Source organism: Capra hircus, chromosome 6, assembly GCF_001704415.2.
Source record: "Capra hircus breed San Clemente chromosome 6, ASM170441v1, whole genome shotgun sequence".
NCBI lineage: Eukaryota > Metazoa > Chordata > Mammalia > Artiodactyla > Bovidae > Capra > Capra hircus.
This window is the reverse complement of record NC_030813.1, coordinates 45,160,113-45,272,665: the sequence shown is the minus strand read 5'-3', so window position 1 is coordinate 45,272,665 and position 112,553 is coordinate 45,160,113. Positions and strand designations below refer to the sequence as shown.

The 112,553-nt window shown below is 40.1% G+C and overlaps 1 protein-coding gene across 1 annotated transcript; it reads right to left on the bottom strand.

The window, feature by feature from the left end:
- Window positions 14,155–49,382, bottom strand: PI4K2B (phosphatidylinositol 4-kinase type 2 beta). The gene is made up of 10 exons (XM_018049344.1): window positions 48,920–49,382; window positions 34,247–34,383; window positions 31,922–32,122; window positions 31,014–31,145; window positions 28,675–28,828; window positions 26,761–26,822; window positions 22,618–22,717; window positions 18,912–19,045; window positions 18,290–18,349; window positions 14,155–16,548 (listed from the first exon to the last, which is right to left on the bottom strand). The coding sequence occupies exons 1-10, from the start codon at window positions 49,227–49,229 to the stop codon at window positions 16,375–16,377; spliced, it is 1,464 nt and encodes a 487-aa protein (XP_017904833.1). The 5' UTR covers window positions 49,230–49,382; the 3' UTR covers window positions 14,155–16,374.

Below are 112,553 nucleotides of genomic sequence, written 5' to 3'. Positions count from 1 at the left end.
AGTAGATTAGCAGCTTCTTTTTTATATCATGTGCTTTCAATTTTCGGGTCTTAAAAAACCCCACAAGACGACCTGCAGAAGTACCAACCACCGACTGCCAGGTTAGCATTTCACTGGCTGGAAAGGAGTGTCAGGATTCTGAGCAAATACCTTTTGAAATGTCATTTAATTTCTAGGGAGTCAGGTTTGCATAAAGCTCTCAGTGTCACCCAGTGACCTCAGGTGCCTTTTCCTCTCGACCCCAGATCAACCCCAGGTGTCACACAACAGAAAACTTTAAAATAGCCTTCGATTCCCAATCTGTCACCATGCTCCAGGAAACATGATATTCAATTCAGAAATGTATGCAATAATCCAAACCCATAAACACAGATGTGTGCTTTATCATCTAAAACCTAAAATCCAAAAGTGCCATTAATACATACAGACAGCTGCTCGGATAGAAACCAAATCTATAACAGAATTTGTACTGCACTTTTCACAAAATACCTATATGTTATGTATCATCCTTGTTGCAAACTCTGAAGTTAGCATTAGCTCTTGTAATTTACATGTGGAGAGAAAGTTGTTCTGAGAGATTGCCCAATCTGCCCAGGGGCACCGAGCTAATGAAGGGCTTAAATACAGGTCTGTCTCACTCTCAGACTCTCAGGCCAAAGGGAACTGTGGCCTGCCTTTTAATTATTGAAGATAAGCAATATTAGAACATAAGTTTAGAGTATTTCAAAATGACAAAAGTTACATCTGTTGTAATAAAATAAAAGTTAGAATAAAATTAGTATTAGAATAAAAACTTCAAGCCTAAGGATTTATTTTTCATCAAAAAACTTTTTATATATATTCTGAAGCAGTTTTGTTCAGTCGCTCAGTTGTGTCTGACTCTTTGTGACCGCATGGACTGCCACAGGCCAGACTTCCCTGTGCTTCATCATCTTCCAGAGCTTGCTCAAACTCATGTCCATGAAGTCGGTGATGCCATCCAACTATCTCATCCTCTGTCATCCTATTCTCCTCCTGCCTTCAGTCTTACCCAGCATCAGGGTCTTTTCTAATAAGTCGGCTCTTTGCATCAGGTGACCAAAATATTGGAGCTTCAGCTTCAGCTGAAGCAGGTTAAAACTTACTGAATACAAAATGATGCTGATTAATAATGCACTGGTGGCTCAGAGGATAAAGCATCTGCCTGCAATGTAGGAGACCCGGGTTCGATCCCTGAGTTGGGAAGATCCCCTGGAGAAGGAAATGGCAACCCACTCTAGTATTCTTGCCTGGAGAATCCCATGGACAGAGGAGACTGGTGGGCTACAGTTCACAGGGTCACAAAGAGTCGGACATGACTGAGCAACTTCACATTCACTTTCACTTTTGCTTAGATACATGTATTTGTGTTATATATTTTCACAGTTCAATCCATGGGCACACTTAACATTTAGGGATCTTCATATAAGAAGCACCGAGAAAAGCAAAATAGCTCCCAGCAATGGATAAATGCAGCAAAAGTTAAACACAACTTTGTTCCAAGTTATATATTTTGTTCCTGAGATTTTATGCTTAATTACTACCATTCATGAAAATATTCTTTTGATATTATGACAGATTAGAACATTTGTTTGATGGAAACCAACTCAGCATCATTATAATTATCATCATCATCAAAAAAGAGAGCTAAATAAGTAAAACTCATTGATTAAAAAAAAAGATGGGACAAGAATTAAGTTTTCAAATAAATGGGAGTGGAAGGAAATCTAGCCATGCTCCATAGACAAGAATATATTTTGATTTGTGAAAAGAGTTCTTGCTGGCATGGCTCTCTGGCTCTTTTTGGGATTTTCTCCCCTACCATGATGAATTTGTTGATAAAAATAGTTGGAGGAATATTATATCATGTTCATGGATTGGAAGAATCAATATAGTGAAAATGAGTATACTACCAAAAGCAATCTATATTCAATGCAGTCCCTATCAAGTTACCAACAGTATTTTTCACAGAACTAGAACAAATAATTTCACAATTTGTGTGGAAATACAAAAAACCTCGAACAGCCAAAGCAATCTTGAGAAAGAAAAATGGAACTGGAGGAATCAACCTGCCTGACTTCAGGCTCTACTACAAAGCCACAGTCATCAAGACAGTATGGTACTGGCACAAAGACAGAAATAGAAATCAATGGAACAAAATAGAAAGCCCAGAGATAAACCCATGCACCTATGGACACCTTATCTTTGACAAAGGAGGCAAGAATATATAATGAAGAAATGACAATCTCTTTAACAAGTGGTGCTGGGAAAACTGGTCAACCACCTGTAAAAGAATGAAACTAGAACACTTTCTAACACCATACACAAAAATAAACTCAAAATGGATTAAAGATCTAAATGTAAGACCAGAAACTATAAAAATCCTAGAGGAAAACCTAGGCAAAACACTCTCTGATGTAAATCACAGCAAGATCCTCTATGACCCACCTCCCAGAGTAATGGAAATAAAAGCAAAAATAAACAAATGGGACCTAATTAAACTTAAAATCATTTGCACAACAAAGGAAACTATAAACAAGGTGAAAAGACAGTCTTCAGAGTGGGAGAAAATAATAGCAATCAAAGCAACTGACAAAGAATTAATCTCAAAAATATACAAGCAGCTCATTCCAGCTCTGCTGCTTCTGCTGCTGCTAAGTTGCTTCAGTTGTGTCCCACTCTGTGCGACTCCATAGATGGCAGCCCACCAGGCTCCCCCGTCCCTGGGGTTCTCCAGGCAAGAATATTGGAGTGGGTTGCCATTTCCTTCTCCAATGCATGAAAGTGAAAGTGAAGTTGCTCAGTCTTATCTGACTCCTAGCGACCCCATGGACTGCAGCCTACCAGGCTCCTCTGTCCATGGGATTTTCCAGGTAAGAGTACTGGCGTGGGCTGCCATTCATGCAGCTCAATACCATAAAAATAAACAACCCAATCAAAAAATGGGCCAAAGAACTAAACAGACATTTCTCCAAAGAAGACATATAGATGGCTAACAAACACATGAAAAGATGCTCAACATCACTCATTATCAGAGAAATGCAAATCAAAACCACAATGAGGTACCATCTCATGGTGGTCAGAATGGCTGCTATCAAAAAGTCTACAAACAATAAATGCTGGAGAGGGTGTGGAGGAAAGGGAACCCTTTTACACTGTTGGTGTGAATGCCAACTAGTACAGCTACTATGGAGAACAGTGTGGAGATTCCTTTAAAAACTGAAAATAGAACTGCCGTACAACCCAGCAATCCCACTGCTGGGCATACACAGTGAGGGAACCAGAATTGAAAGAGACATGTGTACCCCAATGTTCATTTTAGCACTGTTTACAATAGCTAGGACATGGAAGCAACCTAGATGTCCATTGGCAGATGAATGGATAAGAAAGTTGTAGTACATATATATACACAAAGGAATATTACTCAGCTATTAAAAAGAACACATTTGAATCAGTTCTAATGAGGTGGATGAAATTGGAGCCTATTATACAGAGTGAAGTAAGTCAAGAAGAAAAACACCAATACAGTATATTAACACATATATATGGAATTTAGAGAAATGGTAACAACGACCCTATATGAGAGACAGCAAAAGAGACACAGATATAAAGAACAGACTTTTGGACTCTTGGAAAAGGCTAAGGTGGGATGATTTGAGATAACAGCATTGAAACATGTATATGACCATATGTGAAATAGACCACCAGTCCAAGTTTGATGAATGAAACAGGGCACTCAAAGCTGGTGCACTGGGACAACCCAGAGGCATGGGATGGGGAGGGAGGGAGGGGGTGGGGTTCGGGATGGGGAGGGAGGGAGGGGTGGGGTTCAGGATGGGGGACATATGTACACCCATGGCTGATTCATGTCAATGTGTGGCAAAAACCACTACAATATTGTAAGTAGCTTCCAATTAAAATTAATTTAAAAAATTAAATCTCTTATCTAATTCCTGATATAAATGCATTATGAAGTATGCAGGATCACTTGGAAAATATTGCCAAAAATGTTTAACCTGAACCTTTAAGCTTTCAGATCTCACTTCCAGTTTAGAGGAAATACAGGGGATAGAGGATCAAGTAGAACACTAAGAGGAAATAATGAGACAAATCTAGAATGGGGGATATCCCAAAAGGTAACGTCATGGGGAAAGTGAAGGGACTGTTCTCGATGAAAAGATACAAAAAACAAATGTATGAAATTTGATTGGATCTCAATTCAAAGAAACCCAGCTATAAAATATATACTTGGTGAATAATTGAAGATATTTGAATATGGTGTATATAATAAGTAGGATTTTTTGTTGTTGTTAATTTTCTTAGTAGCAACAACCTTGTGGTAAGTAGAATGACCTTTATCTGCTTCTCCTTCAACATGATCTTTCCACATGATTAGCTTAGGCTTCTTCATAGCATGGTGGACTCTGGGTAGTTGAACTTCTTTACATGGCAGCTGACTTCCAAGGGTAAGTGGAGGCTGCCAGGCTTTTTAAAGTTAAGCCCAAAGCTGGCATTGCTATACTTTTGTTACATTCTGATGATCAAAGCAAGTTGCAAGGCCAGGTCAGATAGAAATGGGGTAGGGATAGATTCCACTTCCTGATGGATGGAAAAGCACATGCTTGCAAAGAGGTGAGTGATGATAGCCATCTTTGGAGACTATACCCTTATGTCCAAAAAATGGATTAAATATATCCATTGAATGAAATCCACACTCTCCACAGTACAAATATAGATGTTGAGTAGATGCTCCTATTATAAATAAGAAAAATGTTGAGCGCTCGAATCAAATCCAGTGAAGCATTTTGTTTACAAAGCATTTCATTTCCCCCCACCTTGTAGGCATAGAATGCACAACTTAAGAAGCAAAGATAGAAATGTGCACACACAATCAAAGATGAAGACATTATTCCCTAGAAAACACTTTTAGACCTAACACCATTTTCTGTTTTTTTCTGCCTTTGAGCAGTATCTGACAAGCTCACTGTTCTCCGTCACATCTGACTCTTTGCTATCCCATTGACTGTGGCCGGCCAGGCTCCTCTGTCCTTGGGATTTTCCTGGTAAGAATACTGGAGTGGGTTGCCATTTCTTTCTCCGGTGAATCTTCCTGATCATATCTCTTGAGTCTCCTGTATTGGCATGCGGATTCTTCACCAGCTGTGCTACCTGGGGAGTCCTAGAAGTACCTAAAGAGTGATTCCAAGGGCTGAAACTGCTACAGATTTCTGTCTTCCTACTGCCTCTTGGAGAATCTGGCACACGAGAATACCCATGTTTGTTGAAATCCATGTGTGACATATCATACAAACTGTTGTCCATGAACGAATTCGGATCTTAGCAAATGAGAAAGAGTAAAGCAAATTCGTGTATCTGCCATGTTTGAGAAATGAGCTGGTCTGGTTCACAACTATGTAGAACAGAACCAGGAGGCCAGCAGTAAGCAAGATATTTACTTCAGTTGTCAAAATACTTATTACAAATCCAAAGGTCAAAAAAGTCCCACACGTTATGAAGAGCAAAGTTTCTCAATCTTCACTTCAGAAAATATTTACAGATGGGTGTTCCTATTATTTGTCTTCCATTGAGGATTATGACTAAGCAGGTGGCTGGAACTGCAGCAGCGGCCAAGGGAGAGGCTGATCACGGCCGCCTTCCAAGAGACTAATGCATATGGAGGTGCCTAATAATTTTTGGTTTGGGTAGTGCTATCAGCTGAATTGTGGCCCTGCATCAAATTCATATGCTGGCACTCTAGCCTCCATGTGACCAGATTTGGAGGTACAACTTTTCAAGAGGTAATTAAGATTAAATAAATTGGGGGCATGTAGAATGAATTGGGAGATTGGGATTGACACATAAATGCTATTGATATGATGTATCAAATAGACAATGAGAACCTACAGTATAGCACAAGGAACTCTACTCAGTGCTCTCCGATGGCCTAAACATGAAGGAAATCCCCAAAAGACAGGATGTATGTACATGTGCAGTTGGTTCACTTTGCTGTACAGTAGAAACTAACACAACATTGTAAAGCAACTATACTCCAATAAAAAGTAATTAAAAAACAGAACAAAAAATTAAATGAGTTAGACCCTAATTCAATAGAACTGGTGTTCTTAAAATAAGAGACATGAGGGACATAAGTGCAAGAAGAAAGGCTGTGTGAGGATACAGTGGCAAGGCAGTGATATATAAGGCAGGAGAAAGCCCTCACCAGGGAACAAGCTGGCTGGCACCTTGATCTCGGGCTCCCAGCCCTTCCGAACTGTGAGAACATTTATTTCCACTGCTTAAGCCACTCTGTGGTATTTTTTTTCATGTCAGCCCTAGAAAATTAAGAAAGCTGGCATACAAAGCACTCACATAAATGTGTTCCCAAATAAAAACTTTATTTTAAAAAATGAAATAATTGAAACATATGGAAAACAGAGAATATTTAAAAGCTCACCTAAAATCTGCTGCTCAGATTTTAACAGATGTGGACATCTCGTCATACCTGTTTCAGATTTTTTTAATTTTTAATTTTTTTACATTCATATGAAAGAAATCTGTTTATTGATCTTCCTTTGCAATTTGACAAGAAAAAAGTTGAGATAATGTTACAAAACAATTAGGCCCTTGTGTTATAACTCTGTACAAACATTCCAGCCAGAGGCATCTCCTTTGCAAATAAAGCAAACAACAGATTGTTTTTAAAGAAATAAAATGTTCATACTTAAAATTGGTACCCTTTAGATCTGCTTCCATATCCTCCTAGCCCTGAGGTAACAACTCTTTTGAAATTGGAGGCCAATTTGTATGTTTCCTGTTGACTTTTTAATATATTATACTTAGGTGTATGCATATATCAAAAAGCAAGCATAAGAAAGTACCATTGATCTGCTTTATATTTACATAAATGTGTAAATACTTTTGCAACATTTTTTTCCTTCAACATTGTTTTGAGGCTTATGTGCACATTTTGATACATGTGGCTATCATTTAACTATTTTTAGTGTGCTGTGGTCTTCTATTGCATGGGTATACCACAGTTTACTTATCCATTTTCCTACTAATATTCAGGTTGTTCTCAATTTTTCAGTATTTAAACACTACAGCATTGACCAATCTTGTATATGTTTCCTTGAACACATATACTACCAGCAAACTTGTATCTTCAATTTTACAAGAGGTTGATCTCAAAAATGATTGTACCAAGCTACAGGCTTTTACTTCTCCCAAATCTGATAGGTTTACAGTAGTAATGCACTGTTTATTGTTTCATGAAGAATACTTTACTTACAATGAGCTGTGCAACTTGATGATCTTTGATGAATGTACTCACCTATGAAATCAGGACCACCCACACTCAAGACACAAAGTATTTCCATCATCCCTTGAAATTTCCTCAGGCCTCCGTGGAAACCATCCACCCTCCCACCCCATACCCCACCCACAGGATCCATCTCAGTCCCCAAGTAATCACTGGACTGTTTTCTTTAGCAATGAACTAGTTTTCATTTTAGAAAATTTTATATAAATGGAACCAGATGGTATGTTCTCTTTGTGCCTGCAGATTATTTTGGTTTGTTGTTCAGTCGCTCAGTCATATCCAATTATTTGAGACTTCATGGACTGCAGCACACCAGGCTTCCCTGTTTATAACCATCTCCCAGAGCTTGCTCAAACTCATGTCCATCGAGTTGGTGATGCCATCCAACCATCTCATCCTGTCGTCCCCTTCTCCTCCTACCTTCAATCTTTCCCAGCATCAGAGTCTTTTCTAATGAGTTGGCTCTTTGCATCAGGTGGCCAAAGGATTGGAGTTTTAGTTTCAGCATTGGTCCTTCCAATGAATATTCAGGACTGATTTCCTTTAGGATGAACTGGTTGGATCTCCTTGCAATCCAAGGGACTCTCAAGAGTCTTCTCCAACACCACAGTTCAAAAGCATCAATTCTTTGGCACTCAGTCTCCTTTATGGTCCAACTCACATCCATACATGACCACTGGAAACACCACAGCTTTGACTAGATGGATCTTTGCTGGTAAAGTAATATCTCTGCTTTTTAATACAAAATATAGGTTGGTCATTGCTTACTCCTTGGAAGAAAAGTTATGACCAACCTAGATAGCATATTCAAAAGCAGAGACATTACTTTGCCAATAAAGGTCCATCTAGTCAAGGCTATGGTTTTTCCAGTGGTCATGTATGGATGTGAGAGTTGGACTGTGAAGAAAGCTGAGCGCCGAAGAATTGATGCTTTTGAACTGTGGGGTTGGAGAAGACTCTTGAGAGTCCCTTGGACTGCAAGGAGATCCAACTAGTCCATTGTGAAGGAGATCAGCCCTGGGATTTCTTTGGAAGGAATGATGCTAAAGCTGAAACTCCAGTACTTTGGCCACCTCATGTGAAGAGGTGACTCATTGGAAAAGACTCTGATGCTGGGAGGGATTGGGGGCAGGAGGAGAAGGGGACGACAGAGGATGAGATGGCTGGATGGCATCACTGACTCAATGGACATGAGTCTGAGTGAACTCCAGGAGCTGGTGATGAACAGGGAGGCCTGGCGTGCTGCAATTCATGGGGTCGCAAAGAGTCGGACACGACTGAGCGACTGAACTGAACTGATAGCTTTTTTTCCAAGGAGCAAGCGTCTTTTAATTTCATGGCTACAGTCACCATCTGCAGTGATTTTTGGAGCCCAAGAAAATAAAGTCTCTTGCTGTTTCCCTTGTTTCCCCATCTATTTGCCATGAAGTGATGGGACCAGATGCGATGATCTTCATTTTTATCAATGTTAAGTTTTAAGCCAGCTTTTTTCCTCACCTCTATCAAATTCATCAAGAGGTTCTTTAGTTCATTTTCGCTTTCTGTCATGAGAGTGGTGTCATCTGTGTATCTAAGGTTATTGATATTTTACCTGGTAATCTTGATTCCAGCTTGTGCTTCATCCAGCCCAGCATTTTGTATGATGTACTCTGCGTATAAATTAAATAAGGAGGGTGACGATATACAGCCTTGGCGTACTTTCCCAATATGGAACGAGTCCATTGTTCCATATTCGGTTCTAACAATTACTTCTTGACCTGCATACACATTTCTCAGAAGCCAGGTAAGGCGGTCTGGTATTTCCATCTCTTTTAAGAATCTCCTACAGTTTGTTGTGATCCACACAGTCAAAGGATTTAGCATAGTCAACAAAGCACAGAAGTAGATTTTTTCTGGAATTCTCTAAGATCCAGCAGATGTTGAAAAATTGATCTCTGTTTCCTCTGGCTTTTCTAAATCCAGCTTAAACATCTGGAAGTTCTTGTTTCACGTACTGTTGAAGCCTAGTTTGGAGAATTTTTAGCATTACTTTGCTAGCATGTGGAATGAATGCAACAGTGCAGTAATTCTTTCAGTTAGCATAATGGTTTTGAAGTTCATCCATGGTGCTGGGTTTACCAGTGTATCTTTTTCTTTTTTTTAAAAAATATAAATTTATTTAACTGAAGGTTAATTACTTTACAATATTGTATTGGTTTTGCCATACATCAACATGAATCCACCACAGGTATACACGTGTTCCCCATCCTGAACCCCCCTCCCTCCTCCCTCCCCGTACCATCCCTCTGTGTTGTCTCAGTGCACCAGTCCCAAGCATCCAGTATCATGCATCAAACCTGGACTGGCGATTCGTTTCATATATATTATACGTTATTTTATAAATGTATTTTTTGCTTATCCATTCACCTGTTGGTGAATTTAGGTTCTACCTAGCCGTTTGCTTTCATTTCTCCTAGGTTAGTAAAAGAATGATTGGGTGTTATGATAGGTGTAAGTTTAACTTTATTCATTGTGGGTTTTATTTGTATTTCCCTGGTGATAATGTCAAGCTTCTTTCCATGTACTTACTGGCCATTCATCTTATTTTGTGAAGTGTCTATGTAAAATCTTTTGTTCATCTCTTTAAGTTACCTTCTTATTCTTGAGTTGTACAATCTCTTTATATACTTTGCAATTCTTTATCAGATATATTTGTCAAATATTTTCTCCCTGTTTGTGACGAGAAATTTTAATTTCTGAAGTATCTTTTGAAGAGCAAGATGCTTTAGCTTTCAGTTCAGTTCAGTTCAGTTGTGTCTGACTCTTTGCAACCCCATGAATTGCAGCATGCCAGGCCTCCCTGTCCATCACCATCTCCCTGAGTTCACTCAAATTCACGTCCATCGAGTCGGTGATGCCATCTAGCCATCTCATCCTCTGTCATCCCCTTTTCCTCCTGCCCCCAATCCCTCTCAGCATCAGAGTCTTTTCCAATGAGTCAACTCTTCGCATGAGGTGGCCAAAGTACTGGAGTTTCAGCTTTAGCATCATTCCTTTCAAAGAACACCCAGGGTTGATCTCCTTTAGAATGGACTGGTTGGATCTCCTTGCAGTCCAAGGGACTCTCAAGAGTCTTCTCCAACCCCGCAGTTCAAAAGCATCAATTCTTCGGCGCTCAGCCTTCTTCACAGTCCCAACTCTCACATCCATACATGACCACTGGAAAAACCATAGCCTTGACTAGACGACCTTAGTCAGCAAAGTAATGTCTCTGCTTTTGAATATGCTATCTAGGTTGGTCATACCCTTTCTTCCAAGGAGTAAGCGTTTTAACTTTAATCAAGACCAATTTATCAATTTTTTCTCTAATGGTTTGTGCCATTTATGCTCTAAGAAATGTTTATGAAAACAAAGTTAAGATTGTCTCTTGTTTTCTTCTGTGAATTTTAGCTCTCACACTTAGGTCTCTGTATGGGGTTAAGGTGAAAGTTCTGTGAGTGTGTGTGTGTGTGTGTCTAGTTATCGCCACACCATTTTTTGAAAAGACTACCCTATTCATTGAAATGCCTTGGCATCTTTGTTGAAAATTAGTTTACTATGTGTAACTAATATTTACACATTTTTTTCTGGATTCCCTATTCAGTTTCATTGGTCCATGTGCCAGCTAAGTTGATTCAGTCATGTCTAGCTCTTTGCGACTCCATGGACTGTAGCCCACCAGGCTCCTCTGTCCATGGGATTCTCCAGGCAAGAATACTGGAGTGGGTTGCCATGCCCCCTTCCAAGGGATCTTCCTGACCCAGGGTTGGAGCCTCTCTTTAAGTTTCCTGCATTGGCAGGCGGGTTCTTTACCTCTAGCACCACCTGGGAAGCCCTTCATGTCTATCTTCATCCCAATTATCACTGTCTTGATTGCTGTAGCTTTGCAAGTTCTGAGACCAAGTAGCCTATAAGTCCTCCACATTTTATTCTTATCTCATAGTTTGGCCAAAACATTTCCATACACCTTTTAGAATTAGCTTGTCAAATTAAAAAAAAAAAATCCTGATGGCATTTTGACTGCATATAGACAAACTTGGGAGCGGCAACATCTTATTTCTACATAATCATGGCATTGCTCTCCATTTATTTAAATCTAATTTTTCTTTAAAATAGCTGGTGTAGAGGGCTTGCTTATATGTCTTTGGTTGAACTTATCCCTAGGAACCTAGTATGTTTTGCTGCTACTGGTATCTTTGAAGATTTTCTAACTGATGTTGCTGGGATATAAATGTTGCAAAATTCACTTATCAATTCTAATATAGTTATTGGTAGATTCTTTTAAAATTTCTACGTGCATAATTATGACAACTGTAAAAATGACAATTTTCTTTGCAATCCTCATTCCTTTTAATTCTTCCCTGCCTTTACTGAGCTGGCTAAGCTCTCCAGTACGATACTGAACACAAATTGTGAAAGCAGACATCCTTGTCACATTATTGATCTCAGAGAGAAAGTACTTAAGTCAGAATTCTGACCCCCGAAGATGCCCACATTCTAGCATCCAGAATTTGTGAATATATTACATGGCCAAGGGGAATTAAAGTTGAAGATGGAATTGAGATTACATGTAAACAAGCCTTAAAATAGGGAGATTAGATTACCTGTGTAGGCCCAGTGTAATAACTTGTTATTACAAGTGTAAGAAGGAAGCAGAAGGGTCAGAATGATGTGATGAGAAAAGCATTCAACCCACTGTTGCTGGCTTTGGAGACGGAGGAAGAGGGCTACAAGCTGAGGAATGTCTGAGGTTCATAGATACAAGAAAGGACAAGCAAACAGATTCCTTCCTAGAGCCCCCAGAAAGAAACAGCCCTTTGATGCTTTTATCAGCCTTCTCATCTGCACAGCTGTCAAATATGGAAGTTTGTGTTGTCTGAAGATTATTTATTACAGCAGCAACAGATAACAAATACAGGAAACTTCAGATTTTCCAGCAGTAAGTATGATGTTTGCTGCAGAGTTTCTATGGATATGTTGTCTGTTTGCTCTTGGGTTCCTTCTAGTGTATTTCTTACACACAGTTTCAACTCTAATATTCTTCTGATCTCTGTCAGCAGTCAATTTATTTCCTATTGCTTACTCATCCAATTTTTCTTTTTTTTAATGTAATCAACCTCTTTTTTTTTTTCCCATCGAATTCCTGAGCTTTTCTGATTTTGATGTTGTATTGTTCTTTCTTGGCTTCTATCATTTCTTTAAGTCCTTCAGCATTTTAACAAATATTACTGTTTTCCTCTGCTTTGTAAATGTTTCTAGGATACCATCATTTTCTGTAGGTGTGTTATCCTGTCTTCTTAAAGTATGCCTCACCATGTGGTCATGTTTAAAATGAGATGAACTTTGTCATACTTTGCTCCTTTATTTTCAGAAGATTTCAGTGTACGTGGTGAGGTGGGCCTGGAATTTCCTGGTTTTGTGGTTCTAGGTTTCTCTCTTCTGCAGTTACTACAAATCATTAGATAACATTAAAAAAAAATAACTTATTTTTAAATTATTATTTTTATCTTTTTGACAGTGCTTCACAGCTTGTGGGATTTTAGTTCCACCTAGGGATTGAGCCCAGGTCCTGGGAATGAAAGCACTGAGTCCTAGCCACTGGACCAGGGAATTTCCAGATGATGTGTTTTTTTTTTGTTGTTTTTTTGTGGTAAAAGCCACATAATATAAAACATACTATTTTAACCATATTTAACTGTACAGTGGCACTAGGTATATTCCCAGATGACATGGCTTTTTATGTACCTTCTTATCATCGTCTGAATTGTCTTATCTGGTCCCCTGCTCCAAATGTATCAGGACCTTTCTCTCCTTTATCCCCAGGGTCCTTTCCTTGTTGATGTCTGTTTTGTTCCTAGTAGTTTCTCTCAGCGTAGGCCTCTGTGCTCTCACCAGATACTTCTGAGAACCCTCATTACCTCCCTGCAGGCTCCTTTTACAGCTGCCACTTGAATGCTGACAGCCCTCTTCCAATTCTGATTGTGATTTTGAATGCAACAGTTGATACTGCCATGATGACTGGGGCTCCTCCTTCTGGGGCTGAGGACATGTGGGCAGGTTCTGGGACCTTTGGCTCTTAGGACCATCACAAGACTCCCTTCCTTTCTCTCTGCTCACTCCTCCAATGCTGTTGTTCCCATTTGATCCTATTAGTTTCTTGGGTCCAGAGGGATATTCTTCCACCTAAACTTAGTGAAGATGGTGTCACTGTGACTTTTCTTTTGCTATCCCAGTTGCTCTATGAGGATCTGACATTAAATACTCACTGTGGCTGCCATCTAACCTTCTGTAATTGGTTTTTAATTTTTAAATGTTTTATATTTTTCTATTTATACTGTAATACCTAGGATAGGACAGACTATGGTAAGTTTTAACAAATAAATGCAAAATCTTAGTGACTCAAGCCCTTATTTCCTGCACATGTCACAGTCCAGTGCAGATGGCATGCTCTACTGGTAGGTTTCCAAGCAATGACTCACATGCCCTGGGTACTTCCACTTTGCAAATTCTTTGTTTATAGCCAAATGAGAAGACGGGAGAGTGGTCAACAGCGACCACTGGTTGTGATGCAGTGAGTTTTATTGCCAGATATGGAGGTCACGTAACATCATTGGCCGGACTCCGTCACATGACTCCAAACTAACCACAAGAAAGGACTGGAAACAAAACCACACCGAGAACCTCTTCCTCAACTCTGTACAGCTGCCCAAGCAATTTCAGGAAAGAAAGTGAACTATGAAACGGTACCCATCTCTTTGTATATCTGTAAAACGATTTAAGATGTAATCTAATCAAAGAACTGGTCACCACTGTTTTAATAAGGTTTTAATTCCATTAGTACAAAACTTAAAAAAAAAATTTGTAAATCAAGTCGTTTTCAAGCCTACAAAAAAACATGTCTCCATGTTTGCTGACAAATTTGGAGAATAAGGCAGCTTACATTTAAATAAAAATTAAAAGGCCTCTAATTATAAAGATTCCAGTTACATGTCTTTTGGAATGATAACATATTAAACTGTACTAACATATAAAGTAAGAAAATGGTGGTTTGGCATCATTCATAAACATAAACATATTCACAAACATTCTAAATATTCAATATACATACTTCAGGAGAAATCTAGAAACCAATCCTTTTTATTACCTTTAGTCTACAGGTTTAACACTACAAATATACTCACTGAAAAAATTAACGATATTTTTAAAAAAACCGAAGTTCATGAAAATTTACAAAATACAACCAATGTATTCTGACTTATAATCATATCTTAAATATTTCAGCTTTATTTTTCTGACCTGGTCAGATCATTTAAAAATATTTTCACACTATTTAATTTTAGGATATAAAACAGTAGCAACTTACTAAGTTTATGTTATAAAAATTAATATAGCAATTATCAAAATACTGAAAAAAACTGTCTTATGAGAGCAGTATCCAGATCATAAAAACTTATTTCATTAAGAAAACATCTTCAAAAGGCACATTTTAATTACTGGTGTTTATCTGAAGACGGTAGCTTGAGTTTTGAATTTCCAGTCAGTTTTTCATTATCTCAATATGAAGATCATGGAGGGTTGGAGAAGGTAAGAAAACACAGGTTTCCAATGGACATCACCAGGACAGCAGTATTCTCACTCGTCACATCCACAAAGACCAAGAGAAAGATGTAGACGAAGGGAGGACTTCTGTTCTAATTCAAACTTCAGGAAATACTTTTTACATAAAAATAACTTAGTTTAAAAGATTACAGGACAGAAAGCTTGAAAAACACAAGGCCAAGACCACAAACTGCCCAGTTTAGTCTGAGTGGTGATGTTACTTGTTTGGAGCCTAAGAAGAGAAAGAAGCTTCTGCTTGCTTCTCTGGGATCAAATCTTAATATGGAGCTCATCTCAATTTAAATTACTCAGTGAGTTAAAAGTACTACAAATTCCCAGCATGTCAGACATATTGGTGTTTAAAATAAAATAAAAATGACTTTATGGTTATCTCTGTCATGTTCCCCTTTAATGGGGGCTGATATTCTAAAGTTGAGTGTAATTATAACATCACTAATTCAAGTACTCTACAAAACTACTATTATTTTTAAGAGGTTATGTCCTAGGTCCTCAAAATGCCATCCAATATACAGTTTGAATTATGTTTTACTTTTCAGTGAAGTTTAATACTAATTGAAGTACTAAATTGAACCAGATCAGTACTTGAAAGTACTAATTGATTAAGTACTGACCCCATGCAAGAAACAGAAGGGATTTTTTAATGCTATTTTGGAATTTCAGAATACTGGAGATCCATCTTCATTTCATATTATTTCCCTCAAGTCTCAATTGAGTGTTTCCGTTTATTTTTTTAAAGGTGGGAGACATCATTAGATTTTTTTTTCCTCACTGTAAACAAAATAATTGACAAAAATATTCTGAAGTATGAAAAAGAAAATGGTCATCAGTTACTTAAACAAAATATAATTTTCTGGTCCCTAATAATGGTCACGTTAGGAGTATTTATTCAAGTTCTAAAATAGCAGCTTTTAAAATTAAGACAACATTGCTTTATTCTTACCTGTTTTTTATTAACTACTCTATTATAGCTCATAAGAGCACTTTTATCCTCAAAAGCCTTTTATAATGTAAGAAGAATTAACATGACCATTCTTGTCAATGTTTAAAAAGTATATAAAAAGTTACTGTAGTCAAAGCCATCAAACACCTTATTTTTCTGTTTGGAACTCAAGAGTAATTATCAAGTCATTTTAGAATGTGTAAACTATGAAATTACCTTAAACTAACATCAACAACATAAAATACAATTTCTCTACAAAAATATAAGAGATATATCACTCTTCCCTGAAATAGAAATTTAATATTTGGACAAAAAACTGTAAACTCTGATTACATTCAAAAGATAGCCTTTTAGAAACTTATATTATTTGAGGCTCTGGCAGCTGGAGCTCTTACCAGCAGATTTACGTGACAGTATGTTTTAACCACACAAGGCCAAACAGTTGTTTCTCTCACAGCTGCTACCAGGAGGAAAAAAATGGCTTCCTGCAGTGGACAGTCTGGGTGAATGAATTGCTGAGCTGGATGATCCGACCCTGCCCTCCACCCTGACTGCGCTCCACAACCACACAAGGCATCTGCACCAGCTGGACAGGAGTCTTCCTGTCTCTCAGTGCCTGAGTGAGGTTTAAGATCTGTGGAAGGAAGAGAGGTTTTCATCAGCTCAAAAAAGGTAAAGGCCTCAGTTCACTGATATTATTTTAACTATCTATTTATAACTACAGCTTTTATTTCATCCATTTATGCCCAACAGAGACGGTGATGAGGAGTACCTGCTATCAATACAAATATGCGGAGGTATGTATGCTTGTACATACACATCCCTATACACAAACAAATGCACAAGATTAGAATTAAATAATTTTTGCCAGTTGACAACTCTGAATATTCTAGAATGCATCTACATCCAGAAGAATTGAATCAGAGACGGAATAAAGTGAATGGTTCCACATACATACTCCATTGATACTGGTCCTAAACAGATACTGATCTAAATAGTCTCATTTTTACTAAATACTTGCCTTACCCACTCACTCAACAAATTTATTGCATGTTCACTGGAATTATTAATAGGACCTAGTATGAAGACATTTCTTTTAAAATTTGACTAATAATGTTTATTAAGTTAAAACTTTTGAATTTTACATTAAATAGCAGTAGGGTCACGATCAATCTCAAGAAGAGCATTCATTGCCTATTCTACCTGTGCCTATTTGGAACACTGGACCTCAGAAATACTAATTTACTTGAAATATATTTTTAGACATTATCTGAAAAAAATGGCAGAAACGTGAATAACTACTCCAATCCCTTCCATGTGGAATCTAAGGCCCTCCAAAATCTGACTCGCTAGCCTGCTTCTCCAACCATTTCATTTACTATTTAAAACTTATGACTCCAGCAAAGCCCTGTGTAAGTACAACAGAACACCAAGGGGTATGCAAGCTAATAATCTGTCCTCTTCCCTAGCCCCGGGCCTCATCAGAGGAAGGGCTCCAGGACAGGAGGAACTTGTTTTTACTCACTGCTTTCTCTCAATCACTAGGACAGTTTCTGGCACTGGTTCTGTCAATAAGCAATTAATGAATAAATACCATAGTTATTTAATTATATCCATTTGTTAATGTTACACAATAAATAGTGCAAAAACTAGACTTGTCTTCTTGGTCACAGGTCTGCAGCAGCTATCTTAAATGAAATGCATCTTTTAGAAAGAAAAAATTAATTAGTAAGTCACTGAATGACCACGTTTGCACTATAGTTTATTTTTATTTCAAATCTTTCTTTTGGAATCTAAATATTAGTAGTAGAGTAGAAGAGGCAGAGTCACCTGTAGGTTAGCCTAGCCTTCAGGTCCACACTAGCAGATATAATTAATACCCTGTGTTTCTAATTAAAGGAGGTGAAAAGGAGCAAGAGGACTGAGTTACAACTAGTACTTTTATGTCCCAAGTAGTGCTCGTCCTTGGTGACACGACTATTTACTGACTGCTCTAGCCAAACATGTTCTCTGAGGAAAATCATCCACAGGGAACAGAACTTGGTATTGAAACATTCAAGCAAGTGGATTTGAGAAGGAGAAAGATACTAACACTCAGGAAAACAGATATTAAAGTGAGGACAATAATTAGCAGTAGCAGGAAACTGATTAACCAAATAATACACAACAAAGTAAAAAAAAAAATCTAATATGGAAACAATACGGGGGAAAAAAAAGAGTAATGAAATCAACTTTATTTCTAATCATCTGAGCTATTTTGGTTCAGAATAAAGGACAGTACTGAGAGTTGTCTCTGCGTCACAATGGAGGAAAAAAGTTGACTACTATTTCAGTGAGCTCTTTTCAATGAACAAGATCTTAAAAAAGTAACCTACCTGACCCCTCATCACAGACATCTGCTTTTCAAAAGTGGCTTTGTCAAAATTTCTGTCAATCTATCACAAACAGAAAAGGAAACATTATTATAAAAAATCAAGCTCTTTGAAAAAAACACCTGAAAACAAATGAACTCAACTTAGTACATGAGATCATTACAAAGCATTCCTAACAGAAAACGTTACACAAAAAGATTGTTTTTACTTGATGCATTTTTGTGTACATCTTAGAATGACAATAAATACTCTTATACTCCAAATGGTTCCAGAAAGGATTTAAAATTACTTTCCAGCCAACACCTTTAGGCTCTTTTTAAGAGAATCAAATAATAACAGATCACCAAACATTTCTTATAATTCACAGAGTAATTTTGTAAAAGTTCAACTTTTGAAGAAAATAACTTCCCAAATTATAATGTAGTCTCATTTCAAAGAATACTCGAAGTTTAACTTCACAAATTTATGCTCCTATAAAGAAAAATGCTAACTCCTTTCTGTTATGCCAGGTTCTATTGCAAGCAGTGATATCAGAAGCAGTAAACTGCAAATTAGCTCTATTAGGAAAAACTCTTTTAAGATTTATTTCATTTTCTGAAATAGTTAAAACTAAAAATCTATTTACCTTAAAAAGTTCATAAAGATCTTCACATAAATCTTGCACAAAGTTCATGTCTGAAATATACGGCAGAACCAAGTTTTTTATTTCTTCAGAAAAAGGAACTTTTGCTTGAGGAAGCCAAGCCCAGTGAAATGGATCTAAAAAAAAGTATTCTTATCAGTGAAGGGAAATAGTTTATTTAGACTCGCATTTATTCTGTATTTTTCTGTATAATTCCTGGGTTAACAAAAAGACAGGAGAAATTATTGGAACATTTACTCTTTGCCATCTAAGTTATTCAAATTTCTAAGTTTAGATGGTTAATTCAGATGGCTTCCTTGGTGGCTCAGAAGGTAAAGAATCTATCTGCAATGCGGGAGACCCAGATTTGATCCCTGGGTCGAAAAGATCCCCTGGAGAAGGGAATGGCAACCTACTCCAGTATTCTTGCCTGGAGAATTCCATGGACAGAGGAGTCTGGCAGGCTCTAGCCCATGCAGTCGCAAAAAACTGCACAGGACTGAGCAACTAACACTTTCACTTTCAGATGGTAAAGCACAGCAAGGTATTTACCTGAGCTGGTTAGGTTTCTGAGTTTTAAACAGGAAAATAGTTAAGTTTTGATAATGAGTATATCTCCAACAGCCCTATATCATATCTGAATGTCTGGCTGCTGTGTTTGGAAATTGAGCAGTACCTATAATTTGTTCACAGCCCCAGATATCATGGCTGCGATCTCCCTGCAGTTTCACCCACAAATGGTCAAGAATTGATGACTCATTGGTGTGTGTGTTTGTGTCTGTGCTTAAAATTTTAAAACATTAGTAGGTCAATAGGTCAGAGAAGGTGATGGCACCCCACTCCAGTACTCTTGCCTGGAAAACCCCATGGATGGAGGAAACTGGTAGGCTGCAGTCCATGGGGTCGTGAAGAGTCAGACATGACTGAGCAACTTCACTTTCACTTTTCACTTTCATGCATTGGAGAAGGAAATGGCAACCCACTCGAGTGTTCTGGCCTGGAGAATCCCAGGGATAGGGGAGCCTGGTGGGCTGCCATCTATGGGGTTGCACAGAGTTGGACACGACTGAAGCGACTTAGCAGCAGCAGGTCAATAGGTAAAATGTTCTAAAATTTTAAATCATTAGTAGGTCAATAGGTGGGCTTCCTGATAGCTCAATTGGTAAAGAGTCCTCCTGCAATGCAGGAGACCCCGATTCGATTCCTGGGTTGGGAAGATCTGCTGGAGAAGGGATAGGCTACCCACTCCAGTATTCTTGGGCTTCCCTTGTGGCTCAGCTGGTAAAGAATCTGCCTGCAATGAGGGAGACCTGGGTTTGATCCTTGGGTTGGGAAGATCCCTTGGAAGAGGGAAAGGCTACACCCACTCCAGTATTCTGGCCTGGAGAATTCCATGGACTCTATAGTCCATGGGGTGGGAAAGAGTCAGACACCACTGAGCGACTTTCACTTTCAGGTCATTAGGGAAACTGCTTTGAGAGAGAAAAGATTCATCATTTTGGGCTAACTCTAGTTCTCGCCCATGAAGACCATTAAATATACACAGTGCCAGGGCTAGAAAGATAATCTAGATATAGGGTGCATATTCAGATTCTTGCAAGAAAATGTAAGGTTTATGACAGTATGATACCCTACAGAACTACAGTTCATTCAAGGAGAATCTCTGACTCTTACCACTCAGAAAGCCCCAAGGAAAAAAACTTTGCCTTTAGAGTCATTTCTTCTGAATTCTCCTTTATCTATCTCTTGAATACTACGGAAAACACAGTCCATTCCAAACAAAGCCTTCCCCTGACCAATTATATAAAAGAAAAGCTCTGATTTTTTGCCTGTCTCTAATTCCAATCCCTGCCCTTCAACTTCTTCTATCATCGTTCACACTCTCCCCTCCGGCCACCAGTCGACTCATAAGGCTCTTTCCAAAAGTCCGTGTGCAGTCCTCATGCTACTTCACGCGACTTTGCAGCAAGCAGCACTGTTCTCTATCGTCTCCCTCTGTGAAATGCTCCCCTATGTGGTTTTTGGTGCTACCACTGTCTCAAACTTTACCTTGTCTTTTAAGCCATTTCTCTTTTGCTAGCTTTTTCTCCCAGTTTCTACACCACCACTGCCAGACTCTACACTTCATCTTTTCTCTCCTTCACTTACTAAACATTCATGAAACGTCTACTGAGTACCTACATATCTCACATTGCCCTAGTGACGGCATTTGTTCACCATGATTTTCCCAGGTGCAACACCACCATGGCTTCCACTTAACAAGGTGACAGTCTAAACTGACATCCTCAATACCAACCTCCTAACCTAGGGACTGAATCCAGATCTCCTGCGTTGCAGGCAGATTCTTTACTGACTAAGCTGCCAGGGAAGCCCAAGAATACTGGAGTGGGCAGCCTATCCCTTTCTCCAGGTGATCTTCCTGACCCAGGAATAGGACTGGAGTCTCCTACATTGCAGGCGGATTCTTCACCAGCTGAGCTCCCAGAGAAGCCCCACCAAACATTCATGAAACATTTATTGAGTAGCTACGTATCTCACATTGCCTTTGTGATGGCATTTGTTCACTACGGTTTTCCCAGGTGATAGCAACACCGCCATGACTTCCGCTTACCAAAGTAACAGTTTAAAAATTACATCCTCATTACCAATTACTCTTTCAAGTTCTAGATCCTTATTTTTTGGTGTTAGTGTTGGTAAAATTTTCCAGGTGTATTGTAGGCATCTTAAACTTGACACCTTTAAAAGGCAATTTGTATCTAGATTCCAAACCATTAGAGGTTAAAAAAAAAAAAAAAAGAACAAAGACATCTCAAGTCAGTTTAACCAAAGATAGGAAAGAAAAAAATTGAAATTCATGGTAAATAGGAAAAAAAAATGGTAGGAAAAGTTCAAACACATCAGGAGTTTATTGTGACAAACTACAGAGTTAAATGTAGCTATTAAAAGGATCTCAGATTGGGCAAAAAATCTTCAACTAGGAGCTATTTATATGTCATATACTTAAAACAAAATGATGGAAGTTGAAAATGAAAGTATAGAATAATACAAGTAAATACTAGTAAAAAGAAACGAGGCATAGCAATATTACAACAGACAAAATAAGAAATGGGGAAAACACTGTGAGGGATAAAGAGGGATGTATTTTACACTAACAAAAAGACCAAGTCACCCCAGCAAGATAAAACACTAAGACTTTGAGTGTGAAATACAAAGCAAAAAGTACATAGAAATACAAGAAGAAATTGACAAAATTGCAATCACGGTGAACTTTGTCTCAAAATTAGCAGATTAAGTGGTTAAAAAATGGGTCAAGAATATGATTTGACTAACTAACAAGTTTTCATTAGAAGACAGACTTGGTGCTCAACCACATTCTTCTCAAAAATAGTCCTTTAAATTGGCCATAGATCAAGTTAGCAAAGAATGACTTAACAAATTTCAAATTTGGAAAGCTATTAAATTTATTTTACAAGGCTAACACAAGCCAAGAAATCAAAATCAGACAGTCACTCAAAAATAAGGAATGAAACATGGCAAGGCTCACAGAGTGTATTACACATCTTTGCATCCCAAGTGCCCAGAACTGAGCTCGAATGACTGTAATAATATCCAGCTTTTCCTCTACTATTTTGATATCCATAAATTTCATTCCCATCCTATTCTGAAAAAGGGATCACTAGAGATTCTATAAAAATTTCTAAATACTCACATGCTCTCCACTCATCAGGATGTTTAAAAGGAAACGCTAGACCGTTATCAATTGCAGCTATTTTAATAAATGTTTCTTTATCATCAGTCCATTTTGTATCCTAAAAGGGAGAAAATAGTTGATATAACAATTTATATGCATATTTCCAAAAGAAAAAATGTATAATAATCATTGAGCTTTAAAGACATTTTACCTGAAGAGTCTATAAAAATAAACTTACCAAAAAGTACCAATTTACCATTTAAGGGAAAACAGGGTCTTAAGAACCAGTAAAACCTTCATAATCACTACTTTTTAACTTGCTATTACAAAGTTATACAGTAATAGTTTCATTCTTTTCATCTTTGGGGAAGAAGGCTTGACATAAAATATTAAGACTTCAAAATGTGTAGTTCTGTATAACAGGCTCTAGGTTCATCCACCTCACTGCAACCGACTCAAATTCGTTCCTTTTTATGCTAAGTAATATTCCATTGTATTATAGATATCTGTACCACATCTTCTTTATCCGTTCACCTGTTGATGGACATCTAGGTTGCTTCCATGTCCTGGCTATTGTTAAATAGTGTTGCAATGAACCCTGGGGAACATGTGTCTTTTAGAATTGTGGTTTTTCTCAGGGTATATGCCCAGTAGTGGGATGGCTGGGTTATATGGTAGTTTTATATAGAGTGAGGTAAGTCAGAAAGAGAAAAACAAACATTATATATTAACGTGTACATACGAAATCTAGAAAAATGGTACTGATTAACCTATTTGCAGTGAAGGAATGGAGATGCAGATGTAGAGAAAGGACTTATGGACACAGCTGGGTAAGGAAAGGGTGGGATGAACTGAGAAAGTAGCATTGACATGTATACACTATTATGTGTAAAACAGAAAACTAGAGGGAAGTTGCTATACAACACAGGAAGTCCAGCCTGGTGCTCTGTAATGACCTAGAGGGAGAGGTGACATGCGAGGGAGGGGAGCGAGGCTCAAGAGGGAGAGGATATACATATAATTTTGATTGATTTGCATTGTTGCATTGCAGAAACCAACACAACATTGTAAAGCAACGGTCCTCCAATCAAAAAATTTTTTGAAAATAAATATTATGACCATGTATACCAAAAGATGTTAATTATGTGATGGGATGGAGGTGTTAGCTAGCCATACTATGATAGTCATTTCACAACACATACTTGTATCAAATCATCATATTGCACACCTTAAAACTGCATGCACGTCAATAATACCTCAATAAAGTTGGGGAGAAAAATAAATAAAATGTGTAGTTCTGGATAATTAGATGTTAGATGTGTTGCTTAAATGAATGTGTGTGTGTTAGTTTCTCAGTTGTGTCTGCCTCTGTAACCCCCATGGACTGTAACCTGCCAGGTTCCTTTGTCCATGGGATTCTCCAGGCAAAAGTACAGGAGTGGGGTTGCCATTTCCTCTCTAGGGGATCTTCCTGACCCAGGGATCAAACCTGGGTCTCCCACATTGGCAGGCGGATTCTTTACTCACTGAGCCACCAGGGCTTAAATGTATGGTATTTGCAAAATACTGATATTTTTAAGATAATGATGAAGTTACCTTACTAAAATAAAGTCTTTCCTAGGGTTTCATGGAAAAAATTAGTTCAAATACAAAATGTTTCTAAATAAAACTTTCCAACAACCATGGCTAAATGTAATAAGGTCTGGTAGAAGGAACCTCAAGATACTCTTGATTACAGAATGTAAGCCATTTCTAACTTCTCCATTCTCCTGTAATGAAAATGCAAGCCTCAGGAGCAAGACAGTTTTCATGTTGAAGAGCACTTCTTATCTAAAAAGAGACATTGTCATTATTCAGTGGTCTAGACTTTGAAAAGGTGAAAAAGATAATTTTTAAATTAAAAGTATTAGAGTGAAGGTACAGATGATACATGTCAGAGTTGTTTGTTAGTTTGTATCAAATATCTTATCTCAATGAGAATGCACAAAATAGTTCAGAGCAAAAGAATAAGGTTTTCAGTAAAATCCAGTTGCTTTAGATATACCAATAAGATATATTTAGAAACTATTATAAGCATGTATATTTTTATATGTGTATTTTTAAACCCACTTCTGCTGTGTCATTTATTTTTATTTCTATCATTTTTTTCTATTTACAACTTCACTGAGGTATAATTTACACACAATAAACTTTACACATGAAAGTGTACAAGTCAATAAGCACTGAAAGATATGAAACCACCCAGATGTTTCCCTGTGTCCTTTAGCAGTCTCCTCCCTCCCTCTATCCCACCCCGGGCAAACATCATCTGTTTTCTGTCCCTAGGGATTAGTTTGCACTTTCTAGATTCTTATATAAAAGGAATCAGACGGTATCTTCCTTTTTGTTTAGCTTCTTTCACTCAGCAGGGTTTTGAGATTCATCCACATTATTGCATGTATCATGTGTGTTCTTTATTTATTGCTGAGTACTTTGAATATGTAATTTCAAAATTCTTTGATGAACTATGAAAACTACAAACTTTTTAAAGTAATGTAACAGCTTTAAATGATAAGAATCAGTTCAGTTCAGTTCAATCATTCAGTTGTGTCCAACTCTCTGTGATCCCATGGACTGCAGCATGCCAGGCCTCCCTGTCCATCACCAACTCCTGGAGCTTACTCAAACTCATGTCTGTTGAGTTGGTAACGCCATCCAACCATCTCATCTTCGGTCATCCCCTTCTCCTCCCACGTTCAATCTTTCCCAGCATCAGGGTCTTTTCAAATCAGTCAGCTCTTCGCATCAGGTGGCCAAAGGATTGGAGTTTCAGCTTCAGCATCAGTCCTTCCAATGAATATTCAGGACTGATTTCCTTTAGGATGGACTGGTTGGATCTCCTTGCAGTCCAAGGGACTCTCAGCACAGTTCAAAAGCATCAATTCTTCAGTGCTCAGCTTTCTTTATACTCCAACTCTCACATCCATACATGACTACTGGAAAAAAAAAGGGTTTGACTAGATGGACCTTTGTTGGCAAAGTAATGTCTCTGCTTTTTAATATGCTGCTTAGGTTGGTCATAACTTTTCTTCCAAGGAGCAAGTATCTTTTAATTTCATGGCTGCAGTCACCATTTGCAGTGATTTTGGAGCCCCCAAAAATAAAGTCTGACACTGTTTCCCTTGTTTCCCCATCTATTTGCCATGAAGTGATGGGATCAGATGCCATGATCTTAGGTTTCTGAATGTTGAGCTTTAAGCCAACTTTTTCACTCTCCTCTTTCACTTTCATCAAGAGGCTCTTTAGTTCCTCTTCACTTTCTGCCATAAGGGTGGTGTCATCTGCATATCTGAGGTTATTGATATTTCTCCCAGCAATCTTGATTCCAGCTTGTGCTTCATCCAGCCCAGCGTTTCTCATGATGTACTCTGCATAGAAGTTAAATAAGCAGGATGACTCTGCCTTGACGTACTCCTTTTCCTATTTGGAACCAGTCTGTTGTTCCATGTCCAGTTCTAACTGCTGCTTCCTTCCTGACCTGCATACAGATTTCTCAAGAGGCAGGTCAGGTGGTCTGGTATTCTCATCTCTTTCAGAATTTTCCACAGTTTGCTGTGATCCACACAGTCAAGGCTTTGGCATAGTCAATAAAGCAGAAGCAGGTATTTTTCTGGAACTCTCTTGCTTTTTTGATGATCCAGTGGATGTTGGCAATTTGATCTCTGGTTCCTCTGCCTCTTCTAAAACCAGCTTGAACATCTGGAAGTTCACGGTTCACACACTGTGGAGGCCTGGCTTGAGGAATTTTGAGCATTACTTTACTAGCATGTGAGATGAGTGCAATTGGGTGGTAGTTTGATCATTCTTTGGCATTGCCTTTCTTTGGGACTGGAATGAATACTGACCTTTTCCAGTAAAAAGAATATCAGTACTGAGCTGATATTATCCTTCTGTACTAATACAACATACAAAATAAAATTGCACAGAGATTTCAAAAACAGAATAAAAAATGCAACATAAGCAGGTGAAGGAAAGAAAGAAGATGATAAAAAACAGAAAAAAGAAACAAAAACCAAGGATTAAGGTGAAGGAAATGAGGAAGTGATGAAGAATAACTTCAAGGAATTTTTATTAGACACTGATAGTGTGTTTATATATGCATATATATTAAAATTCCCTCACCGTAATTTCATCTTCATGTGTCTGCTTTTCACATCTGATTAACCAGTTATCATTTCCCCTGTCTTTCAAAACAAATGAAAAATCTATTACTTCATTTTTTATAGATATCATAGCTTAATATCAAGCAGAAAAATCTAGTCGCCTCTTCAATTTTGAGACCTGCGTTTGTTATCTGTATCATATTAACACATTAAAGGCTTCAATTTAATACATATAAACTAAAAATACTCATAAATGTTAGTTAACATTTATTGTTTACTCTGTGCCAGACATTGTTGTTAAGTGCTTAACATGTACTAACTCATCAAATTCTTACAAAAACTGTGTGAAGTAGGTACAATTACTGTCAAGAACTTTTAAATCAGCATTATTAGAAAGGATAATTTCTCTTCACCTTAGGGAGAAAAACTATACCCCTGTTACCAAGCAAATTTCTGGATGGGCTCTTACCTAATGTCAAGACAAGAGTACTCTAGACACCAATTTTTTAAAAAACTGGAATAGAGTTGATTTATTGAACACAACATTGTGTTAGTTTCAGGTGTACAGCAAAGTGATTCAGGTAAATACACAATTTATCAGATTATTTTCCATTATAGTTATTATAAGATATTGAATATAATTTCCTGTGCCATACCATCTCCTTGTTGCTTATTTATTTAATGTGTAGCAGTTGGTACCTGTTAATCCCATACTCCTAACTTGTCCCTCTTTCCTTCCTTCTCCCCTTGGGTAACCGTAAGTTTGTTTCCTACGTCTGCAAGTCTGCTTCTGTTTTGTATGCACATTCATTGGTATTACTTTTTTCAGATTCCACATACAATTGACCATATAATTTTCATCTTTCTCAGTCTGCTTTACTTCTCTAAGTATAACATTTTCTAGGTCCATCCACATTGCTGCAAATGGCAATATTTCATTCTTTTTTGTGACTGAGTACTATATTCCATTGGACTCTACACTAATTTTACCATTAATTTAAGACTGTATGATTTTAAAAGGTAAATCTAAAAAGGTACATAATCTTTTTTCCAAAACTAATATAAATGAGCAAAAATTCTGAACTAGAGTTTTCAAGCTTCAGAGTATATCAGAATTACCTGGTGGGTGGTAGTTTAGTCGCTTCAGTCATGTCCAGCTCTTTGTGACCCTATGAACTATAGCCTGCCAGGCTCCTCTGTCCATAGGATCTCCCAGGCAAGAATACTGGAGTGGGTTGCCATTTCCTTCTCCAGGGGATCTTCCTGACCCTGGGACTGAACCTGGGTCTCCTGCATTGCAGGCATATTCTTCACTGACTGAGCTACCAGGGAAGCCCCATCGGACCTGTTAAAACACTAACTGCTGGACCCACGTTCAGTAGATTGGGATGGGTTCCCAGAAGATGCATTTGGGCCCACATAATACTGACCCTAAAAGAGACCAGGGAACCACATTTGGGAATCACTGCTTCAAGTTATCAACAATGTCACTGCTCCCTGGCAGCAAAGAAAAAATTAAGTTTGTTGTATTTACAGACTGTACTAATAGTCATCTAATGTCAAAATAAGCATCTAAAATAACTTACACAATCAAGTTTTAATTATTCATATTATGCAGATAACATCTCCAATTTTCAGCAGGCTTTGTACTGCTGCCAAGAAACTCCACCTGAGGGACAGGTACTCATCACTATCACTGGGGCAGGAGCCAGCCCTGAGTCAGAATCTCCAGTATGAGGTTAATTCTGCCTGGGAGAGTCAGCACTACATCTCTGCTTTCCAAGGCAGGCAAATAAAAAGACTTTGCCTTTTTCAAAAAGTAGCCTTAAGACTACTGCAGCAAAACTTTACATCTTTCATTTGGATAAACAAGAGTTGAATACAGTCTGAAAGTTAAGAAGATGTGAGTAAAAAAATGAGAGAACTTCCATACCTGTATTTCTGATGATATAATCCAAAACAACTAATCTTTCAAACTGTGACTGAAACTGTTTTCTAATATTCTCAGGCAAAGGGTCAGCTTCAAATTTCCTAAGCCAAGATTCAGCCTCCTTGTAACCTTCAACAAATAACTGAAAGGAACCAATCTATAATTTTAAGAATTATAGTTAGAAAAGAAAATACAAGAACAACGGAATTACTTTTAAAATTTCTCAGCAGTACTGTCAAAAAATACTTTATATAAATACAATAAGAAAAACTGAAGTTAACACTAATTTACATAAGCCACATTTATCAAGAAAACTATTTTTATACATTAATTTAAAATAATCACATAAAGAATACATAGCAAATAAAAAATGATCAATCCTAGACTTTTAAGGAGCATAGAAGCTATTTTAGGACAATTGAAAAAGAAAATACACACATGTCCTCAAGGTAATATTCTCAACGAGAATGCTATTTTCTAAAAATATTTATTAAAATGAATTCAATTATGAAGACCAAAACCTGTACATCTCTTGGCTATTTAATATTAGTGTATTTTATCTTACTGGAAAAATATATTAAGATTCTTTTTTACCACAGAAAATAACTTTATTTTTTTAAAATGAATAAATTATTTGACTATGTAGCTTAAAGATCCTGTAATAAATTTTAAAGAATTAATCATAACCTCTACAGTGGTTTTTAGAAAAGTCCTTTCCTTGAAGATATGTCTATATGATAAGGTTTCCTATCACTAAAATTACGAGCTGTTAACATTAAACAATTTTTTAAAGAAGAAAATATCAATTTAAACAGCACAGAACACATAGATAATGGTAACTTGGCTGGCCTCCTTTGTCCATGGGATTCTCCAGACAAGAATACTGGAGTGTGTTGTCATCTCCTCCTTCTGGGAGATCTTCCCTACTGAGGGATTGAACCCAAGCCTCCCACCTTGCAGGCAGGTTCTTTACTGTCTGAGCCATCAGGGAAGCTGGCTTCATAAATACAAACAAATCACTAGAAAGAAAATCTATCTCAGGAATTCCCTGGCAGTCCAGTTGTTAGGACTACATGCTTTCACTGCTGAGGAGCTAGGGGTTCGATTCCTGGTTGGGGAATTAAAATCCTACAAGCTGGATGGTGATACCAAAAATAAACATCTCAACACTTTATGTGACTTGTTGCTGGCATGAAATTTTAATGATTTCCTAAATGTTTTCTCTAAAGCACTCATAATGAGGTCCTAGTAGTGATAAATAGGAAAATTATTTCAGCATATGCAAGGAGTAACAAGCCTTGTCAATGTTTTCAAAATTTCCTGCTTACTTGGAGTACAATATTAAAGACAAGTTATGTAGTTCTTACTCTAATTCTTTTATATAGATAAATGCATAGCAACAACAAGACAAAAAAAATTCCAGGTTAAATATATTTAAAAAAATAATAAAAAGTCTATTGCTTTTTTTAGAATGCTTTTCCCATTAACCTTCACTATCCTTGCTGAGCTAGTTGCTAATCATCCCTTAGGTTTATTTAAAACCTATGATAAGGAAAAAACAAAATCTAATATGTAGTGAGTAAACCTGGTTACTACCATTTACTATGTGCCAGGGACTATACTGAGTCACCTGACATAAACTTTATCATTTTATTCTCACAACCCTAGTAGTTTCTGTTATCCTCAATTTATAGAAACTGGAGCTTGGAAAATAAGAGACTCGCCCAAGGTCTCAGAGCTAACTGGTAAAGAGGCTTGGAGTACAGTCTAGGTCTAATTCTCGGCCTGTATTTTCAGCTGTAACTTTATAAAGCCTTAGGTGCAATCTCCTATTGGAAATTCCCCACCTCTCCAAACTGGATTAAATATCCCTCCTCTACCCACTATAAGCTCTCCACACTTAATCATCATTAACAGCTTTATCATATTGTGTTGAGACTGCTTGTTACTGCAAGCTCTTGAAGATGAGAAAACCGTTTTTACTAATATATCCACAGCCCACAGCAGAGCCTGCAGACCTCTGGTAATATGTGATGAAGTTTGGTGAAGTTTGTGTGTGCTTCGTTGTGTCTGACTCTTTGTGACCCCATGGACTGCAGTCTGCCAGGCTCCTCTGTCCATGGGATTCTCCAGGCAAGAATACTGGAGTGGGTTGCCATTTCCTTCTCCAGGGGATCTTCCCGACCCAGGGACTGAACCTGTGTCTCTTGCACTTCCTGCACTGGCAGGCAGATTCCTTACCACTGTGCCATCTGGGAAGCCCAATATGTGATGAACTGCCCGCCCTCCGCCACGCCACCCCCTGCCACCCCCCCCCCCCAAAGCTCATCACAGTAACTTACCTTAGGAGGAAGTCCTATCCGATGAAATTTTCTACCTACTTTTGGCACTTTCTCTAAAGCATACTTTTTGCCTCTAGATTTTGCACGGTCAATTGCACTGTAGTTAAATGTCTCACTGACAAGCCAAACCACCTAGAAATGTAGTTTAGAGAAATACCTATTAGAATTTGCGTTACAGTATGTCTATTCACATACACCATGGAACTCACGCTAATGCTGCAAATGAGTGAAGTTTAATGCTACACTAAATGCCTCTGAGAATCTAAAACAGAAAAGCTAAGAGACTTTGCAAAGTTAGTTACATGGCACACATGTATTTCTTTCTGAGAGAGGCAGCCTAAAATTGGCCAGCTGAAGAAAGAAGTATGGAGAATTAGGAAGAAAGATATACAGAACTTTAAGTAAAAATGTATAAAGGCCAAAAAGAAAAGACAGGAATCTTCTGAGTATGTTAGTTATCTCTACCTTCAACAGAATTTCTAGATCACTGATTTTTTTCTGCTTTCTAAATGCTGGTTCTTTCTCTTCTCTTTGTCAGCATCATCTCAGCTCACATGAGAAAGAGATATTCCCTTGGATATTCTGTGTGTCTACACTCATTGGAAAAGATTCTGATGCTGGGAAAGATTGAAGGCAGTAGAAGAAGGCGACAACAGAGGATAAGATGGTTGGATGGCATCACTGACTCGATGGACATGAATTTGAGCAAGCTCCAGAAGTCGGTGATGGACAGGGAGGCCTGGCGTGCTGGAGTCCATGGGGTCACAAAGAGTCAGACACAACTGAGTGACTGAACCAACTGACTGACACTAGAATCAATTTACTAGTCATTTGTGACTCTGGATCACCAACTGCGACTTTAGATTCTGTAGACTAGAAGGACACAATAGAAAGAACGCCTCCTTTACCCTTGTTTTTGGTACAATGCCCAGATGAAGCTTTTCGTCCACAAGGTAGGCACCAGCTTCAGAAAGGTATCCCTGGTTAGGAAGCAGGCAGCCCCTGCCAAAGCAGCAAGGGCAGCAGACCTTGTGAACGTATTTGGTCCATTTCGGATTCAGGTGACCGTAAGGCTCTTCTGATTTGGGTTTAAACACACCAATAATTTTCTATATAGGAAGAAAGTAAACACTTTGTTAGATTTTTAACATAGGGAGATGTTAATCCATAAAAATGCATTCTGGTCTTTTTCTACTCTTCCCACAACAGATTTGGGCATAACCCTTAACAATTAAGAGTTTTAATTCTAGTCACAGTTTTACACTCATTCTCATTCAACAATCTAAAATCAATAATATTTTGAGCTAGTGGTTTTCAAACTGTGCTCTGAGAAACCCTAGAGAAGGTGAGAGGAGAGGGCTCTGAGACTTCATCCTCTGGTCACACCCATTTTACATATTGGATGCCCTAGTTAAAAAAGAGTTCTGCTGATTTTAAAATGTTTGAAAATCAGTGACCTAGGACAAACAGTGTTATTATCCAATATATATTAAATATTCAAATTATATGCTTATTATTCATTATCTACGTTCCCAGAAAGTGTGCATTCTAAAAGGGCAGGGACTTTCTCTGTGAGGACTGTATCACCAGTACTCAGAACAGTACCTGGCATACAGTAGGCATTCAAGCATTTGTTAAATGAATAAATCCAATGACAAAAAGCCATCTCTAAGATACAAAGGAAATGATAGGCTATAGTGACATCTATGCTGCCAGATTCTCCTACTTTTTTCAATTTTTTTATGAGCCAATTTTAAATAAATTCTCTCCTCTTAAAAAAACTGCTTATGGATGTCTAAAAGTCGTTGCCCATCAAGCATATATATCCTGTTAGAACTGTCTTTATTATTGGTCTGATTGTTGGTTACTACGAGTGAAATGACACAGAACATACAAGACATACAAAAGACAGACAGGACACCACTCTGACCAGAGGAACAACTGGGCAAACTAATTGCCGTTTATTATTATAAAGCCATCCTTAGGCAGAATTCCAGACTGTAAGAATAAGCCTTTTCAGTACAGTGCAGGTGCATACATGTTATCGTATAGCAAAGGGGAGTGAAATCTCTGTCTACTGAAGAGTCTGCCCAAAGCCCTCATCTCCTTCTTATCTCAAGAAGGGAATGCTCCCTCGTTTGCAAGGGACCATTAAACTCAAGGCTGTGTCCAGACTCTTTGGCAGAACGCCTCATATGCAAGGGCTCAGCCTGAGCAGAGACCCGTTTGCAGGCACATCTCTGCTACCCTATTAACCCTTCACTGATAAAATATATTCATATTAAATTTAGAAGCTGAATTATCCTTAGATAAGAAATAAAAAATCTGATTATAAGTATATAATTGTTTTATAATGCAGTAAAGTCTGAGTCACTAATAAAGAAGTCAACAAGAACAAATCAAGAAATCAAGCTTAGAATAAAGATTGAGACATTGACACTACCTACATATATATATATTAAAATCTCAAAAACACTGTTTTAAAAAATATAACTTCAGTCTTTGAAAAAATATTTGGGTAGAATTATAAGCTGTTTTTCCTCCTGAAAAAAGAACTGCTGGCTATGCATCATTCAGAAAGCTTTTAGAAATGATAATACAGATTTTTGAAAAATTCTAAACTGAGTGGAACAAAGTCCATATCAGGTTCTCTTTTCTGCCTTAGGATTATTCTTTGGTTCGTTTCATTTTGTCACATTCCAATGCCTTCAAACTTCAAACTGCCCAGGATCCTTCTCTGGTATAATAATGCTGGAAAAAATATTCTGAGGGTAAAAGAAAATTCTGCTTAGGTAAAAGAAAACTGCAGAGGATGAGATGGTTAGATAGCGCTCGACTCAATGGACATGAATTGAGCAAACTCCAGGAGATAGTGGAGGAAAGATGAGCCTGGCGTGCTTCAGTCCATGGACTCACAAAGAGTCAGACACAACTTAGCAACTAAAAAACAACAAGGACTTGTGAATATAAACCCCACAAGTCCACATCTGAATGTTGAATATTCAATAAATACTTGAAGCCAAGTATTAAAATAATAAAACAGAAATTATACAAACAGCTCTAGTTTTAAACAGTAGAGTGCTTTAGTTAAAAATAAACTGACCTTTATTTCTGAACAGAGGGTGCAACCAGATTTATTAGGAAAATATCTTCAAAAACTCACAATGACTTCACATTAAAATTAGTGTTTTCCAAAAGGTCTGTTATATACAGTAGGTCTATGAAATTCTCACCCTCTTAGGATCCTTCACAAAGTAACTTCCACTTGAACCTTGAGAGATTCTTTCTGGATAAACTTCAAACTCTATTGCTTGCTCCGCTTTCAATATAACATCGGCAAATTCTGGATCATCCAAAAATGTGTTCAACTCTGAAGAATCAACAATTATTACATTGAGAAAACATTACTACAGAATGCAAAAAAGAAGAAAGACCAGCTATGAGAATAGCTGACAACATATGAGCTCACAACATGGACCTGTAATACTAGATTAGGTTGCTAGTGTTAAGACATTTAGGCACAGAAAAATGTAGACTTCCCTGGTGGCTCAGATGGGAAAGAATCTACCTGCAATGTGGGAGACCTGAGTTCAATCCTTGGGATGGGAAGATCCCCTGGAGAAGAGAACGGCTACCCACTCCAGTATTCTGGCCAGGACAGAGGAGCCTGGAGGGCTACAGTCCATAGGGTCACAAAGAGCTGGACACGACTGAGCGACGAACACTTTCACTTTTTTTTCCATGGAGTATTTCAATGTCTTTTTTTTTTCTTTCTTTTTTAGCCCCACTTTAAATATCAAGTTAAGACACAAGGAAAACAATATTTGCTACGCTGAAAAAAATCACACAAATTTCTTGCGTTAACTTGAACTCCTCCCTCCCAGTGCTTTTGTTCTTCATCCAGCCTCAGCCTGCACTGTCAGTCATTCCTCAGATATATCATCACCAACACCTGCAACCACATCACACTTAGCATTTCAGTCATCTTCTATTTTCCTGGTTCACTGCCTCAGGCATCCTGAGTCCAAAAATTCTTCCATCCCACTAGGACCTTTAAAGCACTGATCTACCAAATACTGTTCAAGGGTCTTCACCTGCTTTGTGTCCCTCCTTGGCTAGCATAAATTATGGTTAATCATCACTAAAATCCCTCTCTTCTTCCCCCTCCTCATCAGAGTTACCTGTAAAATCTCAATCCTGGTTAAATCCAACTGTCTACTGACTATGCCTGTGCCTGGACAGCTGAACTTGCCAAACACAATGCCTGGTGTCTTCCCTTAAATGCCTGGTGTCTCCCCTTTAAAAAAAAAACCACAAACCTCAGCTGGACTCTTCATGTTGTCTGGGGAGCATACTACATTCCTGTTAAAGACTGAATGCTTGTGTTCCTCTGAAATACATTGAGGCCTTATTCCCCAATGTGATCATATATGGAGGGGGATTTGGGGGGAAGTAATTAGGCTTAGATGAGGCCACGAGGGTGGGGATCCCACGATAGAGTTAGGCCATGTGAGGACCCAGGGACAAGGCTGCTATCTGCAAGCCAAGAAGTGAGCCCTTGCCAAGAACCTGATCATGCTGACACCCTGATTTTGGACTTCCCAGCCTCCAGAACTGAGCAATAACGTCTGTTGTCCAAAAGCCACGTAGGCTAGGGTATTTTGTCATAACATCCTAAACTAGGACAACTTCCCTGATACACAGACTCTCCCACTCTTCTGGACAACTATCTCATACCCTCTCCTCTCCTCATATTCCCAACAACTGCTTCATCTCAGCAGATGATCTAGTTTCCTATTTCAAGAAGAAAACAGAAGCAGGCAGGAAAAACGATCATCCGCTCTCAGCATCATATTTACCCCTTCACATTCTCTGCCTTCCGCTTATTACTGTACAGAAATGATCCAAAATCTAAGGTTGTCTCTTCCACTTTGTATACTAGACCTATCTCTCTGACTGTGTGCTTAGTTGCTCAGCTGTGCCCGACTTTGTGACCCCATGGACTGTAGCCTGCCAGGCTCCTCTGTCCATGAGGATTCTCCAGGCAAGAATACTGGAGAGGGTTGCCATGCCCTCCTTCAGGGGATCTTTCTGACCCAGCGATTGAACCCAGGTCTCCCACATTACAGGTGGATTCTTTACCATCTGACCCCTACCAGGGAAGTCCTACCCCAGGACATGTCTTCAGCAGTTCTTTCCTGAATCAGTATTTCCCTCGCTATTGGATCATTTCCACAAACACATAAAACTTGACTTCACTTCACTTGACTGCCAAGATGCCATTTCTCCAGGTTGTCCTTCCATTTCATCGGCTCCTCTTTTTCAGTCTCTTGTGGGCTCATTTTCATCTCCCTAGCAGCTTAACTTTGGAAAGCCCAGGTTCAGTTCATGGTCCTCTTCATTAGCACCGATGACTTCCAGATTAATATATCAAGCCACCCCAGACTACTTACTATACTCAAGCTTCTCCACTTGTATGTTTAGCAGACAGCGCAAACTTTACTGCCTCAAACTCAATTCATTTTCTCTCGACTGCCTCACTCCCAGTATTCCCTGTATTACTGGCAATTCCAAATCTTCTAGGTGCTCTTGCAAAAAACTTTGGAATCATCCATGACCTCACTCTCACCCTCCACATCCAATCCATCAGCAGGTTGTATAACTCCACCTTAAATGAACATCCAGAATCTAACCACGTCTTACAATCTCCATTCCTTCCATGCGATTCAAATCACTATCAACTCTAGCCTAGATTGTCACAAGAGTCTCTTAATGGGTCTCCTCTCTATACTCAACAGGGAAGCTATAGAATCCTTCTAAAACCTAAGTCAGTTAATTGCCTGACGGTCTACTGGTGAGGACCCAGCACTTTCACTCATGGGGCAGCCCAGTGATTCTCCATCTCATTCAAAAGAAAAAAATCTAAGTTCTAATATTGGCCCCCAAGACTCCATACAATATCCCCTAACGTCCACTTTATTTATCGGCTCAGCACTTATCACCTAACTTATCATATAACTTAGCTACTTTGTGAGCTCCAAGAAGACAAGTATTTCTTTCACTGCTACATACCCAACTTTTTATAGTTCCTGGAACATAAGAGGCACTCAATATATATTTGCAGAATTAATAATTAATCTTTTAAAATGGTAGACAAGTTAAATACTCACATTTTTCTTTGAAAGGCATATAAATGTTATTACATGTAAATCTCACGAAAATTCACACTATAAACTTTCCTTAATTTAAAACTTGCCTTAATTCAGACACAGAACTATTATTTACTAATTTTTAAAAGCTTATGCTGAGAAAGATATTGCAAAAAGGGCCCTTGGGCATATTTAACCTACTTATAACAATAAATAATCCAAGTATTTAGTCATGTTCATAAAATTGATATACTATTTTCAGATCTAGTCCATGAAAATTCTTAAGAATGAAGGGAGAGGAGGTGGTCCTAAGATAGCAGAGGAATAGGATGGGGAGACCACTTTCTCTCCCACAAATTCATCAAAAGAACATTTGAACGCTGAGAAAATTCCACAAAACAACTTTTGAATGCCGGCAAAGGACATCAGGCACCCAAAAAAGCAGCCCATTGTCTTCAAAAGGAGATAGAGAAGTCTTGAGGCTACTGTAAAAATAAGACTGAAAACCAGAACCAGGAGGCTTAAGTCCAAATCCTGAGAACACCAGAGAACTCCTGACTCCAGGGAACATTAATTGACAGGAGCTCATCAAACGCCTCCATACCTACACTGAAACCAAGCACCACCCAAGGGCCAACAAGTTCCAGAGGAAGACATACCATACAAATTCTTCAGCAACACAGGAACATAGCCTTGAGCTTCGATATACAGGCTGCCCAAAGTCACTCCAAACCCACTGACATCTCATAACTCATTACTGGACACTTCATTGCACTCCAGAGAGAAGAAATCCAGCTCCACCCACCAGAACACCAACACAAGCTTCCCTAATCAGGAAACCTTGACAAGCCACCCATCCAACCCCACCCACAGCGAGGAAACTCCACAATAAAGAGAACTCTACAAACTGCCAGAATATGGAAAGGCCACCCCAAACACAGCGATATAAACAACATGAAGAGGCAGAGAAATACCCAACAGGTAAAGGGACAGGATAAATGCCCACCAAACCAAACAAAAGAGGAGGAGATAGGTAATCTACCTGATAAAGAATTCCAAATAATGATAGTGAAAATGATCCAAAATCTTGAAAACAAAATGGAGTTATAGACAAACAGCCTGGAGACAAGGGTTGAGAAGATGCAAGAAAGGTTTAACAAGGACCTAGAAGAAATAAAAAAGAGTCAATATATAATGAATAATGCAGTGAAAGTGAAAGTGAAGTTGCTCAGTTGTGTCCAACTCTTTGCGACCTCCTGGACTGTAGCGCTCCAGGCTCCTTCGCCCATGGGATTTCCAGGCAAGAATGCTGGAGTGGGTTGCCATTTCCTTCTCCAGGGGATCTTCCTGACCCAGGGATCAAACCCAGGTCTCCCACATTGCAGGCAGACACTTCAACCTCTGAGCCATCAGGGCATGAGATCAAAAACACTCTGGAGGGCAACAACAGTAGAATACTGAGGCAGAGGATAAGATCAGTGAGGTGGAAAATAGAATGGTGGAAATAAATGAAGCAGAGAGGAAAAAAGAAAAAAGAATTAAAAGAAATAAGGACAAACAATCTCAGAGACCTCTGGGACAATGTTAAATGCCCCAACATTCGAATCATAGGAGTCCCAGAAGAAGAAGACAAAAAGAAAGACCATGAGAAAATACTTGAGAGATAACAGTTGAAAACTTCCCTAAAATGGGAAAGGAAACAATCACCCAAATCCAAGAAACCCAGAGAGTCCCAAACAGAATAAACCCAAGGCAAAACACCCCAAGACACACATTAATCAAATCAATGAAGATCAAACACAAACAACAAATATTAAAAGCAGCAAGGGAAAAACAACAAATAACACACAAGGGGATTCCCATAAGGATAACAACTGATCTTTCAATAGAAACTCTTCAGGCCAGGAGGGAATGGCAGGACATACTTAAAGTGATGAAAGAAAATAACCTACAGCCCAGATTACTGTACCCAGCAAGGATATCATTCAAATATGAATGAGAAATCAAAAGCTTTAGAGACAAGCAAAAGCTGAGAGAATTCAGCACCATCAAACCAGCTCTCCAACAAATGCTAAAGGATCTTCTCTAGACAGGAAACACAAAAAGGGCGTATAAACCCGAACCCAAAACAATAAAATAAATGGCAATGGGATCATACTTATCAATAATTACCTTAAATGCCAACAAAGGTCCGTCTAGTCAAGGCTATGGTTTTTCCAGTGGTCATGTATGGATGTGAGAGTTGGACTGTGAAGAAAGCTGAGCACTGGAGAATTGATGCTTTTGAACTGTGGTTTTGGAGAAGACTCTTGAGAGTCCCTTGGACTGCAAGGAGATCCAACCAGTCCATTCTAAAGGAGATCAGCCCTGGGTGTTCTTTGGAAGGAATGATGCTAGAGCTGAAACTCCAGTACTTTGGCCACCTCATGTGAAGAGGTGACTCATTGGAAAAGACTCTGATGCTGGGAGGGATTGGGGGCAGGAGGAGAAGGGGACAACAGAGGATGAGAGGGCTGGATGGCATCACCGACTCGATGGACGTGAGTTTGAGTGAGTTCTGGGAGTTGGTGATGGACAGGGACATCTGGTGTGCTGCAATTCATGGGGTTGCAGAGTTGGACACAACTGAGCGACTGAACTGAACTGAACTGAAATAGGTTGAATGCCCCAACCAAAAGACAAAGACTGGCTGAATGGATACAAAAACAAGACCCCTATTTATGTTGTCTACAAGAGACCCACCTCAAAACAGGGGACACATACAGACTGAAAGTGAAGGGCTAGAAAAAGATATTCCATGCAAATAGAAACCAAAAGAAAGCAGGAGTAGTACTACTCATATCAGATAAAATAGACTTTAAAACAAAGGCTGTGAAAAGAGACAAAGAAGGACACTACATAATGATCAAAGGATCAATCCAAGAAGAAGATATAACAATTATAAATATATATGCACCCAACATAGGAGTACTGCAATATGTAAGACAAATGCTAACAAGTATGAAAGGGGAAATTAAGAATAACACAATAATAGTGGGAGACTTTAATACCCCACTCACACCTATGGACAGATCAACTAAACAGAAAATTAACAAGGAAACACAAACTTTAAATGATACAATAGACCAGTTAGACCTAATTGATATCTATAGGACATTTCACTGCAAAACAATGAATTTCACCTTTTCCTCAAGTGCACACGGAAACTTCTCCAGGATAGATCACATCCTGGGCCATAAATCTAGCCTTGGTAAATTCAAAAAAATTGAAATTATTCCAAGCATCTTTTCTGACCACAATGAGTTAAGATTAGATCTCAATTACAGCAGAAAAACTATTAAAACTTCCAACACATGGAGGCTGAACAACACGCTGCTGAATAATCAACAAATCACATAAGAAATCAAAAAAGAAAGCAAAATATACATAGAAACGAATGAAAATGAAAACACAACTGAAAGCCTGTGGGACACTGTAAAAACAGTGCTATGGGGAAGGTTCATAGCAATACAGGCATACCTCAAGAAACAAGAAAAAAGTCAAATAAATAACCTAACTCTACATCTAAAGCAACTAGAAAAGGAAGAAACGAAGAACCCCAGGGTTAGTAAAAGGAAAGAAATCTTTATTAGGGCAGAAATAAATGCAAAAGAAACAAAAGAGACCATAGCAAAAATCAACAAAGCCAAAAGCTAGTTCTTTGACAGGATAAATAAAATTGACAAACCATTAGCCAGACTTATCAAGAAACAAAGGGAAAAAATCAAATCAATGAAATTATAAATGAAAATGGAGAGATCACAACAGACAACACAGAAATACAAAGGATCATAACAGACTACCATCAGCAATTATATGCCAATAAAATCGACAACGTGGAAGAAATGGACAAATTCTTAGAAAAGTACAACTTTCCAAAACTGAACCAGGAAGAAATAGAAAATCTTAACAGACCCATCACAAGCATGGAAATTGAAACTGTAATCAGAAAGCTTCCAGCAAACAAAAGCCCAGGTCCAGACGGCTTCACAGCTGAATTCTACCAAAAATTTCGAGAGGAGCTAACACCTATCCTCCTCAAACTCTTCCAGAAAATTGCAGAGGAAGGTAAACTTCCAAACTCATTCTATGATACCAAAACCTGACAAAGATGCCACAAGAAAACTACAGGGCAATATCACTGATGAACATAGGTGCAAACGTCCTTAACAAAATTCTAGCAATCAGAATCCAACAACACATTAAAAAGATCATACATCATCACCAAGTGGGCTTTATCCCAGGAATGAAAAGATTCTTCAATATCTTCAAATAAACCAATGTAATTCATCACATTAACAAATTGAAAAATAAAAGCCATATGATTATCTCAATAGATGCAGAGAAAGTCTTTGACAAAATTCAACATCCATTTATGATAAAAAAAAAAACCCTTCAGAAAGCAGGAATAGAAGGAACATACCTCAACATAATTAAAGCTATATATGACAAACCCACAGCAAACATTATCTTCAATGGTGAAAAATTGAAAGCATTTCCCCTAAAGTCAGGAACAAGACAAGGGTGCCCACTTTCACCACTACTACTCAACATAGTTTTGGAAGTTTTGGCCACAGCAATCAGAGCAGAAAAAGAAATAAAAGGAATCCAAATTGGAAAAGAAGAAGTAAAACTCTCACTGTTTGCAGATGACATGATCCTCTACATAGAAAACCTTAAAGACTCCACCAGAAAATTACTAGAGCTAATCAGTGAATATAGGAAAGTTGCAGGATATAAAATCAACACACAGAAATTCCTTGCATTCCTATACACTAACAATGAGAAAATAGAAAGAGAAATTAAGGAAACAATTCCATTCACCATTGCAACGAAAAGAATAAAATACTTAGGAATATATCTACCTAAAGCAACTAAAGACCTATATATAGAAAACTATAAAACACTGGTGAAAGAAATCAAAGAGGATACTAATAAATGGAGAAATAGACTGTGTTCATGGATCAGAAGAATCAATATAGTGAAAAGAGTATACTACCCAAAGCAATCTACAGATTCAATGCAATCCCTATCAAGCTACCAATAGTATTTTTCACAGAGCTAGAACAAATAATTTCACAATTTGTATGGAAATACAAAAAACCTTGAATAGCCAAAGCAATCTTAAGAAAGAAAAATGGAACTGGAGGAATCAACCTGCCTGACTTCAGGCTCTACTACAAAGCCAAAGTCATCAAGACAGTATGGTACTGGCACAAAGACAGAAACATAGATCAATGGAACAAAATAGAAAGCCCAGAGATAAATCCACACACCTATGGACACCTTATCTTCGACAGAGGAGGCAAGAACATACAATGGAGAAAAGACAATCTCTTTAACAAGTGGTGCTGGGAAAACCGGTCAATCACTTGTAAAAGAATGAAACTAGAACACTTTCTAACACCATATACAAAAATAAACTCAAAATGGATTAAAGATTTAAATGTAAGGCCAGAAACTATAAAACTCCTAGAGGAGAACATAGGCAAAACACTCTCCGACATAAATCACAGCAGGATCCTCTATGACCCACCTCCCAGAAAACTGGAAATAAAAGCAAAAATAAACAAATGGGACCTAATTAAAAGCTTCTGCACAACAAAGGAAACTATAAGCAAGGTGAAAAGGCAGCTTTCAAAATGGGAGAAAATAGTAGCAAATGAAGCAACTGACAAACAACTAATCTCAAAAATATACAAGCAACTCCTGTAGCTCAATTCCAGAAAAATAAATGACCCAATCAAAAAATGGGCCAAAGAACACACATTTCTCCAAAGAAGACATACAGATGGCTAACAAACACATGAGAAGATACTCAACATCACTCCTCATCAGAGAAACGCAAATCAAAACCACAATGAGGTACCATTTCACACCAGTCTGAATGGCTGCAATCCGAAAGTCTACAAGCAATAAATGCTGGAGAGGGTGTGGAAAAAAGGGAACCCTCTTACACTGTTGGTAGGAATGCAAACTAGTACAGCCACTATGGAGAACAGTGTGGAGATTCCTTAAAAATCTGGAAATAGAACTGCCATATGACCCAGCAATCCCACTTCTGGGCATACACACTGAGGAAACCAGAATTGAAAGAGACACGTGTACACCAAGGTTCACCTCAGCACTGTTTATAATAGCCAGGACATGGAAGCAACCTAGATGTCCATCAGCAGACAAATGGATAAGAAAGCTGTGGTACATACACATAATAGAGTATTACTCAGCCATTAAAAAGAATGCATTTGAATCAGTTCTAATGAGGTGAATGAAACTGGAGCCTATTATACAGAGTGAAGTAAGCCAGTAAGAAAAACACCAATACAGTATACTAATGCATATACATGGACTTTAGAAAAGATGGTAACGATAACCCTGTATGCAAGACAGCAAAAGAGACACAGTTGTATAGAACAGTCTTTTGGACTCTGTGGGAGAGGGAGAGGGTGGGATGATTTTGGAGAATGGCATTGAAACATTTAAATTATCATACGTGAAATGAATCACCAGTCCAGATTCGATGCATGATACAGGATGCTCGGGGCTTGTGCACTGGGATGACCCAGAGGGATGGTATGGGGAGGGAAGTGGGAGGGGGGTTCAGGATGGGGAACACATGTACACCCATGGCGGATTCAAGTCAATGTATGGCAAAATGAATACAATATTGTAAAGTAATTAGCCTCCAATTAAAATAAATAAATGTATATTTTTAAAAAAAAGAATGAAGGGAGAAACTTTGTCTTTCTCATTCACTGTGTGCCCTAGCACCTGGAAGAAGGATCAGCATTTAGTGGGTTCTTAATAAACACTTAAATGAATAAAGTATTACTTACATGGCAGAATATGCTAGTAATTCCTACATTAATCAAATGATACTTCTTCTAGGTAACAAGAAATAAGTCAGAAAGTTATTTATCTCAACTTTGTTCCCAGTACTGGTATATTTTCTATAATACATCTCCAGCAGGTGGTCTCTGGGCCAATGTTTAAACACTTCCAAAGAGAGAGACTCATTTTTTTGTTGTTGTTGATACTTTTTGTGTGTGTGTGTTTTTTTTTTAATAAATACAAAACTTTTCTTTTTCAGAAACATGGCTCCTTGTAGCTTCACCCAATGTCCTAGACTTGCCACCTGGAGCAAAACAAAAGTCTACTTACTCCTCTCTTCCCAGGTAGAGGCCTTCACATAGCTGCAGACCATGTCATGCTCCCCTAAGATTCCTCTATTCTCTGCCTCCTTCCACATGGAAGTGTTCTCAGGTTTTTCAGCATCCGAGTTGCCCTCTGGCTTCATGCTTCAGTTTTCCAATGTGCCTTTTAAAAATATGGTCTCCAGAATCGAGCAACCCATTACAGAGAACAGAGACAGCTCTCAGTCTTGACACTATACCAAAATAAGAAGTACTCTAGTATTACAATCGTTGTTTAGGAGTCCTGTCATACTAATTCACGTTGAACTGGCTAAACTCTTGGACCACTTTTGGTCTCTCCCATCCTGTACTAAAGCAGTTCTTTTGGAAACTATGTGCAGACTTTGACATTACTGTTACATGTTTCAGATTGCTTTATGGGTTAAGCTTTATGAGTTCATCATAGAACCTGCCTTTGTTACTCTCATGGAGCCCAGGATCATACTCTGGACACTTAATAATTCAGCTTCAACCCAAACCTGAACCATTCCTATACAGTCAGCCAGCAGATTTTCAATCCCTTTCTCTTTAGCTTGTCCCTTCACTGAGCAATTCTTTTCGATAAACAAGACTATCTCCCTACATGAAAACTGGTGTTCTTTGAAGATGGTCTGGATATACCATCACAGTCCAGAAAGGCACTTGGAAGACAACTGGTCCTGTCTAATTACTACCAGAAAAGAAAAAAAAGCAACACAAATATATATCAACTCTTCTAAAAATCAAAGTAATTATTTTTCAGTAGATTTTTCTGATTCATAATTCACAATTACATCCTACAACTTTCATTTTAGTTACTTACTTAAATGTATATTTAGCCATGAGTTTAACTTGGAGAATCCACTCTAAGTTATACCACTTCAAGATATATGTGCTATAGATATTTGGTTTGAAGCTTTACTGTCATTGGTTTGATTGTTTATAGCTAAGGAGCTTAAACAGCTATATTTTCTTTAAATTTTGTTCAGTTAATATTACTTTTACTCCTTCTAAGGAATAAACTGTGAAACTTTGTCTCTGTACTAGAAAATATTCAGATCTTCTGAGGAGACTGTCAGTTCTACCTCTGTATACTCCCACTGGGACTGACCTAAGGAGCGGTGGCCTTCCAGTCATTATTTATTTCATTACTCTTACTTCCCATTCTCATAATTACTTTTAAATGACTTTATTTTGTTCAAACATTTATAAAGCCACCATGAATCATTAAATGGCTTATAAACACACACTTTCTTTTACTTTGGTAGCTTGTAAATTCTAACACCGTTCTCTAATCACTAGGCTCTCCAACAAAAACTGATAAGTGCTTTTGGTTTATATTAACTGGAACCTTCAATTCACCTCTGTGCTTCTTTAAAATGAGAATTTTTAAAAAGTGCTCATATCATAGGGTTGGTTATAAATTAATATATATGAAACACATGCACTATGCCCTGCACATATTGTTTTGTGGGTATTAACTATTATTATCTTTACTACTCTCTGACTCATTGAGTAAAATGACAACTAGCAAAAGGAATACCACTAATTCTCCTACTTTGACACCGATCCAACAATCCAATGTTTACACTGGTTCTAGACTTTGCCACACGCCTTGTTCAAGTAAAGATAACAGAGCTAGGCCATTCTTCCACTGGTTAAAGTACATAAAGCTCCCATTTACATACACAGAATAGTTAAGCTTGATAAATGATGCTAATATCAATCTAAAGATAAGAATATCTTGGAACTAGAGAGATGGCTTCATGGAAATTGGATGGTAAAGGACAAAGGAAGTTAATGAATTCAAAAAATGACTTAATTATGTAATTAAATTAATCAAACTTTTTAGGAGAATGGTTTGAAATTTTAAAAATAGCTTTTGTAGTTCGAAACTATTTTTAAATCCATTAAAAATAAGACCTTGGTAATAAGTAAATAAAGGTAACAATTATTTTATAACAGTTGGGGATCTATAGGAAAATGCAGGATATGAAAGAACTAGGTTCAGTCTGGCTTTTCCACTTTCTAGACCTTGATTTTGGCTTACAGCTGAAGTTTCTATCAACTACTAGTCATTGCAGTTTTCATTCATTTTCCATGCTCATATCCAGGATGACTTAACCCAACTAACTTGCTGCGCTATTGTAAGAATTAATGAAATATTAAAAAAAAAAGTGATAGTTGCTCAGTCATGTCCAACTCTTTGCAACCCCACGGACTGTAGTCCGCCAGGCTCCTCTGTCCATGGAATTCTCCAGGCAAGAATACTGGAGTGGGTAGCCATTCCCTTTTCCAGGGGATCTCCTGACCCAGGGATCAAAACCAGGTCTCCTGCATTGCAGGCAGATTCTTTACCATCTGAGCCACCAGGCTTGAAGATGGTAAGAAGCAGCCTTGAAAATCTCAGAAAACCATCAACTGAGATATAAATGTTATTGCCATTTAAAAATGGTTAAAATTCTCTTTAATAATCCATTTGTATTCCAATATTACACTCTATCCTCACTTTTACTTTTTCTAGCTTTAATATCAGAAGGCAATGGCACCCTACTCTTGCCTGGAAAATCCCATGGACAGAGGAGCCTGGTAGGCTGCAGTCCGTGGGGATGCTGAGTCGGACACAACTGAGCGACTTCACTTTCACTATTTACTTTCATGCATTGGAGAAGGAAATGGCAACCCACTCCAGTGTTCTTGCTTGGAGAATCCCAGGGAAGGCGGAGCCTGATGGGCTGCCGTCTATGGGGTCGCACAGAGTTGGACACGACTGAAGCGACTTAACAGCAGCAGCAGCTTTAGTATCACTTGTTTGCAAAATCTTACCTTCACAGAATAAATGCATTTTCAAGGTTCCTTTAAAATCTAGCTACACAGGTAACTTTGGGTGGAAAAAGGCAAGTTAGCCACACAAACCTCAGTGACTTCACAGACAGGTTTCTAGGTATTATATACCATTATAATTAATGTAGCTGGGTGAATGTGGATCCATTTGTGATCTGGTTCCAAATCCATGTTTGATTGTTCTGTTAAATGTTGTACTGTCGATGCATCCAAAAGTTAACATTATAATGGTAGCTGGCTGACCTGTCGGAGAAGGCAATGGCACCCCACTCTACTCTTGCCTGGAAAATCCCATGGACAGAGGAGCCTGATAGGCTGCAGTCCATGGGGTCACTAAGAGTCGGACACAACTGAGTGACTTCACTTTCACTTTTCACTTTCATGCATTGGAGAAGGAAATGGCAACCCACTCCAGTGTTCTTGCCTGGAGAATCCCAGGGACCTGAGAGCCTGGTGGGCTGCCGTCTATGGGGTTGCACAGAGTTGGACACGACTGAAGCGACTTAGCAGCAGCAGCAGCAACAGCTGACCTGTAAGTCAGACCAGGTTGTTAAAGCTTTCTTCATTAAAGTCTGCTTCCCTCGGGCCTCTTTGATTCATTTACTCTACCATTTGACCATAACTACAACTAGAGTAACCTACTCTATCAAGCACAGAAGCCCCATTAGTGTACCACTAGCAGAATGTGTAAAATCTCCACAAAAACTTCAGCAGCATAATGCAAACTACATTTTCTGTGCCTTTTCTTTAAGCTGTCATGTGCAGAGTGATATTCCAGGCAGAATGCAAACATTACCTCATTTAAACCATCCTTACCACCACGGAGCAAGTGTTAGCAGGATCATTTTACAAAACAAGCCTGTCCCAGTGCTACCTAGGACCCTTATAAGTCTATTATATTTTTTAAATTAGCCTAATTCAACACATCTATGCCAAAAAGTTCCATTTAGCAACAAACACCCATGCCTGCAGCTTCGTGCCTAAATTTTACTACCTTTCAACATTTCAATAACCCTCTCTTTCATCTGAGGCTGTCTGCTTAATAGTGAAAAAGGTTTTTCCTTTTTCTGTACAAAAATTAAAAAGTCTCGAGAAAGAAAACTTTGCAAGAGAGAAAGCAGGTACAGAAGTTCAACTGCTTCTGCCCCCTCTGGCTAATGTCACAATAACAATATTTTTAAAGTTTTTGAAACGTGTCCCAGTGGCAACCGGATATTCTTGCTATCTCTTGACTGTCATCCACCTTGCAAATTCACAAACTTTCTTGGTAGTTCAGGGTTCTTAAGCCAAAACTTTAAAGCCAAATTTGAGCAAACAACTTAGGTCATTTTAGTGTTAAGATTTCCTGTCTGATTCCAAAAGTTTAGGATCACTCTTGGGGACGGCCCCAGGGATCGGAGTTTAATGACAACCTCCTGCGTCAGGAGCAGCAGCCTATACTGCCCCTGGAGAAGGTGCGAGTAGACGGGGGAGCGGGGATGGGGGAGAAAAAGGCGAGGTGACCAAGGTGTGAGAGACAGCTGAACCCTCGGCCGGTGCTCAGGACGAGATGCCTGGCGAACAGCTTTTCCTACCAGGCAGGGGCTAGCGGGCGAGAAAGAAAGAAGCCGGGGGCAGCGACCCGAGGAGGGGCTTGAATGCTGAGCGCGGCGGAGAGGGGCAGTCTGGCAGGGCGCGGGAGTAGGGAAGAGCCGGGTCGCACCTGAACCCACGGGGCGGTTCCGGTCCAGATTGGTGGGCGAGCTCCGCTGGCGCCCCAAGCCCGGGGAGGAGGAGAAAGACGCATCCCGGGGCAGAAGCGGCAGTTCCCGGTCGCTGGCCTGGCTAGGGGAGGCCGCACCTTCCTCCCCGGCAGCCGTCTCCAGCCTCACGGCGCCCCCCGGAGCGACCTTCCGCCGCTGGGCCCAGGCGATCCGCGGCAGCAGAGGCTCCCGCTCCTCGTCCTCCTCGTCCTCCTCCAGGCTCCCGCTGCCGGCGGACTCTGGCCTCCCGGGCTCGGAGGCCTCCGCCATGGCCTCCCTCTGTGCCTTCCGCGCTGAGACCGACTCAGAGAGGCGAGGCGTTCGGGTCTGGTCTCGGCATCGCGGGGAACCGGAGCCTGTGGGTCAGACCGAAGAAACCTAGCCAGTGCACTGTCCAGCTCGGCGCCCGCCAGGCGGTTGCCCCGCCCGCCCGCCCGCCCGCCGAGCCCCACCTCGCGCCTCCCCCGCGCCTGCGCGGAAGTGCGGGGGCGTTGTGCGGGGGCCCGGCCGCCACCTGTCTTCCGAAACTGGGGAAGACGCCCTGCGGGTCTAAAGTTACTTCTTGTGGAGCGCAGGGGTGGATGTTAATCTACCTTTGCAGAGGTGCCCCTCTCTAACCCAAATCGGCCTCTCCCTCCCCTGCAGAATTCTCTCCTGTTTCCCACAATGTATACCTGTGTATTTATTTCTTTGTATGACTAACATATGTTTCCCCCACTTAGAAGTCCCGGAGAGCCAGGGCTTAGTCATTTCCCCCAAACATTCTTGATATTGTAGTTTGCATTTTCTCTTTTTAAACACTGGTTAATCTAGCTAGAAGTTTATATAAATTTTTGGTTTTTTCAAAAAGCCATCTGTGGGTCCATTGATTATCTGTTCTCTAGTTCATTGACTTTTTAATAATTTTCTTCCTTTTTCTTTTTTAAATATATGTACCTTGTTTGGCTTTTGCTCGGTTTCTTAATTTGTAAATTTACCAAATTCGTAAGTCTACCAAATTTGGGGAAATCTCAGTCATTATTTTTTCAAAAAATTTTCTACTCCACTCTGTTCCCTTTCTGTGATTCCTATTACAGGTACCTTAAGCTCTTCAATATCGTCTTAAAGATTAGTATAGCTCTGTCCATTTTCCATTTTTTTTCAACAGTTTCTATCTCTGTTTTTCAGATGGAATAATTTCTCTTAATCTGTTTATCCTTTGCCAGTCCTTCAGCCATTTCTAATTAGCTGCTAGACCCACCCAGTGAATTTTTTATTTCAAAATTTGTACTTTTCAGTTCTAGAATTTCCATTCCCCTTTTCTCTTTTTAGAGTTTCTGTATAGCTGAGTTTTTCTGCTAACTCGTTATTATGACCATATACTTTTTCATGTCCTTGTATGGTGTATCAGTTCAGTTCAGTTGCTCAGTCGTCTCCGACTCTTTGCAATCCCATGGACTGCAGCACACCAGGCTTCCCTGTCCATCACCAACTCCTAGAGCTTGTTCAAACTCATGTCCACTGAGTTGGTGATGCCATCCAACCATCTTTCCCTCTATTGTCCCCTTCCTCTCCTGCCTAATGTATAATAACTGTTTAAAACTCTTTGCTAGCCACTATGGAGAACAATATAGAGATTCCTTAAGAAACTAAAAATAGAGTTTCAGTATGATCTAGCAATCCCACTCCTGGGCATGTATCCACAGAACACTCTAATTCAAAAAGATACATGGACCCCAGTGTTCACAGCAGCACTGTTTACAATAGCCAAAACATGAAAGCAACCTAAATGTCCACTAACAGATGAAACGGTTAAAGAAGATACACACACACACACACACACACAGGCGCGCGCACACAGAGTGGAGAATTAGCCATAAAAAAGAATGAAATAATGCCATTTACAGCAACACAGATGGACCTAGAATTTATCATCCTAGGTGGAGTAAGTCAGACAGAGAAAGAGAAATATATATCATTTATATGTGGAATCAAAAAATGATACAAAGAACTTATTTATTATATAGAAATAGACTAGCAGAAATAGAAAACAAGCTTATGGTTGCCAAAGGGAAAATGTGAGGGAGGGATAAATTGGGAGTTTAACATATACAACTACTAAATAGAAAATAAGTAATAAGGACTTACTGTATAACACAAGGAGTTACATTCAATATCTTATAAGAATCTATAATGGAAAAGAATCTGAAAAGGATATATGTATATATGTGTGTGTGTATAATCACTTTGCTGTGAACCTAAATAACACAACTTTGTAAATCAACTAAAATTTTTAAAAAGTCTTTGCTAATTCTTACATCTGAGTCATCTCCAAGATGACTATCTTCTCTCTAAACCATGAGTCAAACTTTCCCGTTCCTTATATATTTGCTAATTATTTATTGTGTACTAGATATTATAGATGTATATATATGAATATTGTAGAGCCTATAGATGCTGCTCTCCTTCCTCTGATAAATGTTGATGTATTCTAGTAGGCAGTTAATTTTTACCCTATGCACACAGAGTTTAGGAGTCAACTAAGGATTTTGGCAGAGTGTATGTGTCAGCTTTGGAGTTCTTTTCCTCTACTACTCTTTCCTTTTCAGGAATTTCATCTTCAATTTCCAGCAGCTCTGGAAGCCCCAGGCTCCATTCTCTAATTCCTTAAGCCATTCATATTGTAGTTTTCTGAGTTCCAGCTGCTTTTCCCAGTGCAGACTGAGCAATGCCCTCATATGAAAAGATGCAGGAGCATAAAATCACACTCATTGTATTTCAGTTCTCTGAACAGTGGCCATCCCTTAAAATTCCACCTGCCTGCTTTGGGTTACTTTTCAGCATCTTCAAATAATTGCTTTTATATTTTATCCAAAGTTTATGACTTTATCTATAAAACACTTAGTCTGATATAACTTCCTATGACATATTTTTACAGGAATGTATCTTCTTTTAGTGAGGTGAATGGTGCTGTTTTTGTTTTTGTTTTTTTGTCTGTAGTTCATGTTAGTGGGCTTCCTGGTGGCTCAGACAGTAAAGAATCTGCCTACAATTCAGGAGATCCATGTTCGATAAATGGGTTGCAAAGATCCTCTGGAGGAGGAAATGGCAACCCACTCCAGTATTCTTGCCACTGAGATAATCCCATGGACATAGGAGCCTGGCAGGCTATAGTCCATGGGGTCACAAAGAGTCGGACACAACTGAAGTGACTGAACTCACATGCACACATTAGTAGAGGAATACTACTTACTGCTAGATAAGACAAGATTCAGCATCAGTTCTATTCGTAGATATGAACACTGAGAAAATATGTTCAAATAAATAGATGATCATGGTGAATGCTTTCAAATAGCCACGTCACTCAAATATTTGATCTTTCATATATCTTTCAAGATATATGCTAAAAGTCATATAGTGTCTATCATCAAAAATTATTTTTATTATCTATAATCAGGCAATTTATTTAGGTCCTCTTTTGTTTGAGTTATTCACTTTCTTTCATGAAAAGAGTCGGACACGACTGAGCGACTGAACTGAACTGAATTTTATTCGATTTCTGGCAAGTATACCAAAAAGGCTTTTAAAAGACTTATCAGTTATTAATAATTGTTCTGTAACTCTTTCAAGACACTTTTTTAACTGAGTTGAGAAAATAAAAATATTAACATATCTATAGAATTTTGGCAATACAATATTACTTGTTAAAATGCTTTTATCTTATCATGAGTGTTAAGTATATTTTTGCCAAAATTTTAGGACTACAGATTTGGTTCATTCAATGTATGTTAAAAAAAAGTCTAACTTAAAAGTTAATTGGTAAAGCCAATATCCACTATCAAATCAGTCAGCCAAAGCAAGTATTTTTTCAATTCATGATAGCTCAGTTGGTAAAGAATCTGCCTGCAACGCAGGATACCCTGGTTCGATTCCTGGTTCGGGAAGATCCCCCGGAGACGGGATAAGCTACCCACTCCAGTATTCTTGGGCTTCCCTTGTGGCTCAGCTGGTAAAGAATCCGCCTGCAATGCGGGAGACCTGGGTTTGATCCCTGGGTTGGGAAGATCCCCTGGAGTATTCTGGCCTGGAGAATTCCATGGACTGTATAGTCCTTGGGGTTGAAAAGAGTCAGACACAACTAAGTGTCTTTCACAACAACAAATATGGTAAACCCTGGAGGAGGGCATGGCAACCCACTCCATTATTCTTGCTGGAGAATCCCATGAACAGAGGAGCCTGGCGGGCTATAGTCCACAGGATCGCAAAGAGTCAGACATGACTGAAGCAACTTAGCACAAGCACACAAACACGGTAAAATATATCCCTATGTCAGCATCTCAGTTTTAAAATTCTAAGACTCTGCTGCCTCTAGTATTTCTCACAGTATTTCCCACAGAATCCAAAAGTCTGTTGCTTATATCTGTGTCTCTTTTGCTGTCTCATAGATAGGGTCATCGTTACCATCTTTCTAAATTCCATATATATGCATTAATATACTGTATTTGGTGCTTTGAAGATGCAAGATCTTTAAATGAAACTTGGCATCACTCTTGCAATCTAACTGTATAATACCTATGTATTCAGAACATCCTCACACAGGACTAAATGCACCATGTCCAATGTCACCATCACCTTTGCTGCTGCTAAGGCGCTTCAGTCGTGTCCGACTCTGTGCGATGCCATAGACGGCAGCCCACCAGACTCCCCCGTCCCTGGGATTCTCCAGGCAAGAACACTGGAGTGGGTTGCCATTTCCCTCTCCAGTGCATGAAAGTGAAAAGTGAAAGTGAAGTCGCTCAGTTGTGTCCGACTCCTAGCGACCCCATGGACTGCAGTCCACCAGGCTCCTCCGTCCATGGGATTTGCCAGGCAAGAGTACTGGAGTGGGGTGCCATTGCCTTCTCCGCACCATCACCTTTAATGCTCCCTTAATAAGAGAAGACATGAAGCACTGTTGCTACTTAATGGGGCATTCATTAATCAAGGCTTTACCAACATCTGTATTTCAAAATCCAATCTTTGTTGTGAGCCTCAGGTCTTTTATACCCCAGCACAAGGAACCACTGGAAGATTTAGGATAGGTATATTCCAGCACCAACTGGAATTCAGTTCTACCACTAAGCACACAGAGTTAGCACAGATCTTACAAGTTAAAAAGTCAGTCCTCCATGAGACCATCCTTACTTCAGATGTCAGCTACCCTTCATGGGTCCTCAGGCCACCTCCATTTATAACCAACTGGCTCTATATTTGGGGGGCCCATCACCTCCTTAGGTTCTGTAATTTGCTAGAACAACTCACAGAACAGCAAAGATCTAAAGGTTTCTGCCTTAATGGAAATTATGATGAAATGGAACTTACAGACAAATAGGCAGTTGCAATACAGTATCCTAAGAGATTTGTGAAGGAAGTACAGGCTGCTATGAGAGTATATGAGGAAGACCAATCAGGAAAGAGGGCTAAGAAATAGAATATAGGGGTAGGGAAGAGACTTAGCTGGAGTAAAATCCCACCTGAAATTTCTGATCATGTTTTTCAGCAATCTAGCTGTTGTTTTTTGCTAGTGGTATTGGTTGGGCTCCATCAACAACCCTCCTCTCTCTCAGGTACCCCAAATGATCTTTATTTTCACCCCTAAGTAGAAAACTATCCTTACTAAGCAAACACAGACTGAAGAAAGTTTCTTTTTTTTCTTCAATGCTAAAATGCATTTTTGTTCTTTTTTTTTTTTTTTTTAAATTCTTTATTTTACTTTACAATACTGTACTGGTTTTGCCATACATCAACATGAATCCGCCAAGGGTCTGGAGCCGATTACACAAAATGAAGTAAGCCAGAAAGTAAAACACCAACACAGTATGCTGCTAAGTCGCTTCAGTCGTGTCCGACTCTGTGCGACCCCATAGACGGCAGCCCACCAGGTTCTGCCGTCCCTGGGATTCTCCAGGCAAGAACACTGGAGTGGGTTGCCATTTCCTTCTCCAATGTGTGAAAGTGAAAAGTGAAAGTGAAGTCGCTCAGTCGTGTCCGACTCTTCGCAACCCTGTGGACTGCAGCCTACTGGGCTCCTCTGTCCATGGGATTTTCCAGGCAAGAGTACTGGAGTGGGGTGCCGTTGCCTTCTCCTTCAACACAGTATACTAACACATATATATGGAATTTAGAAAGATGGTAACAATAACCCTGTATGCGAGACAGCAAAAGAGACACAGAGGTATAGAACAGACTTTTGGACTCTGTGGGAGAGGGAGAGGGTGGGATGATTTGGGAGAATGACATTGAAACATGTATAATATCATATAAGAAGCGAATCGCCAGTCTAGGTTCGATGCAGGATACAGGATGCTTGGGGCTGGTGCACTGGGATGACCCAGAGAGATGGTATGGGGAGCCAGTCCTCCATGAGACCATCCTTACTTCAGATGTCAGCTACCCTTCATGGGTCCTCAGGCCACCTTCTGAGGTTGGGGGTGGGGGTTCAGGGTTGGGAACTCATGAAGAAAGTTTCTATTCCTCCATTCCCTTAACAAATAAATTGTACCAAGTGCTATTCTAGTGCTGGGGAAAGAAAAGAGAACACACCTCTGTTCTTATGAGGCTTCCATTCTCATGAGGAAGACAAATAATAAAAAGTAGCCAATAGAATGTTACAATGTAAAATGATGACAAATGTTTTGAAAAAGAATTATGTAGGGTGAAGAGTACAGAATGACAGTACTGCAAACAAGTGGGTGCTGTTGCATAAAAGGTGGTTGTAATGGTTTGGATGGTGATTTCCCTCAAAAGATATTTCCATGTCAAATCCCTGGAACCTGTAAATATTATGTTATTTGGAAAAAAAAGTTTTTGAAGATGTAATTAAGTTAAGGACTGGGGGATTGTATCATCCCAGATGACACTAAATCTAACGACAAGTCTCCTTATAAAAGAAAGGCAGAGGGAAGTTTAAGACAAAAGAGGAAAAGACACACACAGAGGCAAATGTGAAGATGAGACGTAGATGTGGCCACAAGCCAAAGAATCCAAGAAATGCCAACAGTAACAAGAAAATAATACAATAGTCAAACACTCAAAGACAGAATGGACAATGATATGATAGCTATTAGGCTGAGATAAGTGCTCCAAAAACATGGTTACTTCTAAATCCTATCTATGTGAAAATTCTGGAGCTTCTTCTGTGTATTTTTTTGGCTCTGTTCTAATTTTTGTGTTTTTTTTTTAATTAAAAAGTTACATTACAATGATTTTAGTGCACCAGAAGGTTTGTATAGCAGTGAGGGGGGAAAAAAACAAAGACTACTGGTTCTAGGTGAATGTCTTAATTAGATGAGTTTGATTTTAAGGTTATGATTCAGTTGATATGCCATGTGTAACCCCAGAAAACAGAACACTGCTAGCCTTTGAGTAAATCTGATAGTAGCTGCTTGATCATCTGTTTTGGCTTTGTTCAGCTAGCTGCAGTGGACTTTTACTTCATGGGGAATCTATTACTGCCTTGAAGAAACACTAAGATCCTCTAGATGGGCCCTCCAATCTTTGTATTCGGCTCCACTTCAATATTTATATGTATGTGTTGTGATTTGAATACAGACATACCAAAGAAAAACATAATTCCCAGTTTTCTGTCATTTCCCAAATTTATCTCATACTAATATTGGATCCTGCTTTAAGCAGAATCTGTTCCCAAAAATTTACATGCAGATAAAACGCTTCTGAAACAAATGCTGCTTTAATGCGGTGATAATGAAAGCTACAGTTTATTGAGAGCCAGATGCTGTTCCACGTGCTTTGAGTTAATTAGCATATATACCCTCACAACAACCCATTGTGGCAGGGTTCTTATTATCCCCTCTTTACATGTGAGGAAACTAAGGCATACACAGGTGAAAATGATTTGTCCCAGGTCACCCAGATGTAAGTGGAAGAATTAATGTTGGAATACCAGTGGTCTGGCTCCACCCTTTCAGTCATTCCATTCTACAGCCTCTCTTGGCTTTGGAAACCAAAGTAAGTTTCTTTCTAAATCCCGGTTCTGATTGTTGTCACTAACTTCTTTTTCTTCTTCAGGAGATCTTTTTTTTCTTTTTTTTCTTTTAATGAAGTATAGTTGATTTACAATGTTGTGTTAGTTTCAGATGTACAGCAAAGTGATTCATTTATATTGTTAATGCTATTGTTTAGTCACTCAGCTGTGTCCGACTCTGTGACCCCCTGGACCGTAGCTCTCCAGGCTCCTCTGTCCATGGGATTTTCCAGACAAGACTACTGGAGTGGGTTGTCATTTCCTCCTCCAAGGGAACTTCCCAACCCAGGGATCGAACCTGCATCTCCTGCACTGGCAGGCAGATTTTCTACACTAAGCCACCAGGGAGACCCTATTCAGTATACAATACATATATATATATATTCTTTTTCAGATTCTTCTTCATTATAGGTTATTAAAAGATATTGAATATCATTCCCTGTGCTATACAGTAGGTCCTGTTGATAATCTATTTTAAATGTAGTAGTATGTATATGTTAATCCCAAACTCCTAATTTATCCCTCCTCTCCCTTCCCCCTTTGGTAACCATAAGTTTGTTTTCTGTATCTGTGAGTCTATTTCTGTTTTTTAATAAGTTCATTTTCATCTTTTTTTTTAGATACTATATATAAGTGATATCATATGATAGTTGTCCTCTCTGACTTACTTCACTTAAGATAATAAATTCTAGGTCCATTCATGTTGCCGTAAATGGCATTATTTCATTCTTTTTTGTTGCTGAATACCCCATTATATATCTATCTCACATCTCCTTTATCCATTCATCTGTTGACAGACAGTCACTAGCTTCTAATGCCATCCTCATTGCTCACTTAAAAATGAAAACAGAAGCAAACCTAAAAATTTACCATGGTATGTAATTCCTCCCCAACTGGGCTCTAACCCTTCACATCAACCCCAGCTGCAGCCATCCTGATTGATTTCCTATTTCTAGGACCAGTTATTTCATGTCTCCGTGTCTTTAATCTTCAGTTTAGCCACTCAGTTGTGTCCGACTCTTTGTGACCCCGTGGACTGCAGCACACCGGGCTTCCCTGTCCCTGACTTTAATCTTGCTGACAGGATATCTCTACCATCTTCTCCATGTGGCCATCATCTACCTCACCTCTAAAACCCCACTTCCCTAAACAGAGATCATGTCTCTATCCTATATTCTCCCTAAATCCTTGCTCTGACTTCCTCCAGTGGCACCCCTCCCACTAAACTTTCATCATTTCAAAGGTGCTGTGAAAGTGCAAGTCCCCTGCAGTAAAGGAGGTGATGTTCTCTCTGTATTTCTCTCTCACTTCCTCCAGTTCCTAGGAAAGTGACTAGAACATACTGTGTGCCTGACAAAGGTTTTATAAATTCATGAACAAATGAACAAATCAGTAAAATTATATTTAAAGGAGTCTGTAAAATTCTGTAATGAAAGCCATTAATCCTCAACTTTTCTTTGATAATACTGATATCTGCTTCCCAAATATCACCAAAAAAGCCTGTGCTGAGAGGTCCCCAAGAGCATCCCAGGTTTGATGATTCAGTGGGAGGACTCACAGGACTCAGCATGAGGTCATATTTATATCTATGACTTATTATAGTAAAAGGACACAAAGCAGAATTAGCAAAGGAAAAGGCACCTGAGATGAAGTTGAGAGGAAACCAGTGACTCACTTCCAAGAGCCATCTCCCAGTGGAGGCACACAGGACACTCTTACCTCCCTAGACTACAAGTTATGACAACAAGTGTGAAATGCTGTCTACCAGCGAAGCTCAGAGACTCAGTGTCAGAGATTTTTATTGGGGCTGGTCATGCAGGCATCCTCTGCCTAGCATCAATCAAAATTCCAGATCCCTAGAAACAATGCATGTGTTCAGCATAAACCACAATGTTTACATAAACATTTCAGGCACAGTGAGTCACTCTTATCAGGAATGGTGGGACCCAAGTTGTCAGTGAGAATCCCAGATGTCAGTCAAGGGCCATGCAACAATCACACTTGCCGAATGAGAAGAGCTCTCAAAGGAAAGAATAATACCTCAGCGAGAAAAGAGGAAAAGGGCTGGCTAGCCCCATGCTCCAGAATGAGATGAAGGACAGAAGCCGAGTTCCTCAGAGGCCATCTCAGAAGAGAGTTAAGCAAAGAGTTGCCAGATTTTCTTTTCCAAAATCCTGGTTGGGAATGGCAATGGGTTCATGGCATAAAAAACTGTGATAGTGGTTACAAATATAGGTACTTGATGAAAATACTTGATGAAAGTACTTCCAGTTTGTGCAGTTTAATATCATTTTTACAAAGTATTTAAATTTTTTTATAACTGTATAGAAGTATATAATTCAATTTTTTGTCTTATTTTTATTTCAATAGACAGAAGCAAAACTAGCCAAGTGCCAACCTAATTGCAGACACTAGATAAATCCAGGGACAAGACAGACTTCAGGAACTGTGGTTTTATATACCTTGTAATTTCCCTGGTATTCTCACTTGTGTGGTTGCCTGTCCACAGTACTTACTGAAAAATCAGTGAAAGCAGAGAGACGACTGTTAGCTTGTCAGCAAGAAAATGAGGAGCTGGGAAATTGGGTACCACGCTGCTGCTGGGTCTGGGTGAGGGGAGACAAGCAGATGGTAATGTTGTTGAAAGAAAAGGAAAACTGGTCCAATCCTTAAGCCCCTAGGGAAGAGGAAGAACTAGGGTGAGCAAGTGTGGGCCTGCAAGTGGGGCTCAAGCTTTGAAACCTGTATTAGTTTCCTGGAACTGCCCAACAAACCATCACAAACTGGGTGCCGTGAAACAACAGAATTTATTCTCTCACAGTTCAGGAGGCAAGAAGTTTGAAATCAAGATGTTGGCAGAGCCATGCTCTCTCCAAAGGCTCTTGGGGAAAATCATCCTTATTTCTCCCAGCTTCTGGTAGCTCCTGGAAACCCCGGGCCTTGTGGACACATCACTCTAATCTCTGCTCCAGTGTCATGTAGCCAGCTCCTCTCTATGTATCTCTACTTGTTCTCTCCTCTTTTTATAAGGACATCAGTCATTAGATTTAGGGAGTACCTTAATCCAGTATGACGTGATCTTAACTAATTACATTTGCAATGACCCTATCTCCAAATAAGGTCACATTTTGAGGTTTTAAATGGACATAGGATTTTTTCTTTTTATAAAAAAGGGACACTATTCAACCCACACTAAAACCTCATCACAGTAACTTGCACTTGTCATTGTCAGATGAGAGGTCCCCCACCAAAACCTCAGTGTGCCTATTAGTATAGCTTGCCTGGAATCTGTGACTATCAAAACAGGAAGCCACTGAGAAAACCTAAGAGGTCACAAAAAAGACAAGGAAAATTGCTTCCTATGTGTGACCAGACTTAATGCTATTCCATGGATGAAAAGCCCGTGATTTCAAAGCTCACAATGAAAGCTCTTGTTGAAGGAAATCTGCTTATGAGACACCATATGGTGAATGTGGTTCCATTAACTCTCTGGGGCATCTTGAATGTGCTCTGATCTTCCTCACAGGGTCCCCTCATCACAGGTGACAGGCCCACCTGCAAGGATCCAGGTACATTCAGAGGACAGGATGCACAAGCTTGTAAACATATCCAGACCTGTCTGAGCCACCCACAAAGACACTCCAGCTAAAATAACCTCTGGCCGCTCCCTTCTGAATACTGCTTCTCTGAGGGAAACCTTTATTTGCTTAAGGAAGCTTTGGCAATTGGAAATTGTTATTCTTGGCTTTGAGGAAACACTGGTGAGTGGCTACTCAGTCAATTCTGCTTCCAGAATTAGACTTATGGACACTGACATAGGTTAAAAAACAAGTGAACAAACAAACTTACATGCTGATACTATTTTTAACTTCTATCACCAAGTTGGTACTGTTGGTAAATGAATGAGATGCAAAAGAACCTCAAAAGTACAGTTGCAATCATTCCTGGTCCACAAGACATTTTCAAATGGTATATTAAGCTATTAAGTAACTGCCATAGACTGTGTTCTCCCAAAATTTATCAATCAAATCTAATCCCCCATATAATGGTATTTTGGAGGTGGTTAGGTCATGAGAGTTGAACTCCCATGAATGGATTTAGTACCCTGACCCCAAAGAGCATTCTTGTCCACTTCTACCAAGTAAGGACACAGTGAAAAGATGGGCATCTATTAATCAGGAAGCAGACCTTCGCCAGAAACCAAATCTGCTGGCAGCACAGTCTTGGACTTCCCAGCCTCCAGTCAAGTTTTATTGTTTATAAGCCACCAGTATATGGTATTTCTTTTATAGCAGCCCAAACAGACTAAGAGACTCATTGTCAACATGGTGTACGGCATGGCAGGGGCAGTGGTTTAAGTCATTCAGTTGTGTCCAACTCTTTGCGATCCCATGGACTGTACCCGCCAGGCTCCTCTGTCCACTGGACTTCCCAGGAAGAATACTTCAGTGGGTTGCCATTTCCTTCTCCAGGGGATCTTCCAGACCTAGGGATAGAACCCAGGTCTTCTACATTACAGGCAGTCTCTTGCACTGCAGGCAGATTCTTTACCTGCTGAGCCACCTGGGAAGCTGTATGGCATGGAACTTTCCTAATGATTTAATCTATCCATCCTTTTATCCATCCACTCCTCACTCTATTGATTCTGCTTCTACTCAAACTGCCATCTATGGGGTCACACAGAGTCAGACACAAGTGAAGTGACTTAGCAGCAGCAGCAGCAGCAGCTACTCAAACTGGTTTAAAGGAAAATCATTATTGTGCTTTGGAGGAAGTCCATCAAGAGGGCACGTTTGGGAGCTAGTTCACTCAGGGGCTCATCATTGTCACCAGAGACCCAGGTTCTCTCCATCCTTTAGCTCATTCATGCTTAGCTTGTTGGCTTCACTTTCAGGCTGCCACTCTCATGGGTGAACGATGATTGCAGCTGTTGTCAGCAGCTTCATACCAGACATAGCCACAGAAAGGCAAGCAACCCAATACCTTTCTCTCCAGGTCTTCTACCCTAAATCCCTTCTGTAGAGCAGCCAGAGTGAACTTCCCAACTTGCATCTCCAATTATGTTCCTCCTCTGCTTAAAGATTCAGTAGCCTCCCATGATACTTAGAATATAAACCAAAATGTGATCTGGGGTTATAATGCTGTCCAGATGAATTTGAAGGAAACTTGATCAGGAACTAGCTTCTTCCCTTGCCTCTCAGCAGCAAGGGCCACAAATTCCCGGCCATTCTGCTGACTCAGCTATGCCCGTCTCTTTTGGTCTTCTCTTGCTATCAGCCACTAACACCTTCCCATCTTTTTTTTTTTTTTTTAATGTTTTATATTTTATCTTATTTTAATTTTTAATTTTACTTTATTTTACTTTACAATACTGTATTGGTTTTGCCATACATTGACATGAATCCACAACGGGTGTACATGCGTTCCCAAACAGGAACCCCCCTCCCACCTCCCTCCCCATAACATCTCTCTGGGTCATCCCCGTGCACCAGCCCCAAGCATGCTGTATCCTGCATCAAACCTAGACTGGCGATTCGTTTCTTACATGATAGTATACATATTTCAATGCCATTCTCCCAAATCATCCCATCCTCTCCCTCTCCCTGAGTCCAAAAGTCCGCTCTACACATCTGTGTCTCTTTTGCTGTCTTGCATACAGGGTCATCATTGCCATCTTTCTAAATTCCATATATATGTATTAGTATACTGTATTGGTGTTTTTCTTTCTGGCTTACTTTCTTCTGTATAATCGGCTCCAGTTTCATCCATCTCATTAGAACTGATTCAAATGTATTCTTTTTAATGGCTGAGTAATACTCCACTGTGTATATGTACCACAGCTTTCTTATCCATTCATCTGCTGATGGACATCTAGGTTGTTTCCATGTCCTGGCTATTATAAATAGTGCTGAGATGAACATTGGGGTACATGTGTCTCTTTCAATTCTGATTTCCTCGGTGTGTATGCCCAGCAGTGGGATTGCTGGGTCATAAGGCAGTTCTATCTGCAATTTTTAAAGGAATCTCCACACTGTTCTCCATAGTGGCTGTACTAGTTTGCATTCCCACCAACAGTGTAGGAGGGTTCCCTTTTCTCCACACCCTCTCCAGCATTTATTGCTTGCAGACTTTTGGATCGCAGCCATTCTGACTGGTGTGAAGTGGTACCTCATTGTGGTTTTGATTTGCATTTCTCTAATAATGAGTGAAGTTGAGCATCTTTTCATGTGTTTGTTAGCCATCCGTATGTCTTCTTTGGAGAAATGTCTATTTAGTTCTTTGGCCCATTTTTTGATTGGGTCGTTTATTTTTCTGGAATTGAGCTGATTAAGTTGCTTGTATATTTTTGAGATTAGTTGTTTGTCAGTTGCTTCATTTGCTATTATTTTCTCCCATTCAGAAGGCTGTCTTTTCACCTTGATTATATTTTCCTTTGTTGTGCAGAAGCTTTTAATTTTAATTAGATCCCATTTGTTTATTTTTCCTTTTATTTCCAGAATTCTGGGAGGTGGATCATAGAGGATCCTGCTGTGATTTATGTCGGAGAGTGTTTTGCCTATGTTCTCCTCTAGGAGTTTTATAGTTTCTGGTCTTACATTTAGATCTTTAATCCATTTTGAGTTTATTTTTGTGTGTGGTGTTAGAAAGTGATCTAGTTTCATTCTTTTACAAATGGTTGACCAGTTTTCCCAGCACCACTTGTTAACCTTTCCATCTTTTTATGTCTTCCTGACCTTGTGGCAGCTGTTTGTGAGTAACATGCGGTTACTCATGCCTTTTCTTTGCATGTTTTCAGAGTCTCTTCTTGAACCTAGCTGATTCTTTCTTCATATTTTCTAGATCTAATTTCTAACCAGAGTACCCTGGTTGGCTTCTTTTCTTATTATCCTTCCTGTTTGGATAGAGCTTTCCAATTGGTCTAATTGCTTTGTGATGGAGAAGATGAGGAGGCAGGCAGATCACATGGAAAAGAACATTTCAGAGGCTGTGGTGGAGGCCTTCTTTTCCTACAGTGACCAAAAGGCAAGTATCCAAACTGATCCGTCCAATACAGGAGAAAAAGGATGACCAGCATGTTTGGATAATAGTCCACAGTGTTATCTCCTGGCAAGGTATAGTGGTATTTTAAAGAGGCTCTGTCTCCCTCATTTCTGGCATATGGTGGCTCTAGACTTTCTTTTTCACGTTGAGGTTGGGAGTAAAACATACTGGGGACAGTATGAAAAAAAATGGAAAAAAAAGTGTCAAATGGAAAAAAGTAAAATAACCCTAAGATTATAACATTATTTGACTTGGACAATAACAAGTGAATTTAAATGAAGCTAGATCTCAAAGTGATTTCCATGAAAACAGACAACTAAGTTTTATTTTTCTTCCTTTTTTTTTTAAAAAGATTTTAATCTAATCTGGTCAAGTAGAAGAAAATAACTCAATGTTCTGAAAATAAATTTCCCAGAGGAGGCCATTAAGGCAGCCCTTTTGTTTCCTGTCATACTTGGAATCTGTTACAAGGACAAACTCTATTTGTTTGGGTACATTAATTTTGCTCAATGGCCTTTCTATAAAATGAGCATCAAATTGATGGGACTGGACCTCAGCAAAGAAGAAGTTCCAATTTTCTCTGGATGGATTGTTCTGGACGTGCAGTGGAAAATTATTATTAATAGCGATTCATGTTTACTATCCAGTGAACACAAAACAAAGAGGGAGTTAGAAATGCAGCTGTGTCCAACTAAGCACTCAGCAACACAGGACACATTACAGGGAGTGATGACCCCAATCTTCGGCTCCTGGGTGGCTCGGCTATTTGGACCATATCCGGTATGTTGGAACATAGCACCTGAATGTGCTTTGGTTTAAGAACTTCAGGGAACTAAAACAGGTCTTCAACATGATCTTGGTCATTTGAGTTGTGCTTATACCCTGGATGCATCCGCGTGTTTATTTCAGTCATTTAGCTGGACACGTGGAGATGGGCTGAACACACATTTCCTTCCCTCATGGAGTTGATATTCTATGTGATAAAACCTGGTTCCTAAGGTCTTCCTGATTTGAACTGTGTCTTCAAAGGTCAAACCGAAGCAGAGGCATATGGTGGCTCTAGAGTTTCCTTTTCAGGTTAAGTAACTGGGGATAAAGCATGCTGAATGAAGGAGTGGAGAGGGAAAAGCAAAGAATTAAAACAACTTCATCTTCTTGGAGCTTAATCAGAATCCAGCTAGACCCTGTGATCAGTGGGGTATGGAGAGCTGCTATAATGCTTATTTCTCATACATGTATATGCCTTTGTCGTTTGCACTCTGTGTGCTGTGCTCATTCCCAAGTTCATTTCTCTTTGTCTCCTATGGAAATAAATGAAGACTAACCAAATGAGAACAGGCAAGATATTTTTATTTAGAGTTTGCTATAGCAAAGGAATAACCCACCATTACTTGCCTTTTGGCAGAGACTGAAAGGCAGGCAAAGGAGTGGGAAAGTTTTATAGTAAAACAAAGAGAAAGCTTCAGGTATGGACCGATTGGAGTCTGTTGGGCTTGGAGAAGCCTGGGCTAACTAGAAATAGGACATCCTATATGGTGTAAGGGTGTATATTGGTAAGGGTGTATATCAGGCTGTGTCTGATTGGTCCCAGGTTCAAAGTGAGGACAAATATTAGGGAAGTTCAGTTAATAATCAAGTCCTGGCCTGATTTGGGGGCAGTTGCTGTGGAGATTATTATGTAGCTTCCTGTTCTGTTCTGTTCTGTTCAGTCTCTCAGTCATGTCCAACTCTTTGCGACTCCATGAACTGCAGCATGTCAGGCCTCCCTGTCTATCACCAACTCCCGGAGTCCACCCAAACCAGTGTCCATTGTGTCGGTGATGCCATCCAGCCATCTCATCCTCTGTCGTCCCCTTCTCCTCCTGCCCTCAATCTTTCCCAGCATCAAGGTCTTTTCAAATGAGTCAGCTCTTCGCATCAGGTGGCCAAAGTATTGGAGGTTCAACTTCAGCATCAGCCCTTCCAAAGAATATTCAGGACTGATTTCCTTTAGGATGGACTGGTTGCATATTCTTGCAGTCCAAGGGACTCTCAAGAGTCTTCTCAGTTCAAAAACATCAATGTAGCTTCCTAGGCCAGTTGATAGAGATAGTGGTCTGATTTACACAGAAGACTGGCTTTCCGGTCTGGTTACTATAAATAATATCAATTGATTGGTTTCCCAGGCTGGTTTCTACAGTTTGTGGGTCAGAGCTCTGTTTTAATATCTGGTCTGACAATTCTCTGTTTGTATATTCAATCTCTCACTTATATTTTCCCTAAATTACTTAACCTATTTTAAGTTTTAAATCCTTTAACTTACACATACCTATTAATATCCATTAATTCAGCAGCTTTTATGGTACATTTTCAACAAAATTTTAATTATGAAAATAATGCATGTTCACTGAATGAAAAGTTTAAATGTAGAAATAAACAAAAGGAAAAATAATTTTATAAATTCCCACCAATCATTGACAATTTGCGGTATGTTCTTTCTATGCATATTCAGTCATTAATACAATCCCATAGTACTTTGCAACTCTCTTGCAAATGGTAGCTGGTGTGTGTTTCTCCCAGTGAAGATCTGCAGAGATGGGGAGTATTTCTTGATCTTAGCCAAAAGGCTGAGAAGCGATGGGGAGTATTTCTTATCTAACTGTTACTCCCCAAGACTTGAACATGGTTAGCATGTTCAAATAAGTATTTACTGAATATTTTTTATTGAGCCACATGAAGCTGCCTTTCTCTGAAGTCAAAATGATCAAATAATGGTAATTTCATGTTTGTTAAACATAGTGGATGGATCGATGAGTGGATGGATGACTGGATGAATGAATGGACAGATAGATGATGGATGGAGGAATGATAATGGATGGATGAACTGAAAAGCCTTTTACCATTGTCAGTTCCATTACATATAACCAATGATTTGAGCATCTAAATTCCAGATCAATGTGTTGTGACCTCTTAAAGATGATGGGGAAGATTCTGAGTTTTGCTTTTAACTTGGTTATTTCTTCCATTTATTTATGATGGTTATTTAGCCAATTACCAAATGGTAGTGTCAATCCTTTTCATCCATATATGCATCCAACTTTTTTATTAGACTGCAATCTCCCTGTCATGAGTAGATGGATCATTTTCATTTTTCAATTATTTGAGCTTCAGTTTAGGACTTTGGTTAATGATTTTGCAAGACATTGATTGGAAAGCTCTTTGTCTTTCCTGATTAAAACCATGTATGATGTCTTCTCTCCAGCTCTCTTTTATTTGTGCCTAGTAATTGTGGATCTAAATATATGACTATGGTGATCTGTCACACACTATATTATGCGAATTTTTCAGGAAGCAAAATCTTTTTTATTTTTTTTTTAAATCATTTCAGAAGGTTGTCATTAATCAGACTAAGGATTTTGGAAGTAAGTCTTAAGTAAAATGAATTGTTTTCAATGAAACACTATAATAGCAAATCACTGCTGCCAACTCCTATTCAATATTCATCCAATTATAGTATCTTTGTTTAATATCTAGAGAAGAGTTGCTACATAAATTATCTCTAAGGACTTATCCTTGGGGGTTAGTCTCTAAATGCTATAAAAGTCAGTAGTTTAGTATCATGGATAAAAATAGAAGGTTGGCTGTTCTGATTTCTCGTTCCTTTCAGTTCTGTCTGGCATAATTCTCTTACTTCAGGCATGTTATCTTCTCTCTTGGAGTCTTGGTTACCTCCTTTGTAAAATGGTTCTATCTATACATCTGAATGTTTATGGCCTTCCCTTCATACATATGTTAAATCTTAACCACCAAGATGACAGAATTAGGAGTTGGGGCCTTTGGAAGGTGATTAGGTCATGAGGGTAGAGCCCTCACAAATGGGAACAGTGCCCTTACAAATGATAGCCCTAAGAGCCCCCTCACCTTGTCTGCCATGTGAGGTTACATCGAGAAGACTGCCATCTACGAACCACAAAGGGAGACTTCACCAGTCTCTGAACATACCAGTGCCTTAATCTTAGACCTCCCAGCCTCCAGAACTCTGAGAAATAAATGCTTGTTGTTTATAAGCCAGCCAGTCTATGGCATTTTGTTATAGCAGCCTGAAAGGACTAAGACAAATGGGGGTAATGTTATCTTGGAGGATATAGTCATTCATTCTTTCATTCAATACACACTCATGTGTCCAGGCCCTGCTCTCAGCAGTGCTATTGGTGTCATAATTTCATGTAAAATATATTCATATAACACAGGTGACCCTTTGAATTTGTGGGCTTTGAATCCTTAGATTCAACCAACTGTGGATTGAAAATGCTTGGGGGGGAAATCCAGGAAGTTCCCCTAAACATTTGAATTTGCTGCTCAAAGGCAACTATTTATATAGCATTTACATTGTATTAGGTATTATAAGTAATCTAGAGATGAACTAAAGTATTTGGGAGGATGTGCTTAGGTTAAAAACAAATACTGCATCATTTTATAAAAAGGACTCGAGCATTCTTGGATTTTGGTATCTGTGTGAGTCTTGGAACCAGTCTCCCATGGATATCAAGAGTCAGCTATATTTTTACTTTGCTTTCCAGGTCCTGGGAATGCAGTGGGAAAGGAGGAACACAAAGCTTCTTTGAATCTTTTGTTCTAGTATCATGTCATTGGCTGGTTTCCCTGGTGGTTCAGTGGTAAAGAATCCGCCTGCCAATGCAGGAGACGCTGGTTTGATCCTTGCATTTGGAAGATCAGCTGGAAAAGGCAATGGCAACCCACTCCAGTATTCTTGCCTGGGATATCCCATGGACAGAGGAGCCTGGCAGGCTACAGTCCATGGGGTCACAAAGAGTCTGACATGACTTAGCAACTAAACAGACTAAACAACAACAAATTTCACTGGAAACTCAAAGATAGGAACCAATTCTTGAAACCAACATGTTGTAGTTGGGAAAGGTACTTGGGTTCAACTCTGCTGTTAATTGATCTTGGGAAATTTCTGAACTCTCTCAATTCCCTCCCAGGTAAAATGTAAACAATGGTTTTTGCCTCACTTACTTCCCAGAACAGTCTCAGACAGTTACACCTGTTAGTACTTAACATATATTATCATAATTCAATGAGATTATCAAATAAGATTATTTCCATGATGACCCTTGTAAATTGTAAAGACAGAAATAGTAACTAAAATTCTAACATAAAAAGAATAAAAAACCTCAGGTTGGCTTGAAGAAAGCAAAATTTTTCTAGTGTTTTGGTGAGAGAGTTAATCATTCCCAGAGTGGTTTTAGAACTCTTTCCAGCACATGTGTGTTGTGTGTTAGTTGCTCAGTTGTGTCTGACTCTTTGTGACCCCATGGATTGGAGCCTGGAAGGCTCCTCTGTCCATGAAATTCTCCAGGAAAGAATACTGGAGTAGGTAGCCATTCCCTTCTCCAGGGGAAACTTCCAGACCCAGGGATCAAACCCTGCATAGCACGGTTTCCTGCATAGCAGGCAGATTCTTTACTACCTGAAAATCCAAGGAAGCCATTCTAGCACTTGCATGGAGAATTTATCTACAGTATCTCCCAAAGGCATCACTCTTCTCTCTGCTTATTAGCATTAACTGGGAAACATCTTAAAAGTGCCCACACCTGGGCCTCACCCTAAACAATAGATTTCTTATCTCTGGGGGTAGGGTATTAAAAAATTCACTCAGGTAATTCTAATGTGCCTCCTGGGCTGAGAACCACAGCCCCAAGAAATGCTTTTCTAATTTAACACCTGCGGTTTTGCCAGAGAAATTCTAAAGCATTATAATTGTTCTGAGTGGGCAGTGGTGGTTTGCCCAGCCTCCCTCCCACCTCTGGAAGGTGGCAGCTGCACAGACTTGAGTGCTTGGGCAGCTGGTTAGCGGATCTGCCCTCTGACTTTACAAATGGCATGTACAGCATTTAATATGTTTTACAGTAGTAATGAAAGCGCTTCTATAATTGAATTGCTTCACAGATTACAGAGTGCTTTCAAATGCATCATCTCATTGAAATGTTTATCTTTTTTTCCGGTGTAAAGGAACATATGCTCATCATAGGAATCTCAAAAAAGTACAGAAAGGTGAAAGAAGACTTTAACAAAATCTCCCAAATCCCATTACCCAAAGACAACCCATTGTTAATATTTTACAAATTCCCTTCTGGTTGTTTTTAATCAATTAAAATCTCATCATAAAATGCATCTTCATCATAAAAATAAAATACAGGGTTTGTAAAGCAAAAAATGAAAGTTGCTGTCCTCTCCCTAACCCCTCACCCACCCCAACTCCTACCACCACCTTGCCAAATCATATTCTTTAGAGGCAGACGTTGTTAGTGTTCTTCACATGCAAACACTCTCAGGCTTTTTGCTCTACGGACATAAGTTTAAATTTTTTGGTTTTTCATGGCTGTATTCTTAAAGTAAATGCAATTTCTATTCCGTTTTACCCCATTAAACATTATATCATAAGCTTTCTTGGGCATAATTTTTAATGGCTGCATAATTTTTTATTGAATATATACATTATAATTTGCTTAATTATATGCTGTTGAATAATTAGGTTGTTTCCAGTTGTTGTTTTTTTTTACTATTATAAATCCTACAATGACTATCTTCGTACATAAAGCCTTTTCTGTTCTACTTAGGCAATTTCTATAGGAAAATCTACCCAGTGTAGATTATCACTGGGTCACAGTGATAATTTTTTCTATGACTTTGGGAAGTTGGCTATGCAAGTGCCTGCCTATTTTATGGTAACACAGAGAAAGAATCATGAGCTTTGGAATCCGATAAATTTGTATTCAAATCTCAGCTTTGACACTGATTAGCTGTGCGACCTTGGAAAATAACTTGATCTCTCTGAGTCTCATATCTGCAAGATAGCACTGCCCACTTGATAGTGTGATTATGAAGGTTATTTTGTAAGGCACTTAAGGTAATACCTTCCTGAAATGAAGACTGAGTAAAAAATATTCCATGTATATCCTTTAAAAGAAAAAAACTTATCTGCTCTTTAAAAAAATTGAAGTATAACATATATATAGTAAGGTACACACATTTCAAGTATACAGCTTAATTTTTTACGTGTATAAACCAATATGACCATAATTCAGATCAAGATGTAGAACATTTCTTTCACCTCAAGAGATTCTCTCATGTCCCTACTCCTCAACATTTATCTCCCCTTCCCAGAGGTAACTGATTTCTATCATCATGGATTAGTTGTTTCTAATTAGTTGTTTCTGTTTTTGAGCTTTATTTAATGAAAGCAAACAGTATGTACTTGTGTGTATACTGTTTTCCTCAATATTATGTCCGTGGGATTCAACCATGCTACTGTGAATATTAATAGTTTGTTCTTTTATGTTGTTGTATAGCATCCCAAAGCGTGAACATTGTAACATTTATTTGTCTGTTCTGTTGAACATTTGAGTTGTTTCCAGTTTGGAGCTACTAGGAACACTTTTTCATAGGTCTATTGTAGACACATGGCACTTTTGTATATATAACTAGCAGTGGAGAGGCTTCCCTGATAGCTCAGTTGGTAAAGAATCCACCTGCAATGCAGGAGACCCCAGTTTGATTCCTGGGTTGGGAAGATACTCTGGAGAAGGGAAACAGCGATGACTGAGATGGTAAAGGGTCTGCTGTAGTGTGGGAGATCCAGGTTTGATCCCTGGGTCAGAAAGATCCCCTGCAGAAGGAAATGGCAATCCACTCCAGTACTCTTGCCTGGAAAATTCAATGGATGGAGGAGGCTGGCGGGCTACAGTTCATGGGGTCGCAAAGAGTCGGACACAACTAAATGACTTCACTTTCTAGCAGTGGAATCACTAGGTCAGAGGGTAGATGAAGACTAAGTTTTGATGTTGCATGCTTAATTGTTCAGTTGTGTCCGACTCTTTGAGACCCTTTGTACTGTAGCCCGCCAGACTCCTCTGTCTATGGGATTTTCCAGGCAAAAATAGTGGAGTGGGTTGCCATTTCCTCCTCCAGCGGATCTTCCCAACCCAGGGATCAAACGTGTGTCTCCTGCAACTCCTGAAGTAGAGGTGGATTCTTCACCCCGCGAGCCATAGGGGAAGCCGTAGCTTTGGTAGATATTTCTTTTAACTTTTATGGACAAATTTTGAATAGTTAAAACATTCATTTATTCATTCAATAGATGTTGGTAAAATGCCTAATAGGGCTGCGTGGCGCTGGAGCAGCTGAGAGGAGATGCCCCACGTCCAAGGTAAGAGAAACCCCACTAAGATGGTAGGTGCTGAAAGAGGGCATCAGAGGGTACACAGACTGAAACCACAATCACAGAAAACTAGCCAATCTAATCACATGGACCACAGTCTTGTCTAACTAAATGAAACTAAGCCATGCTGTACAGGGCCACCCAAGACGGTCAGGTCTTGGGGGAGAGTTCTGACAAAACGTGGTCCACTGGAGAAGGGAATGGCAAACCACTTCAGTATTCTTGCCTTGAAAACTCCATGAACAGTATGAAAAGGCAAACAGATAGGACAATGAAAGATGAACTCCCCAGGTGGGTAGGTTGCCAATATGCTACTGGACATCAGTGGAGAAATAACTCCAGAAAGAATGAAGGGATGGAGCCAAAGCAAAAACAACACCAAGCTGTGGATGTGACTGGTGATAGAAGCAAGGTCCAATGCTGTAAAGAGCAATATTGCATAGGAACCTGGAATGTTAGGTCCATGAATCAAGGCAAATTGGAAGTGGTCAAATAGGAGGCAAGAATGAACGTCGACATTCTAGGGATCAGTGAACTAAGATGGATTGGAATGGGTGAATTTAACTCAGATGACCATTATATCTACTGCTGTGGGCAGGAATCCCTTAGAAGAAATGGAGTAGCCATCACAGTTAACAGAAGAGTCCGAAATGCAGTTCAGTTCAGTCGCTCAGTCATGTCCGACTCTTTGCAACCCCATGAATTGCAGCACGCCAGGCCTCCCTGTCCATCACCATCTCCCGGAGTTCACTCAAATTCACGTCCATCGAGTCGGTGATGCCATCCAGCTATCTCATCCTCGGTCATCCCCTTCTCCTCCTGTCCCCAATCCCTCTCAGCATCAGAGTCTTTTCAAATGAGTCAACTCTTCACATGAGGTGGCCAAAGTACTGGAGTTTCAGCTTTAGCATCATTCCCTCCAAAGAACACCCAGGGCTGATCTCCTTTAGAATGGACTGGTTGGATCTCCTTGCAGTCCAAGGGACTCTCAAGAGTCTTCTCTAACACCACAGTTCAAAAGCATCAATTCTTTGGTGCTCAGCCTTCTTCACAGTCCAACTCTCACATCCATACATGACCACTGGAAAAACCATAGCCTTGACTAGACGGACCATTGTTGGCAAAGTAATGTCTCTGCTTTTCAATATGCTATCTAGGTTGGTCATAACTTTCCTTCCAAGAAGTAAGTGTCTTTAATTTCATGGCTGCAATCCACATCTGCAGTGATTTTGGAGCCCGCAAAAATAAGGTCTGACACTTGTTTCCCCATCTATTTCCCATGAAGTGACGGGACCAGATGCCATGATCTTCATTTTCTGAATGTTGAGCTTTAAACCAACTTTTTCACTCTCCTCTTTCACTTTCATCCAGAGGCTTTTTAATTCCTCTTCACTTTCTGCCATAAGGGTGGTGTCATAGGCATATCTGAGGTGATTGATATTTCTCCTGGCAATCTTGATTCCAGCTTGTGCTTCTTCTACCCCAGCATTTCTCATGATGTACTCTGCATAGAAGTTAAATAAGCAGGGTGACAATATACAGCCTTGACATACTCCTTTTCCTATTTGGAACCAGTCTGTTCTTCCATGTCCAGTTCTAACTCTTGCTTCCTGATCTGCATATAGGTTTCTCAAGAGGCAGGGCAGGTGGTCTGGTATTCCCATCTCTTTCAGAATTTTCTACAGTTTATTGCGATCCACACAGTCAAAGGCTTTGGCATAGTCAATAAAGACGAAATAGATGTTTTTCTGGAACTCTGTTGCTTTTTCCATGATCCAGCAGATATTGGCAATTTGATCTCTGGTTCCTCTGCCTTTTCTAAAACCAGCTTGAACATCTGGAAGCTCACAGTTCACGTATTGCTGAATCCTGGCTTGGAGAATTTTGAGCATTACTTTACTAGCGTGTGAGATGAGTGCAATTGTGTGGTAGTTTGAGCATTCTTTGGCATTGCCTTTCTTTGGGACTGGAATGAAAACTGACCTTTTCCAACTTGGATGCAGTCTCAAAAATGACAGAATGATCTCTGTTCTTTTCCAAGGCAAACGATTCAATATCACAGTAATCCAAGTCTATGCCCCAACCAGTAATGCTGAAGAAGCTGAATTTGAATGGTTCTATGAAGATCTACAAGACCTTTTAGAACTAACATGCAAAAAAGATGTACTTTTCATTATAGGGGACTTGAATGCAAAAGTAGGAAATCAAGAAATACCTGGGGTAATAGGCAAATTTGGCCTTGGAGTACAGAATGAAGCAGGGCAATGGCTAATAGGGTTTTCCCAAGAAAACACACTGGTCGTAGCAAACACCCTCTTCCGACAACAAAAGAAAAGACTCTACACATGGACATCACCAGATGGCCAACACCAACATCAGACTGATTATATTCTTTGCAGCCAAAGATGGGGAAGTTCTATACAGTCAGCAAAAACAAGACTGGGAGCTGACTGTGGTTCAGATTATGAACTACTTATTGCCAAATTCAGACTTCAATTGAAGAGAGTAGGGAAAACCACTAGACCATTCATGTATGACCTACATCAAATCCCTTATACAGTGGAAGTGAGAAACAGATTTAAGGGACTAGATCTGATTGACAAGAGTGCCTGATGAACTAAGGATGGAGATTTGTGACATTGTACAGGAGTCAGGGATCAAGACCATCCCCAAGAAAAGGAAATGCAAAAAAGCAAAATGGCGGTCTGAGGAGGCCTTACAAATAGCTGTGAAAAGAAGAGAAGTGAAAAGCAAAGGAGAGAAGGAAAGATACACCCATTTGAATGCAGATCTCCAAGGAATAGCAAGGAGAGAAAAAAAAGCCTTCCTCAGTGATCAATGCAAAGAAATAGAGGAAAGTAATAGAATGGGAAAGACTAGAGATCTCTTCAAGAAAATTCAAGATACCAAGGGAACATTTCATGCAAAGATGGACTCAATAAAGGACAGAAATCGTATGGACCTAACAGAAGAAGAAGATATTAAGAATAGGTGGCAAGAATATACAGAAGAACTATACCAAAAAAATCTTCACAACCTAGATAATCACGATGGTGTGATCACTCACCTAGAGCCAGACATCCTGGAATGTGAAGTCAAGTGGGCCTAAGGAAGTATCACTATGCACAAAGTTAGTGGAGGTGATGGAATTTCAGTTGAGCTATTTCAAGTCCTGAAAGATGATGCTGTGAAAGTGCTGCACTCAATATGCCAGCAAATTTGGAAAACTCAGCAGTGGCCACGGGACTGGGAAAGGTCAGTTTTGATTCCAATCCCTAAGAAAGGCAATGCCAAAGAATGCTCAAACTACTGCACAACTAGATTCCTCTCACACGCTAGCAAAGTAATGCTCAAAATTTTCCAAGCCAGGCTTCAGCAATACATGAACCATGAACTTCCAGATGTTCAAGCTGGTTTTAGAAAAGGCAGAGGAACCAGATATCAAATTGCCAACATCCACTGGATCATGGAAAAAGCAAGAGAGTTCCAGAAAAACATCTATTTCTGATTTATTGACTATGCCAAAGCCTTTGACTGTGTGGATCACAATAAACTGTGGAAAATTCTGAAAGAGATGGGAATACCAGACCACCTGACCTGCCTCTTGAGAAATCTGTATGCAGGTCAGGAAGCAAGAGTTAGAACTGGACATGGAAGAACAGACTGGTTCCAAATTGGGAAAGGAGTATGTCAAGGCTGTATATTGTCACCCTGTTTATTTAACTTCTCTGCAGAGTACATCATGAGAAATGCTGGGGTGGAAGAAGCACAAGCTGGAATCAAGATTGCTGGTGAAAATTCAATAACCTCAGACATGCAGATGACAACATTCTTATGGCAGAAAGTGAAGAAGTACTATAGAGCCTCTGGATGAAAGTGAAAGAGGAGAGTGAAAAAGTTGGTTTAAAGCTCAACATCAGAAAACTAAGATCATGGCATTCGGTCCCATCACTTCATGGGAAGTAGATGGGGAAACAGTGGAAACAGTGTTCAGTTCAGTTCAGTTCAGTCGCTCAGTCGTGTCCAACTCTTTGCGACCCCATGAATCGCAGCACTCCAGGCCTCCCTGTCCATCACCAACTCCCAGAATTCACTCAGATTCACGTCCATCGAGTCAGTGATGCCATCCAGCCATCTCATCATCTATCATCCCCTTCTCCTCCTGCCCCCAATCCCTCCCAGCATCAAAGTCTTTTCCAATAAGTCAACTCTTTGCATGAGGTGGCCAAAGTACTAGAGTTTCAGCTTTACAGTGTTAGACTTTATTTTTTTGGTCTCCAAAATCCCTGCAGATGGTGACTTCAGCCATGAAATTAAAAGATGCATACTCCTTGGAAGGAAAGTTATGACCAATGTAGACAGCATATTAAAAAGCAGAGACATTACTTTGCCAACAAAGGTCCATCTAGTCAAGGCTATGGTTTTTCTAGTAGTCATGTATGAATGTGAGAGTTGGACTATAAACAAAGCTGAGCGCAGAAGAATTGATGCTTTTGAACTGTGTTGTTGAAGACTCTTGAGAGTCCCTTGGACTGCAAGGAGATCCAACCAGTCCATCCTAAAGGAGATCAGTCCTGAGTGTTCATTGGAAGGACTGATGTTGAAGGTGAAACTCTCATACTTTCACCACCTGATGCGAAGAGCTGATGCATTTGAAAAGACTCTGATGCTGGGAAAGATTGAGGGCAGGAGAAGAAGGGGATGACAGAGGATGAGATTGTTGGATGGCATCACCAATTCGATGGAGATGAGTTTGGGTAAGCTCTGGGATTTGGTGATGGACAGGGAGGACTGGCATGCTGTGGTCCATTGGGTTGCAAAGAGTCAGACATGACTGACCGACTGAACTGAACTGAACTGAACTGCCTAATATGCACCAGGGGCTGTTCTAAGTCTGGAGCTACAGGGATTCCAGAGTTAGTTAAATGAGAAGTTCAAAGATGTCATTAAGGATCATTCTACATTTTCACCATCTTAGAATGTTTTAGAGTATTTAACTTCATCCTCAGGCTTGTGTCCTCATAGTCTCAAGAAGGCTGTGACTACTCCAGGAATCACATTATAGGACCTTATCCTAAAACAAAAAGTAGGGAGTGCCCTGTGTCATAGAGCAAATTCCCACTGGTGATCTATTTTACATCTGGTAATACATATATTCCAATGCTACTCTCTCAAATCAGCCCACCCTTTCCTCCTCCCACTGTGTCCAAATGTCTCTTCTTTAGATCTGCATCTCTTTTGCTGCCCAGTGCTTTGTTACAAGCTAGAGGGAAGGGATGGGGAGGGAGGTTCAAGAGGGAGGAGACATATGTAAACCTATGGCCGATTCTTGTTGATGTATGGCAGAAACTGTCAAAATATTGTAATTATCCTCTAATTAAAAATAAAATTAAAAAAAATAGGGAGAAAGAGGGTTCTTCTTGTGTGTATGTATCTTATTTTTTTAATCAGGGACAAAACTTCCGCTAAATCCCCAGCAGACTTTCCTTCAGGCCCTGTTGCCTAGGTTGTATCAAAGCTCAGGCCCTATTAGCAAAGAAGTCTGGGATAAAGTGTATTCAGCATTTTCAACTTCTTTAAGGAGAAGTATGTTCAAACAGCAAAGAAGAAGAAGGAAATATTTACGCACAAGCAATCAACAGCGTCTTTTATAGGTATTTAAACTTGAGTAAATGACTTCCCTTCTTTGAGGCTTTCCCATCAGAAAAATGGGAGCAATGACACCTGATTTAAAGGCTAGGGTTAGCATTTAATGGAATAAAATAACATGATGAGATGGGCACATAATAGGCTCCAAATAAATGGCAATGCCTTCCCTTTATACTATTCTTATGCCCATGCCTTTCAATGTTTATAGAGACTTCATCAAACACGGTTTAAATGAAAAACTAGTTGAGATAGAAGAAACAAAGAGCATATATTTCTTGTTGTGATACTTCTATGTAATTTTAAATTATATGGTGAGAGAAATTGTAGCTTATTACTTTAGGATACAAAAGAGAATGTGGAAATCTGGATCAGTTACAACGAGATGTATTGCAGTTAACCAAATTTTGTTGCTTCACAAATACTTGAAAAAATATGATCATGTGAAGGATATTGGATACCAAATGGGCTTTATTTTTAACTGTTGTTTTAATAGCTCATGAAAATATGGTGGTGTTTTTTACAGCTGTAATGAATTTTAGCGATATGAGACTTCACTGCAGCTTTGTAGTACTAAATCTTTTAGTGGAGATAAGATACTCAGTTTGTTGGAGTCTCTCCATGCATCCTGGTGGCCAATTCCTCCTTCTGCTGCTATTCATGCTTTTCTAAAAGTTTAGGGCTATACGTTTCCGTAGAATGGGTGATAATTTCAGCAGCTGGTACCTAGGAAATTGGTATCATCCACCATGAGCTTCATTTGCCTTGAAACCATGAAGGACCCTATAGGGCTCCAGGGTCCAAAAGCGTTTTTGTCCCCCATTTCCTGTAGGCAAGACTCCAGCCTCCATGACTTTCCCTAGGTTCCAAGGAGCAGATTTGAACAGTGGCTAATCAAGAGAGGAGCAGCCATGGATCTCCCTGAGGCAAAATTAAAGGGACCAGAGAAACTCATCAGGATCAGGACACCTACCACCTGAGACAAGATTAAGGGAATACAGACCCTCTTCACCAAATCCTCATGTGCTAGAACACATAGTTTTCAAGGGCAGAAGCCTGCTGTGTCTACCTTTGCCTGGCAGAGCAATAAAGTTATTCTTTTCTTCTTCATCAAAAACTCTGTCTCCAAGATTTGGCTTGACACTGGTGCAGAGAAGCTGAGCTTTCAGAATCAGCTTTCCTCAGGTTTATTTTCATTTCTCAAATACAAACCTTCTCCCCTTCTTGTGCTGGGCACATGATGGCTTCTTTGGCACTGGAACTTTAAAAAGAGGAAGAGTATATAGGAGTAATAAGACTCTTGGACTTCAATAGCAGAAACCCAACTTCTTTGCCACAAAAAGGGAATAAATTGGCTCACAAAACTGAAAAGTCTAGGCTGTACTGACTTCAGGCATGGCTGGATCCAGGAGCTCAAATGCTGTCAAAGGATTAATTTGCATGTCTTGGGTCTTGCCTGCTTTCCTCATAGTGGCTCCATTCTCAGACAGGCTGATCTCTAGTGTTGACAAGATAGCTGCTAATATTTTGTCTTCTCTCAAACCCAAAAGAAAAAAAAAGCATATTCTTTCTTCAGTAGTTCCAAGAGGATGAGGGAGAAGGACAGGGCTGTTCAACAGTTTACCTTTGCCATCAGATTGGGCAGTGCTTATGCTATACCTGCTGCTCACTACTTTGAAGCAAGGAGAAGTGGCAGAGTCATCTTTGGGCTTTTAGTAGCTTTTATTTCATTTTAACCATTTTTGTCTTCATTTTTCCTGACTTTTCTTTGCTCCTCCAGTCTCAAGAAGTGAGTGGGTAAGATTTGATCTTGGGCTGGGGGAATGAGTGTGGTGTAATTGTAGTCGTGGTGACTGTGACTTGGAGGAATGGGGCCTGGTTATTCCAGGTCCTATTTTCCACCACAAATCCTTTTGTCTAAGAAGAAAGTAGGAAAAACTTCAGCTGCACTAAGGCAATTATGTAATGTCTCACTCACCATTATGTTTCCAGCACATCTTAGTCCAGTGCCTGAGGTACTTCACAAGTATTCCTCAAGTATTATCTGAATATAGAAGAAAAATCTTGAAGAAGCTATAGGATTTTTTCTCCTTTAGTCATCACACTGTGAACTTCTTTGGAGTGAAGAACGCTTCATCAAATAGTTAACATCTGCCATTTGTTGGGGTTTCAGTTCTGCAGAAGAGCTCAAAGATATTGCTATATGTATCCTTTGAGGCAGAACCAGGACCCTACCCAAGGCTGCAATAATAATTTATTGGCTGCTTCTCCAATGTCTCTGCATCTCCTCCATCCCCTGATCAATAACTGTGCAAATATGCCCTTTGGAACCCATGGAAAGTCATGGAAGCTGGAGTCTATTCCCTAAAAACAAGAAATGTGACACAGAAAGGCTTCTGATATGCCGATGATATGCCGAAACAGAGTCCCCAGCCAAGCTGTGTAGTCTGAGTAAGAAATAAACTTTAATTTATTTTAAATAAAATTCCACTGATTTGGGGATTGTTTGTAGGCACAGTGAAACCTAACCCATCTCAACTAACGTAACATGCCACAGGGCCTGGCACATAGTAAGTAAACACTCAATAAATATTAGCTACCAAATTAGTACTATAACATATACACTTCGGTAATACGAGTGCCTATATATACAGATTATCTATAAATCATAAGATAATTTACCAATAGTGTCTGCCCTTTATATCTTGGGAGCTAAAAAAGTCCTATTTCCAAACAGTGTTCTGTAAACAAAAAATTCCCCTTAAGTATTATACTTCACACAATGAAGACAACTGGTCTTTGGAACTGCTGAGGATATAGTGTTTCCAGCATAGTAGGTATTTTCCTAAAATCCTAAACCCCCAACCTCCACCCAAGAAAATATCTAGAGCAGTTTTTTTTTTAATTGTAATAACATATACAGAATAAAACATACGATCTAACTTTTAAGTGTTTAGGACAGCATATTCACACTGTTGTGCAGAATCTTTTCATTGTGCAAAACTGAACCTTTATGTTCATTGAACAATTCCTCATTTCCCCTTAACCCAAGTCCTGGCAACCACTGTTCTACTGTTTCTAAGAATTTGACCACTCTAGATACCTCATATTCTTTGTTGTTTAGTTGTTATGTTCTGTCTAACTCTTGAGACCCTATGGACTGTAACCTACCAGGCTTCTCTGTCCATGGGATTTCCCAGGCAAGAATACTGGAGTGAGTTGCCATTTCCTTCTCCAGGGGATCTTCCCGACCCAGGGATCGAATGCATCTTCTGCACTGCAGGTGGATTCTTTACCACTGAGCCACCAGGGAAGCCTGAGATACCTCATATAAATGGAATCAAATACTATTTGTCTTTTTGTGACTGGCTTAATGTGACTTAGCATAATGTCCTAAGGCTCATCGATGTTGTAGAATGTGTTGGAATTTCCCTCCTTTTTAAGGATGAATGACTTTCTACCTAATCACATAACATGTTGTTTATACATTTATCTGTCAATGGATATCATAATTGCTTCCACCTTTAGACTACTGTGTAGAATACTACTAAGAACATGAGTATACAAACACTTCTTTGAGACTCCGATTTTGATTATTTTGGATATACACACATATATATGTGTATACACACACACACATATATACATCATGAGAAATGCTGGGCTGGATAAAGCACAAGTTGGAATCAAGATTGCTAGGAGAAATATCAATAACCTCAGACAGGCAGATGACACCACCCTCATGGCAGAAAGTGAAGAAGTACTAAAGAGCCTCTTGATGAAAGTGAAAGAGGAGAGTGGAAAAGTTGGCTTAAAGCTCAACATTCAGAAAACTAAGATCATGGCATCTGATCCCATCACTTCAGGGCAAATAGATGGGGAAACAGTGGGAACAGTGGCAGACTTTATTTTTTGGTCTTCAAAATCCTGCAGATGGTGACTGCAGTCATGAAATTAAAAGACACTTGCTCCTTTGAAGAAAAGCTATGACCAACCTAGACAGCATATTAAAAAGCAGAGACATTACTTTGTCAACAAAGGTCTGTCTAGTCAAGACTATGGTTTTTCCAGTAGTCATGTACGGATGTGAGAGTTGGACTATAAAGAAAACTGAGCGCAGAAGAATTGATGCTTTTGAACTGTGATGTTGGAGAAGACTCTTGAGAGTCCCTTGGACTGCAAGGAGGTCCAACCAGTCTATCCTAAAGGAGATCAGTCCTGAGTGTTCATTGGAAGGACTGATGTTGAAGCTGAAACTCCAATACTTTGGCCACCTGATGCGAAGAGTTGACTCATTTGAAAAGATACCAATGCTGGGAAAGATTGAGGGCAGGAGGAGAAACTTATCCTTTCTCATTTCGAAAATTATTACAAAATTATTTAAATTAAGACTGTGTGAAAAATAAAGCTACTGGCTGGAGGATATAATATAGATCAATAAAACAGAATTGAGAATAAACCAATTTATAGTCAATTAATTAAGGTGCCAAGAACAATCCAGTGGTAGAAAGGTTAGTGCTAGGACAACTGAATATCCATATACAAAAGAATAAAGTTGGATCCTGCCTCATACCATATATAAAAAATAACTCAAAATGAACCAGAGACCTAAGTGTAAGAATTTAAACTACAACACTCATAGAGGCAAATGTTCTTGACCTTAAATTAAGCAATGGTTTCCTAGATATGAAACCTAAAGCACAGCAAGAAATGAAAAAATAGATTAAATAGGTTTCTTCAAATCTTACAACTTTGGTGCTTCAAAGGGCACTATTAAGGTGAAAGGACATACAATTGGAGAAAATATTTTCAAGTCATACATCTGATAAGGGATTAGTACTATCCAGATAAGGAACACTTACAACTCAACAGTAAAAAGAAAAATCACCCATTTAAAAATTGGCACAGGATTTGACTGGACATTTCTTAAAAGAAGATATACAAAATGGCCAATAAACACATGAGAAGATATTCACAGCGTTAGTCACCAAAGAAATGCAAATCAAAACCACAACGAGATACTACGTCACATATAGTATAGCTATAGTAAAAGACAATAACAAATTTGCTGAGGGTATGGAGAAATTGGGATCCTCATACATTGCTGCTGGAATATAAAATGGTGCAGTTTCTTTGGAAAACCATCTGACAGTTACTCTAAAAGCTAAGTGTGTGTGTGTGTGTGTGTACGCGTGCTCAGTTGCGTCTGTCTCTTTGCAACCACATGGACTGTAGCCCAACAGGCTCCTCTGTCCATGGGGATTTTCCAGGCAAGAATACTGGAGTGGTTGGCCATGCCCTCCTTAAGGGGATCTTCCCAACCCAGGGATTGAACCCAGGTCTCCCGCCTGCAGGTAGATTCTTTAACATCTGAGCCACCAGGGAAGTTTACCAAGTGAGACTCAGTTTCACTGCAAGGAATATTCAGGTGGCACAGAGGTAAAGAACCTGCAAGCCAATGCAGGAGACTCAAGAGAATTCGGTTCGATCCCTGTGTTGGGAAGATCCCCTGGAGCAGGGAATGGCAACCGGATCCATTATTCTTGCCTGGAAAATTTCATGGACCAAGGAGCTTGGCCCATGGGGTTGCAAAGAGTCAGCCATCACTGAGCACACATATACCCAAACTAATAGAAATGATATAAACTGCTATAACATTTCTAGAGAACAGATTAGAAATAGTTATCACAACTTTAAAAATACATACCCTCAACCCATACATGCAACCACTAAAAATATATTCCAAGGAAATATTAATATATTAAGCCAAGAGTGCAAAATGCATATCTTAGATGTTCATTAAAGTATTGCTTAATAAATTTGGAGATAACCAAAAATAACTATCAGTAGGAAATGAGTTCTGATATAATTTCTATTAGGCAGTGGAATACCTAGCACTTGTTTCACATGCTATTATGTTGCTGGGCTGATGACTCTCTTAATCTATAATTTTTTATTTCTTGTGGAAATGGAATGAACAGACCAGGATAAACACCTATATTTCTTATACACTGCCAGAACCTGTTCCCAGAAGACGGACTGTGTATTTCTGAAGCAAAGGAGGAGAGCGTGTGATACTTGTGAATTCCTTTGCAGTCGTTCCTCTTTGTTGGAGGTTGTGCTGAATTGCTTTCCATGTGTCTATTTGGGACCTTTTCATACTGTTCATGGGGTTCTCAAGGCAAGAATGCTGAAGTGGTTTGCCATTCCCTTCTCCAGCGGACCACATTTTGTCAGAACTCTCTACCATGACCCGTCTGTCGTGGGTGGCCCTACATGGCATGGAAAAAAACAAAGCTAAAAAATGATATATGTTGTGATTTATACTTTTTATATTAAAAAGCATATAAGCTGTTTCATATTTAATGGACATGGGTTTGGGTGGACTCTGGGAGTTGGTAATGGACAGGGAGGCCTGGTGTGCTGCAGTTCATGGGGTCACAAAGAGTCGGATACAACTGAGCGACTGAACTGACTGAAGCTCTTTCATTGACAAAATGTTTTTGACGCACATATGACCAATGTAGTAATGGTGGCTATGCCCAGGTGGTTTTTTTTAGAAGGATCTTATTTTCTTCTATGTACTCACTAGTGTTTGATGCCCGCCACATCCCCATGAGCATATATTACTTTTATAAACAAGAAACACAAGTATTTTTAAGAAAAATATGCCAAAGTGAGAAAGCCAGGTAGATATTATTGGTCTAATCAGGTAGACTTTGGAGCCTGGCAGGTCCATGCAGACACATGGAAAGCTCAGAGAAACAGGTCAATTGCAGATTGTTGGGCAGAGGGCATTTACTTTCTGACCCATTTATACCCCGTACTAGATGCCAGGGGTCATGTTTCTTCCTGAGTTATGTGGAAGTAAAAGGGATGTCAGAACTAGTCTGCTTAATGGAAGAGTGTGGTAGGCTGAATTCTATGCCCCTAAAATTCCTATATTAAAGCCCGAATCCCTAGCACCTCAGATTGTGAACACATAAGGTCTTTATTTTTTTTACTTTTCATTTTGTATTGAAGTATAGCTGATTAACAATGTTGTGATAACCTCAAGTGGACAGCAAAGGGATCCAACCATACATATATATATATCCACTGCCCCAAACCCATTGCCCATCCAGGCTGCCACATAATATTGAATAGAGTTCCCTGTGCTAGACAACAGGTCCTTGAGGGCCATCCATTTTAAACAGCAGTGTGTACCTGTCCATCCCAAACTCCCCAACCATCCTTTCCCCCTAACCTTCCCTCACACCCCAACCATAAGTTTGTTCTCTGTGAGTCAGTTTCTTTTTTGAAAGTAAGTTCATTTGTATCATGGACATAGGGTCTTTGAAGAGTGATTACATTAAGATGAGTTCATTAGAATGGGCCCTAATCTAACCTTACTGGGGTCCTTATAAGAAAAAGAAATTACACACAGAGAGACACCAGGAAGGCACAAGCACAGAGAAAAGACCAGGTGAGGATGCAGCGAGCAATCAGCCAGCTGCAAGCCAAGAGGAAAGCCTCAAGAAAAAACAGACCTGTCGACGCCTTGCTCTTAGACTTCCAGCTTCCAGAGCTGAGAGAAAATAAATTACTGTTTAGCCACTCTGTCTGTGGAATTTCGTTATGGCAGCCCTAGCAAACTAAAACAAGGATATTCATAATTTTAAGTTTTTGCATGGTGAAATGTGTAAATATTTCAGCCCAAATATTTTCACAGATGCTGTCTTTTTTTTTTTTTTGCTTTCATTCAGAGTGCCTTTCTTCAACAAATATTTCATAAGAAAAACCTCATCAAATAAGTTGTCTCTACTTATGATTGTGCATAATTACAGGCCTCCTAAATTTCATTTTATTCCAGTACAGAACATAAATTTATCCAATTAAAAATAGGTGCTTCAGCAAATGATTCATTCTGCAAGCTGAGATATCCCAAAATGCAATTACAGAATTTTAATATTAATATTGTATACCATTTGGAGGCTCACTGTTTAATTTGTTCAGTAGTTCCTGTGTTCATGAAAGGACAGATTTCAAGTCTTCCTGTTTGCAAACCTTGCTTCTAATAACAGCATTTTGGCATTTCATTTGATAAATATTTTGATTAAACATTTTCATAAGCACACAAAAAGATGTCCAACTCTATCGGCCATCAGAGAAATATCAGTTAAAGTCACAATGAGATACCACTATACACTAGAATGGAGAAAGGGAGAAAGAGTGACCCTATAAGTATTGGCAAGGATGTGGTGTAACTGGAGCTTTCAGACACTGCTGGTGGGAATACAGTCACTTTGGCAAACAGTGTGGCATTACCTTAAAAAGGTAAAGAGTCATTACCATACATCTACATCATACAAGTAGGAATTCTACCTCTGGGTATTCACCCAGGAGAAATGAAAATATATGTCTGGACGAAACATGTATATGAACGGTTGTAGCAGCATAATAGTCCCAAACTGGAAACACTTCAAACGTCCATTGTCTTTAAGTGAGTGGATACACCAAGTGTGGTATATCCATACCATGGAAAACTACTCAGCAATAAAAAGGAAGGAAATGTTAATATAGACAACAATGTGGATATATCTCAAAAACTATTATTCGAAAATATTATTCAAATATTTATTGCTCAGCAATAAAAAGGAAGGAAATGTTAATATAGACAACAATGTGGATACATCTCAAAAAAATATTATTCTCCCCTTACTTGGAGAATATGGAAAGAAAGAGGCAAATCATTGCAGATTTGGTAGGTGGCAGTTTTAATAAGCAAAGGGCCTTACATATAAGGTTTGTCTTGTTTGGTAACAACACTAAGTAGATCTCCCAAACTACCCACCAGAATTTTAAGAGTTTGTGTAGAAGCCTTAATGAGGTTCAGTTATGTATACTGTCTGCAGGCATGCTCAGTTGCTTCAGTCATGTCCAACTCTTTGTGACCCTATGGACTGTAGCCCACCAAGTTCCTCTGTCCATGGAATTCTCCAGGCAAGAATACTGGAATGGGCTGCCATTTCTTCCTCTAGGGGATCTTTCCAACCCAGGGATCAAACCCACATCTCCTGCATTGGCAGGCAGATTCTTTACCCACTAAGCCACCTGGGAAGTCTGATACTGTCTAGATGGTCTCAATAACACATTGCTTTCTCAAGGCTGTGTCCTTAAAGTTGCTCCTAGTGCAGGTACAGTGGGGAAAATGTACATTCCAAGGACGGAGGAGCAGGGGGCAAGGAGCCTCGACCGCTTGGGTCCAGCTTGGGGGTCAACTGGGGTCACGTCCTCTCAATGACCTCCTCCAACATGATATGATTCCAACATTGCTTTGAGGGAGTATCTTCAAGTTGTTAAAGTAGACTGAGAGAACATGAGTAACCCGCCCAGGGAAAATAGCTAGTAACTGGTGAGGCTGGGATTCAAATTAGGTCTGAGTTCAGAGCTCATATTCCAGCTACTACATGCCTTTGGTTTCTTAACTGAATCTGACATTAGCGTTTAACATGATTTTGGGGGGCCATTTGGACATGTCATGAATATAATTTAACGATAAATCTCATGTTTAGCTTGTTTTAAATGTTTTTTCCTCTCCCATCCTCTACCACATCACAGTGCTCTAGCAGTGATCTGAGAATGTCTCGGGTGTCCTCCACCCCTTGGTCTCCTCCATCTGCATCGCCTTCTCACACCCCCCTTTGCTATCCATCAGTGGTTCATACCCAGTAAAATATAGCCCTCCAGGGGGTATTTGGGAATGTGAGTGTCAGGGAACATTTTAAATGCCTGGTACTTAGTGGGCAGGAGTCAGGAGTGCCAAGCACTATGTCATGCATGAAGCATGAATGAGTCATTCAGCCCCAAACTGCCAATAGCACTGCCTCCAAAACTTTGGCTAAATCCCATCTTTAAAGACCCAACTCAAGTCATCTCCTCAAGGCTTTCTCTGTCCAACCCAGCCCCAAGTCACCTCTCCCTCTTGACTCCTTGCTACCACTGCTGCTCCTGAATAGTCTTTAGTTTTACATTTTCTAGTTTTCTTCTCTTCTTGATGTAAAAGCCAATGTACTGGAGTGCATTGGAGGTACTCTGCCTTTAGGAAGCCAGTCTGCTATTCAGTTGTATCCACCACTTCTGAAGCACAGTGGTTTGCTTGCTCAGTCAGTCCAAAAATGATTGAAAAAGGCTTCTATACGCAGTGCTGCAGGGATTTCTTTAGGGATTGTAGCTAAGGAGACACGAACAGTGGGCCTTTCTACAGAATGAGTAGACACATGCATGCTACAGTTGCCAGGGAGACTTGGGGGTGGGGGTGGGTTGAGTAGGGGGCCTCAACCATGGCCGAACTTTGCATGGGGCTCCAGGCAGCATCCAGGCAGAGATGGCTCTCCCGAAATCTCCTGGTAGCACATTATTCTGAGCAAGCTGTCACCATGATTCATGTACCAGGCCATTAATCCAGTAAGAAGCTGCTAAATGGGCAGACGAACAAAAACAGGAAGCCCTTCTGAGAGCTGTAAATTATCTCTTACAACAGCTTTATATACTTGAAAGTGAAGGGTATTCTGAGAACACTGTGGAAAGTACCTGGAACCTCAGCTTCTAATAGAAACCTAGGAAACTGATTCAACTACTAACAAAAGGAACACTTATTTTTGTACAAGTGGCTGGGCTGGTACAGAGATGAATAAAAAGACAGTACTTAATCCTTCTGGGGTTCAAAATTGAGAGAGAGAGTAATTTTAAAAATCTACTATTCCCTCTTCTCTGACCCCATAGCTAGTCCTAAGAACTAGCCCCTTAATACCCTCTCCAGACTTTCTGCTCCTCATCACCACTACTGCAGGTTTTCCAAAAGCCTGGATAAATGGATGCAACAGACTCTCAACATGATTTCCTTGACTACTTCTGCCCCATCCATGCAGCAGCACATGAACATTTCCAGAGAGCAATTTGATCATGTAAAAGCAATAAAAGTATCAGTCATTCAGTGGTGACCAACTCTTTGAGACCCATGGACTGTAGTCTGCCAGGCTCCTCTGTCCACAGAATTCTCCAGGCAAGAATACTGGAGTGGTTAGCCATTCCCTTCTCCAGAGGATCTTCCTGACCCAAGGATCGAACCTGGGTCTCCTGCATTGCAGGCGGATTCTTTACTATCAGAGCCACCAGGAAAGCCCAAGCTGATCAAATTTCACTTAGTCATGGATGAAAAACTCTTTAATGGCACTCAAATGTTTTTAAGGATGAAATCTGAACCCCTTACCAAGGCCCTTCACCATCACAGGTCTGTTTGCATCTTCAGTTCAGTTCAGCTGAATCATTCAGTTGTGTCCGACTCTTTGTGACCCCATGAACTGCAGCATGCCAGGCCTCCCTGTCCATCACCAACTCCTGGAGTTTACCCAAACTCATGTCTATTGAGTCGGTGATGCCATCCAACCATCTCTGTCATCCCCTTCTCCTCCTGCCCTCAATCTTTCTCAGCATCAGGGTCTTTTCAAATGAGTCGGTTCTTTGCATCAGGTAGCCAAAGTATTGGAGTCTCAGCTTCAACATCAGTCCTTCCAACGAACACCCAGAACTGACCTCCTTTAGGATGGACTGCTTGGATCTCCTTGCAGTCCAAGGGACTCTCAAGAGTCTTCTCCAACACCACAGTTCAAAAGCATCAATTCTTTGGCGCTCAGCCTTCTTTACAGTCCAACTCTCACATCCATACATGACTACTGGAAAACCATAGCCTTGACTAGACAGACCATTGTTGACAAAGTAATGTCTCTGCTTTTTAATATGCATCTTCAGCTTTTCTGTAATATAATTCTCTAATCCACATATACCAACCCAGTTTCCCAGTCTTCATGCTCTCACTCGCTGGTCCCAGATGGTAGGTGCCCCAGCCTGAAATCCATTCAATCACGCTTTCGAGATTCAGCCCAGATTCCATCTCCTCCTCCTCCTTCTGTTCACATAGGTCAGGGATGCCTCTATTTGTGCTCCCATCGCCACTCTGCTCTCTCACTTTTCACATGCACCACAGCTGACTCCTTATTTGTCTCTCCAGGCAACTTTGACTTTTTCAACTAAACCACAAGAACTATATTTGACTCATCTCTGACTGCTCAGCACCTAGCAGTGAGTCTGGTGTTCGCTAGGTGCATAGTAAGTGCTTGCTGAATGGATTTCAATGAGTCCTGTATGAGGTCATAATAAATAAGACCAGAACGGCTTATTCAGAGATGCTATATTGTGCTTATTTCTCTATGTGGTTCCTGCTTTGTTTCCAATATTGCACTTGGTAAAGCTGTCATGGACAGTTGAATGCCTCATTGTTCTTGAATGATGTATGGGAGGGGTATGATGTTGGAAAAGAGACAAGGTCTGTTATCCTTGGAAATCAAAATACAGGTTTCAATACAATTCTGTCTCACAAATGATAGGAACATTCATGTTCACAGTGATATGTGCATTTGTTGTTGTTATTTAGTTGCTAAATTGTGTCCAACTCTTTGCAACCCCAAGGACTGCAGCAAGCCAGGCTCCTCTGTCCTCCACTATCTCCCAGACTTTGCTCAAACTCATGTCTATCCAGTTGGTGATGCTATCTAACCATCCCATCTTCTGCTGCCCCCTTCTCCTCCTGCCCTCAGTCTTTGCCAGCATCAGGGTCTTTTCCAATGAGTCAGCTCTTTGCATCAGGTGGCCCAAGTACTAGAGTATTCAGCTTCGGCATCAGTCATAGAAGATCTACAGTTGAGTGAACCAGTGAAGTTGCCCAGTTGTGTCCAGCTCTTTGCAATCCCATGGACTGTAGGCTCCTCCATCCTCCTACCAGGCTCCTCCATCCATGGAATTTTCCAGGTAGGAGTACTGGAGTGGGTTGCCATTTCCTTCTCCAGGGGATCTTCCCAACCCAGGGATCGAACCCAGGTCTCCTGCTTTGTAGGCAGATGCTTTACCATCTGAGCCACAAACATTTTAGTTAAGCAACTGAGTTTGATTTGTCATAATTTTGTTAAGTGATCTGCTTTGATTTTCACTCCGTTTTATTTATTTATTTTTTTGGACTGTCTGTTAGTTTCCTAGGGATACCATAACAAGCCACCACTAACTTGGTGACTCAAAACAACAAAAATGTATTCTCTCGTAGTTCTGGAGGCCAGAAGTCCAAAATCCACATGTTGGCAAGCTGCCTCCTCTGAAGGCTCTAGGGGAGGATTCTTCCCTGCCTCTTCCACCTCCCTTCCTTGGCACAGGGCGACATCACTCGCGCCTTGGCCTCCATCTGTACATGGCCAGTGTCTTCTCCTCTTCTGTCTCTTCCAAGGACACTTGCCATTGACTTTAGGTAATTCCCCAGGTAATCCATGATGATCTCATCTTGTGATACTTAACTTATACCAGCAAAGACCGTTTTTCCAAATAGGGTCACATTCACAGGTTTCAGAAATTAGGGTGTGGACATAACTTTGTTGCAGGGGGTGCATAATTCAATCCACTATAGGCTAATTTAAAAACATTTATAAATGCCATCTGGATGGAATTCTAGGAGGCTAAAAGATTATTTTGTAATTATAAATTACAAATAACTATTTTGAAATGTTTGAAAGGGGTCTTATTTCCTGAAGTAAGGGGCTGCGACTAGGTGAGTATTCATTAATATTAAATGGAGATGCCACCTACTGGTGGCTAATATCCACAACTGGTAGAGCTTGGAAGTAACAACACAAAAATGCAGAGTAACATGTGATAGCACAGATAATACACTTAATTACGTGGTATCTGTTAGCATTCTTGAAAATGTCAAATGGCTATTCAAATACATTGGATGTGTTGGGATCAGTAAGGACAATCAGCAAGTCTATTTTTCTCTTGGGCTTTGAAGCCCTGAGTTGAATGGGCAGGGTTAGAAGCATTTCTCCACTTGGAGCTGATGATATTTCATGCTCATTAAGAAAGAAGCAAGGAGAGGCAGATTTTTTTGGAATCACTGAGTATCAATTCAAGAGTCTACAAGAAAGGGGATAGGAAAAGTAGTGCATATATATTACTATCGTGCCATGAAATCAATCAGTTTATCCAGTTCAGGGGTTGGCAAGCTAGGCTCTTAGGCCAAATCTAGTCCACTGCCTGTTTTTGTAACTAAAATTTTATTGGAATATAGCCATGCCCATTCATTGTATGTTATTTGTGGCTGTTTTTTTTCATCTTCTTCCAGTTTTATTTAGATATAGTTAACATACAGCACTGAATAAGTTTAAGGTGTACAACATAATAATTTGACTTATATACATTATGAAATGATTATCATAGTAGAACATCCATCATCTCATATAGATACCTTAAAGAAACTGAAAAAATATTTTTCCTCAAGACAAGAATCCTTAGATTTATACTCTTAAAATAAAACTTTCATATATAATGTAGAGCAGTTTTAATTACATTTATTATGTTATACATTCTCCAGTGGCTCAGTGGTAAGGAATCTGCCTGCAATGTAGGAGACACGAGGTCAATCCCTGGACTAGGAAAATCCCCTGGAGAAGGAAATGCAACTCACTTCAGTATTCTTGCCTGGGAAATCCCAAGGACAGAGGAGTCTGGTTGCTACAGTCCATGGGGTTGCAAGTCAGATATGACTTAGCAACTGTTAGCAAGCCCAACTACCACAGGACAGGACAGTGAATCCGAGAGACGTGGTGTCGAGGCAATGAATACATGGAAACCTTAAAAATTCAGAGCAGAACTGTGACTATATGCTATTGCCCACCTCATGCAAATTCTAACCATCCTTCTAGATAATGGGAGGGGGAAAGTACACTTAACGCACTAATAGCCACATATCATATGTGACTATTATGAAAGTACAATATGAAAGTACACTTAACATATTAATAGCCACAGTTCCCAAGGTGTGTTCCCATGCTGTGTTAATTTGGGCTTCCCAGGTTGTATGGATGTGAGAGTTGGACTGTGAAGAAGGCTGAGCACTGAAGAATTGATGCTTTTGAACTGTGGGGTTGGAGAAGACTCTTGAGAGTCCCTTGGACTGCAAGGAGATCCAACCAGTCCATTCTGAAAGAGATCAACCCTGGGATTTCTTTGGAGGGAATGATGCTAAAGCTGAAACTCCAGTACTTTGGCCACCTCATGCGAAGAGTTGACTCATTGGAAAAGACTCTGATGCTGGGAGGGATTGAAGGCAGGAGGAAAAGGGGACGACAGAGGATGAGATGGCTGGATGGCATCACTGACTCGATGGACGCGAGTCTGAGTGAACTCTGGGAGATGGTGATGGACAGGGAGGCCTGGCGTGCTGTGATTCATGGGGTCGCAAAGAGTCAGACACGACTGAGAGACTGAATTGAACTGAACTGAACTGAACTGAGGTGGCGCTAGTGGTAAATAACTCGCCTGCCAATGCGGGAGACATACGAGATGCAGGTTCAATCCCTGAGCTGGGAAGATGCCTGGAGGAGGGCATGGCAACCCACTCCAGTACGCTTGCCTAGAGAATCCCATGGACAGAGAAGCCTAGCAAGCTGAAGTCAATAGGGTCGCACAGAGTCAGACATGAGTAAAGTGATTAAGCAGCCGCAGCAGCACTAGATGTTGTGTTGTTCTATATGCACTGTTTCATGTAATTTTACTTCATGTTCAAGGGGACACTCTGAATTGGCTGTTACTACTGACATCTTATAGATGAGGAAACTGAGGCATAGAGGACCAAGTGACTTGCCCCAGATCACAGAGCTGCTAAGTGACACAGGTGGGAATAAACTGTTCTGTTTGATTACTGAATTAGATTTTTCATTCATAAATTAAATGCAAACTTTTTGTATCTTCTAATTATCTAAATTAGCACAGAAAAGTTCAAAGACCATAAGAAATATAGTATATAATGACATATATTTTTTGTTGCTTTTTGAAAAATACAAAAGTGTTTTTTAAACCTATTGAAACAATATTCTGAAATAAACTTTGGCTTTAGTTATTTAGCAGCTAGTATTTAGCTATTTAAACTATATTATATGCAGAGGGGCAATGCATTCACTTGTGAAGTGCACCCTCTTCTCTTGGTGATAAACACGATTAAAGAGAGAGCTCATTCAAAAGCTACACATGGGATGGAACCTTGGCCAACAGGCTTCATATAATATTGTGATTCTGTTGGTAAGACTATCTTGGCAGTGAGGAGAACTGTCTCAAGCCTTGTCATCTGGGGACCAACTTCTGAAGTCTCTCTACCTGACTCTCCTCACCTGGTTCCAACCAACCTATTAGTTATTCAGGGCTGATGCACTGCACAGTATGGGTGGGGGTTATACCATTCTCACTGCAGTCCACATGAATGGCAGCCCTCAGGTTCTGCAATGCACAGCCTGGGAAGCTATATGTAGGTGGCTCTGAAAAGAATGGACAAGCCTTGCTGACACCTGCAGTTTAGGTGAAATTTAGTCACTCATAAAATAAACTGCCATCCAGTTGTCTGCACTGCTGTCTGTGAACCAGAATTAATGCGAGTCTACCTCTGAGACCGGTCCATATTCTCTGTTCTCATACCACCAGAGTTGTGGATTTGGAAGACCATGAACCAGTCCCTGGAGTGTTGGAACACTGTTGAGGAACCAGATGCCATATTATGAGGCCTCTAGGTAAAGAGCCACAGGCTTCCTTGGCATGACCATGATTAAACTACATGTCCGCCCATTTGTGGAAGATGCTTTGCTGTGACACTTGGGAGAGGAGGACTAAATCCCCAGCTGTTAAGACAGCATCAGCTAAGAGGGCTCCCTTGTCCCCTTGGAACAGCTTCTGAGGGTCCATCTGGCTTCAGAATTCCTCGTAAGGTTGGCTGAAGCTCCTACCAGGACTGTGCCATAGCTCAACTTCTCCCACTGCCCAGTCCTGCTCTCTTCCTTTCCTCCCACAGGTTCTAATAAACAACCTGTATGCTCATCTCCATCTCAGAGTCTGCTTCCTGGGAAATCTAACCTGTGATACCACTCAAGCCTCAAAATTCGAGACCCTAACCTTAGGGATTGGGAATTGTCATTATGGAAACAACAGTGGAGAACTCTCCACTTAGTCATCCAACAGTGATTTATTGAGCACCTAATATGAGCCAAGTCCTTCCTAGACATTAAGAACAGAGCAGTGAATAGGAAAAGTGTCTGCTTTCTGGAGAACTGTCTAGTGTGGGAGGCAGACAAAAACAAATAACAATTTAATATGTTAGGCAGAGATGCGCACTTGAAGAAAAATAGAGCAGGGTGAAAGGTTGGAGTTTTGGGGTGGGAGGAACTGCCTTAAGATGGTTCAGAGAAGGCCTTTCTGATGTGCTGACATAAAGCAGAGAACCAAAGGAAGTCAGTAGTGCAAAGATTTGGGAGATGAGCACTCTGAGCAGCGTCACCTAAAAAGCAAAGGCCCAAGGTGGGAATGAGTGCTGGGTTTTGAGAAACAGCAGGAAGACCAGGATGGCAGAGTGGAGTGAGCAAGGTGACAAGTAGTGAGCTGGAGAGATCAGAGGCCCAGAAGGGTGTCTGAGCACAAGGGGAAGCCTTAAAATGTTTTAAGCGGAAAGGCAACAGAACATGACTTACGTTTTAAAAAGATCACTCTGACTGCAGTCAGGGGAAGAGTGGAAGCTGGGGACCAGTGAAGAGGCCCTGCAATAATTTAGAAGAGGGATGATGGTGACTTAGACAAGTGTGAGAGTGGTAAGAGGTAGCTGGATCTGGGGGTGTATTTTGAAGGTGGAGCTCTAAGACTTGCTGATTGTTACGGACTGAATGGTTCTGTCCCCCTCCCTGCAAGGTTCATATGTTGAAGCCCTAATCCCCACCACCCAGCGTGATGGTATTAGAAGGTGGTGCCTTTGAGAGGTAATTAGAATTAGATGAGGTTACGAGGGTACAGCCTCCATGTTGGGATCGGTACCCTTATAAGAACTTCCTCTCACCACCCTGTAAGAAAGCCGCAAGAACTGAGCCTCCAGCAAGCCTGGAAGAGGGTTATCACCCTAACCAACCAGGCTGGTACCAGGATCTTTTATTTCCCTCCTCCAGATTGTGAAAAATAAATTTCTGTTGTTTAAGCCACCCTCTCTGTGGTATATTGTTACGATAGGGAGAGCTAAGAGACTGATGTGTCAGATTTGGGGCTAGGGGTGGGAAGAGAATCAGGGTAGCTCACTGACATCTTGGCCTGAGTACATGGATGAATGGTGATGTCTTTACTGAAATACACATTCTCCCTCTTTTGTGCACAAGTCAGAGGGCCCATATGGCAATTTGTATTTGCAGGAGAATCCTTCACTGCATGTCTGAGAAGACGTATGATGAAGAAACTAGAGGAGATAGCATTTAAATTAAAACAAATATGTACTTATTGTCTTAAAAGAAATATTCCTGGTGGGAAAGAGAGAGTGAGTGAGGCTGCAGTCAGAGGCATTCTGCTTTTATTATCACCAGGAGAACTGTCATCTCACTTGTAGAACAGAATGTGCTGTGTTAGTCGTTCAGTCGTGTCCGACTCTTTGCGACCCCCAAGGACTGCAGCCCGCCATGCTCCTCTTCTGTCCATGAGGATTCTCCAGGCAAGAACGCTGGAGTGGGTTTCCATCCCCTCCTCCAGGGGATCTTCCCAACCCAGGGATTGAACCCAGATCTCCCACATTGCAGGTGGATTCTTTACTGACCAAGCCACCAGGGAAGCCCCGAACAGAATTAGGTATGATAAATAAGCTTCATCTTCCCTGGTGGCTCTTGAGAGTCCCGTGGACTGCAAGGAGATCAAACCAGTCAATCCTAAAGGAAATCAGTCCTGAATATTCATTGGAAGGACTGATGCTGAAGCTGAAACTCCAATACTTTGGCCACCTAATGTGAAGAACCGACTCATTGGAAAAGACTCTGATGCTGGGAAAGATTAAAGGTGGGAGGAAAAGGGGACAACAGAGGATGAGATGGTTGGATGGCATCACTGACTTGATGGACCAGGAGTGTGAGTAAACTCTGCGAGTTGGTGATGAATAGGGAAGCCTGGTGTGCTGCAGTCCATGGAGTCACAAAGAGTCGGACATGACTGAGCAACTGAATGGAACTGAACTGAAATAAGCTTCAAAATCAGGGTACAGCAAATACAGTTTGGGGTCTCTGGTCAGTTTTGCTGGCACTTATTGATATAATTATAGTTTTCTCAATTTTATGCAATAAATTTTACTTCAACGAATGTTTAAGACAGTGTTTGGCAAAAACTGATCTCATAATTTTTATAAATTCAAATGCAACTCAGTGTCCCATGGGCAGAGAATTGTCCTTGTTGTCTTAACCAACTGTTAACCAGAACTCTGCCTCTGTTTATATTCACTTCTACTTCGACTGGACATCTCCTAAAATCCCAAGAAGGAAATATTTCTAAGCTATAAGGAACTGGGGATGTGTTTTTCAAAAGTACATTTCTTTTTTTTTTTTTTTTCTTTTTACCAGTCAAGGAATTTTGAGAAATGTACCATTTGCCTAAGGGCAGATAATTTAAAAGATCTCTCTTGTGATGGCTTCAAATAAGTCAGTGATTGGAAAGCTGATGCATGAATATAAGACATTATTATTCTACACTGACGCTTCAGAGGAGGAAACTAGTTAAGGGAATATTTTCCTCCCTAACATTTTATCCCTGCTGAAATAAGTCAAAATACCCAATGTTCTTTGTATTCAGAGGTGACGCTGGTACCAGCACAACTGTCAGCTGCTGTCAATCCCAGGCTATTGGAAGCAATGTCATGGCACTTTAACTTGCTTTTCAGTTTGCTCAGCATGTCTTTGAAGCATCGCCTCTACTCGTCTCTTCCACAGCTCACTGTTCAGCCAAATTGCTCTATTTTAGCAGGAACTCAGCTAAATACTCAAAAGCTAGTGGACCAGCCTCCTTCTTGTTGAGGTTTTTAAGTCTGTTTTTCAAAGAGAGATCCTCAGACAGGCACCAGCCATACTGCCTGGGGAGCTTGTTACATTGCCTATTCCTGGACCTTATCTCTCGATGGAAGGATTCAGAAACTGGGAATAGGAGAGCAGATAACCAGCATGTTAAGCAAATGCCCCTGGTGACGTCTATGCACTGATGGTTAGGACCTCTGAGTTGAGGGTTTTTACAGTTACCAACTATGGTTTGGTTGAGAATCATGTATTCCTTTACACACTGGGCTGGGACATTAACAGTCTGTAGAAGCCTATTTCCAGAAATACATCTGGACATCTTCACAAAAGGCAGGTCGGTTCATATGACTCAAAACTTTCCAGAAAACCCAGTCTCTTAAATATTTTATGGCTTATATTTTGAAAATGTCCCATGTGCAATCAAGTATATATCTTTCTAAATGGCTAAATAGATCTGGAACAAAGAAAACAAGCCAAATCCAAAACAGTAACATATTTTGAAAGAAGCAGCACCATATTTCACATATCAGTAACTCTGATATGTTACTGATTTACATATCAGTTACTCTCATTGAATAGTAAGAGTAGAATTATGACCTTTGGTGGGAATGGAAGAATCCCTCACCTTGGCTGATACACAGGCAAGAACTCCTTCAGGTATTTGTTAAGAAAATGAAAATAACTACAGTATCTTGGGCTTCCTTCCAGACAGGTATTCTCTTCGCCCTGCTCAGGGCAGTCTGTACTTCTCCTCTGGTGACCCAGATGCAGCTCCCCAGGCTCAGAACTTCCTTTCCCTCTGTATTGTTTCTGCAACCACAGAGAACATTTCTGCCCATTTTTTAAAAAATGAACTTTTGATTATGAAATAATTACAGGTCTGTTGGAAATTTTTTTAAAAGAAGAAGTATAGGGAGCTTTCATATGCCCTGTACCCAGATTCCCCATGGGTAATATCTTGCACAACTGTAGTATAGCATCAAAGCCAGGAAGCTGATACTGGTGGCTGGTAATGATCTACGGAGTTTCTTCAAATTTGACCAGTTCTACCCCATACTGTGTGTGCTGTGTGTGTGTGTGTGTGTGTGTGTGTGCACAGATCTATGCAAATTTATCACACGTGTAGATTAGCATAACTACTACTGATACTAAGCTACATAACTCTTCCACCACCCAAGGCTCCCTTGTGCTACTACTTCACAGCCACAGCCAGCCTCCTCTCCCATCATCTCTGTGTGTGTACATGCTCAGTCACTCACTGGTGTTAGACTCTTTGTGACCTCGTGGACTGTAGCCCGCAAGGCTCTTCTGTCCATGGAATTGTTCAGGCAAGAATACTGGAATGGGATGCCATTTCCTACTCCATGGATTGAAAGCACATCTCTTGGGTCTCCTGCATTTGTAGGCAGATTCTTTACCACTGTGCCACCTGGGAAGTCCACCACCGTCTCTAACCCTGAGCAATAGCTATTCTGTTCTCCATCTCTATAAATCCATACAATTATTTTTAATAGCATTTTAATAGCCTTGGAGCAACTTCCAACCATGCTGAGCTTCCTGCCTGAACTGTCCAAGTTGTCTCCCAAGGTACCAATGACTGTTTTTGTTCATGCCCTCGTTATAAACTTGCATACATTTTTAGTGGTCTGACTATAAATATAATATTCCTAAAAGCATTATTTTGAATGTACAATTTTGCTGAATGTGTGGTTTTTCAGCAATGTTTATTATGGGAGAGCAGAAATATTCGTATAATGACTCCAACATAATAGAGTTTATTTTTTACCGAAAGAAGAGTTCAAGGAAGATCTTCTGTTCAGTGAGCATTTCTCCTTCAACTGGCAATCAAGTACTTACACTCTCTTCATCTCCTGACTCTGTCACTTTGATGGTTAATTTTATGTGTCAGCTGCACTGGGTCGAGGGTGCCCAGAGGTTGGTTAAACATTATTTCTGGGTGTATCTGCGTGGGAGTTTCTGGATGAGATTATATTTATATTTGAATCAGTACATTGAGTAAAGCAGATTGTCGTCCCTAATGTGGTCAGGCCTTATCGAATCCATTAAAGTCCTAAACAAAATAAAAGGCTGATTACGAAAGAATTCTTTCTTTCTGCCTGACTGTCTGTGAGCTGGGCCATCGGTCTTTTCCTGTGTTTGGACTCAGATGTGGATTGGAATTTACACCATTGTCTCTTTTGGTTCTTAGGTCTTTGGACTTGGACTAGAACTGTACTATTTGCTTTCCTGGATCTCCAGTTTGCCATCTACAGATCTTAGAATTTTCAGCCTCACTAGCCATGTAAGCCAATTCCTGATAGTAAATCTCTCTCCCTCTCTGTCTATATATATCCTATTAGTTCTGTTTCTCTAGCGAACCCTGCCTAACACAGCTACCCTCTGGGGCCACGCACAACTGCAGTTGTACCCCTCTAGAGGATGGGTGGAGAAGGCAATGGCAACCCACTCCAGTACTCTTGCCTAGAAAATCCCATGGACAGAGGAGCCTGGTGGGCTGCAGTCCATGGGGTCTCTAAGAGTCAGACATGACTGAGCGACTTCACTTTCACTTTTCACTTTCATGCACTGGAGAAGGAAATGGCAACCCACTCCAGTGTTCTTGCCTGGAGAATCTCAGGGATGAGGGAGTCTGGTGGGCTGCCGTCTATGGGGTCGCACAGAATTGGACACAACTGAAGCGACTTAGCAGCAGCAGCAGAGGGTGGGTACACAGAGAATGGGGGAAGCACAGCTACTTCTTTGAGATTTGACTAGAAATGGCCTGATTGCTTTCACTTATACCCCGTTGAATGTGTGAACTCAGTCATGTGGCCACACTAAATCACAACAGGGGTTGAGGAAAGTTGTCTAGTTCAAAGGACATCTCTCTTGTAACTTCTAAAAATTGAGGTTTTCTTAGGAGGAAACACCAGAAGAAGAAATGGCTTTGGGGTAGGCAAAAATAACCTCTGAAATAAGGATGAATGCAAAGATGATACTATAAAAATGTTCACCACAGAATTGTTTATAACAGTGAAAATATTTTAACAATCTAAATAACCTGTAATAGAAGATTGGTTAAATACATTATAATGAATTCATAACATTATAAAATATGATATTTAAAATGGTAGTACAGAAGAAAACATGCTTTAGAAGGACATGGAAAATGTTTATAACGCATTGTTAAAGTATGAAAGGCTGGTAATGAAACATATACAACATATTTCCTCTTTTGTAAAACAACAACAGAAGTAGCAGACATGTGCACAGAAGAGAGACTGGATGAGTATACACAACAATTTTAATAAAAATGGTTATCTTTCTCTGGAAAACTATAGGTGATTTTTATTTTCTTCTCTAAAATCTGAATTTTCTAATTTGGGGGGTATATACCAAAAATGTATTACACTTGAAATGGAAATAATAAAAAGTTAGTTAGAATGAAGATCATGAGTATAGATGACCATAAAACTGGTGCCCTGGTTTGAATCCTCACTCTATCACTTACTAGTTATATGACCTTAGATGAGTCATTAACCTTTCTAAGTATTGATTTCCTCATCCACAAAAGGAGAATAGTGGTAATAAAAATGCTGACCTCATTGTCTTGTTATGAGACTTAAATAAAATATTGTTCTTATAGTTCAGTATCAGGCCCACAGTAAGTGCTCAAAAAGCTTAACTATTGTTACCATGATCATTATTAATAGTAATAGTACAGTGTCTCAGGGCAACTCAAAGTCATAGGGTTGGAAGGCACATGGAAGTCATTGATGGGTCTTTCCATTCCTGGGCCAAATATCAATCTTCATAAATAAATTCTTGCTTCCCTCAAATCTACACTGCTTTTCATTCACCTCAGTTTGGTATTATCCTGTCCATATACTTTCAAACATGTTCTTTTTTATCATTCCTATTCAGCCTAAGCTCCATCTAATTTTTTAAAATCACAAATTACAATATTATTTCCTTTTAGCAAAAGATTACACCACCAATCAATCATCATTACACATCATTTCTAAAGAATTTGGCTCTTAAGAGACTTCTAAGCAATTAGGATGACAACATTCTTTTTTCTTTTTTTCCTCTGTTGTTATCCAAGTGGTGGTAGGAGCAGGAAGTGAAAGTCACTCAGTCGTGTCCAACTCTTTGCGACCCCCTGGACTATAGTCCATGGAATTCTCCAAGCCAGAATACTGGAGTGGGTAGCCTTTCCATTCTCCAGGGGATCTTCCCAATCCAGGGATCAAACCCAGGTCTCCTGCATTACAGGCAGATTCTTTACCAGCTGAGCCACAAGGGAAACCCATGGCAACTATACAGAACATATCTCTCTTACCACCAGCACACACATACTGATATCTGTCCCCATTCCCAGAGTTCCTTTTATGCAGAGGCAACTCTTCTGGCTCTCTCCAGCACTTCACTAACTCTTCCCCCTCCCCTAGCTAGAACTTCCCTCTTCCTTCTCTTTGGGGAGACTGCCCTGGGCCAGCACTCACTATGGTTAAGTCTGGTTAATTCTGGATGCTGCAGGGGAATCCCATTTGTGTTTGTGTGTGGGTTAGTAGCTCGTCTGGTCCAACTCTTTGGACCCCATGGACTGTAGCCTGCCAGGCTTCTCTGTCCATGGAATTCCCCAGGCAAGAATACTGAGTGGGTAGCCATTCCCTTCTCCAGAGGATCTTTCCAACCCAGGGACCGAATCCACGTCCTTTGCATTGTAGGTAGATTCTTTACGGTCAGAGTCACCAGGGAAGCCCATTTGGCATGTCTTTAACCTAGACTTTATCAGTGATAAAGAAAATATTTTATCTCCCTTCTGCTTTACCCTTTGTCTTATTTCTTAATTAGCTCAAAACCTGGATGGGGAAATAAAACACATACATACAGTTTCTTGATAATATCAAAGGATAATGGTGGGTTATTTGTTGTTGTTTTGCAGGGGGGAGGGTTGATGTGTGTGTTTTGTTTTTACTAACGCTATAGTAGGAAGCAGGCAGGAAGAAAGGTATACTCAACCGTCTAAAGAAGTAAAACTATCTGACTAGGAAAGGAAAGACTAGGTTAGTGGTCAATGTGGATTCAATTTGCATTTTTAGGACACATTAGTGCTTCTCAAACTTTAATAGTGCCAAAGAATTAGCTGGGAATGTTGTTGAAATTAACAATTATTTTGCTTAATCTAATATTTACAATGTGCCTACAATTTCGAAAGCATACATCTATCTGCATAGCATGTCATATTTGCTCACCTGCCCTCACCTCTGAATATCTCTTTCTCATTATCAGCAGGCTTTTGCTGTTTAACAAGCCACGCCAAATGCATTGGCTTAAAACAACAACCATTAACATGCTCACAGTTCCCTGGCGTCGGCCCCACTGGGTGATTCCCTTGCTGGTGTTGACTGAGCTTGCTCTTGATTTATGGCCAGCTGCAGGGAACTCGACTGCTGTTCCCCTGGCAGGGCTGACTGTTGACTTGGGCAATGGAGAGTACTAGACCACATGTTTCTCATCACCAGCCAACTCGCTAGGGCAGGATTGTTCCTGTGGCAGCAGAAAGGTTCCACGTGTAGGGTGGATCAGCCTACACATGTCAGCTCTTCTCACGTCTCTACCTCCAGTGCTCTTGCCTGGAAAATCCCATGGACTGAGGAGCCTGGTAGGCTGCAGTCCATGGGTCGCTAAGAGTAGGGCACGACTGAGCGGCTTCACTTTCACTTTTCACTTTCGTGCATTGGAGAAGGAACTGGCAACCCACCCCAGTGTTTTTGCCTGGAGAATCCCAGGGATGGGGGAGCCTGGCGGGCTGCTGCCTGTGGGGTCGCACAGAGTCGGGCACGATTGAAGCGACTTAGCAGCAGCAGTGGCATGTCTCTACCTGAATCACATTTGCTGCCATCAATCCCACTGGTCAAAAAGAGCTGCATGACCAAGTCCAGCGTCAGTGTGGGACAGAATTACCTAAGTTCTGGATGCTGGATGGGGAAGCATCTGTGGTTGCTTTTGCAATCCGACTGTTCAAGTTCAAGTTGGCCTTTAAGGTCCACTTCCCTACCACTCAAAAGTCCCATCAGGCTTATTTTTATCTGCATACTATTACTCTTCTACTCCCCTCCTCCTGGAACACTCCTTCTACCTGTCACTGGACAGAGACCCGGTCCACTTTCAAAAAGTATGTCCTACTTAAGCTTGTTGTCTAAGTTGGATGGGATCTTGATTACACAGCACAGCTCATTCAGACATTCAGACTCACTGTTACTTATACACAGGTTGCCTCCAACCTTATTAGATCAAATATTTCCAAAGGATTTTGATTAAGGCTTGCTCATCTTTGCATTCCTGTGACATTCAGCAAATAATTTAAATTTGAAGTCCATTTATGTCACTGGGAATGGAAAAATTTCATTCTTTTTTATGGCAGAGGTATGAGGTAATATCAAGAGGCTTTTTTAGTTCCTCTTCAATTTCTGCCATAAGGGTGGTGTCATAGGCATATCTGAGGTTATTGATATTTCTCCCAGCTATCTTGACTCCAGCTTGTGCTTCATCCAGCCCAGCATTTCTCATGATGTACTCTGCCTATAAATTAAACAAGCAGGGTGACAATATACACCCTTGACGTACTCCTTTTCCTATTTGGAACCAGTCTGTTGGTCCATGTCCAGTTCTAACTGTTGCTTCCTGACCTGCATATAGGTTTCTCAAGAGGCAGGTCAGGTGGTCTGATATTCCCATCTCTTTCAGAATTTTCCACAGTTTATTGTGATCCACACAGTCAAAGGCTTTGGCATAGTCAATAAATCAGAAATAGATGTTTTTCTGGAACTCTCTTGCTTTTTCCACGATCCAGTGGATGTTGGCAATTTGATCTCTAGTTCCTCTGCCTTTTCTAAAACCAGCTTGAACATCTGGAAGTTCATGGTTCATATATTGCTGAAGCCTGGCTTGGAGAATTTTGAGCATTACTTTACTAGCATGTGAGATGAGTGCAATTTTTGAGCATTCTTTGGCATTGCCTTTCTTTGGGACTGGAATGAAAACTGACCTTTTCCAGTCCTGTGGCCATTGCTGAGTTTTCCAAATTTGCTGGCATATTGAGTACGGCACTTTCACAGCATCATCTTTCAGGACTTGAAATAGCTCAACTGGAATTCCATCACCTCCACTAGCTTTGTGCATAGTGATGCTTTCTAAGGCCCACTTGACTTCACATTCCAGGATGTCTGGCTCTAGGTGAGTGATCACACCATCGTGATTATCTGAGTTGTGAAGATCTTTTTTGTACAGTTCTTCTGTGTATTCTGGCCACCTCTTCTTAATATCTTCTGCTTCTGTTAGGTCCATACCATTTATGTCCTTTATCGAGCCCATCTTTGCATGAAATGTTCCCTTGGTATCTCTAATTTTCTTGAAGAGATCTCTAGTCTTCCCCATTCTGTTGTTTTCCTCTATTTCCCTGCATTGATCATGCTGCATAAGATCATGGCATCTGATCCCATCACTTCATGGGAAATAGATGAGGAAACAGTGGCTGACTTTATTTATTGGGGCTCCAAAATCACTGCAGATGGTGATCACAGCCAGGAAATTAAAAGACGCTTACTCCTTGGAAGAAAAGTTATGACCAACCTAGATAGCATATTCAAAAGCAGAGACATTACTTTGCCAACAAAGGTCTGTCTAGTCAAGGCTATGGTTTTTCCAGTAGTCATGTATGGATGTGAGAGTTGGACTGTGAAGAAAGCTGAGCACTGAAGAACTGATGCTTTTCAACTGTGGTGCTGGAGAAGATGCTTGAGAGTCCCTTGGACTGCAAGGAGATCCAACCAGTCCATCCTAAAGGAGACCAGTCCTGGGTATTCATTGGAAGGACTGATGCTGAGGCTGAAACTCCAATACTTTGGCCACCTCATGCAAAGAGCTGACTCACTGGAAAAGACCCTGATGCTGGGAGGGATTGGGGGCAGGAGGAGAAGGGGACGACAGAGGATGAGATGGCTGGCTGGCATCACTAACTTGATGCACATGAGTTTGGGTGAAGTCTGGGAGTTGGTGATGGACAGGGAAGCCTGGCGTGCTGGGATTCATGGGGTCGCAAAGAGTAGGACACGACTGAGCGACTGAACTGAACTGATGAGGTAATATTCCATTGTGTGTATGTGTGTGTGTATATATATATATACATAGAGAGAGAGAGAGAGAGAGAGAGAGAGCACATTTTCTTTATTCATTAATCTGTTGATGGACACTTAGGTTGCTTCTATTCTTGGCAATTGTAAATAATGCTGCTATGAATATTAAGGTGCATGTATCTTTTCTATTAGTGTTTCTTTTTTTAAAAAAATACACCTAGGAGTGGACTTGCTGGGTCATACAGTAGTTCTGGCTTCCCTGGTGGCTCAGACAGTAAAGAATCTGCCTGCAATGTGGGAGACCTAGGTTTGATCCCTGGGTTGGGAAGATCCCTGGAGAAGAGAACGGCTACCCACTCCAGTATTCTTGCCTGGAGAATTTCATGGGTAGAGGAGTCTGGTGGGCTACAGTCCCTGGGGTTGCAAAGAGTCAGACATGACTGAGTGACTAATACACACACACACATACACACACAATAGTTCTACTTTTAGTTTTTTTGAGAAACCTCCACAGCATTTTCCCCACAGTGACTGCGTCAATTTACATGCCTACCAACAATGCAGGAAGGTTCCCTTCTCTCAACATCCTTGTCATTATTTATTTGTATTCTTTTTGACAATAGCCATCCTGAGAAGTGTTAGGTGGTATGGCATGGTGGCGTTGATTTGCCTTTCTCTAATGATTAGTGATGTTGAACATCTTTTCATGCACTTGTTGGCCATCTGCATTAAAAGTAGGTATTCTTATTGCTTCTTTTTACACATTAGTAAAATGAAAAACAGAGAAGTAAAGTAACTTGATTACAGAGGCAGGAAGCCTAAGATCAGGATTTGAATCCATTTCTCTTGAACTCAAGAGCCTAGCCTTTTTAATTTGGAGAAGGAAATGGCAACCCACTCCAGCACTCTTGCCTAGAGAATTCTGTGGTCAGAGGAGCCTGGTAGGCTGCTGTCCATGGGGTCGCACAGAGTCGGACACGACTGAAGCAACTTAGCAGCAGCAGCAGCAGCCTTTTCAATTAGTTTCCTAATGGAATGAAAATAAATGGTGTTGAATATGCCATATGCAGGTAATTAGGAACTGAACAAAGACAGTATGTTTATCCACTTTGGAAATCAAGTCACGCTTTTTAGGGCTTCTCATAGAGATGAGCTCAGAGTTTTGATTCAGATCAGCAGGTTCACAAGCTATTCTCACTTCTCTGTACAAAGTTTTCAGACTCTAGAAAACTGAATCATTGATAAAATGATTCTAGACTCACAAAAAGCTGAAAAAAATCTAGAATGCTAACTCATTATCGTCTAGGGAGATAGAGAAGTTACAACCACACCAGCACAGGTGTCAGATGGGTAGCATGGTCTTTTATCAACAGGGAAACCAAGATGAAAAGGCTGCAGAGTGTATTTACTTCCTTCCTTCTGAAGAGGATTTGAGTCCATTGCAAAGGGAGTGGTTTTTTAAAGCAAAACAGTCACTGATGAGGCATGGTGAGTCATTCTTGATGAAAAGGCTAAATCTGCCAAGCTGACAGAAAGACTCATATTGAGTCATTAGTACTCCATCTCTTTTGAGCAGTACTGGGGAAATTCTTCTTTGTCAACGACCCCACTTTCAATATTCCATAAGGACATCAGTATTGATTGGGCTCCCCTTTCTTGGTTTCGGATTGTGAAGTCTGCTCTATTCTGATTCTTCTGACTCTGATTACTTCCTCCCCAGCATCACAGTAGCAATTTGGGCAGCTGTCACCAGGAGATGACAATGCCTCAGACTTAGTTACATAGGGAAGGGGTAATTGGTCAATCTTCCAGGAGGTGCGAATAACTCAGGGAGGATAATGTTACCAGGTAAAGTGAATGATGTTTTAAAAACACTTTTTTTCCCACATGTGAAAAATGTGACAACAACTGATACTGTGAAAGAAATAAATCCAAACACCTAGTGTAGTAGTCAGGATTGAATGCTGGTAGTGGACATAGCTCTAGGTATTTAACTCTGAAAGGACTTAATGTAGGTGTTTACAAAATCATTGAGGGGTCAAGGGATATGGACTCTAGACTGGGCCTCTGGAAATGCATTCTAGAATACTACAGAACTGACCTACCAGGGGAGCTACCACCTCTGGGGCTACTGCTAGGGCTGCTGATGTCAAGAACCCAGAGCTGAGATTGTGTTCCTGGTATCAGGAGGCCATACTGCCTCTGGATCCCAGGACAAAAAATTCCATGTCTCTACTGCCTTGTTTGCCAGTGACAATCAACAGTCAAAAAAAAAGCCAGGAAACGTCTTCCACCTTCTAAGTCTCATGGAAGTACATCTAATTGGCTAAACTTAATTTGTTTCTAAAGTGCTAGTTGGGAGTCCAGAGAATGTAGTTTATAATTGTCCAGTTTCTAGTAAGGGGGCTTCCCTAGTGGCTCAGACAGTAAAGAATCTGCCTGCAATGCAGGAGACTTGGGTTGGGAAGATACAGTAGAAAAATGAATGGCAACCCACTCCAGTATTCTTGCCTGGAGAATTCCATGGACAGAGGAGCCTGGCGTGCTACAGTCCATGAGGTTACAAAGAACTGGACAAGGCTGAGCAACTAACACTTTCACTTCTAGTAAGACCCATGAGAAGGAGGCTGAGAGAAACAGTGCACACTCTCCACACTCAGGGTCAAGTGACACACTCACTGCCATGGCCACAAATGGCTGCAACAGCAGAAACCAAGGTCTCCCACTTGCTGAGTGCTCCATCAGTGCAAGTACTGGGCTGAGTTCTTTACACCTGTCATTCCTTCCCTGCACTATCATTAGGTTCCTTTCACAAAGGAGAGAGCTGGGGTCTCTCTAGAGAGACAGTAAATGGCACAAGTTTATGCTGGTGCTGACTTCCCTATAGCTCAAATGGTAAAGAATCTGCCTGCAATGCAGGAGAGCAGGGTTCGATTCCTGGGTGGGGAAGATCCTCTGGAGAAGGGAACGGCAATCCACTCTAGTTATTTTTGCCTGTAGAATCCCATGGACAGAGAAGCCTGGTGGACTACAGTCCATGGGGTCACAAAGAGTCGGACACAACTGACTGACTAACACACACATGCTGGAGGAAGAGGAGGAGCCAGCCTCTGAGTTCCGTCTGCCTGATTCCAGAGGCTACTTTCTTACTGCTACTTGACCACCAGCGACCCAGGTCTTTATCACTGCTCCCCCACCCACCATCACTCTGAGCCAAGGGCCTCTGAAACTCTCTTCACTCTCTGTTAAGTGCAGTGAGCCTCAGGCTCTGGACCAGTTCACAGACTCTTGAGAAGTCTCCCACAGCTTTCCTCTTGGTCCCTGCTTTTGAAGTTATTGCAATAATCTCAGTTTTCCTGCTTGGAAGAAGCTTTCTCTACCCACCTGTCCTCCTTCTGGAAAAAGAATTGCTTTACTCATCCCAAGGAAGGTCTTCATTTCCCTTCTGCTACATCCATATCTACTTTTATTTCATCTCTCTCCATCTGAAATACAGATGAAGTCAAGACCAGGCTCTCTGAATTCTGAGTCTAAGCAAAATGCAATTACTATATTTCTTTTTTCTTGTTCTAATCACAGGAGACTTTTCTGAGAAACCTAGTTACTGATTCTAGTTACTCCCTTACTTCCTACTTCCAACTCCGCTTTGAAGCTTGACATTGGTGTGAAAGGTATTTTGCTTCAAATTGCTTAAGAGGTCTCATTAATGCGGTTGACGACAGCCATATCCTGTCATGCTTTGTGAGACTTGTCATTTCCCCTACCCTGAAAATTTAGAACACATGTGAAAGGAACGACAAAGTGATGTGGTCATTATTTGTGTATTTGCATCTGTCTTTGGAAAATATTTCCTTAATTTGAAATACCCTCATCTCATGAGGTGTCACTGATTTGTCTCTGGCTCTCTCCCCTCTCTTCATATCTGGGTTCATTCAGCAACCACCAAATGATAAGCAATCTCTGGGACTCATTCTAATTATTTATTCATTCAAATCTGTGAATGCTTACCATGTGCCAGACACCACGCTAACTGCTAGAAGAGTAGGTGAATAAATAATCATAGTTTCTGTCTTCCAGGAGGTTCCATTCTAGACATCACCAAAGCAGTTTTAAGTAAATATATAAGGAATTTGCCTGCAATGCAGGAGACAAGGGTTGGATCCCTGGTTGGGGGAAGATCCTCTGGAGAAGGGAATCGTTAACCACTCCAGTATTCTTGCCTGGAGAATCCCATGGGCAGAGGAGCCTGGCAGTCTATAGTCCATAAGGTTGCAAAGAGTCTGACAGGACTGAAGTGACTTAGCATGCACACACACATGCCTTCTTTCTGCATGAGCCTCAATTTGCATAACAATCACCCCTCTAAGAAGTAGGAATGCATCTAAAGTTTACTAACTTGTCCATTTTCAAAATGAGACTTCCAGCACTGTGTTCAAAGTTAGGTACTACTCCAAAAGCTTACATTCTATCTTTCTAAGTATGTTTACTCTCTGGTCCTCGGTTAACTGACTAGCTCTATTAAGTGCAATAAAGTTCTGCCATTTGGGCTGATTTTTACCTCTAGCAGAGGACTGATTTCCAAAGGAGAGCATAAGTTAGTGATAGTATATACTGCTTGATAACCTCCAGATTCAGTTTTGAGGTATGAGCCATCAACAAATAATATTAGACCACAGTTCTCAGTGGTATTCCCTAATACATTTGAGTCACATACAGAACATCCTCTAACAAAGGCAAGACAATTGTGCTGTTCACCTCTGGCAGAGTGGCATAATTCAGTGTTGGAGTGGTGATTAGCTAGTACTGTGAGAGTACGAGGGTAACAATGTTACAGGAGGTGAATCAGCTGGCTGAAAAGTGTTGCATGTTCTCAGCCAGCATTAATGTCTGTCCTATATGAGGAACTATGAAGTCAAATGAGGATCCTAGAGCTAGTTCAGTAAAAACATCAACAATTACTTATTTTTTTAAGCAACAGCTACTATTATGGGGAATAAATCTTTGCAATGAGGTCAAGAGTCTGGCAATAGATTTTTGATGGTTCCCATGAAGTTGAATTAAAACCCCAAACGTTTGTCCAGATTACTTATGAACATATAGACAAAAGGGATTTTTGTATTTAGAAATACCAGTAAATGAAGCTATTGAAGAATTTTTTTCCTTTTTCAGAGAACCTTTCTGAAAAAGGAAAACACTTTCAATATACTGACTTATCTTTGAACACTTGACGTGAATAAATACAGATAGCTGAGCAAAAATGACAGGGTTTAATTTAGTAATAGTAGCATCCCTGTCTACCGGGAATTGATAAGGCTGACCATCTGCACATAAGCAGCCATTTTTCCTGGAGGAAAAGAGATTGTAAGCTTAGACAACCTCAGGAGAGCTGGAAATAGTTGGTTAAAAGAGATGTTTGTTCTCTTTGTGTTTCAAGACCACTCTGAACATAGACCCAACAAATTTTCCACCCTTGGCAGGTGAGTGAATTTGAGTGAACTCCCTCTAGATCAAAGGCAAACTCTCAGAACAAAAATCAAGAGGAAAGTCGAAGCTCATCCAGTTTCACTGGTGACTCACAACAAAGTTTGTCCAAATGGATGCTGGTCTGGTAAGAACAGCCCTCATTAGATCCATACTCATCAGTGTGGGACACTGGTTCGAACAACAGGTTTAGAGGACCTGTGTCTGTGTTCTATGTTATGATTCTTCTTCTTATGACAACACTTTCAAACAGCACAATACAAAATAGAAGTATGAAAGAGAACCAGAAAGCATGGAAAGGAATGGTCTGATTCCAAGGATGTCAAATATATGGGAACCAATAACAAAACCTGGGTACCAAACTTAGAATAAATAGTTGAAGAACTCAACACAAAAACAGTGGAGCCCAGATTTGGCACTTACTTACCATGTTGAGACAGACTTGACAGCCACAAGCAGGGGGGCATTAGGGTATCTGTGAGAACCTCATCCGGCTGAAGGCTGGGGTCCATGGTGATGGACAGAGCAGACCGTGTCTCAGTGGAGTCTCCAGGAAAACTACGGAAATGAATGAAAACCATCCAAATAACAGAAACTTCAGAACTAGCAAGTTCTAAAACAAATTCAGAACTTGCTAGTGTAACAGATTTAGTTATCATCACTTGCATTTGGCAGACTCAAAAGCAGGCAGGGGAGTGGAAAAGCTTTATGTTAGAAAAGGGGAAGCATTCAGGTGTGCTCTGATTGGAGACTGTTGGCAAGGGGAAGCTGTTGAACATCTATTATATAGATGCTCAGTGCTGTGCTTTGAACACAGATGTCAAACATAACCCTCGTCAATGAGGAGCTCACACTCTAGTTGAGGAAGACAGAAAATTATCAACAGAAATGCAATTTGGCAAGTATCATGGCTGATAAATGGCAGGATGGTCATTTATCCTACTGTGAACACACAGTAGGAACAGTGGTCGAGTGTGAAAGCTTTAGTCATTCAGATAGGTCCTTTGGGACCCCATGGACTATAGTCCACCAGGCTTCTCTGTCTATAGAATTCTTCAGGCAAGAACAGTGGAGTGAGTTGCCATTTCCTTCTGCAGGGAATCTCTCCAACCAAAGGATCAAACCTAGCTCTCC

Coding starts and splice junctions, on each gene's coding strand:
- PI4K2B (XM_018049344.1), bottom strand. CDS start 49,229: ATGGCGGAGGCCTCCGAGCCCGGGAGGCCAGAGTCCGCCGGCAGCGGG. Junction 28,829..31,013: donor GGATAGGACTTCCTCCTAAG/GTAAGTTACTGT, acceptor TTAAAATTATAG/ATTGGTTCCTTTCAGTTATT. Junction 18,350..18,911: donor ATCTTTATGAACTTTTTAAG/GTAAATAGATTT, acceptor TGTTTGTGATAG/ATTGACAGAAATTTTGACAA.